General features: G+C 38.8%; 1 protein-coding gene across 2 annotated transcripts; it reads right to left on the bottom strand.

Moving 5' to 3' along the window:
- Positions 1-51726: 51726 nt before the first annotated feature.
- Positions 51727-121933, bottom strand: si (sucrase-isomaltase (alpha-glucosidase)). 2 transcript variants are annotated; one of them, XM_053320434.1, is made up of 47 exons: positions 121810-121933; positions 120442-120527; positions 119954-120074; positions 118569-118678; positions 118121-118272; positions 114885-115056; positions 113305-113404; positions 112630-112742; positions 112358-112483; positions 109929-110060; positions 109494-109613; positions 104243-104356; positions 103699-103783; positions 102888-103005; positions 99038-99209; positions 96326-96442; positions 93873-94027; positions 93155-93239; positions 84957-85013; positions 81988-82112; positions 80929-81017; positions 79779-79828; positions 79152-79334; positions 77496-77645; positions 77171-77377; positions 76836-76990; positions 75774-75942; positions 73942-74038; positions 73562-73674; positions 73098-73223; positions 71461-71589; positions 71161-71277; positions 70995-71057; positions 70765-70881; positions 70552-70642; positions 69654-69792; positions 68619-68752; positions 68399-68433; positions 67613-67729; positions 62020-62168; positions 61121-61205; positions 60912-60968; positions 60032-60156; positions 59611-59699; positions 57787-57836; positions 54928-55095; positions 51727-51981 (listed from the first exon to the last, which is right to left on the bottom strand). In XM_053320434.1, the coding sequence occupies exons 1-47, from the start codon at positions 121931-121933 to the stop codon at positions 51904-51906; spliced, it is 5466 nt and encodes a 1821-aa protein (XP_053176409.1). In that variant the 3' UTR covers positions 51727-51903. The 2 variants fall into 2 exon arrangements, with proteins under 2 accessions (XP_053176409.1, XP_053176410.1); XM_053320435.1 differs by having other exon boundaries at positions 77496-77670; positions 79186-79334; positions 120442-120518.
- Positions 121934-144179: the final 22246 nt, after the last annotated feature.

The raw sequence follows: 144179 nt of genomic DNA, 5'->3' as shown, positions 1-144179 counted from the left end.
AGTCATTGTTTAACACCGACTCAGGTAATTGTGTCATATAAAATACAGTCACTGTCACCAGAAGTGACAGTATGCATGCATGTGCATGTATGTGGTAAGAACCTGGTTGTGGGTTTTACTGCATTGCTGATACAGCAGTGTTACTGTGTCTATCTATAGACAATGTACATCTGGTATACTGGTATACATACTGGTATCCAGTGTGAGGTGACTTTGGGTGTGTTTCTTAAATATCTCGTGCTAGGTATGTGTCGAGTGTCAAAATGAACAGAAGCCCTGGGAAACTAGGGCTCTGCACTGCAGGAGACAACAATATTTAATAAACCATTTGGCAGGCATGTGCATGCATGCAAACACAAACACACATGCATGCATTCACTACCTCCAACATATGATAAACCAGTTTGACTGTACAGTATTTATCCTCTCTCTTAAGGTGGAGCAGGAGGTAAGAGCAAAAAGTGATGTGTGTGTTTACATGTGATGCATGTGTATTTTGGTGTGTTTTTAAATGTGTGAGTTTGTAGATGTCATATTCATCTGTGGTGCTGGTTTTGGCTTGTTGGCAGACTAGATTTACTCTGCCTCCTGGTGAGTACACACATTTTGTGGCCGCAGAGTAATGTGACTGAAAATGGCATGATTGAATATGGGAGAAGATACTTGGAGTTGTGTGCTGTGGTGCCATATGGAGCTAATGACAAGGTTTGGACTTGCCACTTTGGCACAACAACCTAAATGCTGATTGAATTAAATGATAAAATGCAACTTTGAAAAGCTGTCCTCCCTTGTTTTTACTTTCAAGTGATGCTATGGGGTCTATTGTTGGTGCTGTCTGCTGTTCACTTATATTTTAAGCTTACACAGTATTTATCATCCCAAAATAACAAATTGTATTGCAGAACCTGGTTTTACATAAATACAGAAACAGTGTGACAGAAATAAACTGCTTGTTGCTGTTTTTGTGAGAGCAGTGACTGTGCAGCACCAGTATTAATGATGTACTTTCCAGTTCACCATTTTGTTGTTTGACCATTTTTTTGCCATAGTGGCTCCAGGGATGGCAGTGTTGGTTGGTCAGTCATTCCATAAATAAATTCCATACAGTAATATTTCAACCATGGATAGGTAAAAAGGCTTACATGAACATCCCTGTTGTTGTCAAAATTTGATTTTGTTCAATACTTTGGGTTGTGTTTAGTGCTAATAAGCACATTTTGGCATATTAACATGCTAAACTAAGATAATGACAACAGTGAATAATATAACAACTGAATAGAGCTTTAGTGGAGGTTCAAACCATAAACAGGTCTGAGGTAAAACAATACATGTTGCTGCACTACACTGGTGGGGGAGTTATGCTTCAGGTTCTGGTGAGACATGAAATACAATCTACAAAGCCGAGTTGAAGTAATGATCCGTGAGTTGGTAAACTTAACAGATTGCAACACAGCACAAAGGAAATGTAGTAAGAGACAGAATTTCACATTTTTGCTATATAACTGAGTATACTCTTTAAACAAGTTAACATTGTAATTAGATTTTTGGCAAACAAAATATGCCAAAGGTTCCAAATTACATTTACATAATACCATTTTAGTAGTGTGTTTGTAGCAAATACAATGATTTCCAATGCAAGTCTAATGTGGGTGAAAAGTAGCCTGGCTAACACCAGACCACGTCTCAATCTCATGTGAGATTGAGGTGGGGTCTGGCGAGGAGCCGTTTATTTCCTTGTATTTGAGGCGGGATCAACGAATGTCGATCAAATGCTTCTGTACATACTGGACAAACTTACAGCCAATCATATCAACGATAGACAATGACATATTCTGTAGGCCTGTAGGGAGCAGCTCGAACACATCCTTTTTATGAAGGAAAAATCATGTAGCGCAAGTTTTTGTTCTATTTTCAAAGTGAACTTGCCTTCCAATTTATTTAGCACACAATCTACTGCTGCTCCAAACAGTTGCTGTGCCTCCGTGGCCTCCATGCTGGATGTAAACAGAGTCGTTCTACTGGCGTCATCGTTTGGAGCCCGCCTCCCCCCTTCTGTGATTGGTTCCCTACCTCAGGCGAAAATCTTGTCTTGGTGGCCATGCTAACTTTCTGAGTGAAGTAGAATCTCGCTGGATGAGAGCATGGGTTTATCCAGGCTAAGTGAAAATCCCTTCTTATTCAATTCTTCACTGATCTGCTCAACTTTTGTTTAAAGTTCAGTTACTTGGCTTTATTGCATGACAGAGAGAGAGAGGAACACTGAGATGACACATGGTCTTTCTCTTTCTGTTAAACATACATATTCTATAAACAAAGCAGCACAGAGGAGCTGCTGGCAGCGCGGAATGACTGAGAGGTGTTTTATGTAATGAATGGACTGGCTTGACAGAATGTGGCATAGTGCTAGTGGAGAGACTAAAATCAGCCCTATTCCAGTGGCCAAGACCTTAATGATCTCAGCCAACCACAAGACTTGCACGGAAAACAATAATAATTAGGGGTGGGCAGCAGATTGATACTGGGTCTGCGTGTGTGTGTCTTGTTGAGTTTGTGTGTCTATGTGTTTGTGTGTTGTGCTTGCTTTTGTGGGACTGTTTGCCTCAGGGGATATAAATCAATGTGTCACGTAATTGCTTGAGTGACCTTTGCTGATAAGAAACGGTAGCCTTTTGAAATATCTATCTATCTCTGTCACTTTGGCCATCTTCACCTCTCAACCATTGCTTTCTCTCTGTCACATGCTCTCACATCATTATACTCACTCATTCACACTCTCACACACACAAACACACACACACACACACACACACACACACACACTCTAAGTATTGCTTGGTTTGTGCAGGCTTTGCATTGATTTGCTTATTGCTGTCCCATTCACCGACTTAATTCTAATTCTGACCACTGATCCAATCACCTATCCAAAACTCACCTGTTACCTTGATGACAGAGACACTAGAAATGCCTACTGAAGACATTCACATGACCTTTAGTAATCTCTGATAAAAAACATTACTCCATTATTACACTGTATCATTAATCAAGCAGAATGGTTGAAGTATGAATTTGTAGATTTACAGATGGCAAGGAAGGAATACATTAATGATTTGATCCAAGAGCAAGCTGTTCCTCTCTTTTGCTCTCAGATGTGATTTGAGTGATTGTATAGTCTTGTTTGCACAGCATGCTATCACATTTCCAATTCTTTCTCGCCTTTTTAATGCTTTTCTTGTTTTTTTTGTCAGCATTATTATTATTATTATTATTATTCTTTCCATTTTTTATGTTGTATGTTTATGACTGTTGTTATAATAGGGAATATCTCTACACTCACTAGATCACAACTTTCAGGTTGTCTGAGCTTGTAGTAGCAGTAGTAATAGTGGTATATTGTGAGCGGCTCAAAACCATGATAAATAATGGCAGGTGACACAAGAAGTTAAAGCAAGAAAATCCTTCTCTTTTTTTTTAAATTAAAAACAAACAAAATGTCCAAAATGCTATGAGGTATGGGAATCAGTGAATCAGTAGTGGGTTTTGTTTTTGTAAAAGTAATAAAATAAAATAAAAAAATTAAAAATGTTCAATTTATGTCAATGTAATACTGTCTGACATACTATATCCAAAGGTGTTTCAGAGTTTTTAAATGGTATCTGTTCACATGTTAATCATTTTATGAAGCCACAAAAACTGCACAGACAGGCAACGCAGCCTCAGTAATCCTTCACACTGAAGTTGCCCTCCAGGATTTGATCACCACTAACACTTCTTTTGATGTAGTAAGTTCATGGCAATGAAATGCCACTTAGTGCAAAACCCCAGTGTACAGTATGAAATCAAAAAAAGTCAAAAGTGTTAAAATGTCAAGTTTAGCCAGGCTACAGGCATTAGAATAATCTCTCTTTTTTTAACCTTCTTTTTCCTCCATCTTTACTTTTCTTATTCACTGGTTCACCTCTATGTCTGTCTGCTTATGTTAATCAATGTCAGTTTTTCAAAAGCTATGCCCGGTATTTTTACACCATGGATAATGCATACTCTCCTACATATTTTTGGCTGGATGTCTTACTTTCTTTGGTAAATGCTGCCCCTCTCTCTCCCTCTATCAATATATTACAAATCCTCTCTTCACTTCCCATCCACCCTTCCTCCGTTTTTTTTTCTTCTCATGTGCCTGACAGTTTTGTCATTTACAGCGGTGTGTCGTGTTAAATCTCTCCCCCGCTGTGACAGGAGCCTGTGGAGAAGGAAAGGAAAAAGGGAAGGAGGAGAAATGAACAGAGTAGTGATTTGTCGTTCCAGGTAGTTGCTCCTTTGGGGAGTGTAATGGCCAATGGCTCTTCAAAGTGTCTCCCATCTGTCATAAACGTTTGCCGCAGATGGACACATACAACAGCTCACTGCCTGGCTGTGGTGCAGCTGTGTGTACAGATCGAGGCAGCTTTTAGGCATGTGGATGAGGATGTGTGTGCATGTCTACAGGTTGTGTGTAGTTGTGTAAGTGAGGATGTAGGTACTCTGTAAGTACTCTACTTTTTTAGTTATATATTTATTTTTAATGTGTGCTTGCATGATAATGTAATTTAACATATAACATAATTTATGAGATAAGTACTTTTGCATGTGCAGGTGAGTGTATGCATGCATCTAACATATTTGTTGTAATGGCTGAATGGATGGCAAGCAGGCCACAGTGAGCTCTATTACAGTAAAATGAAACAAAAAGTTCCAGGTAACGGTCACCTTGCTCCTCACTTAAACTCAAATAACTGTGCTGTTGTCACTTACACTGCTCTCCCTTGTTGTAAAGCTGCCAGTCTTTTCTGTCACAGACATCTGTTTCCTGCTTTCTTTTTCTATGTCTTGGCCCCCCTTCTCTGTCTGTCTCACTGTCTGTCGCTCCACCTGATTTCCCTCTTCATTTTGGTCCTTATCGGTCTGTCTCTTTCTGCCTACGGTCTTGTTTTCATTGCAGCTGGAAACGACACCAATGCCGTAGTTGTCAAATCGTTTGTATCATTTTGCCACAAGGAGCATATACAACTCATTGACTTTTTGGAAAAGAGCACAGAACCCTGAACATATTGGAGAGAACTAAAAAAAGGGCTGGATGTTTTTTTTTTCCTCCCCTCATTCTAAGCACAGAATGAAAATTGAAGAAAATAGAATCATTGCCTTTGTCTGTCTCTGTCTCCAGTCTCAATCGGAGGTCTCAATGACAATAATACAATAAGCCCAATTACAAAAAAACATTTAACAAAAACAAAAATAACAACAAGATAATTAAATGATACCAAATATGACAAAAACAAATAATAAAACATACAGGAAGAGGAGATTATACTTTAGGCAGAGCAGGAACATGGATCATTCATTCATAAATTATAGAAAAACAATGTCAGTGATAGCATTAAGTAATACACTTATATAACTATAATTAACAAACTAAAGTTATAAAATGATCAAACTGTCCCGTACAACTGATCCTATAATTGGAAAATATTTTTGAACAAGTGCAAAGATGGTATGGGTTGAATATTTAAAGTTAGATTATCTTATCAGAGGGAGCTTTCAACATAAAGGTTTTCTTAGCTATTTTCATATTCACTAGTGTTATATTTTATCCATCCACATATATAAGATATGCTGTTCACAGTCATGGGAGGCTTAAGCATATCCCAGCATGCATCATGTAAGTTGAGTCTTAGACTTTTCAATTAAACATTTTCACTGTTTAATAATGTGATACCAGACTGTTCCAACACAGAAGTCAGAGATCTGCTTTAGGCTCATGCCTACACCAGTGATGTAAGCATACAGAATAATGCTTTGAAACATAATTAAGGAGTAGGGGGTCAGGTTGGCGACTTTTCTTAAGAATCAGTGAAAAAGTAAAACGGTGTGCTACTTAATGTCTTCACACACTGACAATATAAGTACTTTAGTTCATCCCTGCACTGTTTAATCATTTAATCAAATGTCAATTATTACATTATTGATGGTCTGAAAAAATGATTCAGTATTCCTACATACATTTAACATCACAAGGCACAGTACTCTGAGGTGTGTGCAGGTTTTCTGTAAATAGTTGATGAGGTCTCATTGTAATTGGTGTAAATATTTCATGGATAAGAAAGATGCAGAGAAACATGGACTGACAGCTGAGAACGTGACCTGCTTTCTGCTCCTCCCCACCCAAACACAGACACAGACACACACACACACACACACACACACACAAAAAACTCTTAGTCTCTCACACATATCGTAATAACATTCTTTCTCACATCCACCTGGATGCACACATACACTTTTTACCCTGAGGATGTGCTCTAAATGCAGTCAATTAAAGTTAGTTTTTGGGACTGTATTGTGTTATGTTTGGTAATGTGTCATGGGAGTTGAGTGCTGTCGCTAAAAGGGTTGTTTCACAGATGTGGATTAAGGATAATAAGACTTAAATTCTTATTTTAAATGTCATGTGTTTGCAAAAAAGAAGTATCTTATTGATTTGTGATCCAAGCTTTTAAGGACTTTACTTGTGTCCCTGGTAGTAGCATAGCCAGAAATGTTCATTTACATCTGTCTGTTGGATATAAGGTGTTCAAGAGCCAAACTGATCTGTATATCACTCATAACACTTTATTATTTTGAAGCTGTCATTTCTATTAGTATTTGCTTACTATTCAGTGTATTAATAGCAGACTTCTGGCTTTGTTTAAGGCTGCTTAGAGATATGATATGACTGATAGCTTCAAGAAATAAGTTGGCGGAGGCGAACTGCAACATTATTTTTCCATTTAATGCTGCAGTGATTTACCCAATAATGATACAACTGTTACATAGAAGCAATGTCAATTCTGAAGTTGTGGCAACTGCAATACTGACTGAATATCTTCCATCAATCAACCTGCAACAACACATCAGATTTTCTATTAGGAAGGATAATCACACAACCAGGCTAAGCCTATAAGCTATTTATATAATGCCACTATATGGTAAAGGAAAACTTACACCATGCCACTTATGTAAATCAAGTAAGCATCATGTATCCAACAATATCGCAAAGCGTGAGATTAACAGAGCTTATCTTAATTAATAAACTATCATTCACAATTCCTCAGTCAAGACAACAGGCTGCACCAGCAGGTCCCATTTCAAAAATCTCTTCTATAATCAAAATGCACAATTTACACAAAAAACACATTAGTATGACTTGCATGTGTCAGCACATCTTCAGGGTTTAAAACAATAAGAATCATTCACTGAGCTGGATGAGTCATTCCAGTGCTTCCAAACTTTAGCAGAATTTAATGAAATGAGAGGGGTCACAGAAATGTTGCTGCAGGATTTTAGTTAAATACACTCCAGTAATATTTATGTAGCATAAGAATGACTGGCGCTGTAATCCTTCGTTAAAGGAAGTCAGATCAGACATACTAGGGTTGTGAATCTCTGGTCTGTGGCCAATACGATACATATCTTGATACACTACCAACAATCTGATACATTAAAGATACATAAGCAGCAACTACCAATGTGATATGATACGATTCATCCCCCAATCATGATACAGTGCGATTCAACATGGTTTGATCCAACACAATGCGATTCAATGCGATATGCAAATGAATGATGCTATGCAATTCAATGAGTTTGATTATTTATTAACCAAAAAAAAAAACAATTATGACCTTTCACCTGTACAAGTGTTCTCTGTCTTTTTCAAATTGACAGTACAGTTAACCTGCCTCACAAATATACTCAAGATTAACAACGAGGTATAGTGCGATATGAAAAACTACTGCCAGGCAGCAGATGTGCTCTTTTAGCAGCAGGTACACTACACAAAATGCAGTTGCTATATTCTGAACAATAAAAACTAAATTAAACTTTAACAAACGGGTCTTTCATAACTGCTTACAAATGCTTACGTGCTGCTCTAAACAGACACCAGTCTCACCGTTATTATTACTGACCAGCTTCTGTATTGGTAATCTAATAATTCCATGGATCAGATTTTATCGATGCATGGATGTAAAAACCGATGCACCTAGATTTTATCCCAAAATTACATCTATTGTGCAGTCGCATTGTGCCCGTGTGTATCCGTATGAATCGGTTAATCTTCCCATCCCTACTAAAGACAGTCATGGTCGCAGCAGATGATTGAACACTCAGAGTAGACTGTATTTTTGTTTTGTTGCAGGTGAGACAAGTACACAAGCACCATATATATATATTTATGTTTTGTTTATTCGTATTCATTCATATGAAGTAAGAAGCAGAGGAGGTAGCTAAAACTAGCTTTCACGGCTAATGTTAGCATATTGGCATGCTAGTTTTATGGCTCTATGACAATGCTTGATTTGATCTGTAATTGTATTGAAATATGCTGGTTTCAGTCTGTACAATCCATAAGCAATATTTAAGTCAGAGAACATGCTGCATATTTATTTTTGTATTAGTATTCAGATCAGTCATACTAAGGACAGTCACAGTCGCAGTAGACTGGCTTTTTGTTTTGTTGCAGTGTGTCTGAATACAAATAAAATCATCTTGCACCGGGATCACCATTGCCTGAATTCAGTGTGTAACATTTACACATTACAGTACACACAAAACCAACTGCTTACTGTAGGTATGACGTTCCTTACATGCATATTTATCACAAAAGTAATAGAATGTCCCCCAGATAGTGTTGATACTATATTTAACTGAGCTCAGAATGTAAATGAATCTGTTATGTTTCTGCAGAGCTGAAATTGCATCCCATAGCCAGACATGATGGAACAACAACCATAAGGATGATTCGAATTTGTCTGGAAAAATCTGATGTGCTTACAGTCACACACATAATTTAGTAGAGTGGGTGGTTAGGTAGGAAACAGTAACTTACAAATCCAGGAAATCACTCCAATAGGGTGTGCAATTCACAAGTAGGTTATTGCAATATTCTCTTATTTACTTACTTAGTGTTACGGGTCCCAGGGATGGGAGGGCCACAGTAACAAATATGTACTTGTATAAAGAAGTTAAAGCAGAGGAATGATGACACAGTTTGTCTTGTTTCCTGTCCAGATTGCCTCTCTGTATGATTTATTTAACATCAGTCACATAAGCACAATACATATCTTTAACCTCATCTCAGTTTTACGTAATTCAATTTCACATTTTCCCGATTTAGTCTTTTATCTCACTTAAATCACTACTTCAGTCTGAATAACATATTTTTCTCTCAGATTTAAACTTTTTTTTATTTTTTTTTATTTTACTTGGGTTAAGTCTCAGTGGTTCTCCAGTCAACCATATTGATCTGCTGCTAAATGTAGCTTTCGCTTTCATTTAACATCCTGTCATCTTTTTTTCAGTTACTCACACAGATCTCTTGTTTTCCCATTGTGTTGATTTTCTCAGTTATATTTTCAACAAATGTATTTTAGCAGCAGGGAAAGTATATCCGTTTGTTTCAACATTTGCTTGCCATCTTAGATAACAATATAATTTAATTGCTTCAAGACATACATTTCTGCTTTCCTGCTGACTCCAGATGAGCACTGCATATCAGCACTTGTGCAATTTTAACAAACCGCTTGCAATTAAAGTGATTTGACTGGGCTCAGCTTTACATTTTTACTCAGACTAAATGGTAACATCCTTCTGCACAGAAAGCTTTGTTCAACTGTTGACTGTTGAGAGGTTGCTGGAAATTGCTACATGTGGCACACTTCAGTTTTGTTCTCAAATTAAGAATCACACTTCTTCAGAGAAAAGAAAAGAGGCAGCAAGGCAGAGAAGAAAGTAGAAAGGAAAAGCAAGAGAAGAAAATTAGCATAGGGAGGAGAGGAAAGTCTAGAGGGACAGGAGCACAAACAAACAAACGAAATGGTGCCACCTGCCACTAGATCTTTGATACATACATGCAACCACCCACTCCCCATACACACATATGCACACATTGCCCATACACACACACACACACACGCACACAACCACAGACACATGCACACCACCTGTCTGGGTGTTTGGGGAACTATTTAGGCAAGTTGAGCAACGATCTGTCTCATTCCTCTCCAGCGTCAACAAGAGCAGTTGCCGACGGTTACAGACACACACGCGCACACACACACACACACACACACACACACACACACACACGCGCATGCATCCAAATCACACAACCACACATCCAGCAGCTATTACGTGTGGAGTATCTGGGTCTTTGATATGGATTTGCGGACACGTTCACACAGAGGTATTTTAAACACAGACACACAAATCAATTCCCCCGCATTCATACCAAAATCAATCCTCCGAGTTGTTTTCTCGCAATATCTTCCTCTCCCCTCTCTGAAGCTCTATCACAAAGACCGACAAACACATGCACATACACACCGCTGTAAATTCCCAATAGGGACGACACAGGAAGCCAATCCTCCGCCAATCTGGAACACTCAATATGGTGGAAGGTTTTCCAAACAAAGCTCACTGTCCTGTATCAACTAATAAATTGATTGCTTTATTTTTTACACTTTATTCCAGGATGTGTCATTGATTTAGTATTTTTCACCACTAATGCTTGATTTGTTTAACATCAGGTGCAGTTCATCCAGGGTAAAAGTTAAAGTGAGGATAATGATGAAACAAATTTAAAACCAAAGAATGGGATGTGCAACCTCCCATTAAATTTCCCTCTGAAATAAATGACAAGTCAGTTGATCTCTTAAATCCTGATAGCAGTTGACCTTTATTTGACTTAAAAAAGAGGAATTTATCTAGACTATTTTTTTTTTATCAATGATAGAACATCACACACACACACACACACACACACACACACACACACACACACACACACACACACACACACACACACACACACACACACACACACACACACGAGAAAAAGAAGCACTTAGTACATGAACAAAGCGGTTTATAAAGGCAGATGGAAACTGAAGGGAGAGGTCACAGAAACAAATGAAGATAAATACAGTGGATAGATGAATGGACTTGCAGAAATATTCTTTGTATTGATCAGTGGAGCCTCGGGTTGCTAAAGGCGATGACTACATCTCTGATTCATTCCTGCGCAGTCCCACTTTCACCTCCCTGTATCCCTCTTGTCATCTGCCTGCATTCATTCTTATCTACTGACTACTTTGCCTCCCACATAACCCCTTATCCATCTATTACCTGTCTCTTCCCCTTTCCCCCTCCTTCCATCCTAAGCTCCATTATTGTGATGTTAGCATCAGTTACATCTAAACACAGTTGAGGAGATGTGAGGGTGAGAATGAGTGAGAGCAGTTGGCAAAGTTTTGGCCTTTCTTTCTGCAGAGATTTGTCTTGAAGTGGGCTGAACATTGTGGGTAATGTGCCCCTTTCTCACAATGATACCTTACCTGTAGAGATCATTGAGCAAATAACACAAAACGGACTGTGTTTGATGTGTGTAAAGCAGTTTCCAGGATGCAAGAAATTAGATGTGGATGTGTTTGTTTTATTCAAAGTGTATATTTGCCTGTGTAGTTGTGCATAAGTGTGTCAGGGATACTGCTGAGGTGATAGGAGAAGTGGCCCATCAGGTCAGAGCAACATCCACATCCTTCGTAACCCATCACAACAACACGATCAATAACTATGCTGTACTTGTGTGTGTGTGTGTGTGTGTGTATATATTCTTTTTGTGAGTGAAAGCCTTGTTATCTGTGCTCAACAAGAGGAACCTGTCAGTGTGCAGGGGAAATTTTACGTTTGTTTTTTCTGAACAATATTAGAAATTGTTGGTCACTTGTGGTTAGCAGTTTGTGTGCATACACAGGTGTGTTCAACTGTGGCTTATAAGCTCCGAGATGAGTAAAAAAATAAAGAGAGGCCTCTGGAGAGGTAATTCATACTTGGTTTCACATGTCACATCATAATCTCACACTTACACCAGTGTACTCTTAAGGCCCAGATGCACTGAAAGCACTTATTGATGCGTGTCATTTGATTCTTCCATGGTGCACTGCAGACATCAGATTTGAAATGCAGACAGCACAGAAGCAACAGTATTTAAAGAAAAGGTCACTATTTTGGCAAACATATTGTATATTACAGATACCACATTAAAGCTGCAGTTGGTAACTTTGAGGAGAGAGAGGACTTAGCAGCAAATTTAGCCTCCCACAGAGGAGGCTGACGTGCAACCACGTGCACGTGGTTGCGTGCACGCGGTGGTTGTTGCTGCGTCATTACTTTCTTTACTCTCCTGAAGCCGTTCTCGGAGATGAGCTTGACCGAGCTGAGGGGGAAGGGGGAGGGGGCTGTGTGCATGAGCAGCGATTGACAGCTGTCAGACACTCCATCAGACACAGTCCTGGCTCTGATTGGTTCTTTTTGTTCGGTCGCGGTGGATTCTGGCAATTTGCAGAAGGAGCAGTAGGTGGGGCTAAATGAGCCTGTTTTTTTTTTTTTTTTTTACAGATTACTAGTTTCATGTAATGTTGTCTTTACATAGTGACAGTCTTAGCAAATATGACAAAAAGTTACTTTTATAAGACTTACCAACTGCAGCTTTAATACACAGAACATTATATGAAATGGACAGGACACTCTTGAAAAAGTTTTTTCTCAGTGACTTTTACTCCTGGTTAAATACGTGGCTGGAACTTGGCTGGGAGTCAGCTGCCATTCAGCTGGCATTCAGCTTGGAGGGGAACTTTGAAGTGGCTACTACTGTATGCTTTCAGCCTAGTGATGTGTTTGAAATGGTAAGCCTGCCTCCTGCTCAAAGCAGTCTATGATCCATATGTACATTCATAAAATACAAACTCGTGAACATGTCTGCAGCTGTAAATGGCACATACTAACATGATGTACACATATCCGACTAACATATTCACATGTAAGATGTATACACACTGAGCAATTGTTGCATATTGTAAGTTCTGATGTGTGCGCAACTAGTCAGCTAACGAGTATGGTCAAATTAGGCTCGTGGTTCAGGGCAATGTCACAAAAGTGGATATTCGCTTTCTTTTCAAAACCTCCCTCTGAGCCAGCTAAGCGCCTAAGAGAGATTGTCTAATAGAAGATGTGATTTGCCTAATGACTTATGATTTTGCACTTTTTATCAAAGTATTTTATAAAGGTTTCATGATTGATATGATGATATATGTGATATGACATAGGCTATGCCTCCTTGATATGAACCATTTCTTATTGTCATCACAATAGATGTGTTGGACTGTGTGACCCAGGGTGGGACACCACAAAATAAATTATAATACAAGGGGTAAAGTATTCCATGACACATGCCACCCCCCCATTCTTACCACCCCTTCTCTATCTTCTCCACACCTCATGGATGGAGCTGGTGTTGAAATTAACTGAAGCACTTTTTCATTGACTTCAGAGATGTGGCTTCGGAGCTTCAAGAAAAAGTAACAGGTTACACATGCCATTAAAATTTTGAGAATACACTACAATAACATGACTGATTTGTTAGGAAGTTTCCAGAGACACATTGTTGAAAACACAAACTACCTACATACAGGTGATCTCTATGTGATTAACACTACGCTTTAAAAAGGGAAAAACAACAGATTCCGAATTGCACCCAGAAGTCTATAGCAGGCTGGAAAGTTCTATGAGACATGGAACTTCCCCCTGTGCTTTAGAGCTTTGAAAGGTACAGCACACCCAAAGCACTTCCAAAAAAAAAATAATAATAATGTGAAAGAAAGTTATTAAAGATCATGAATTTGTGCTCACTTAAAGATAGTGTAATGATGGGCTGAATTACTTTGAAACAATTCTGTATTTTACAATTATTTATTTGTTTCCCTGGGGACGAAATAACAACTAAACATAATAACATCATAAAAAATAAATACAATTCATTGTTAGCAGTAAGACTGAACATAACGGTGAATGTTCAGAGGGAGCTGATTAGTGCCATGTTAAGTTCCTGAGATTTGTTTAGCAGCGGTCCAGTACAGTGGTGGTGGTTAACTACACAGTTAGTGACAGTTTTACACTGTTGCAATAAAGAAGTCTTCACTGACCAGTTAGGAAAGTAAAACAGCTCATCCAACATGCAGCACTACTACACTTAGTCTTTAGAAAAACAAACAAACAAAACACACAAATCAAACTGTAACATTTAGAATCTGTGTTTCAGACCGATATAGTCCAACAAGTCAAATCTGTTTCTGCGGTTTTCCAGTTCATGTTCCTTTCGATGTGGGTGAGCAGGCATTCCCTTTACAAATGAAAATTGTATGTAATGCATTATGTATTGAGCCTCTTTTGAGTAAGTGTCCTCTAAATGTTTCATTGTCTTGCCTTGATTGTAAGTTGCTTTGGACAAAAGTGCTTGCTATGCTTTATTTTTTAGGCCTACTGCCCCAAATCACCCTACCTTCAACAAGGATGCCGTACTGTTACCAAATTCTGTATGGGAGAACGTTTGCAACCAAAAAATAAAAAGGCTTTGTGCAAGTGCCTTTAAAATGAGGAAAATATGGCACTGTAGGACAGTCATTGTAGGACAGTCATTGCAGAATAATAAAAGAACCAATTCAAGGACATAATTCCTAAAGATTATAGGTACTGCTGGAATATTAAGATATTACACATTATCAGGGCCTGCAATTATTTTTTCAAATATGAGGGGAATCCCCCCTTAGATGCTTCACATGGGGGGGAGGTTATTTTGTTGGGGGGGGGGGCACAGGTTTTACATTGTCCAATTCTTACTACAGATCACATTTTGTCACTCTCCTACAATTCAAGGTATTCTCTCAACTACATGATATAGTAATTCGTTATTTAGGATATATTAAAGTAGTTATATTCTCTGAACTGCAGACACCGGCCACATTATTTATATTTTTATAGTAATTAGTAGTTATATATTATTGTCTAGTTAAGTACTTATATTGTACTGTCTAGTTGATAACTAGTTAAGTACTTATATTCTTTTTTGGAGGAGAGTGACTGCAGCTTTGATAGCATTAGCCATCATGTTTTTTGCGGAATCTGCTTCACGCTTTCTCTTCATGACTGCTGTATGAGAAACGTCTGAGTGAAGCACTGCTCATTTTACAAATCCAGCAGCTCATTTCACCATTGCTAAATTCAAGCCACAGATATATTGTGGGCCTTATAGCCTGAAACCACTTCAGATGATGTAGATTTACGTTTTAGCTAGCTGTCCATGTCTTCAACTTAATATTATTGCAAGCTTGTCTGTATGAGAGCAGAGATAGCGTGCTTCAGGTGAGTTACCCAGGGAGGAAGCCAGACGCAGCGGTTCCGGCTGCATGTCCTGCAGTCAGCGCTGTATATATCGCTGTAAATGTATGCAGGAATTTCTCTCATTACAAGTGTTAGATTTGTGGGAACTTGAATTGTATTATAATAATGAATACAAGGGTCAGGAGAAACCAAATTGTATCAACACAACAGGTTCCTGGTTATCCTTTCATAAGAAGGGTTAACCAGCCCTTTGCAACAAAGCAAGTGACCAGTTGGGGCTTATGGAAACGAATCATGACCAATATTTAAATTAAAATGCATTTGCAGAAATGCCTTTTCATTTTTACAATGTGGCTGCATTATTTGATTCATAAATAAAATTAATAATCAATCATTCAATTTGCATTTTCATTTTCTTCTTCAACACTGCACATTTTATGCCTTAATCAAAAAGAAAACAAAGAGGACTTTGCTATTTGGTTTTTGTGGTCTGCCCAGCTAAATAGTGCCCATAATCCAAAAATGATTTGGTAATCTGAGCGGTGCAGGAGAGTGACGTCAGTAGCCCATCTCTAAAGCTGCTACTGTGCTTTTAAATAGTGCACCAGCATTTCGGAATCAGAGGCTTGAGGTGGAGTGCTGCAGGGGTTGAGTGGAGGTGTGTGGGGAAGTTTATATGTGCTGTTGAATGTAACCACTGTGAAACAATCAGAAAACAACATGTTATTGATCTGGTTCACTGGCTTTCTCGCTGCCAGTGCTCCCTCTCACCTTTCTCTCTCTAGCTCACTCGACCACAGCTGCTACCACAACAGTGTCAGCTCCCTTTCACACCATGCCAGCATAGAACTGACTCTGTAACTACCCCTGTAGCTGCTTATTGGCAGAGCAACTCTGTCCCCCCATCCTGTGTCCGAACCTTTTATGCAGAACAGCACGGCAGAATAAAGTAGCAGCATTCCCAGCTTGAACACTCTCCTGAGAGCAGAGGAGAGCAGCACAACCATAAATAACTGCATCAGCGATTTAAAAAAAAAAAAAAGATTTTGTTTTGAACATGTTAAAAAAACGAAACAAAACAAATAGGCTGTGGTTAATAACAAAATAGAAATTATAGCAAAAAAAATATTTTTTAGGCATACAACAAAACAATAAATATCCAATGTTCGAATGGGTGTGGGATGAAGCAAGGAGCTTTTCTAGTCCTACTCCTTTTTTCCCTTTTTTCACTTCCAAGCTAAAGAAGAGAATCAACAAAAAACAAAACAAAAACAAAGAAAATACAGAACAAACAAACAAACACACAAAACAAAAACCATCCAAGCATTCAAAACAATAGTGAAAGTGAATAATGAAAACAACAAAACAAACAAGCGAGCAAACAAACAGTCACATTATCCCAATCCACCTCTTTGTTCATCCTGTCTATATTGTTTGAACTACTTGGTTCTGAAAGTAGTAAAGTTCTATTTGTTTAGTTTCACAGTTCTTATATATGCCATGACTTGTACATAAAAGTGAGTGTAGTTGACAAAGCAGTATGTGAGTCATCTTACATGTAATAAAACCTAAACAGGGCTAGCGCCTCCAGAAACCTTAATATTCAAAAGCTTAAATAGGTTTAATTCTAGATCAATTTCAGATGAATATTATAAACTGTGCAGACACGACCTTCATTTCAAAAAGCAAATGCTGTCAAAAGCATTACCATTTTGTAAAACAAACTACAGGCTATATATACTGTAATGTGTGCATATATATATACATACAGACCAAGTTAGATAGTTTGCAACGGAGACGCATGAACAACTCTACAAGCAACACACTTTCAACAGTGATAGATGACCAAAATGGGTTGCTATAGCATGCAGGCCGGTTAACATTGTGGAGGACGAGGGTCTGCTTGAAATAATTTGCATTACATCCATTGACTGCACGTATGAATTGCCGTCGAGAGACACCACTGTTAGCAACATACACAACTTCTATGAAGTTTAAGTGGAGGAGACTCACCATAGACTACAGGACTTCTCTGAGTAATCATAGTTACCTCGGGGTCACAGCACATTATTTTGACCCACAGAGGGAACTTCAGTCGCATGCTTTGACTGTTATAAAGATGGAGGAGAGACACTTTGCTGACACTAGCGCCAGGCACTTTATGCAAGTAGCCAGACAGTGGAGCACTGAACATAAAGTTAGCACACTGACCACTGATAGTGCACGCAACATGATTGCAGCAGCCAGGCAGCTCACGTTTGAGCATATGTTTTGCGTCGCAAACAACCTCCACCGAGCCATCGCAGTTTCTTCAACGAGATGGAACAGTATGCTGGAGATGATCAAATATGTTCAGAGAAATCAAGAACCACAGAGAGATGTACTGGCCCCACATGCAACCAACAGCTGAGCTGGATAAACTGAGGAAGTTGGAGACGGTGCTGGAGCACTGCAGGTAATTTATTGATACTGTCATTTATAGTATGTTTCTGAAGTATGTGTATGTTACCTGCTTGCCTGTGTGTGTGTGTGTGAGAGAGAGAGAGAGAGGGAGGAAGAGAGATAGAGATTAGATGTAGCAGAAAGAAGGAAAAATAGAGAGTTTGTGAGTGTGAGAAAAAGAGCATGAACTCACTCACTCTTAGGTGAGTGAATGTTACTAGTTCCTTACTGAAGTGCTTTTCTCTATTATTGCAGGTACATAACTGAACTTCTGGGAGGACAGAAGTTTGTTTCTTGCTCAGTGGTGCTGCCAGCATTGTGTCATCTATCTGCCAGCATTGTGTCATCTATCGCAAGTGATGGAGGTCTCTGAGGATGACCCAGTTTACATGATTAAATTCAAGGAAACCTTCAAAACAGAAATGGAGTAACGCAAGGAAAAAAAATACTTCACATGGCTGAGAGTTGCAACAGCACTGGACCCTAGGTTTAAGGACCTCAAGTATCTGAGCAGAGCTGACAGACCTGAGGTGTGGCATTTGATCAGTGCCTTGCTCCGGAAGAGGGAGAGGGAGACGGCTGTACAGCCAGATAATCCAGCGACATTTGAGCCACCCAAGAAAAGATAAGCTCTTATGCTTGACCAGAGTCTTCGTCTGATGAAGAGGAGGACTTTATTGAGAAATGTGTGGAGCGGTACAGGACAGAGCCCCCTATTTGCATGGAGGACTGTCCCCAGCAGTGGCAGTCCAAACATGAAGGGGCACACAGCAAGATGGCCTGCAAGTACTTAGCAACACCTGCCACACCCATATCCTGTGAAAGGTTATATTCACTGTCAGGGCATATTGTTCAGAAGATATAAACAGGCTTGTCTGTTTGAGCAACTGGCTCAGTGCAAAGAAACGGAAGTAACGAGGACTTGTGGTTTCTATGTTCATTTTGTCAGGACAAAAAGGAGAGGGGAAGAAGCTCCGCCTCTGTTAAATACAATAGAAGAGCAAAGAGCAAAAGGTATACCCTAACCACTGTATTCAAAGAAACTGCACTAACTGCACTACATGCTGAGTCCTTGTCCTGTATTACATTCCCCTGTTACATGTGCACTTCATTTATTGTTTGTTTTAATTCATTTTTTTGTATCACCCCATTTTGATCCAACTTAGAAGTAGATGTTTTCGTGAGCCTTTATTTTCCCGTGTGTGAGCTTTCACAGGCTTGAGTTTGTCATGTTATGCTTCCAGCATATTTTCTGCATACAGTGCGATATTTCATTGTTTCAATAATAATAAACATTAATTTGCATAAAGCAAGCATATGTGTTCGTTCATGTTAATAAGAGTATTCAACATTTGAAAAATATGCCTTTAAAGTACAATTGGAACAAAATGGTCAATTTGCAGTTAAACGCGAGTTAACTCAATCACGTGATTACTCACGATTAAATATTTTAGTCGACTGAGCCCTAATATATAAAAATATATACATACGCACACACACACACACACACACACACACACACACTCATAGAAACAAACAACCAGTGCAATGAGTACCAATATCCCTGTGTATTTGTAAAAGGAACACTATTTAACTATGTACAAAATTATTTAGGAGGGAGGGAGTTGCACTGCAGTTGAGTGCCCATCCTCTGAAAAAGGTAGGGGGGAGGCGCACAGCAGTTGAGTGCCCATCCTCTGGGGAGGGTGGGTTGATTTACAGAGATGTAATGATGGCCTCTCTTAGGTGCATGTACAAGTTCACAGCTTGGTATGGATCTGTTGGTGGAGTAAAACGGGACTCAGCCATAAAGATACTGCAGAGTTCATAAACATCTGGATCACATAGTACGGCCAGACGAAAGACGCATTCATTTTTGCACAGTTGAATATGTTGAACTTCAACAGGGGAGAGTAAATCTGTTGTCTGGTAAAGTTCAGGAACAGCATACATCACATTAAGCCAACCGCTGGGGGCGTTCAAGTTTCTCAAATGCGTGATGGTGTGTGCATTCCAAACCTGTGCAGTGTCATCCAACTCATCCTGTTAAAAAGAATATATTAATACATTAAGGAAGAGCTGTGCGTATATCAACTTAAATCAAACTCTAAATTACAGCATTCACACATGACCACCCCCCCCCCTCCATTTTGTCTCTTTTCCTCCCTCCTTCTGTTTCTACCCCTCCTCTCCATCTATCTCTCCCCCTTCCTCCCATCTCTGTCTTGTTCCTGCTTCCTTCTCTTTCCACCTCTGCTCTCCATCCCTTATCCCCCTTCTTCCCCTCTGTGTCTCTGAAAAACAAGTGAAAACCATCATAATTCATCAACACACCTGGATGAGTCCCACGGAACAAAACTTTGAGAAGTAATTCCTCAGTCAGAGACGTCCTGCTTGCCATAATGACACTCCCCTAGGATCCAGCTCCTTCAATACAAAGTGCACATATTCTGTCCTCACACGCAGTCCATATTCTCTGCATTTAGCGTACATCCACCTGTACCCGTGGAGCTGTCCGGGGTGCTGTAGCTGGTTGCTAATGACATCAACTACGACCACCAGGTCCGAATAGGCTTTGCGTTGTGCATGTCCTCTTGCGCTGAGTTTTCTCTTAAGATGTCATTCACTCATACGAAACCTGTGCCTTCTGTCAAGCAGTGATTTAGTGTCTCTATATTTGAGGCCAAGTTCCAAATAAAACTCTATGAACTGCTCCATTGTTATTGTTTTCCATGATGCCAAACTGACCGGGAAGTGCATTGACGTCACAAAGTTATCTCAGGATCCCAAGATAGCGAAGTCGGGATCCCAAATTAAGAAAATCTTCTTTCCTGCTCTACATGTCCCCTCAGGGGTTCCGTACTTATTTGACATTCTTGTGGGTGGATAACACATTATCTAAAAAGTATGATCTTATCCCTTTCTTGATTATTTTTTCTTTCAAAATACTAAAATATTAGGTTACTGTACAGTGCCCCCGTCTTCTATTTCACTTTAGTAGACTCAGAACAACTGCAGGCCGGTGTTGCTGGGCAGAATAAAGATACAAGCGGTCCAACTTAAAGTTTGTCATCCAACATGTAGAAACAGTTTGCGGTCCAAAAGATGAAACCACAACGCAGCAAAGATGACTTCTGTTTGCTATTTATAATCAGAAGATGAAAGCAGGCGACAGCGGAGGTAAAGTTCCTGTCAAGAAACACACACGCTTAGCAATGGCGTCCTCTGGTCAAGAGTTCTCCTACTTTAGCTTAGCACAGCCACATTTGCACAACACAGTGTCCCTAATCAACTGTGATTAAAGCAAGAAATATGTGTTATTGTCCACAGCTAGACTTCTAACATGTTCTTAAACATACATTAGGCTATCTACAATAGCGTTTCTGCACAACTCTGCCACTCTGTCACTTTTTTCTCCTTTCCTCCTGTCCTCTCTGTTGTTTTCTAAACCCCAAGCTCTGCTGATCACTTTCTTACTCCAGCAACCAATCAGACAAAATAGTCAAAACTAAAATGAACAGTCTGTGTTTATTTATTTTTTATTATCATTATTATTATTATTACACTGTTTGCCTTCAATATAATTTAGAACTGTTTAATTTATACTCCTTATTTTCTACCTTATTTAATACTAAATTATCTTAATATATCAGTTAAAATTCATTAATTATATATTAAGTAAAACAAAGGGTTTTGGTACAGCACAATGTTGGAAGCTTTTGTTTGCTCCAAGTACCCTTAGACAGGTTTAGTATGAACTCAGAACGTAAGCTTCTGTGTTTTGTTTGTCTGTTTTACTTTAGATTATCCATTTGCAGAAAAACCTTGCATTTGATGCAAAAAACCTTCATCTTTTTCAGTGATAAGCCAACTTTTTCTCTGTTTTTGTTTTTTGTTTTCACAAACAGTCCATTTATATGCTGTTTATGCCATTTTTCTGTTAGATTCCTTTTTGATTCACTAACTGAAACCTTGAACATATTTCACTAGCACTGAGGAGTGGAGAGGTTTTTTTTTCATTGAAGCTACAATGAAGGAAACTGGTTAGTGCTCTAGTGCTAACTGCAACTATTCACCATTCATCTGTTACAAACAACCCACAGTGCTCTGGCATTGGAGTAACTTTGTTACTGTTAACTAAGAAAGCTCACCAGCCCTAATTATTATAGCATGCCACTGTTACCATCATCAGTTAGTGGGTCTAGTGTCTCTTAAAGTCTGTTTATAACAGTTTGATTCATGTCTATGTCATTTACTGGAACACCAATGTTGTGTTCAGTGTCTAACTATAGAGGTATGTTGTCACTGACCTCAATGGTATCATTTCCTGTAAAAAAATATTGTGAACTTGCACCAGCTCCAACACTGTTAAAAACCCCTCTGTGCCCTTTGTTGGTGACGTGTTTGCCCTCCCTGTATAGATAATCTGTTGGTATTCCACTGATTTAGGAATTCTGCAGCTGCCCTTTGAACTTTTGGCAAGAATATATAGTGTACAGAAAACAGATGGAGTTCACATCTGCAGAATCGACTATGCTTTCATTTTCCATGATGTTGAAGAGGTTACGGAAGTGAAATGAGACAACTCTGTTCTAAGCTCTACCCACAGTCACTCTATCCTCTGATTATGGACGCTGTGTCCAATAATGACAACTACATCTGTTTAGCCCCATTCTCTCAAGCATATACCAGGCAGAAGGCCAAATCTCATTTGAAAAAACAATTCCAGTACACTTAATACCCTGTTGTGATTAACTGCAAGTATATGATGGCCTGCCCTCCAACCCAATCTCATGTCAGTTTGTGAAATAGTCATGAAATTGAATCCATAGATTTTTATACATGGAAACATATTTTCCCTTTTTTCCATGACATTCGCCATGACTTTAAAACTAATGCATTTAAATAGGAAATATGTGCCTGCACCACATTACTTTTTTGTTTGTTTGTTTGGTTATTTTGCTTTTTTTTCTGTCAGCCTCTGCATCACTCTACTTGAGTATAATTAAGTACAGTTTTGAGGCATGTATATGCTACTTTATGCTTCTACTCCAAAGGTTTAAAAGTAACTGGATACATATATACAGTACTAAATGTTTTGTGGACAGCTTCAACATTGTGGACTAACATTAAACTTGACTCTTTATTATACTAAACTTAAGAACAAAACTTGCCCAAGTGTCCACATACTCATGGTCGGGCCTATACTGCAAGTCTCAGCTTTAATTAGGTAGGTTTACATCAATGCAATATAGACAGAGCTGGCTGTGTGAGGGATAAAGCTCTTCAACACATAATGATCATAGTTTAGAAGTTCAAAAATAAATGGACACTTGATAACGAAATAATTCTTGCACAGCTGTGTGTTTATTTTAAATTGAATGTGCAGAAGTTCAGACACTGACGAAGAAAAAGATATGTAACTGTCCAGACACTTATGATTGGGACTGGATATTATTCTGAAATGGGACATTCCGCATAATGAGTACTTTTACTTTAGATACCTTAAGTATAATTTGTTGCTAATACTTCTGTACTTTAACTAAAATAACATTTTGAATGCAGGACATTTACTCGTAAAAGAATATTTCTACACTGTGGTATAAGTACTTTTACTCAATTAAACATCTGATTACTTCTTCTGCTACTCATATAAGGCCATACAATACTACACTACCGGTGAGTGTTTTCATAGAACCAAACTTGATGTAATATTTCTAAATACTTACCATAATTGATTGGGAGGTTGAACATTTGTTTGAACAAAAATCTCGTCAAATTGCACTGCAGCAACAGAAGGCCTGTCCAATTAGGTCTAGCTGTTGCAGGCAGTTGTCTCACATGCCAACATTATTCTGATGTCTGATCAAAGGCATCCTACAGTAGTACATACCTTTCTTCTGCATTTTGGGTGGTTTGAGGGATCCCACTAACAATATCAGTCAAGGCCTCATCAGTCATTCCAGTATAGGTCAGTGGTCCAATTTGAAGTTGCTGTCTGTGCCTGTACAATGTCCTCCTACTGATTCCAAAGCATACAGTTTTTCTTTGCCAACTCATTTCATGGGACACACAGTAGTAATTGCTTGATGTAGTATATTGTAGTGAGGGCAACCAGGATGACAACTTCTGATTGTTGGCTGTACTTTTGAAGTAAATGTGTTCCTTTATCTCATCTCCACTGATCTTGAGTTTTCATATTAATTTATGATGTAACAAGAACATACATAGTACCATGCATGTCCATTAAGAGTAATTTTTCCAAAATCATGCAGTATTCCATATACCATGCTATCACTTTCCCTTCTAATGTTCTGAACACACCTATTTGTATTGATGGAAAATGTTCTCATTACCATTTACTTCCACAAACAAAACACTGACCTGAAAAATCCTGACTACTTTGCTACTGTTTGTACAAAATTATAAAGTTGTCCTTAAAGTGCTCCTGCTTGATTTGAATGCTCTCAAATAACTTCAATTTAGCAATGCTCTGAAATGGTGCTTTTCCACTACACAGTTCCAGCACGACTCGACTCGCCTCGGCTCGGTTCCAGGAACGACCTTTTCCATTACAAAGAAGTACCTACTCAACGTGGGCGGGGTCGCCATAGCACGGCTCCGCGAAACTGCCGTGACTTCGTTTTATACGTGACACAAACACATAAACAATGGAGGACATGGAGGCGATGGTGTACTTGCTGCTGTATGTGGTTTTCTGTCACACACAAAGCAAGAGAAGAGAAACGAATCACTGTAACGCTGTTGTTGGTGTTTAAAAATGGCGGGTTTGATTCTTGTGTGGGACGGCTCATGACTCTTCCAGCGACAACTCTGACCAATCAGCGGCCAGCAGTCTGTCAACGTCACATTTAGTATTGGCTCGGCTCGCTTGGAACCTCAGCAGAGCAGGTACTAAAAAAGTACCAGGTACCAGGTACTATCCCTAGTGGAAACGCAAAAAAAAAACGAGTCGAGGCGAGCCGAGTCGAGTCGTGCTGGAACTGTGTAGTGGAAAAGCACTAAAAATGTACAGGCTTTACTTTTAGGATAATCCAATCAAGGAATAAGGATTTAAACTGTGTTCCTATTTGATCAAACTGACTACCTGTTTTTATTCCCTATGCCTTATTTAGTTTTCCATACTTAATCATACTGTCTCACACACACTCGTACTCTTTCACACCACTAATCTGTTTTGAATACACTACTATATAGAGTTTATGTGTAAAAGTATTATAGTGGTTTTAAGAGGGTACTGTTGTGTGTCCAAGGGATTATAGATAATGGTCCAGACAATAATGTATAAGTATAAGAGGGTATAGTAGTGTTTAAGAGTACAGTGGTGTACGTGTGAAATTAGGATGTTACATGTGAAACCAAGTATGAGTTATCTCTCAAGGGCCCTCTCATATAAAAACACACTCCTGCAAGGACTGAACCCCTTCAGCAGCCCCTAGGCATAGTTACACACATGCACACACACTCATGTACCTCCAGAGAGAAAAAAAACATTTTGACTGCTAAGATACTGGTTAAGAGGTTTGGAACAATAGAGTAGATTGTGCTGAAACAGTGGAGGATGTTCTCTGCTCCTTTCCCTGTGGATCTACATAACTCTTTCTTGTTCTTCATGTCTTTTTAATACTTTGCTGAATCATTTCATATTTTAGTTTGTCCAACCAATTGCACATGCAAGTCAAACCTAATACAAACAGTGTAACAATCCTCTGTTAATGCAACATTAATGTCATATTGCACAGACCGTTAAAAATCACAAAGCAGTATGAAATGATGACAGGAACATTGTCAAGAACAAGAAATCCTGAGAATTAGAGGCTTTGCCCGCTAGCACTAATGAAAGACAGGAGTGTTTTCAAATCTGGCGCCTCTATTGGCAGTAATTAGAATGACAAATTAATTTTGCTGCACTTTTCAAAACCATTACTAATCATTGCTATAATCGTATATAATCTTAAAACTATTGAGTCTCTGTGGTGTCTTGTACAGTCCTGCAAAGCCAAGCTTAAATATGTGAAGAGTCTCTTCTAAGCTTAAGGAAAATATCTGTAATTCTGTCATATTCAGTCTGTATCCTCCATATCTCCAGTGACTGGTGCATCTATAGAATTTTGTTTATTGTTATCTCCCTGCAGCCTATTTGACAATCTGATTGTTCCTGGTCTTATTAGACACCTTTTTATCTGGTGTTTCTCTGCTTTACACTCTATAATTTCACTCATAGCACATACTATCCTTTCCTGTTCCACTACAAGAATGTGCCTTCTATGTCATACCATATAACTATCACATAAATCCCCATGTGATTACACACCATGTCTGACAAAATAACTGAATACACACAGAAAATGACACACGGACATGAGCTATTGGATTCCATCTTAACCAGGGAGACAAGGATGTTTGCAATCACCTTTCCTTGGAAAAAAAGTTGTTAAAAGGAGACAGATTCTAGAAGAAGGAGGTGTTATCTGCTCTCTGCTCTGTCAAAATCTTCTCCTTCATGATCCTCACTTGCATATACAGGCGCACGCACACAGAGACAGCCCTCATCGGTCACATGTGGCCATCAAAATGTCTCTGAATCAGAGATGAGAGCCCGCTGTTCTAATATGTAAACCTTTCATCTTCCAAAAAATGAGTGACCAACAACAGGACAGATTCCTTTACCAAATCTTCCTATAAATGCAGAGTTGGTTTCAAAGGCTGTCTAGATTACTAAATCTCCCCATTAAGTTTAACACAACACACACACACACGCCAGTATTTTCATAAGTGGCTTTCAAAGTGGTCACCATGGATTCACTCACAAACTCACAACTATCCATCCTCAGTAACAAATCACACAACAACGGCTCAAATTCCTGAACACACAAAGCACGCACAGACATAAACATGACAGCGCCCCCACTGGCCCCAGTGGAACAGACGTGATGCACAAAGTCCGCTTTTAACAAACCACACACCAGTGGCTTTGTTCTGAGCGACTGCTTTAATCTTTAATGTGTTTTGGTTGCTGGTGGCTGCTGATGTTTGGGCTTTTAGATTGCCTCCAACTCTACTGTTGTCACACTACAGAGGTCAGTTCAATAACTTACCTCCCCTGGGCTGAAATACACAAACCATGTCAGGCCAATTACATACACTAAAACGCAAACACACAGGCATGGACACACACGTTGATGCTCACAGAGTTACACACCTGTGCACTCACCCAGAAATGCCCCCCACCCACCCACCCACCCCCATCCCACTGACATACACAAACACACACACTATTTTACTCACACATAATCTCCAGTCATTTTAGTGTCTCTTATGCACTCCCTTTTCAGTTCACATCAATTAGCGATGCTTTGTGTAAGTGTCCATCCTGACCTTTCCTAGTGAAATTGAACATTATGAAGAAAACTCAGTGAGGCATCTAGCTGTGACCTGTCTCGCAGCTTCAATGGAATGTAATGCATTTTTTAAGTGTTCAGCTGCCTTGTTAAAATGCTTAATAAAATGTATATATACATGCATACATTACAAGTTTAAAGTTTTTTATATAAAATGGACAAAAAGAGAATAGTATTTGGTTGCACATACACACACACATACACACACTATCAATAGCTTTGATCTTAAGAGAACCAATAGATTTCAGGGCAGTAAGTAAAATGTGAGCACGGAACAGAAGACAAAGGGGATGTAAGATCAAAAGAGAGCAGAAAAAAAGATTTGAAAACAAAGTGTAATTATTTAACAAAAATGGTAAAGAAAAAGGAAATGGAAAAAACTAAGATCCTGCTTTAACGTTGGTGGTTTGTAAGTTATTAAAGTCATATTAGTAAACTCATTCCTTATGACAAGATGCAAGTCCCAGCTATCACCATTCATTTGTCTCTTTCATTAAACATGTACAGTAGATGAAGACACACACATAATCTATATAATATACAGCAAACATATTCACATCATCTCAAGCATATATTCACAAACATACACTATTGTTAATGCTGGGAATTTGAGGCTTTTGTGTAGCCTTTAAACTCATTTGTTTTCTGAACAAAGCCTGTGTAGTTAAGTCATGTAGCTATTTCGAGATGTTTAATCAATAAGCTCTCGTAAATGAAGGGGGCACCACCTCTGTTCTTGGGAGGAAAATTTGATTAATTCATTGATTAATAAATCAAGTTTAATAAATCAATACATTTTGATAAATCAGTCAAATTTCTGGATCTGTAGCTCTACGGTTCAATAGATCCCATGTATCACTTCATAGATTAGTCACAAGCAGTTGAGTGAATTTTATGGATTTTATTAACTACACACTACAAATAAATGATGTATAAATAAATGTAATGATGAACTTGCAATGCAACATGAGTTCAACAGATTGTTACTCAATATAGCGGCATGAATGAAAGATGATGGTAAATGAAGAATTTGAATTAAGTATCTGTAATTAGGTGGAAGCTAAACTTTCACTGAGTTTTACATTTAATGGAAATTTTAATTCCTTGATCTGACATCAACCCTTGATTAATGCCATATTTTGAATCTCACTTTCATCGATGGTTGGAGGGCCTCAGATGCCCGTTCTTCAGAACCATGCATACACACTGTATGTGGAAGATCACAGAGAGCGTCACTGGGCCGGGCCGGGTGCCGTGAGGGTGGACCGGGTCAGCTGGTCTCCTGTCAGACTGCCTTCTCTTCACTTCTTTGATAAGTCTGCCTGCACACTTCGTCCCTCTCTGTTTTCAAGAGTTGAAGAGTTGACAGAGTTTATCTGCTGAAAAGCTCTTGCAGGTTGATGACAGATGGAGGAAAAAGTCCAATTTAACTCATTCAGTGTTTTAGGAGAGATCTCAGTGCTGCCCAAAATCCTCAAATAAATATATATAATATATACACACCTGTTATGGGATTAATAAAGCAGGTTCTGGGCTCAATTTTAGTCTTGTGGAGAACACTTTATACTAGGACTCAGTAGAACTGAGTGGATGAGCCAAGAAATTGCCGAATTTCAACAGCAACTGCTCCCACCCCTGTTTGGGACAGCAAATAATGATAAGACTTGAACTGGTGAAACAATTAGAATATGCTTCTTTGTTGATGTTACAAGGTTGTCAGCACAGTCTTAGTTTGGGCTCAAACTAACTGTGGATCTGTGACACTATAATGTAGGAATTTCAATGTGACGATCCACCGTCATATTGCAGAGGACTAAGTGGCATGTCTGATGCAATGGCACGCACACTGCAATTTTAGGAGATTGCTCGAAAAAGGCCCACCAGTGCTGGCAAGTACAGTCTGACCGGCCGTAAGAAGCCAGATTGCTAACCACTACGACACTGTGAAGAATAGTTACATACTATACACATCAGGCAAACCCATTTTCACTTATATTGCCAACTACTGTTACTGAAGAAATGTAGCTGTTTGGGTTGATCTTCACTTCTTTTTTATGGGCAGCCATACATTATTGAATAGACTCTGACTGGCTGGTTGCATACACACACATTTTTACAGTTTTGATCCACAGGGGTCAACCCTAAAAAGTGCTGATAAAGGGAGTAGCTTGTGTGAAATACAACAGGGAGGCCTTCAATTTGCAGAATCTGTGATATGTACTGTATATGTTATTGCATCAGTATGTGTGGGTTGTGTGTATGTGCTAAGGCGAAACACACAGAACATAATACACAGTGCTGAAAGCAGTTCAGATGGAAACAGTGTGTGATCACTGCCATTTATGTACTCGGATTTGTGTCCTCAAAACAAAGTACGAACCTTCTTTTGCAGTACTCATTTACTGCATGTACACATTTTCAATAATCAAGTCAAACAAGTTCACATTCACAGTAAAATGTTGCTACAGCAGTGTTCCAAAAGCATGGCAATGAGCAGTGCTCAAGTAAAACAAACATCTGCACTCTCCTCACATTCAGGATCATGCCATCATAAAAGCAGTAGTCAGATTATGATCAAAGGCTCTGCTGAAAGAGTGCTTCTTGAGCGCTGTGTATGTACATATCTGGGTTAGCATAGCAACACCTGTATTCAGGTCACACATGGAAACAAGAGAATAAAAACATTTCACGTGGCAAAAAAGTCAATCACAAGCACAGGTTTGCTTTCCAACCCACATATGCACAAGAGTAGTATCATATCTGTGTGCATCTGTTCAGGACAGGTGTAGAGAATATATGTCAACAGGAAAAAGTTAAAGAAACAAAGACAATAATAGAAGGTAGAAGGATAAGAAATCAAGATATCTTTAACTTGATAAATACTAATGCCAGGACATTAATCTCTGAGTGTGCTACTTTACAACCTGTTGGTATTGGTACATGCCTACTTAACTGTGACTAATGATCCTCTGAGATGAGATGCTCTGCTGTAAGAGATAGTGTCATTGCTTAAAACACAAAAAATAAAAAAATAACTCATATTACCGTTACCTATCTATTGGCAGGATGACAGTGGGGTAATGAAGTGAAAGATAAAATGTTACTTAGTCAATAACAACTACAATCCTTACTATAACTGCAACAAAACTGTTGTGAGTAAAAAGCCAACACATACTTTATCAAACCACCTGTTTAACAAGATAAACACGTAGAAAAGTCATATTTTTAATTGCTTTGCTGGCACTGTCCCATCTACTGCCAGTATATTTTACATGACCACAGCGACCTGAATAAGCTAATAACATGAAAGCTGTCTGTATGGAGTTTACCAAATATTTTAAAGTCTGGTAAATTCTTGTAAACTGAGACAAACCAGCCCATCCTCTCCACCAGCAGCACCTGCAGCAGTGAATCAGCAGCACAGGAAGTAGGAAGGAGTGCAAAAGGAAAAACAGCAGCATACATAGAAGAGTTTTGGGGTCGTTACTCAAAAAATGTAATGTATTACTTACTACTTAAAGAAAAAAAGTGCTACATTACTTAATTACTCCCTGTGGAAAGTAATCAATTACTCCTTACATTACTTTTGCATTACAATATTGTGTAAAAATAATATATCAACAAATAAAATAATATGAGTCTTGACCATAATAACACCATGTTATATAAAAAATAACTGCCTCAAAATAATATGACAACATGTTTCTGCTTGGAGTCTGCACAAGACTGGCCAGACTGAAGAGCCTCTACATAAGCACACTTTTATTGGTACGTTGCTGAGTTTATGTCCCAAAGACAGAGCTTCCACTATACAAACCAGCAACACACTAGCTTTGGCTGCTTGGTCTGCAATACACTCAGCTTGAGCATCATTGTGGGTCCATGAGTGTCTTCTTACTAGCTTTTTGTTAGCAGAGGTCAGGCAGTTGTTGCACGAGCGTTCATAAAAAGCACTGTTGATTAATTTCTTTATCTGCCCAATATCTATATAATAACTGAAAAACTTATGTAATGCAAGTAACAACTTTTTGTGACTACTGAATGTAAAAACTATAATACGTTACATTACTTTGTTACATTACACCAAACACTGACATAGACAATATGGCAACTTGGGTAATGTCAGACAAACATATAAAACTTAGATCAGGGCGTATTTAGTCATTTGGGGGCCCAAGGTAAACCCAGTCATTGGGGCCCTCCACATTCTCATACTGACAAAGGTTTTATTCTCACCTCAGCACAAGGTCTTCATGTGGGCAGCAGCACGTAGGTTCAGCCTGGATATATCTGTATCTGGATGTATCTTGTGTACCTAAAAGGTCAATTATGAGAACAAACATTTTAATTTTATCAATTTTACCTTTTGTCTTTCTTTCCTTCTCCCTTTTCTATTTTTCTTTCTCTCCCTTTTTTCTTTGTGATATTTTCTTCATATACCTTTCTCTGTCTTCCTGTCCCTTTTCTCATTTTTTCTCCTTTTTCTTTCCTCTCCTCTTGTATCATCAGGTCATATTTTTAGCTTTTTTTGTCTTTTTTTCAGGTCATGTCTGTGCATGAAAGATTTAAAATTATCACACTCAAATTTGTCCAGTGAATATTATTTATCACCAAACAAAGATTTTGAATCAACTACAAACTGTGAATTTGAGAAAATGGTCCTATTTCTTGAGCTAGATAAACTCCTTAATATCTTTCTTGAGGATTATTATCTAACAAGTGAATAATCTCAATGCTTTTACTGTAATTGATAAGAACATTAATCAGCATTTAATATAGTTTACCATTTTGGCCGCTTTAATACTCACATGTTCGTGATGAAAAGGGCCAGGTGTGTCACTCTCCACTTCATCTCCTCCTCGGCTGATAGGACAGCAGTGCTACTACTGGCAAGCGTCTGGCTTGTCGAGTACCTAGATTAGGTGTCACTGTGAAAAAGGTCGACACCTTTTGTAGTTTTGATAAAAAACTGTTTACTTTCCTCTCGCCTTCTCCTCTTCTCCGCTCCACTACGATAACTCCGCTTCATTTTTCTCAACTCAAAACCGCGCCAACAACTTTGTTTTGGTACCGTCTTCCTGAATCAAGCCTGTACCATAGGCCTGTACATGCGCAGTAACATGGAATAGTCCATTGCATGAGAAGGGGGAGGGGGTGTGTGTGTGTGTGGGGGGGGGGGGGGGGGGGTCTGATATGACCTGATATGGTCAACAACTGCCTGACCTCTCATGGTTAAAATTATGATTTGTTTGAATGAATTAAAGTCATGACTGCCCTCTCACACATGGTATCTCACAAACCCATTATTGAAACATGTGTTGAAGAAAGGGAAATATATTGTATGTTGAGGTATAAGCATAAAATAAATGTACAGAATATTTGGCGAGCATACGATTCACTCTTTACTTATAATTGCTTCCCATCAGACAAGGGAACTTAAGTTGGCAATGCTTCAAACAACTGAAATCTTGTGCAGGGAAAGCTCTTGTAAACATGTCTACACATGTCTAAAGATACTGAAAATCTTTTCACAGCAAGTTTAATTTATGGTTAGAAAAAAGTCACTTTAACAATTTTATTACCATTTAATTTGGGAAATATATATATATAAATATATACATTTTTTTTTCTTTAAACTTGGCCTGTTTCCTGTAAAGAGTGGTCCACTGCCAATCTACATAAACCTTCAACATGAAGCAGCTTTACCTTCAGTGTACCTCACATCTTTAAATTTATGCTTTAATTTGTACTTTTACTCTTGGACACATATTTTCCTTTATTTCGCTGGCGTGTTCAAGGATACATAGAATAATCCTTGTGTTAACCTTCATCGCTTATACAGAAAAGGTACTACTTTGATCAAATAATTCCATTAAACTAAAAGTTTAGTTTCCTCAAAATAATAATTTATTCACAAAAATACAGAAAACATATTACACCCAACTGTAGTGTACCAACAACTCTTAAACTGAAATTTGTTTTTATTTTTTTTGTCTACATGACCAAAAGCAGTAGTATAACAGGAAAAGAATGATCTCATACAGGACAGAAATTTAGGCTCAGGCATTTGAACAACTTTGTATGGGATTAGATTTGTTGGCTGATTTGAAAGCCTATGACAGTACACGCAGGTTGCAGAAAGCAACGTGAACTGACAGATAGAGCATACAAATTGACTAAACAGTCAAATTCAACTGATGCATGGTGAATAGCAAATGACATCCACCAATGTATTTAACAAAGCAGTGAACATTTTCTTGGCACATGCTCCCTCTATCTGTCTCCCTCTATTTTTCTCAGCAACACATACACATGAACATAACTACAGCTTGGTTATACATCATATCAAACGGAAAAGTTTTGTCTGATGAATATTTGAACTAAAGTTTAGCAGCTTTGTCATAGACTCTATGTCTAAAGTTATACTTGCACATACTCACTAAATGTGTAAATATTATGTTCTTTCAGTTTAATTTTGCTTGGTAGACTTGAACACGTTTAACGCTGATAAGATGGGGGGGGGGGCGGTTAATTTAAGAGCAAAATATCACATTGGTACACACACATATATATATATATATATATATATATATATACAAAATCCCAAAACATCAGTGAGAGAATTTAAAAGAGGAAATGAGTCTGTTATTACTGTATGTTCTGCAAGGTAAGAAAAAAGTCTGACTACACTGGTTGATATTATCAGTTGAGTTCAATTAAATGTAAATTCTTGTTAAGTTATGAATTCCTACTTTTATTCACTGAGGTGAGGTTGTTCCATATATATTGAGAGTGACTGTTTTTGTTACCTCTTTCCTTTAAAACTTTATTTTACTCTTTTTCTCCATATGAAATCACCCTAAACAAGGAATTTCCATCTGTTTGATGTGTGTGCTTTTTCCTGTCTCCCTCCCACTTTCTGCATCTCCTTTCCATATTAACAGAGACTCTCTTCTTCAGTCTACCTATCTGTGTAGTAGCTATTCCTGGGGGAAAGTATGACACTTCAACACTTTATGCTTTCTAAGTTAAAAATAGTGCTCTTTAGCAAACGAAAAGCTTATCAAATCAAAATTAATTGGCCGGAAAGAGGAATAGATGTGCTGTTCTTCCAGAAAATAAATAAATATATATATAATGACAACAAGTAGCCCACGGTGTCTGTTATTGCATTATTCAGTGTGATGTCCCCTCAATCTACATCCCCTCTGGTCCTTCCCTGTCTCTTTTTTTTCATATTTTAGCATAAAATAAACACATCAAAGATGTTTAACTCTTTATTTAGAGAAAGGTGTGATGATATGAAATAGGACAGAGAGAAAGTGGTAATGGCCAGGCAGTGAAAATATAGAAAACAATAAATGAAAAAAGTAAGCTGATGATGATTATGATGATTATGAAATATTGTATAGTGCTTCCTTGGATTGCATAATTAACATGTTTTGTTTAACCCTAGATGCTCTTTGCACTTGTCATCTTTTAACACATCATAGCAGTATATTTTTCTGTGGACAACTGTTATGCATTAATTTTCTCTACCCAACCCTGTATTTGTTTGGCGATATTGCCATGCCCTCTGAAATGTGACAGATGAATACAAACAAACAACCCAAGAGTATGAAAGCACACAAACACACATGTGCACACAGATGTCTCTTGTTTTCATCCCTTTGCTGACACACACACATACTTAATCCAAACAGCACTTAGAGGGTCTGTAGACATGCTAAATCAATATAAAGACAATCATTTTAGTCATCAGTGTGCCAAACCAAATGGTCCATGTGAGGAGTAGGAATGCACTGTGTGACCATGGAGTAGAGATGTGGAACCAGCGAGGGTCACAGACACCTCACTAAGATAAGAAATGCAAAAAGGAAAGCAGGCTATTGAAATAGGTGTGATTGAAAAGCTGCAAACAAATGAAAAGCCACACAAAAAAATACACATCAAGAATAACAACAAGCTACGATGAGAAAAGAAAATAATGTGGCAGAGAGAAGAAAGGAACATAAAGGTTTCCAAAAGTAGAACAGAGTTGCCTTTTAGATTCTTACCTCCATTTCCATCATATTTTCTTTTTATGTTTGCCTGTCTTATCTTCTATCCATTTGCATCTCCCCTTTGTCAAGGCTGACAAAAAGTCATAACTTTCTTTATCGATGTATTCGTATTCCTATAGCTAACCTTTTTAATGTTAAAATTATAACTGTTAGAGACAACATTCACCCTCTTCTATCAACAGGCACTGATTTACCCCCAAACATGTGAACCATAGAAAAAACTGTAAAACCTGATATATATTTAGATTGTTTTTCTCCAATTGATCTTCCTAAACTAGTTTCAACATTTTTTTCATCTATTCTAAGCCACCAACCTGTCTCACTGACCCAATCCCAACAAGGCTGCTTAAGTTTTACTCTTACTTAACACTTCTTAACTATATTTGATTAGTCTGACTTTATAAAACAAGCTATGTACCACAGTCCTTTAAAGTATCTGTAATTAAAACTCTTCTTAAAAAGCCTATTCTTGATCCAGCTCTATCAGCCAATACAGACAGACAGTTGTGTGACTTTCTACATAACCATTGTTTATTTGATGATTTCCCAGTCAGGATTTAGAGTACCATAGCACATAGACAGCATCAGTTACAAATAACCTCCTAATTACATAATAAAGGACTCCTCTCTGTGCTGTCCTGCATTTGACACAATTGGCCATTGCATCCTATTACACAGAATGGAATGTGTATTAGCACTGGGACCAATGCTATTCACCTCATATATGCTTCCTTTAATATTATTAGGAAACACAAAGCAAAATTACCATTGTTATGCAGATGATACACAGTTATATTTATCAATAAAGCCAGATAAAACCAACTACATAACTAAACTTCAAGCATGCATTAAAAACATTAAGACATTAAAATCAGATAAAAGTGAAGTTATGCTCAGCTCTAAAAACCTTAAAACACATTATCTAATGATATAGTTTATCTTGATTACATTACCCTGGCTTCCACCAAAAGGAAAGGAATCTGGGAGTTATCTTTCCTGCCCTAACAAGTCTCTAAAAACTCTCCGGCTGGTCCAGAATATACAGCTGTACATGTACTGACAAGAACTAGAAAAAGATATTTCTTCCATTTTAGCTCCTCTGCACTGGCTCCCTGGAAAATCCAGGATAGAATTTAAAATATTTCTCCTTACCTACAAAGGCACCATCATATCTTAAGGAGCTCATAGTACCCTATTGCGTCACTGTGCACCCAGTATGGAGGCTTACTTGTAGTTCCTTGAGTCTCCAAAAGTAGAATGGGAGGCAGGGTTAGGGTTAGGGTTAAGGTTAAAACTTGTGGGGGGGTTGTCTGTAAATTCAAGAATCTGACCGCCACTATACAAATAAAATGGACTTTTACTTGACTTGACTCTCTCTAAACCCTTATTCAACTCTCTTGCTCCGCCTCCTGCTCTGTTTCCATCTTTTACCTCCCTCAGTCAATCGTCGCTCTGTCTCTCCTAAAATTCTCCATCATTTTTGCCCACTCCCTCTAGCCTGTTGCATTATTCAGATGCACATATTTTATTTCCTTTCCCTCCCTCCATCAGCTTGAGATTTCTATAGGAGGCCATTGGAAAGTGAACCCACGGTCTGATTCTGCCATTTATCCTGATTTGCTGTCAAACAACTGAGCGATGTCCATTCAGGATGATGGAGAGGGGTTGATGGGATTGGGAAGGGCAGATGAAAGGAAAGAGATGTGTAGGGTCAGGGAGTCAGAGGACATCTTATCGCTCCCCACCAGATGCCTGTCTTTTTGGCTTGTCTGCCTTTGCCTTTTAAACAGGTGGAATGCAGTGCCATTAATGCCCAGTGAAAGAGTGTATGTGTATGTACAGGAGAGGAGGAGACATTTGATTTTTATATATAGGGCATGTGAGGATTTTTTTTTCTTTCCCTCATCAAGTGGCTATGAAAGAAAGCTGAAGTCCTTCTTCTGTTGGTGGGGTGGGGTTGGGGAGGGGGTTGGCAGTGCTTAGGAGGGGAAGTTGTGACCTGTAATCTCCACCTCACTTGAATGGTACATACCTGTTCTAAAAGCTGCAATGTAAATACATTATTGGATAAAGATGATCACTCAGTACAACTCACTCACAGAGAGAGAGAGAGAGAGAGAGAGAGAGAGAGAGAGAGAGAGAGAGAGAGAGAGAGAGAGAGAGAGAGAGAGAGAGAAAGATTGGCACACAAGCAAACCTCGCCACTTCAGCACCATGGCCAGTGGCAGCCTAAGTGATACAGCCAATGCCGAGAGAGGAGCTTAACTCCCAGCACCTTGGACAGCACTCACTCAAAAGCTTACAGAGTAGGTGTGTGTGTGTGTGTGAGTGTGTGTGTGTGTGTGTGTACACTTGTGATCAAGCAATTTTCCTATAAGCTGCTGTGACAGGCATGTATCAGAAAAAGAGCTTTATCCAACAGTACATGCTACACTGTTACTGCATTGTGCCTTGCTCTATAAGGATGTGGAATGACTCAAGGAGTTAATGTGTTTCAAAATGAAAATAGATAGATAGATAGATAGATAGATAGATAGATAGATAGATAGATAGATAGATAGATAGATAGATAGATAGATAGATACTGTAGATAGATAGATAGATAGATAGATAGATAGATACTGTAGATAGATAGATATAATTTGAACCCAACTCAATTCAAGAAGTTAATAGAAGTATGTAAGTAGATAGTGTAAGTTTTTATTTACATTTCAGTGTTTTTACCCAATAATGACATTACTGCAGTTAAACACAAATAAGATATACAGTACATGACCAGGGTATATGATGTTTTAATTATATTCTCTTGAATATTGAGTTATTGTATTCACATTCTTTTATTTACTAGGTGATATAGAGTGACAGTGAGCTATATATGTATATATATATATATATATATATATATATATATATATATAATTATAGAACTGGTGTTACATCCATCTATTTAGGCTTGTTTAATTACTGAGTAGGAGGGAAGTCACATGTTTATGTTATTCACTGTGACAGAGAGCAGGGATCATGGTGAGCAGTGGAGACCACTTCACTAATGTAGATATGTGTTGCTGAATAAGAGAACCTGTAGTGAACCTTCAACCTGCTTAATGTTGTCTTCATTGTAAATAATCTTAGCCAGCATTGAAAATGTGTAGGCAGTAATACAAGTAAACAAAACTGCCTAATATTATGTCCAGTCACTATTGCCCCCATTTTGTAATTGGAAAGTAATTACACATTTTACATACTGTATCAGCAAAAATATGGATGTGCAAACATAAATGCATTCACACGCACAGCCATAGTCAGGCATTTACATCTGTGATTCATGCATAATTTACAGTGGCATTTGCTTTGGCTGTTCACCTCCACTCCCACATGCAATTACACTCGCACATTAGCTCTTCTCTCTCATAAACCACAGTTGCATATGCATTTCCAATGTTATTCCTTATGTCACATAGATTGTAATTCTGCATAGTTAATGCACACTATAGGTTTGTCACTCAGTTTTCAATTAATGTTCCCTACCAATGTATGTTTGTTTCAGTCCCAATACCAAATACACATCTCTCTCTTATTGAGAGTGTAAGTGCAGTAACATATGCTCATAGTTCTTGCCACATCAACCCTGATACATAACCCTTCCCCACCAGTCTTTCACCCTGCAGCTAATTAATGCTCCATATAGCAACACACCATTCAGTCAGTCTAAAGCATATGAAGTGAGTTCACTGGATTCCCACGCTTCATTTGCACTAACAAACATCAAGAATGTTGGGCAGATGGGGGAAAACACATGATGAGTAATATTAACACCAGACATATCAACAAATGAAAATGCGCTTTGATGTTGTTAATATGACTGATATGCCAAATTGTGAGTCAAAGACACAATGCTCATTATTTTCCCATTATACTACTCAAAATGTGCCATGGTATTTGTACACACACTCCATTTTGAAATAAATAAAAAAGACAAGATTCACCTCCAGTTTTTTGTAAGCGCTACTTACTGTTAGCGTAGTAAGGTCTATGGGGGTTTTTCATTGCAATGAGGCATTAATTGTACCTAGTGATAATTGAGTCATTACTCAACTGAATAAACAGCATGCATACTTTCATACAGTATTCACTTCAAGACAAAATGTGTCAAATTCTTGTGGGTGGTTATTTGTTAAGTTACTACTGACAGAGTAGTATTGACATGCACTACAATTCAATCTCTGTCCTTCTGTCCCTAATTCTGTCTATGACCATCTTTCATGTATCCTAAATGTAAATACACATTAACTGGGAAGTAACAGATACACAGTCATTTCTAAAAGACACTGACAAACAAACAATTTTCACCTTTGGTTTGAAGGCTTTTTTGTTTTGAACAGATTATCATAGGGAACCTTGAAAACAAAGTGAAATTTATTTTATAAAGAGCATAAGGAGGAGTTAAAAGAGAGCAAGTATAAAATGTACCATGTAATCTTCTATTTAAGGTAATTGCTGAGAATTATAGGCTAAAGCTTTATTGTTCAAAAAAGAGCTCTGAAGAAGGCTCATACAATTATCACCCAAATTACTTCTCTTTATTGTGTAATATGGTGCAATGTATAATCTGTTCTCCATATGGACAATATTATACGTGGTATATCAATGCTTCTTGTAGAATTTTTAAAATCTAATTTATTTTCTTTTTTTTTTACTCCTCTGTTTCAACATCTCTTTTCATAGAGGCTGTGTTTCATTCAGGCTGTTTGTCCTTGTTGCGTTTTAGCTGTTTCTCTTGTCTTATTTTGCTTTATTTCTCCCTGGCTGTCTCCAGCATTATGCTAACACATTTAAAGACAGGTTCCCGCTGTGCAGAGTAATCCTTCAGTGAGGCTGCACTCCCTTAATGTGTCTGCAGGGCCTGAGTGTCCTCCCAAACCGATCTATCTCTGGGATGACACCAGCCCCAAGGTTAAACCAGGGTCGAACACAGGCAGCACACACACTTTCATTTGCATGCAACAGACCACACTGACAATACACAATAGTTTCAGATTTTTTCAATTAACACTGATGGCTGTGTGGTGTATACAACCATTTAAACATACACCCATAACCATGGTTATTGTGCCATAAACACACTTACATAGACACACATACACACAGGATTATATCGTAGCATAGCCATGCCAATCATTTAACAAACCACCCACATAACCATAAGCTGAGAGTCTTCCATAAACATAGGAAGATGACCTTTGTTATAAAGTCAAGACCACATAACTCAATAAAGTCAAACCAGTGTTTAGTCAGACCCTGAAACAAACATTAACCTTAACCCAGCATTGTATGTTGGGATAATACAATTTCATTACTTTCTCTCTTCCTTTTCTTGATGTTTCAGTGGGGGAAAAAATGTCATTTAACCTTTTTGGAGGGTCAGTCTTTTTTAAAAAATTGCAATAATTATTAATTCTAGATTCACAATACCCCACTGAATCATCAAGGGCAAAATTTCAAGGTCATCAGTAACAAAATCACAAGCTATTTTAATTAGCAGAATACATGACCTCTTGAACAAGGCTCAAAAAAGTTTGTGCTGTAAATCAAAAGTAAGCACATGTTCCCCATTTGCTGTCCTGCGATGTCACAGAAGCATTTAGGAAGAATGTGGTCATCATCCCAGTCTTACAGTTACAGTGCCATTGCTTTCATCAATTTCTGAGATGGGGATGGGGGTTATGTGATGAGGTGTGGGACAGCATGCACAACTGTTGTGTAATGTACATACACAGGCAATGCAGAGGAGAAAGACCACTCACTTGCAAGTATTAATGTTTGGTGTGATAGGAAAAGTAGGGACAAAAAAGCATCTAGTACATGTCCAGGTATATGTTGATGTTAGCCCAAATAATGTTTTCTTTTTAGTGAACCACTAGCCCTGCCATAGTGAGAATTGTAAACAGCAATGCCACCTCCATGATATGTAGCAAATGTCCCTTACCAGCATTTAGCTTCAATGAGAGGGCATGACATGTGGGAGGTTCATGTTTTCCCTGTGTCCCACCCTTCACTATGTAGGTACCCTGAACAGCTGGAAAAAGTTACCACTGAATTCACAGTATGAGTAAAAATGCTCTCATGCAAGTTAAAAGCCAAGACTGACAACTTACCTGTACTTCCTCCTTGTGATGACATCAGATGTTGTACTACTGTTTGATTACGTAGCCTCTGGAGCTATCAGAGGTCTACCAATGGGCAGCATCCGGAAGCTAACCAATTAGAACAGAGTTTAATTTGCTTCATTTCATTGACTTCTGTTGTAAACCTCCTACCATCAGTCAGGTCAGGTTGATTTTTTGTGGTGCAGTATCTTTGACCAGCACCTGCTATGATGTGCTGTATGGTGGGTAATGGATAAATGGATAAGCGGCCAAGTTCACCTTTTTTCTATCATTGGATGTTCCTAAGACTTCAAGAGGCTTTAACAGCATTTTCAGAGGCATAGTGTAATCAGCTATTTCATACTGAAGGAAGCCTGGTTACAAACTAGCTAGGACTGGATAAATGGTGGCATCCAACAGAGCTTTCCATTCATGCTCATTCATTGACCAGGTTGGACATTGTCTGTGCTTTTAAGACTTCTGTAAAAGACACTCTTATGATTTAACACAGAGTACTTAAGACAACCAGGGCAGTCTTAAAAATTGATTATTGCACCTTCTTTTGTTACGTGAGGAAATTAGTGAAAGGTTTCAAGTTATTCAAAGTTCTATTAATACAAATACATTTTCTCTCCAGATGCTGAATGTTGCCATGAATGACAATGAGGAAACTGAGTTATTGAAGCCCGGAGCTAGAGCTTGTGTTCCAGAACTTGCTAGAACCTCCTCCATCCTTGCTCTGCTCTTACGAATTTGCGCCCACATGCTCTCAAATCTTGACTGAATATTTGAATTTATTTTGTGCACACCCAGTCGTTTTGTGTACTTTCATACATAATTGTGTGTGTGTGTGTGTGTGTGCGTGTGCGTGTGTGTCTGCTGTTTTCCATGTTTCATGTTGACATATGTGAGATTGAGCATATGTGTGCACAGTGCCACTGCTCTTTTTTATTCAGAGCATGTGCCTCCTGTTAAAGCTCAGTGTGCAATTTTGAATCAAAGCTAAGCAGGTGTCACTCTGGCAACAGACAGATGGGAGACCTCATGCTGAAACTAGAATCCTATCTTCTTATCTATTTCTCTCTCCCTATGTCTGATCTCTCTCAGTTTGCTTCTCTCTCCCTTTTTTATCCTTGCATCAGTACAGGCTGGTTTTCACTCAGGCTGCTTTCACACTGACTGAGTTTAGTATGAATCCAGAGGGGTTTCCCTAAACTGGAAAAACCTAAAAATGTAGCAATACTGTAACCTAATACTTTTTTTCCCCTAGTACTGAATGAAGCGATGCACATTTCAGTGATGCTGTAGTGCAGATTATGTGTTTTTAGAACACAATTTATACTTCACAGATGAAACTTTTACTAACTTTACTTAAAATTGTTGCATCATTAGCAAGACAAAAAAAATAGAAAGTGTAAAATGCCTCACTACTCATGATTAGATAATAACATGCAACCCCATTGTGATGCAAAACAATATTTTGTTTTTTCTCAAGAGTGGAAAATGAGTACTTGTTTTTACTTCACTGGGGCCCAAATGGATTCTCACGCTGTCTTCAGTTGTGCTAATGTGGCTTGTAGAAACTTGTATTATAATAACTGCTCATGATGTAATAAATATGCATAATGTCATAAAAAAAATCCCATAAAAACTGATAATGTAATAAAAATGCACTTGCATGGCTCCAACTATTTGCACATCACCTTCATTTTACTGAGTACAGAGGTAGAAGATATTTTCAGATCTATTACCTCAATCATCTTATTATCTAACATATTATCTATTAGCTTAGATAACACAGAGCAAAAGGTCCATTGAAAACTATAGTAAACATGCATTTTTGCTGAAAATGCATTTGCTGCAGCTGGAATGTTGAGGCTGAACCAAACCAGTAATGTTACACCAAAACAATGAGCTGAAAGATGGTCAAATGTTCCATCCAACAGAGGGGTCACAGATTTTGTATGTCATATATTAACCTGGAAAGTAACTAGATGAGCCATCTAAACTGGGAACGATAAAAACTGCACTCTGTCTTTATGAAATTCAATTAGGTAGAAGCATAAAGTTCCCTAAACTGGCAATATTAAGTATCTGAAAAAAGTAAAAGTATTACTGCCAACATTTCCTAGCATGAGTAGCAGCTGTACTTTGATGTAGAAAGCTTTCTGCAACTGCATCGTTAATCAGTAGTAAAGTAAGCACGTGTAAAAGAAGCCCAGCTGAATTAGAGGGTATAGAGGAGTAATGAATTTGGGTTCAGACTCAAACCTCTCTTAGTTTGCCTGTTCCTTTCAGTATCCCTCCCTGCCAGTCTCTCTGTCTTTCTTTTTACTCTTACCCCTCATCTATGGAAGAGGATTAGGGCCATATGTGATTTTTTTTTTTTTTTTTTAGTTCAAAGTTTAATGTCAGAATCCTGAGATTAAACTGACTTTTATCTCAGACTCTCTGACTTTAAACTCTTAACTCAAATACATTTTTTACATATAGCCCTTTCTGTTGTGATTCATATTCTGAGCACCTCTTTCTTTCTCTGTCTTGGTCCAACATTGCATCTCACAAAGCATATCTATTTCTTTCTCTTGTACTCTCACCTTGTCCTCTTGTCATTGTAGATCAGCCTCCTCTACTCTCTTATTCAGCACATCTCACTGACATTTTGTATGTGTCTCTCTCCGTAATTTTTCTTGCTCATCAATCTCTTTCTCTCTCTCTCTCTTTCTCTTTCTCTGTCTCTCACGCTGTCTCTCCTCTCTCCCTGATGAGGCCAGCTCCACCATGGTGATGAGACCGACAGAGGGTGATTAAAGTGGAGTCTCATCTGGTGGGAAAACTGACCTCAATCAGAACTATTCCACCAAGAGGATGCTCCCCTTCTCTCTGTTTCCCTCCATCCATCCCTCCTAACTCACTATATTCCTGACTCTCATCCACCATCTTTTATTCTCCCTGACCCAATCCCTCAGCATGTCAGTGCTCCCCATCTCACATCGTCCCTCTATCGCGTTCTTCTCTCATTTCTCATTTTCTCCTATCCACTCTCAGTGATCACTCTCAATTTGTCATCATCGCCTGTATTGTTCTGTGATGGTAATCTGTGCTTCTGAGGAACCCAAAAGTTTGCTATTATCGGCTACGTGCAAGAAATCCTGTATTCACTTCTTGTTCTATTTTTAAGGAAGTGTTGTTTAGTGTTCACAGTACATGACAAAATGAAATGTTCTTTTATATCCATATACAGTGTGGGTGTTAATGAAGAAAAAGCTTCCAAATATAAAAGGAAACTCAAAATCTTTCCAACTGGCACCCCTCCCATGGTCTTGGTTTTACAATTTTATCATAAATGATATAACATATAATTAGCTCATATCTTAATTAGCTCTTAATTTTTATTTTCATTACAGTATATTAACCAATATAGTGACAATTTACAGTCATACTGTTAATTCCCTCCAGACATATTGTTAGATATACAAAATTCTGCATGGAATAAAAAAAAGTCTGATGTTGAATATGACCAACCGTGACAACATGTTTACAAAATGCTTTTATTGATTTAATTAACACTGATGTTCTGACACTGGAAATGCAAATCAAACTGACTTTTCTGAGATATTGTTGAGATTTCCCTTCTAACCACTTGTTTATAATAGAGTAATGGTTAATGATCACATATGCAGCCTGTAATTATGCTATTAATGCACTTTGATTATTTACAGGCATAAGTGTCCATATATTGTCTTGTAAACTGAACCACAGTGTGTCATTTATAAATGTCAGTCAGGCGCAAAGTGTGTTGTCATGGAAATGCTTATCTACAAACTAAATAAAACACTTTCCCATTTTAGCTTTGCAATTACTACCATGCATCATAACTGTCAGCCTGTGCTACACTCTTCAGCTGAAAATGCAACATTTATTTTCCCACAAAGATTCATTAGCCTGAGCCCACATGAGTGTGTGAAGTGTGTGTATGAATCATGTATGTGTCATTTTCTGAGGGTGATTGTAATCTACAGTGAAGCTAGACGTGGATGCTTCAGTCCCCTTGTTTCCACTGTGGTGCTGTAAGTGGGCTAAAATAGAAATTCCACTGCCTTTTGTGTCTGCCTGTGTACATACAGTAATGAACAGGGGATATTCATTTGTTTATTGGTCTTTTTTTTTTTCTTTAAGTTTGACCCTCTTATATATTTCTATTTTTAATTAACTAACTATAGGTACCCTCTAAATGCTCAAGTGCAGAATGGAAATAACCTCAGAAACACTACTTGGTTGAGTTGATTTGAATCTTAAGTATTGCTGGTGATAACGTTTGCAGGGTGATTGGTAGCATAATGTGTATAATCTGGGGTATTGAATTACTTGACCACCAGAGGCATTTTACTAGCTCTGCTGAACCGGAAGTGATGCAATCATACTGCCCCCATTTCCAGTGATATTTAAATCCTTTTCTGCGTGGATACTCAGGCCAATTGGCAAATCATTCTTCCTCCGTGCATGCCCTGCTTGTGATTTGATTTGTACGGAATGTTTGTGTGAGTGTGTTAGTGTGTGGGTGTGCTGTTGTGCTATTTGATGTGATTTGTGAAGATGTGTGCGTGTGGCCATCCTTTAGTGCTTAATCCGCAATCTGCCGTCTGCCAGAAAGAAGTCTTTTTTCCCCTTCAATGCTCTATCCAGCAAAAAAAGATTTAAAAAAAAATAACAAATCTCAATTTGCACTGACTCATAACTGGCCTTGCAGTTTCACCCTCCTTTGTAGCAAGACCTAAGTTAGAAATATCAGATTGTTTAGTTTGACTCCACCTAAGCCTACACTTTTGCATTATTTGCTGCTAAGAAGTTTCAAAGTAAACAAAAACTGTTGATCTGTTGTTCACTCACCAGCCAGAGTTAAAAGCTGAACAATAGTAGTATCAACAACAATAAAATGGTAATATTTCAAATCTTGAATAACTAGCTTTTTTCAAGTCAATTAGCAAAACTAGATAGAACAAAGTCACGTCACTTAAAATATGATGTACAAATTTACACTATGTAATATTACATAAATGATTCAGTTTTATATCAAATTCTGGTTTAACTCCAGCAGAAATGTGTGCGTGTGTGTGTGTGTGTGTGTGTGTGTGTGTATGTATGTGTGTGTAGAGCTTTTAGTAAGATAATTCCCATTTAAACTGCGTAACTATTTACAATTATGCTTATTTTTCCTTGCTTGTGTCGTGTGAGTCATCCGGGGGAAGTTATGTTTCTGGTCTCGAATGAGACATTTTAAGAGTAATGACAATGATGATCATGATGATAATGGTGATTGTAGCAATTATGATTGCTGTGCCACCTGAAGGGGTAGTACAAGTGTGTCGACAGATGTGTTTTAATGGCATTTATTAATTATAGTCATTCCCTCTGAAATAAAATGTCTGTCAAGCTCTCTCTGCAGATTTGTGCTCTTGCCTTCTGATGTTGATCTGAGTGAAAAGCAGTTGTCATCTGTGCCACTGTTACACCTTCATGTCAGCCTTTTGTCTTTGGTCCCCTCACATGGTTCACAATCATGTTTTTCATTGACTATGTCTGGTGTACTTTTACCCTTCTTAGTTAAACTTTCTTTTTCTGAATTTATATTTTCAATCATACTGCAGTGTTGGGTTGTTAAAGACACAGAAAATACATCTTCCCTTTTGGCTACTTACTATGAGCTAGGAGGGGCTGCGTGAATATAAATGAATTTCACATGATTTCTGTTTGTGCTTTTTAGTTTGAGCTTTTCTCACTGGTTTGAAGTGGTTAAGACTCAAATGGGAAAAAATGATGTCATGTACTTCTGAGTAACAATCAGTATTTTTTTTAAATCAAGTTGTGGAGTGAAAAAGTGGAAATAAAAATTGATGCAAATGTCATTTTGTCATCAACTTTCGAGACATTCATATGGATCCGGACCTTCTTTAAACAAAGTGCCATTTCATCTAGATGACATTTCAGAGAAAGCAGAGGATAAAAAAATACATTGTTTTGCTTTAAGGGCACATGTCAAATAAGAATAAAAGAGAGAATAGAATAACAGATGTATCAACCAAGAGATGCACAGTACAAAATAAGTCAACAAATATGAAAATAATTTATATATTTTATTTAATTTTTTTTTAATATTACCTGTGGCTGTTCTTGCACCCCTAGCTGTCTAAAGAGGGGCACTTTTTCTTTGAATTGCAACTGTTACAAAACCCTGTAGCTTTCATCATATCTGTCAATATTTGTGAGCACTTTATGGCCTTTTCAAATGTCTCTATTCAGATACATGTACAGCTATGCAAACACAAACAAGTAGAGAAACGTAGACATGTACATGCACTGACACACCAGTCACGCCTGACAGTCTTTGTCAAAGTGTTTTTCTGCTCTCTTGTGTTGTTTTATGTTTTTGTTCCCCCCTTCATGTGACACACTTGTATCTGTCAGTCACCCCTGTAACAAAGACACATTGTTACTGGAAGTCATTTAAAAGCATATTGTCTGGTAAGATGGGTTCTCTGTTAGAGTCAACTAAAAACATGCTGGCCTATGACCTATCGACTGAGATATAAGTGAGACATTCTGTGGAAGGTGTTGGATACTGTGCCTTTTTTATATCACATGGTGGACCTGTAAAAATCATACTTGTAAGGAGACATATTGGTTTGGACTGTGGATGCCTGTTTTAAGCATGTGAAATCCTTATTTTTTTCCAAGTAAGATTTGAATTGCCCTCAGTGTTGCCTGTCAGAGTAGAAAATGTGTAAAAAAAACTTATTCACAACAGCTAATTCTGATGATGATAAAGTCAGGGTGCATTAATAACAATATTTATTTCTCTATCTGAATTAGGTGTACAATATTATTTTTATATCTATCAATCAAACCCAGGGACAACTGGTGTAGGAAAGTGGAAGCACAAATAAAAGCTCTGATTGTTTCAGAATTCCCTCTTTTCTTCTTCACTTTCTTTCAGGAGGATCATTATGACTTCAGTGTGAATACAGGAAGAATCACCAGCTCAGTTTGTCCTGCTGGCAACTCGTGGGTGTCTGGCTTTGTTTTTCAAAATCAAAACAAAGAAGTTTTCCCTTTAAAATTACATATTACCTGAAGAGAGGGGCTGGAATGAAAAATCACAAAACTAAACCTTTTGGACATAATTGCAGAGACCGCATCCACCATTCAGCAATACCCCCTCCCCATATATTCCTTTCCATGGAGTGGCAATCAGAGTCGAAATCAATTGAAGGTGTTCATTGCTAAATTGATATCATTACGTTTACTGCAGGCTGAATAATGGATGACTGTATCATAATATGGGGAAGTAATGGGACGAGACAAAGCTGAAGTAGGTGAGAGCTATAATAAGGGTCTAGTTCCTGGCACACCCCCACACATGCTCATAAATGTAGAGATGCAGGCATATGTGCATCGTGGAAGCACAGAGGAGCAGAAAACACTCTGATAAATGGCAGTGGAACTCAATGCTCCTACATTAAATCAGTCATCTCTGCAGTCAAAAACAATGTCAGTGTGCTTTTTATTTAAAAATATAACGGTAACACTTAAAATGGTCTTTTTTTTTGTGTCAACCAGCTGGAGGGATGAATCAGTGTCTTGTTTGACTGATATTCAGCCTGTTCTGAAAATACAGAAGTATAGGCCTATAGTAATGTTTATACCATCTACCTCCCATATTAATAATGACCTGCAGAAGTGAGGCAGTTCAAAGGACGTCAATAAGATAACTTGATGAAATGACTGGTATGAGACAGGTTGCCTGGATGGTTGATAATTAAATGGCAAAAAGTAGACTTTGCTGCAGGAGTCCATTGTTTATTTATCCTCCCAACTGTGAGTGTCATGTTGTTGACATGACGATGAAGATTGTGTCATTTTAAGGCAGTTTAAACTTCGTTTCAAGCTATCATTTTAAGTCAAACCACAAACTTTCCCCAACCCTAACCATGTGTTTTTTGTGTCAAAATATAACCTGACCTTAACGACAGCATTATCAAGCCATAAAATGTCATTACTTCTTTACAGTGATTTTCAATGGTTTTGAAAAGCAGCATATTATAATTGTATGGGTTGCTCTCTAGTGCATTACTACAGCCTCTAGATAGTGTAAACATAATGATAAGTAGTTTTTTGCTGGCTGAATTTTAGACCTATAGTGTCGTTTAATAATGAGGATGTGTTGTGACATTAGTTGACAGACTACCAATGTTACACCATACAGAATAGAGACCAAGTAAACACATTACTGTAGCTAGTCGTAATAAATCAGACAGACACTGTTTAGGATTTTTGAAAAGCAATGACCACACTTTATGATATGATACTATACCATTAATTGGTTTGTATTGATTTTGTTATCAGCTTACACTGAAATGCATTTTGTGTCCTTAGGAAGCTCAGTTTAAGAGGCTGACAGATTAAACATAAAGCTAAGCATTTCACAGTCATACACAACACATAACACTCATACACAACATATACTGTCTTCTGAATTCAGATCTTAATTAGCAGCACACTGATCTTGTTTAAAGGACCAATATGTAATATATTTACTGTGCTAACTCATAAAACAACCATGATGTGTCAGAGATTAAGAAAACATGCTAAAATGAAACACTGGCTTCTCCGACTATAACCCTACAGCCAGTATGTTCTCTATTGAAATTTCCATTCCGAATGTCTGTTTTTGTTTTGGCCTGTGTGCCACCACCATGTACTGTGGTTTTAAGAGGTTTGCAGTCATTTCATGTATTTCTATGAGATCCTGGTTGATGCCCATTTGAACCCCCCCAGGTTGCCAGATATGAAATATTTCAACAACAAACACAAACACAGCGTGCTGCGGCTATGAAGTAAACCAAACAAACTGGATTAACTGAGATAGATTCCACCAGACCTAAAAACTTGCATGGGCTTTGAGTCTGAGGTGGAGGGGACAGGAAGAGACAATTATCACCAATAATCCTATATAACAAATGGGGTTGATGATAGTTTAGTTAAAAGTTCTAAATAGACCATATTCAGTGTCCTGCACTGAGCTGCTAATTAGCTATCTAGCCTGCCAACTGATGCTTTCTTTTTTTTCTCTTACTTTTCCTTGGTGAATGATTGTTCGATTGGCCCTTGCAGCTGTTCTCCCCCAAATGAAGCGGTTGGCCCCGGTCGGCCACCGTACTCCTCAAACAAGCTAAAGCTTTGTGGCTCTTGTGTTGCGTAGCAGATTGCTATCAGGCTCAGTGTGATCACATGATTACCTATGACCACCCATGATCGAACGTCACATTATTGCTGTATTCAAGATTTGTTTTCTCTGGGTGCCAAGTAATTGCAGTGCCCCTGGTTCCAATCTGGTCAGGAACCTGCCGGCCTCTCTGCCAGTTGCTATATAAATGAAGGCAAAAAAATATTTAATTTTCTTTTTAAAGTATATTTTTTGGGGCTTTTTGCCTTTAATGTAGAGTTAGTAGAGAGAGACAGGAAACTGGAGGCAGAGAGGGGGGAATGACACGTAGGATAGGCCTGCTCAGCGCAGAATTCGAATCAGGGTCGCCTGCAGTGAGGACTGTAGCCTCAACACATGGCGCAGGTGCTCTACCCACTGAGCTAAACACCGCCACAAAAGATTTCATTTTCTGTATCAAAATAAGGGCTTTAACTATTTAAGAAGATAACAGAATAGTATTTAATTAAATTAATACCAAACTAGGGTGAACCAGCATGCAAACAATGGCAACATGAATAGAAAATTGGTTTCTGATTTATTATCAAAACTGAGCACAAGATGAGTGATTTACAGACAAAATAAAGAATTTCAGTTGGACTTTAATAATTCCACTTTCGCTATTGCTACTCTGTTACGACTGCTGTGCTGCATGGTATCAAACACAGCATCAGCCATCTCTTAAATTGGAGCATTTCCAATTATCAAAAGCAGGCTTCTTCAGATACTGCATGCATTTCTTTGCACTGGTCATTAGTTCTGGCTGTTTATGTTGTTTTATTAAAAAAAACACTTGTTTGCTCATTTTGCAAAGCTGTCAGTTGCTTACTGGTGCTTCTATGTGGTGAAATAAGGGCCAAAACAATTTCATAAAATTACTAACTCTGCAGGTAATGTGTTTTGGATTCAAATTATGTTAGAATTTCTTTCCATTGCTAGTGTAACAATAACTCACATTTGAAACAATATTTCACCACTAAACACCACTAAAGAAAACAGACATCATTTGAAAACTGATTTAAAAAATAAATAATAATAAAAAATAAAGACCCACATTGTAGTGTCAGTATCAAGCACTTTATTTATTACCCTGTACTGAAGCCATTTAAACACAATTCATACATAAAAACAGTTACATTCCAAAGTTAATTATAGTCAATTTTGAAAACAGCAATTTATTTATATCTGTACTCAAGTGTACCAAGTGTAATGGTTAAGTAAACTAAACACTCTCAACTGGGTTGTGAGATTCAAATAAAATTCAGCATTTATAGGTAAGCACATCATCAAGGCATTTAGATATTCAGAAGACAAAACTGTACTCAGATGGTGGTCCTCCATCTTAGGCTAAATGGCTGATCCACACGAACAGACTTAGCAGAAGCATCAATAATCAGCTCCTGTAGACACAAGAAGAGAGAGAGAAAGGACTACTTAATATGTATGTGTGTATGTATGTGTTAAAAACAAGCTTAATACACTCTCTATATAAAAAATGAATGAGGGAATTGGTGACTCTAAATTGTGTGAGGTTTTGAATAAACACTAGAATATACAACAGCCCCCCCCCCCCATAAACCTACATAGGATAATTCCATGTTATCTATGTAATAGAAAAAACAACATGGGGTCCCAGTACAGTCCAATGATGACATATTGTAAATGGCAGCACGATCAAGCCTATGTAGATTCAGAATAGAACATCTTGTTTCGTATAAACACAAACATAGCCCTCCCACCTCACTGTATTTAAATGACACAGCACCAGCTGCTTACTGCTTCTTTCAAGTTGTTACCCTATCAGACAATACTTAGCGAGATGGATGGATTGTCTCGCACTGAAAAACCACTTATTACCATGCGCATACTGTGTCATCCTCATTCTCCTTCTCTCCTTCCTTACTATCCTTCTTCCTTCCCTTGGCTCATCTTTCATTCTTCCTGTTTACCTCTTTCACCTCTCTTTTCCTCTCTCCATCTACTTGCAGTGATCCATTCTCTCTCTCTCTCTCTCTCTCTCTCTCTCTCTCTCTCTCTCTCTCTCAAACGCTCTATGTCCTTCCTTTCCTCCTTCCCAAAGATGGACTGTCTTTTTGTCTCTTCAATATTCTCTACCCATCCTTGCGTCCCCAACACACACACACACACACACACACACACCCTCTCTCTTAAAATCCCCTCCGTCATTCTGACTTTCTTCATCTGCAATTCTTGTCCTCTCTTCTTACTTCCCCCTGTCTGTCTTCTCCAAGAACAGTATAAATCGAAGGCTTCCGGGCTTTTCAACCATGATTATTTATGGAGCTGCCTCAGCTATCATTTTCATGGTTCTGATAAGTGCACTGGGTCCAGAACACAACCTAGACAGGAACATTTTATCACAAGCCAAATGAGAAGGTACACATGCTATCCTCTTAAACTTAGCCTTGTTTTTCCTTTTTCTTCTGCATCATCCTCCATATCACCCATCCTCTTCCTCAAACATGTATAAGTTTCCCTGAAAAGTAGTCCTACACTTGGAGAAATGTGTAATCTCTACCTGCCCTCTGAGCATTATAAATATTCTTCACTTTTCCAACGTTTCTCTGAATGACCTCACTTCTTTTTTCTGTGCCCCCCATATTATTTTCTTTCTACTCTGTCTGCAACCTGACCTTATGATTAGAGAGACTGTTCTTCAGCTGAATTACCTTCTCCTGCCCTGTTTTGGTAAACATCCACTTCACTGAAGGGTCCCTGAATAAAACACTGAATTCTTTCTAGCTCCAACTAAACCTTGTGATTGACCTTGACCCTCTGAACTACTACAGAGGAGATTCACACTCAAACACTGAAGGATATTTATTTGATGTAATGAACTGACAGTGCCCAATCTTCATGGTGGCTGCTGAAAATCAAGGTATTATGCTACAGTATTTGCACAAACCACACTCTAACAGGGCATATGGCTTGGCTTCGTGTGTCAGGTTCTCATGATTTTCTATTACATATCATTACATATCTTTCCATTGGAGCAGATGATGGAAGGAGCAAGAGTAAATGACAGTCATTTTACATGAGAGTAGCTTTAGAATTGCTGTCCTGAGTCAAGTCTTTAGCTCTATGTTCATTACAAAAAAGACAGTGTCGGGGGAATGCAAAGTTGATTACAGCTATTAGATGACAAAGTGCTTCACAGCAGGGGTTGAGTTGTGAACCTGACATTTTCTGTTGTAGTGACAGTTTTTGACTGGCAGGGAAATGTTCAATCAGCGTGAAAGCTGGGGCGTGTGCATGTAATGATGACAGAGGCTCACTGAGCTATGCTATTAAATGCACAACGTGCACTATTAAGTGCCTAATTCTGATTGTCTTCTTGTTAGGCATTGATTAATAGGTGTATTTTGAAGGTATTAGAGCAGAAATTTAGCTGATTTCTTATGAGGTTCTCAACTCTATATGTATACTGATATTTACATGATTATACAGAGCTGTTAGTTTTTTCTATCATCATCATCTTGGCTGGCAGATTCCTTCGCTGTAATTTATTTTATTTTATTTTTTTAATCAAATGATGTCTGCAGTTGATATAAGCAATTGTTGTAGGGCAATTCATTGTGAATTGGGACCTGGAAGCATGTTTATCAGTTTTCTCACAATGTTTTTCTGTTTAAAACTGCAATATGGTATAGTTTGTTTAATGGAAAATTTAAAAAAATAAATACATTGGTAGAAATAAAAAGTCTTAAATACTATCAGTCAGTTTTTACCTGCATAATGTGTTTCTATAGCCCCTTTTATACAGCCTGTTAAAGCAGGGAATGTTGCAGTATTATTCTGCCGCGTCGTTCTGTATAAATCGTAAGAACACAGAATGGTGGGCACTGTTGTTCTGCCAATAAGTCAGCAGCAGTTGATGTCAGTGTAAACGGGAGAGCCAGCATAGCGAGACAGTCAACATTAGACACTAACGCAGTGGTGTTACACATCACACCTCTGATTTCAGAATGTTAGCATGCATTCTAAAATCACTTTGTTTGGTTCAATGTAAGAAAAGCAAAGCAGGCATAATGAGGGAGCTTCTTTATTTTAATACTGTGGGATCTCTGTTCAAAATGGGCTAATGTTTATTAAACCAACCCTCATTTGCCAGAAAGTAGCACTGCATTTATGTTAAGAGCTTTTGTATTCAGAGACCATTCCCTGTGTCTGATGGAACAACACAACTGGATGAGATTACCCTGGATTATGCCTCTTTGCAACTAAGGAAGAGGGTGGCACAACAAAGCAACAACAAACTCATGTGTTTGTACAGAAAAGTGTATTGTGTAATGAAATACATACAGACATTTGGATTGCTACATTACCTGAGTGTCAAGGTTGTGCTGCGGGGTCAGAGGATGCACTGTTCCAGCCACTGCTAGCTCCACCACTGTGATAGTTCCACCGCCCACACCCCAAACCTTAACCACACCCAGGGTCAACCGGTCAGCAGCAGCCAGGCCATTGTGTACAATCTGACTGTTCAAGGTGCTCTGCAAGAGAAAGAGTTGGACACAGGATGATGCAAGGAGGAAAGAAGGTTGTTAGAAACTGATTACTGAAGCACAAAAAAGCTTTTTATTTGTGTGACAGGCAGGTCATCAATCTTTAACTTACAATGTAGTCTGTACAATTTGCTAAACATGTGCTTTATTGAGCAGAGCCATGGCGTGCTACCCCCCCCCCCCCCCCATTATATCCAGTTTTATTCTAAGCTTCGTCTCTTACTGAGTGAGATTTAACATTTGTGTATGTTTCCCCATATCATTATTTCTATATGCAGCATATTATAATTTGTACTATGTTGCTTTTAGTAGGTAATCTTCTACAGAAATATTTTGATTGTCAGAATTGTCTTAAACTTGTGTTTTCATTATCATGTGGTTGTGTAAGAAACACACATTTAAGGTCCCAGATTATCAATTGACTTATGAATAAATTAAATACTGCCAGCCTCTCAAAAAACTGAGGATGAACACTTTCTCATTTTGCAAAAATGCTCTCATCCTAAATGTCTAGTGCAATAGGCACACAAGCACGCATGCACACACACACACACACACACACACACACACACACGCACACACACATCTACATTCAGATAGTCATCCAAAATGGCATACGATCTGCTAATCTGCAAGGCAACCCTGGCCTCATTGCCCAACTTATCCTTATCTTTTCACATCTGCCTGTTCATGCACACACACACACACACACACACACACACACACACACACACACACACACACACACACACACACACACACACACACACACACACACACACACAAATAGACCCCCCCCATTTTGGCTGTCAGACAGTGTGCCTGTTTTATCGCTGTGTGAAATTGCTTTGGAATGAGCCTGATGGTAGGCAGAGGACAGCCACAGATGTTTGGCTATGGTACCTGTGTGTATGTGTACGTGTATACTGTAGATTTGTGCATATGCAGTGTGAGTGTGTGAATGTGTGCGATCAAAAGTGTGGTCATTATTGTGTGTTTGTGTGTGATTGTGTGTCTTCATCTGGCTTAAAAGCGGATGGGGCTCAGCTAGTCCCATTAGTCCCAGTGATTAGGGAGTTTCTGTCATGTCTGACTCAAAATGTGATCAAACTGTGGCCTGAGAAACACTCATTTCTCACTGAATATACAACACAAGCTCTCGGGTTTCTGATTTGTGCATGCACAAAGCCAGTGGAGGTGCAAACACAGGCACTAATAGGCACTTTCATATTTGTTTTCCTTTTTATATCTATTTTTTAACTGATTGATACTTGTCATGGTGCCACATGAACATGAATATGTCAAGGTCAGTGAGGTGTTGCAACTGAGTTTGTATTGGTTGCACAGTGCAATTTTGGGACCCATTTTGGCACAAAATTACACCCTCATTTCTGCTGTTCAGACCACCTCTTTTTACAGATCCATGCACACAGAACAATTTTTGTGGCTTTACTCTGCAGGCCACTCCAAATGATATAAACCCCTTTTATGCATAGTAGTGTACCTATATTTTTGGGTCCCTGTGCAAATTTGAAATACCTAATTAGTTAATGAGGCTATCTACAATAAGGTGTTTGACCCACAGGGTATTATTAAATCTGAGACTGTAGGTGAAGTGCATAGACTTCTTAATGTGGCCTTAAGGCTACATGTACAATATTTACTGCTCAAAGGGAACAAACTTATATTGGCTAAGCTTCATCAAGCACCCGTGGAGTACATTATAGGTAGAAATCACTGTTGATCTAACCAGTCTGCCCTAATTAAGCTGTAACATACCTAAATCTGTTCTTATTGAAAAAGGCAAGACAGATATGAAAGAGATTTTGTCATTTTAGAATCAGTGTTTGTGTTTTGCAGACTAAAAAAGCCACAAAAAGAGAGAAACCTTTTTGTGCTTGTGTTTGTGATAAGAGGTTGCCTGAACAGGAACGTAGGTGCAATTTTGTGCCAAAACCCACAGACACATTGTGATCTGCATAAACAACCACAGCTGCTCCACTCTAACCAGCTCTGTGCAGACATGTTTGTTTTTCGAGCCACGGAAATACAAAGCTTGTGCTGATAGTGATAAAAGTCAGCATAAAAAAACCTTTTCTGCTAGCATCTGTCCTACACTGCACTGTTTTCATATTCTCCATTCCTAAAATTGTAAATATAGCATAATTATTATATTGTCTCCTGGACATGCACAGGAGAGCTACATTCTCAATCAAAGGCGGTGAGAGACAAAGGACATTAAAATTGGAGTAGTCAAATAAAATAAGCTTCTTCACTGTCTCTGTAAATCCTCTCTACTGACTGACTGCACTAATGTAGTTGTAATAAAGTGAAGTAAGATGTTCATAATAAATTGTTATTGTTAAGTTTAATGAAAATGAATCCACTTTTAGATGGTTATACTAACACTGCTATCAGGTCAGTCAACAATGGAGTTTGTATTTCATTACTTTGATGCAGGCATCAAAAGAGAAGAAGAGTTTAAAGGGGAAACTGTCTCAGTCAAGGGTGAAAGTGAAATTCACATCACATCCTCAGAGTTAGACATACATTCTTTGCTAATGGTTTCCAGCAGTTAGCCTCTGACATCTGCCTACCACAGCTCTGTTTCTGTTGTATGGTAAACCATGGGCTTAAAAAAACAGAGAAATTTGGCATGTAGTTGACTTTTGAACTCACCGATTGTGCTTCAAAGGAGGCCAGCATATAGTTTCCTTTCTGAACCGTGTCTGAGAAGAGAAAATAAGAGTGAATCACATACAGAGTGAGATTCATGGATACAATGGAGAGACATAACAAAGGTGATAACTGATTAAATGATGGTGAAGTGAACACATGATTATGAACACATGACTATTCATACTGACCACAGAATTCATATTCATCTGACTAACTGGACAGACAAATGGAGATGTGTTAGATGAATGAGTAAATCAGATGGTTGAATAAACTGAGCGAATGCAATATTAAGCTGCTCCATGAATGTGTAAATAACTAGCTGAGTGCATGGGTGACTTAATAACTACAGTAGTGAGTAATTATAAAAACTCATACAGTTCAGAATTAACTCAAATCATTACTGGTATTAGCAACTATTAGAATTAGGATAAGGATACAGTGACGCCGCTCAATTGTGTTAAAGATGGATCATTAATTGGTTGCATTAATGGGTGAAGATAGCATTGGATGAGTACATGAGGGTATAGCTGATAAATGAGGGACGGACACACCATTGATTCAGCCTGACTGACAGCAGAGCGACTAGCTTACACTGTAAAGTGAAACTCAAACATCCAAAAAGTAAACATTTTGATAATACAGGTAAGTAGGTGCTACAGCGAGAAGCATGGCAAACAAAAAAAAGACATAGACCAGCAGACAGACAGGGAAATGCAGAAGAGAGGAGTCAGAGAGCAGATAAAAGAGGGGTGATGGAGAGCATATTTCTAGGCAGTGACACAGGGAATTACTGTAATAGTTTCTGTCACTCCCCTTCTCTGTCATCCTTCGTTGTCTCTCTACCCCTCCCTCTCTTCTTTGTCCCAGCACAAACATGCCTTTCACAGAGGAGTGCATCTTCTCACAGACGCACTAATTCTGTTTGTATATCAGTGAGTGTGTCTATGTGTGTGTGTGTGTGTATGTGGAAGATGTGTTCATACATTGATTAATGACATATACATTCATATGGATCTTCAACACTTCTCTTAAGTCTTGATTTTTAATTCATTTATTAAAAACTTAAAAAAGAAATGAATTGTATGGATGAACTTTAGCAGTGGGATGGACGGGCATGATCTGGATTTCTCACTGAGGGGACACCATTTTTTTTGTAAAGGATTGGTTCAGTTTTTCAAGTCCCACCCAAGTCACCCAAATGCACTCACAATACAAGAGATGAGGGACAAAATCCACAGTCCTCCTGCTGTGTAAAGTGTATCTGAAGCTACATGATGCTTCATTTATCGAAATTAAGTAGACATATTTTATTGTTACACTCTTTTTACTGTAGTGGGTTTTGTTCCCCATCACTTACTGTACATTCTAAGTGCATTAGAAGATGATCATTTAATGGCCAGTATTAGCAGAATGAATGATAACAGCAAGCAACATCCCTTTCAGTGTTCATATGCGTACTTGACAGTTGTTTTAAGACAGACTTGAATATTTGTGACCTGTATACAAGCCAACTCCTGACATCACAAATAAATTGACAGGATTCCACAGATCCAGGTCTTTTATTCCTCAAAGGTGAGTCATCACTGTTTGGAAGCTGAGTGTTGTTTCACAGTGCAATTATTTGCAATGGAACAAAAAAAACAAACATCTATTTTGCTTGATGTTTGAATTTCTTACAATTGGGATTTAAGAGCTTATACCAAGAAATGAACTGCACTAATGCCAGAAAAGAAAATAATCTTTCCATAAATACACATATTAAAATATCAAATGACATGCTATTCTCTGTTAATGTGGGTTCTCACATGTTGACCTTTCACTTACCTATTCCTTCTCCATCGTCCCAGAAGACTGAACCTTGAGCCGTTCCACTGTCACTCAGGGCAACAATCAGTCCTAAAGGATTCTTACGACTGAAACAGAAAGGGCACAGAGGGTTAAAGCAGATTGCTAAAGGACACTGTCTATTTATACTTGTTTGTGAGGACATATACATTAATATTCCTGCTAGAGGGACCCACCTGATCTCTGCTGCTGCTGCACTCATCTCCCTCTAACTGTCTCTCTGTCATTATTTTTGTCTTTCTCAATCACACTAACAATGGCAACTCACACCTGCTTACAAAAAGTCTTTCACCTACTAAAACACAGCTAATTAGCTACTGTTAAGTCTCTGTACTAGTAAAAGTGCATGTGTGCTTCTGTACTACAGAGGCACAAACAAAACTTAAAATCACACACATACCTGTAAAATGTATTGTTCTCTGGTTTCTGCCAGGGTATGATATATCCTCCTCTGATATGAAGGTTAATATGGTCCAAGGGTGTTGGCATGTTGACCATTTGGCCACGGACTCCCACATCTCTGGCCTGGTGAAAGCAATGATAATTACATGCTATTAAAACATTAGAAATACTACTGGATATTCAACCTTGACTCTTTTTATTCAGCACGTCCTTTGTGGGAAATTGGCATTTGTGATATAAAAGCTACATCAAAAACATTTAAGAAATGTATTACACGCCAAAGGAATGTCCCATTTTGTCCTTGGTTCATTCTTTAACAGCTGTGTGTTGAAGGGACAAGTTAAATGGAGGTAACCACTCCTCTTTGCCATGCTATGCCCCTATTATTTCTCATGTGTTGTTTGGCTTTATAATGTTGACTAACAGATGGGGATCCCCTGGCTACAGACAGAGTGATTGGATGTTTGTTTTTGTCATTAAGACGCCTTATGCAGTTGTTGAGTTGTCAGAGATGTTTATAGTTAATAATGTCATTAGGGTTTCTGTTGTAGTTGTGGTTTTAGTCATTTTACAAACTTAATCTGTTTGCATTTGTATTTGTTTTCATACATACCATTTTTAGACAGACGTACCTCACAGCAGTGCTTTGCATCTTCAACACATTACGCTATAAACAAATGTTCTTGCATGTGCCACATAATGTGTACACTAATCACTATGCTAATGTCAAATATGATTATCGCTGTTAAAAAAAGTACTTATTTAATGTAGTTTAGTCTTTTGTTGTTCCTTACCCATCTTACTTGAAGATGGGTGAGTCTTTGACATCAGTCTGTCTGTTTAATTGATTTCATGATCGTTAACTGACATGGACTCACCGTGTGGAAGTCATACCAGCGTGCGTCAGGAACATAGCCATCCACATGTCTGGCTCCCTGTCAATCACATTGTCAGTTAACCAAATGAATGAGTCAAAACAAAACATAGAGCAATACAAGCAGAGGAGATAGATTGATGTCTAATCCTGAAATAGCTGGAAGGTTAAAAAAAACAAACAGGTGAAGCATGTGTGTATGTGTGTGTATACCTGGTCTAGGACAGGGGTGATGAGTAAGGCGGGCCCCCAGAGGAATTGCTTGTAGACGTCCCATGTGTTTCTATCATTCACAAACCTGTGGCACATCAGTACAGATGCCATTAAGCTTGACCAAAGAAGATACCAAGGCTCTCTCTAGTGTACTCAGCCCAGGTGACTGTTCAAGTGCTCATTCAGAATTCACGGGTTTGAAGATGCAAGCCACATAGCCCTGCCAGACTCACCCTGCCAACTCCTTAAATGCCATCTGTGTCTTTATAAGTGTCTCTTAAAATGTATTTTTTTCATGCAGTTGTACACATTCACATCTGGTTGCTGCCAAGTGCAGCCATAGTCATCTACAATTGGGCTCTACACAGTCTCAGTGAGATTAAGGTGCCTTGCTCAATGACTTCTTAATGGCAGTCGCAGTGGCAAGGAGGGGACTTCTAATTTTCTTAAAATGTCAAGTTATTCTAATGAGCAAATGTCACCAACAAACTTATCTAAACACATTGCAAATATATAAATAAAAGATGATTTTTTTTTGCACTCATTATACTTACACCTTACTTTCACCTGTAGCTAATGAGGCTGGTTTTGATGGTAAAATATTGTAACTAAATTAAAATGAGTTGGCCAGTAAAATAGCTTGCTGCTTAAAACGTGTTGGGACGCTTAAATGAAAGCTCTGCCTAAATTGATTTTCAGTCCAGCAACCACCATACGTAACACTCTGCATACTAATGATAAACTATTGAGTATAAAATCAGGTTAACTTTCCAGCAAATTGGAATGAAAAATACATGCAGGTAATAACTAAATGATATGATTAACTGATTACATGTAATGCTGAGCCATGACATTAACAGAAAAGATAAGACCCGTGTGTGTTGCGTATCTGTACTTACTCGTGCAAGAGTGGTCTGACAACTGTGCTTCCTTTTGTATGAGCCTCATACATCAGTGTGTACAGGTATGGCAGGAGGGTGTAACGGATGTTCAGGACGTCTCGGGAAGCCTCAGAGAACGTGGCATTCCAAGCAACGGGATCTTGTCTCTGACACAGAAAATGAATTCAAAATAAGTGATAACAAACAAACAGAATTAATAGTTATAAGAAAATAAAAATGTGTTGATTGATTAACAATTATTGAGTCAAATGTATGTAGTTTTTTTATTGTCTTAAATTGCAACTTGTCCTTTAAATTACTGACCTTTTTATTGTTGCAACAACTCAAAATTAGCATTTTTGAAACAAGAGGTACTTGATGCCAGGCAGACATTTGTATTTTCAGCTCTATCTTGATGAGTACATACATGATATTATGCTAAAAGACTGAGGCTAAAGCTTTATGTCCCAAGCAAAGGGGTCAACATTCTAGAAAGTTGATGATCTGTGTAGAAGACATGTAACACTTAATAAGGAAACAGTGTCATTCTTGTATTACAAGGTTGTGTGTGATTATATTCACTCTTAGTATAGTATATATATAGTATATATAAAAAAGTATGTAATTTTCTTCTAACATGACATTGCTGTTTTCATAGTTAATAGTTAACATGTTCTCCTTGACCTCAGAAACAAAGACCTGTTATTTCTGTAAACTAGTTATCCAGACAATGTAGGTTATAGTAGATTAACATAAACATGATTGGACAATAGTTGTACAGGGTAGGGGTTTAGGTCAATCAAAAGTTATTTCCAAGTGTTTAAAAAAAATATATTATTGTATGACCTAATATAACAAATTCCATCTAAATATCTGTTTTTTATTGAATTTGTTAGCAAGCATTGAACCATTAAGTGTATCAGGTGATCCTGTAGTTGACAACATGCTTTAGGGAATGCAAGGACACCTTAAGGACACAAGGTCAAAATACCTGGACAATGTTTGCATACTGTAAAGCTAGGGACAGCTATTTGGTGTTGTACAAAACATTTCAACATTTCTAATTTCAACATGCTAAAAATGTATAACTTTAAAATGTGAAGAGATGTGAAGAGAGACTGACAGCAACATTAGCTAGTTAGTGGCATGCCAAAAATACTCGATATACTAGATTGGCTGCATGCAGTTACACTGATAAATTATGCTCCAACTATTCTGCTGCACACTGAACTGAGATTTACCTAATTTTAATTGGCAACAAAGTGTAACATCCCCTTAAGAGACAAGGACAGAAAAGGAGGACAGGGTGTACTGTCATTTTGTAGATATGGGCCAATCTAAATGTATTAGCTCATTTGCTGGAGCTGTAGTGAGGACAATAATCAGTCTGGTCAAATACACACACACACCGACACACCCACACACACCCACACACACACACACACACACACACACACACACCCACACACACACATACTGAAGACCATGAAGATCCTTAGCTGAAGCGTGTCATCACCATATGCTCTTCCCTATGATACTGTGTGTGGGTGTGTGTGTGTGTGTGTGTGTGTAAATTTGTGTATATGTCTCTCCTGTCTTTCTCTAAAGAAAAAAAAAATCATACAATCATAAAAACGATCACAGAGAGCAATGAAATATCAGACACTTTTTTTCCCCCCAGCAGCAGTTTAGCTGGGTGAGATTTGATAATAATTATTAACTGTAGCCCGGTTACTAAGTACAGGCCTACCAGCACATGATTGAATATAGAACATTTCCATTATCTTATGACCCAAGGAGTTTACCAGATTATCATTTACTTTTCAGAGGAAACTTACAACACTGTAATTATCTGAAAACCCGGGAGTTCTTATACCTGCCTCCCTTTTCAGTAACCTTCCTTTTGCACCCTCATGCCTTACAATCAGATGTGTTCACAGGGAAGTTAGTAAAATTATCATACTAAATTGTATGTGTGTGTGTGTGTCTGTGTGTGTGTGTCTGTGTGTGTGTGTGTGTGTGTGTGTGTGTGTGTGTGTGTGTCTGTGTGAGAGAGAGTGAGAGAGAGCGAGAGAGAGAGAGAGAGACACTGGGAGGCTGATCAAAATAATATGAATGAGTGACTAAGAATTTGGTCTTGGAAACTAGAAGAAAAAATAGATACAGTTAATACAAGCTGTATTTGTATACCAGCAGTTCACAGTTGAGTTCTGCTACGCAACACCAAACCCAACAGGTTCTGACATTGTATTAGGTTTCAGGTCTTTTTGTTTCTCTAAAGCTTCTGACTCTGGTCTGGTCTGGTTATTTTTCAAAAGAATATAGTGAAATTCCTCTCTCTCTCTCTTTAACACTCTTTGTTTCAATCATCCATGTCCATGTGTGTCAAATACTGCAGTTATGCAATGACCAGTGGGAGGTAGAAGGAGAGATACAGCATATAGCCAAAGCATTGCATTAGCCTGGCAGGCTGTCAGTTAGTAACGGATGAAATACACATTTGGTAAAAGAGCTCCTGAAAATATCATATCGCAATGCTCTTCTTACACATGGTAGCAAGAAAACTGGCACATCCTCTCTGCAGAGACATATTAAAGATGGAGGTTGCCATTTAGAAGCAGACAAAACAACCTAAACCACTCCAGACAAACAACGTTGTCACACTTCATAGCATCAAATAGAATGCTAGTGAGCAATCAGGGAGAGCTGAAATAATTAGTTGATTAATTAGCTATTGAAACGACAGAAAATTAATTTGGAATGCTTTTCATAGTTAATCAATCATTTAGGTCAGTTAACAAGCAGGAATACCAATCATTATCTGGTTTCAGCCTCTCAAAATTGAGGTTTTAAGCGTTTCTATGAGTTATATCATTGCTTTTATTAAAGATAAAAACTTTGTAGAACTCAACTTAACTGCTTCACCACCTCCACCCAAGGCTTTACCCTCATGGAGTAACCATGGGGCATCCTGGCAGCCTAGGGGTTTAAGACACTTACAGTCTCTTTCCCAGTTTGTGTCCTGGATTTTGTTAGTGTGCAATGACTATGGATTAATTAGGGTTCTTAGTGTTGTATTCATTTTGAGGTACTGTATATTAATGCTAGTCCAGTGTGTACACATAATGTAGATGCTTTTGGTGTCGATGATGTCGCTACATTAGAGGTAAGATCACCAATGGAATAATTCCCCCCAAAAAAACTAATTCTTTTTAACATGCAGTCACACACACGTTGGATGACCTGCCTGCCTATTGGGCCCTCAAGTTAGACTCTTCATCTGTGGGAAACCAGAGGAGGGATTGATGAAGAGATGAGAGCAGGGCTGAAGAGTGAGAAGCACACAGAGTATCCATCTCAAAGCTTCACAGCAGTAATTTATGACCACATTTATAGTGGCAAAAGGCCTTGTGACACACATTGATTGTAGGCAGATATGCATGTGTGTGCACACGCGGCTTCAAGGAAAAATTAGGTTATCTGGCTGTGTCAGCCCTTCTCATCTTTTCTCTCCTCTACTTGGTCCTTCTCTTCATTTATCTGTCTGGAATCTACTCCCTCGCCCTGTCTCATAAACCTCTGGGTTTTTACATCTGAAAAAATAAAATATATATTTAAACACTGAATAACAATATACATGACTTGAATATAACTACGCTGCTGTACCAACTCTTGGTGGAGAATATATCTTGTTTAATTAATTCAACAGTGTACTGATATGACTGTGGACACTGCAGTGTATTGCTGGTGCAGTGAAATTATCCAGAGGTCAACACTGAAAGTTGTCTGAGGGCAAAGAGACACTAGGCATGACAGAGCTCTGGGAATGACTCTGCAAAAAAAAACAAAAAAACTCTCCTCTCTTCTTCCCTCCACTGTCTCTGACCTTGGGTACCCTCTGTTCTGGTTTGTGGTGTTAATACTTTGTTGTCAAATGCCTTGTTAAGCAGACTGGAGGTTACAGTCACTAACTGTCTGATGATTGAGGATTTTATATGGCTGACTGGAAAAAATAATAGTTTTTTACAGTAGATTACATAAATAGCTGACCTTGATCCTCTTTTTAGGAAAGTTTTTTAAAGCCTTCTCTCAGTCCTGCTTTGTGTATCTTCTCTTCTCTCACCAAGCACCATCATCTTAGTCACACATCCCTTTTGTGGCTTGATTGCAGTTGTTTCAAAATCTGCAAATTGTTTATTCAGCCTTGTCCAAGCTCTCAGATCCTTAGCACCACTCTGTGTCGCCACCATTTAACTTGTTAAATTACCATCATGTTTAATTATCTGCCAATTTCATCCCTCAATATGTTTTTTTTCTCTTTCTGTCTCATAGCCTATTAACTCTTTCCCTGCTTTTATCTGTATTTCCCTGTCAGTGTTTTCTCTTCTCAATCCTCCTGTTATTTTTCTTTTATTTGGTTTACACACCTATACTGTTCTTTTAGTTCTCTCTCCTTCACTCTTTTTGTCTCCCTGACTTTATCTCCTCCTCTCGAACTATCATTTTGTGCCGCTGTCACCTACCATGTGTGTGCTTTTTTCTGTCAATTTTCTCCATGTTTAAACACCCATTTGCAAACCATCATTAAATGATTGGAATCGCAGGGTGTATGTGTGTGCGTGGAGTGGAGGTTACGTGGTGTGCAGCGGAGCCCAGATCACCTTGAGAATTCAATTATATCCACTCTCTGTGCTGTTAAAAAGCATAGGTATGGGAACTCTCTCTCTCTCTCTCTCTCTCTCTCACCCACACCCACACCCACACACACACACACACTCACCCACACACACACCTACATATACACACACAAACACACACACAAATATACAACAGTGTCCTGTCTAGTATTGCAGACTCCAGTGCAGAGAAATTTTGCCCGGTGGGATCGATCTCCGGACGGGCGTTATTGGATTTCTCAGATGTGTTCCAGTGCTCTAAAAGGTCACCGCTAGAATGAATGCCACCGACACTATACCACCAAACAGGTCTATCTTTTTGTGGGGTTGTGTGTGTGCATTCTTGTGTGTGTATGTATGTATATGTCAGACACAGATTAATAGAGATGCAGGTAGAGAAAGCGACTGAGTTGCCTGCTGTTAAAAGCTTTTTGTATGTTTGTATAACTTGAACTCAAGAGTATGCTACTGTAGCTAAAGAGAGGGGTTGTTGGTCATCTCTTGAGCTAGAATGAGTACCTGTGTTTTTTATCATCTCTCATACCCTTTAAAAGCATTCAGTTCTTTATATGGAGTTATAAACCAGAACACGTCAGAAACTGGACTCTGCTGCCTAATTTGTAGCAACGCCCTTGGGTTGAATGATTTTCTGTGATTTTGAAATTACCCCCTAGGAATATATTGCTCCTTTCCAGTTATTCCCATGATTTTTCTCTATTAATTTGATTTGATAAAATACAAAAACATGCAAAAACAAAAAGAAGGTATTTTTCCCCCAGGAAACTGAAGCAGACTTTGATGAGAATTCACCGGGAAAGACCGAAATTTGAAATCTTGGCTCTGAAACCTACTAGTGTTTTTACCCACCTATTGTGGCTTCAGCTTTGTCATGGCAAACAGAGTGTTTTTTTTTTTCCTGTTTTGTATTTACTCACCGGGCTACCCTTGCCATTGTGGTTGCGTGAGTATGGATAGAAGGCACCCAGCTGCATCCAGCGAAGACACATTTCATACTCAGCTTCATAAAAGAACCCACATATGTCTGCCCCGGTCTGAAAGAAGACAGACGAAAAATGTCACACAGTGGTATGTGTGTGTGCTTGAGTACCAGGAGACAGAGGCAGAAAGAAGAAACAGTAGCTTGCAGGTGTTACTACAAAGAGTACCCTTCTACCACAGAAACTGGGGTCACGCTGCTTTTGTTGCAAGCGTTGTGTGCCTCATGTGTCCTTGTGCAAGAAAGACACTGCAGGAGTGTGTGGTGTTGTATATCTGACCCTGTGGCTGGGGACATACATAAATGATTTTCCATATAGGGATCGATGAGGTGTCAGATCTTTTTTTTTAGAGACACACTGAAGAAATGAGAGGAAATGGAAGGACAGTATGTGAGAAGACAGGTAAAGAAAGAAATAAAGACAAAGAAATAGAGGGGAAAAAAGACAGAAAAGTCAGGACAACAGTCTTAAAAAGTAACTTTTGTTTAAGTTAATTAATTAATGACACATTTTCATGGGTGTTGTGCTGACTAGGGCCAGGTTGTTTGATAGGGGAGAGTCTTGTAATGACATACTCCACATTGTGTTTCAAGATGTCCTTTGGTCAAAGAATCTAGCAAACAAAATGACATCACTCATGCTGCTGTAATCTACTTAAAGAGGACAAGGTCACATCAATAAGATTATGGCTTGTCAAAACCAAGATCAGATGATTATACTCACGTAAGGGATGCCAAACAGACTGAACTCCATCATGCCTGTGGAATAAAAAGGAAAATGTTGAGTTATGCCAAAATTTAAGATTCCTCTTTTGTTATTTTTTTGCACATCATCTGATCACATCACCCCCTTTTCGTACCCAGATGTTAGATTACTGTTCACAACCGCAGTTTTATTATTTGTTTTATCTGGGTATATTTACAGTATATATATTTATGTATACCTATGATGGATTTGTATAGCTGGTCCCATCTAGCAGCGTTGTCTCCCAGCCAATGTCCAGACCAAATTCCACTGGAGGGGTAGGTGGACCTGGTCACCACTATGCCTCTTTTACCTGTCACAGCCAGCAGGGCACTGCACAGATGGGAGAGATTCAGGGATGTATCTTACACAGGGAAATAATACCCACATGCTTGAACTTCTATACTTGTGAGGACCCTCATTGACACAATACATTCCCTAACCCCTTACCCCAGGGATGTCAAACATGCGGCCCGTGGGCCAGAACCGGCCCGCCAAGGCTTCCAATCCGGCCCACTTTCCTTCCTGTCTTCTTTTCCTTCCTACCCTCCTGTCATCTGTCCTTCTTTCCTTCCTTCCGTCCTTCCTTCCTATTCCTTTTTCTTTCCTTCTTTCCTTCCTTCCTTCCTTTTGTCTTTCCATCCCTCCTTCCTTTCCTTACTAATCCCTTTTCCTTCCTTCCTTTTGTATTTTCTTCCCTCCTTCCTTCCTCCCTTCCATCTTTTTATTGGTCCGGCCCACATGAGATCAAATTTGGCTGTATGTGGCCCTTGAACGAAAATGAGTTTGACAACCCTGCCTTACCCTAACAATGACCTAACCCTGACCCTTACCCTAAACTGAACTTGAAAGTCTTCACCCTGAAATAGTTTCACCCGATCTCAAGATCCAAAGGTGCCCATCACCACCTTCTATAGCCAACTCTGTAATTGGCTTTCCCTGTGATGAGGAGAGAATTTCACCACAAGGACCGACGACATTTTGTGGATATCATCAGAAACATTTGATAAGCCCGTAATCTGCAATAGCTGGAATATACCGGATATGCATCTCCTGTGCTGGCATTTTCGTCCTAGATGTGTTTGCAAAGATATCTTTTTTCTTCACCTACATCCATTCTCACTGGGTTCAGAGTTCACTGTGATAATTATAGTTCCAAATGTAGTCTGCTTCTCCAGGCATAAGCATTGTCACACACATACAGATAGATAAATATAAATACTTATTTACTTACTCATAGGTGGGCTTGGTATGCGACCAGCCGTAGAGGTTGTGGACGTCATAGTGTCTGACTTTCTTTCCATTACTAAGTATCTGCTCACTGTTCATGCAAAGGGTCTTATGGTTTAAGCCAAGATGTTTAGAGTTCAGAGCTTTTGGTAGGGCGCGCGCACACACACACACACACACACACACACACACACACACACACACACACACACACACACACACACACACACACACACACAAACAAACACATAGAATAATTAAACTCATAATGTAGTTATCAGAGCTTGATTACCTAATTTTAACTTAACCCTCCTGTTGTGCTCAGGTCAAGGAAGGAAGGAAGGAAGGAAGGAAGGAAGGAAGGAATGAACAAAATGAGGAAGGAACGAAGGAAGGGAGGAAAGAGGAAGGAAGGAAGCGGGGAAAGAAGGAAATGAGGAAGGAACGAAGGAAGAGAGGAAAGAAGGAAGGAAGGAAGGGAGGAAAAGAGGGAGGGAGGAAGGAACAAAGGAAGGGAGGAAAGGAGGAAAGAAGGAAGAAAGGAAGGGAGGAAGGAAGGAAGGATGTAAGGAAAAGAGGAAGGATGTAAGGAATGAGGAAGGAATGAAGGAAGGAAGGAAGGGAGGAAAAGAGGGAGGGAGGAAGGAAGGAAGGAAGTGAGAAAAAAGGAAATGAGGAAGGAAGGAAGTAATGAATGAAGGAAGGAAGGAGGAAAAGAGGAAGGAAGTAAGGAATGAGGAAGGAATGAAGGAAGGAAGGAAGGAAGGAAGGAAGGAAGGAAGGAAGGAAGGAAGGAAGGAAGGAAGGAAGGAAGGAACAGTCAAAAGAGATAGGGTCAATTTGACCCGGGAGCACAACAGGAGGGTTAAGAAGAACCGAAAATATAGTTATGTGTGTCTTACGTGGCATATATGGAGGGTTCTCTAGAAGTGGGTCACCAAGACATTTCCCTCCAACTGTGCCATGGACAAAACTGGCAGGCTCGTTCATGTCCTACAGATGAGGAGAGAAAGAGAAAGAGTGGGGGGGTTAAAGGTGAAATGAAAATAAGGCCCAACAAGAATAGAATGGAAATAAGATCACTTTATCTGAATGTTATCTTTCAGGTCACTCACAATCCAAAGGCCATCAAACTTCATACAAGTCTCATAGAAATCTTTGATTTCTTGTTGCCACCAGTCTGCTGTTGTATTGCGGAAGAAGTCAGGGAATGCAGTGTAAGCCCTGTAGAGCTGAACATGGGATGGTCATATGATTAGGAAAATTGAATGCTGGAAATTTGTGTCTTTAATTTAATGTTCAGGCATATTGTGTATCAGTGGGCTGAACATGGAACATATTGTACCTCTACTTGTGTATCCCAGTCCAGAGATTCATCTACTATGACATTCGGGTAATCTGGCCAAACCTACCAAAAAAAAAAAAAAAGACAATGTAAAGTATGCTTATGCCAGTATTTAGTTTGTGAGTTCTCTTTACACCTGTTTGTGTGGTCATCCATGCCCTCTTACCTTCCCCCACACAATTTCATCACTGATGTTTTTGGGCCATTTGATGAAGACATCCGCTGCTTGACCTCTATCAAAGGCAGGGTATGGACGTGTCTCGTTACCTGAGATGGCTGGATCCTGGAATTAAATACACAAAACTTAATATTTTGATTTGATGAGCTAAGTAGAGATTGGCTGACTTACTATCTAGCTTTCACAGATAAGCTTTAGATATATTTAAAATCTATAATGAATATTTAAACCTTTGTTATGGTTTTTGTTCCTTGAGTGTATCATTAGTTAATGATGTAATTTTCTTACCAGAATGAAGATGAACCTCATGCCTTCTCCCCTCATGCGCTCAACAAGGGCAGGTAGTCCAGCAAACTCAGGGTCCAGGACAAAGTCCAGCTGACGATCCATGTAGTCAATGTCTGCATACTGTACATCCTGTAGCAGATACCAGTTAGACAAGAAATGAACTGAGGATAAAATTACTATATGAGAAGTAGAACAACACATAGCATTAAGGTAAAACAACAATATCTTCTTCCTTAGATTCAGGTATTTCAGACAAAATTACAGGAAAAGACACAGTCTCTCATTAGATCACACATTTCATGTCAGTTAAAACATTTGATTTTTGACAGCTATGAAAGCAAGAAAAAAATAAGATAATAAAATTATAATATACCATTTATGAATACAACTTTATTATCACTAAGTCAGGAAAACAATTGTACATTTTCCAATGCAATGATGTTCCTAACTGTTAAGATTTCTGCTAATAAGTATGAAAGTCTGTAAAGTTTGTCTTAACAAATGGCATGTTAGACATGAGATGAGAGAAGAGTTTATTTGCCTCTCTGGCTTTTATCTCTTACAGTGACAACAAAACTTCACCGGCTTTGGTAGCTCATGTGTAGCCTTTGTAAGTAGCTGCATTTCCTGCTTCTTTCATTCCAACTAATGATGCAGGATTCTTTTTTGGATGGTGTCAGTTTGTTGCAGGTTAGGCGTTGTGAAAGAATATTTTGGGGATTACTTGACATTCTTATGTTCTGTTCTGCATGGTGATGAGGATGGGATTCTGGTTTGTTTCCATGTGAGGCATCTTGTCATGGTCAACCACAGTGGTCTCACAGATGAATATGACATTCTGTTATGTAACACACTGTCAGAGAGAATTACTGGTTCAAACTGGCTATGTCTAGAGGCTGTGAAACCTACAATGGAATGGATTTCAAATGAAATTAGAGGTCACATATTATTAGGTTAACTTGATGTACCCTATGTAATCCATGGAATCAGTGCCTCTGTTTGAGTTCATCCTAACGTCTTTAATCTGATTTAGTTTTATGTAGTTATTGCCTGAATGCCATTGTGGAATATACAGTACTGTATGTAGATACTGTGTTGGGTTTAGCTCTGTCTGTCCACTGAGTTGGATGACCCTATACTTCAATGGAAAAGAATAAGCTCTCAGGTTAGTTCTGATGAAATTATCTCTTATGCTGAGACACTAATTTAACAATGAATTAAATCAGTGGCTCTGTAAAAGCAGGCAAACATATTGGAATTTAATTGGATAAGTTGTATGTAGGCAGTGCTGGCCTTGTGACCCCTTATATTTATTTTTTATTACTTATTTATTATTTAGTTCACATCTCTGGTGTTGAGTATACAAATCAAAAATGCTTTGTCTTAAACATGAATGAAAAATGATTCAGTTGTTTCAAAGCATCTATTAATTCTTTTCATTTTACAGTCTGCTGACAACGATGACAGATTTTTAGAAGCTGACACACAGCTCACCAAAATATACTGTTCATAATCTAAGTTTGAATGGAGAAGTATGAGATGGGATGATTTCTGTTTTCTTGTAATGTTATTTGATTACTTGTTTTTGTGTTATGTTCAATGCAGAGATTGTATGGAGTCTTTGTCCGGGAACTTACATAGGGTATACCTGCTACCCTCATGTCATTATACAGATCTGATATCTCTTGGTCATTTGTGTAACCATAGCGGCAGAGCTGGAACCCAAGGGACCAATAGGCTGGTAGAACAGGTCGTCCAATCAGCTGTTAAGAAGAAAAACAAACAAGGAAGTCAAAACAGTTCAGCACAAAAAAGTTGTTTTATAGGAAAACGGGACAGTGTCCGTAAAGTGTTTGTTTGACTGTGTGTGCACGTGTGTGTGTGTGTGCGCGTGTGTTTAGATTGGCTAAATGAGAGAGCGCAATGAAGCGAGGAACTCCCAGCTGCTGCAGTCCATCAACAGCGGCCCAGGGCCAGACACAAAACACGCACACGCACACACACACACACACACACACACACACACACACACACACCCACACACACACGCAGGCAAATACAAGCACACACACAAACAAACAGGGAAACCAAGAAGACTTACTGCAGTATACTCCTGCACCACCATCTCAGGTGTAGGTCCTAGGACCATGTAGAAATCCAGGATGCCTCCCAGAGTTCGGTAAGTTAAAGCTGGAGTAGGCTGGAAAGTCACATCTGCACACAAAGCAAATAAGCAAATAAGTGTGTGAAGTGGTGGGTACATACTTTGTCACATCTACTCATCTGAATATGTAGAGAGTAGATAAGCAGTGTGGGATGAAAGGCAAGAATGAGAGGAGAACATACTTGTCTCACTCATCAATACATAAATACCCACTGCATATGCAATTGAGCGTGATTGTGTGTGTGAGAGTGGTTGTATTTGCATATGTGCATGTACTAACAATGCATGTGTGTGTATTCCTGTTTCTTTTTCCTCACCCATGGCATTACTGTTCAGCAGTAGCACTCCATGAGCATCGGCTGTGGTCTCAAGGCCCATATAGAATGGATGCACTCCATAGCAGTTCTCCTTGTACTGTAGCAGAGAGACAGAAAGTGAGAATCAAAGAGAAGTTTGAGATGATTAAACCTTAATGAAAGAATTGGATCTTTAAATTCCTCCTAGTTCCCAGCTTTGAAACTCAGCTGTTAACTGGCCTGAGTTTGAAGATGTCTTCATGTAGGAAGCAAGAAATTAAAATTAATGACAAAAACATAGCTTAGTGGTTACCCTTCTCAGGTGGGAAATGTATTAACTTCATTTTTCTTCAAAGATAGTTTACATGACTACTTCAACAATCATCCTGTGCACATTGTTTTTTTTCTTGTTGATGTAGGATTGCATTTGCTTGTACTGATTTTCTACATGTACATATAGCAGTAGGTGGATTTTTTGAGTGCACCTCTTGTAAATACTGAGAGGGTCACACTGTTGTCTTGAGTATTTATATGAGAATATGGGACGAGACAGACTGAGAGAAGAGGAACACATAGAAGGATGTCAGGGGACGGGGGATCTGCCACTTTTAGATGTCACCGACCTGTGACGAAAACTCATGGGCATGTCACACTCAATCACGCTCCTGCACTTCAGGTACATAAGAGGTTGTTAAACTGTACCTGTAATGTAATCTGTCATTTTGAATTGTCTTTGTGTCCTATTTGCCGTGTATGTGGACGTTTACTTGTGGCCCCGTTACATGGTGTGATGGCCTAACTCAACAAAGTGACAACCAGTGACTGTGCTCATGTGGTTTCTCTCTGTCTGTGTGTTTTGACTTGTAGCTCAAACAAACACAGACACACAGATTCTGGGTACATATACTGTAATAGCTCAGCTACTGTATGGACATCCATTAGCACTAAAACAGGTTTTGGGCAGGTTTTTGCTCCCAATAAAACATTATTTTCACAATTCAATTATCAAGTAATATCACATATCCCTTCTATGTTTCCCTAAATTATTCAGTATTCATCCTGAAAGCATAACTATCTTTCATGTTACATGATTCAAGCTACAGTTTTGTATTCTTGTGGATGTCTGAACTATATAGACGTGTGTGTGTGTGTGTGTGTGTGTGTGTGTGTGTGTGTGTTTGTCTGAAGTCGTGCACAAAGACTTCTGCACTGCAATAATGATTATTACATGGCTTTTACTGGTTTAATATTGGTCCATGTCATTCTGTCTCATCTTTTTTTCTCATTCTTATTCATTTTCCTTTCTTTTTGTCCTTACACTAATTCCCTTGCTCTCCGAGGGGTCCCATAACATTTGTCTGAACCCTGTGGAGCAGACTTGACAGCTCAGCAATTAGGCTCGATAATGCTGATGCAGGTGGAAACCTCATCCTGTCTGGCCTTGACACCGGTAGGGAAAACATGATGACACTCTATAACCGACTTTCATATCAACAGCATCACATCAAAGTGACACCGATGTGAGAAAGACAAGTTTACATACTGTGCAGGAAGGTTGTTTACAAGTCACCTCTGCAGTATCTAGAGGGTGTGATGTTAAAGACTTTGAGTGTAGGGTGTTCTGTTACAAATGCCACAACAAATTTGATAGAACATGCCAATGTATAGAAAAGGCTGCTGTAGACAGCAGTTTAGTTTACTCAAATTTTGTTCATGAAAATTATTATCTGTAAAAAACATTGTTTCAACTATTGCCATAAACTAGTATTGTGACAGTACATTACTACAGTAGCTACATCTGAGGCTGTACTCACATTGTATACAGTATGTATGCCCTTCAGTGTGATACTTACACCAGGAGGCTGGTCCTTGGCGAACATACCCCAGGTATGATAGTTAAGGTTGTGTTTAAAGGTGGGGTGCTCCGTCTCTCCAAAGCCGTAGACAAACTCTGATGACAGTCGTGTCGACACTTGGATGAACATGTCTGAGAAGGTAAAACCTGGCACAGAGGAGTCCCAACTGAGAAAAGTGACAGAGGATTAAATCAATGAGAGAGAGACTAAGAGAGAGAGAGGGAATTATTGTCAAAAGGAGTTATTCACAAAATGCTTGACACAAATAAGCATAATAAGCCGTAGCAACTGCAGGCATCCCTTCAACATACTTCACAAATTTTAATTAGCAAAATTTCATCTGACACTTCTAAAAAAACATGCAAGGCTTAACTACAGAATAATGTCACCCTTGCTTAAAGATATGCTTTGAATAGACTTTTTGACGCTCTACTGCTTCATGTGACATCATCATGACTGCTGAACAAAGTGGAAACTACTTCAGGCGCTGATACACGGGCCAACTTTGATTGGGTAACAGTGCCGAAGGAGTCAACTCAGCATTCCTACTTTAATCTCAAAGGGGGGAAAAAGGTTCTTGCCTCCAAACAGTTTAGTAGAATTTTTATCCCATGGTTCACCTTATTACTTGTTAATAGGCACATTCATGTTGCCCAAAAAGGGATAAATTTAAGGGACAATGTGTATGCATTGTGCTTGTGAAAACAAAATGTAGGCCAAAACACATACAAATTTACTTTACTAGTTAGGACAGCACAGAATTGACTTAACCTTTATTTAACCAGCAAAATCTTATCAAGGCTCAAAGTCAATATAGGTAGCAGTAACAGGGAATCATAGACTAACAACATGAATTAATTAGATAATGCAAAATATGTCACCATATCAGAATTGAAAACAAATGCTACTGAATTGTGTAAAACATTGATGAAATTGCATTATTAATGACATAAAAGACCCGGAAACAACCTAAAAATGGCACTTTATAGACAACTACTACAACACAGAACACGAAAAATGTAAGCCCGCTTGCTCCACTTGTACGACTGAAACACTCACATCTTGGTTCCTGTGCTTTTTCTTACAACCTGGATGCCGAATGGATTTGTGGTAACATGGACCTTGTAAAGCCTCTTGCTCTCGTTAGTCTCAGGAGTAGCTGGAACTGATAGAGGCACTGGAACCTCATAACGATCTGTGGTCGGGTCCGTGATCTGAACATAGAGGGAATGTTTGTTTGTCATTGTATGTGTGTGTTAATGTATGACAAGCAAGCCAGACAAGTGCTTTGGAATGAATAAAAATTGTCAGCTTGAGGGCATATTGGTCAAGTTTAGCAAATGACACATGATACAGAGGAGAATGCACCGCTACTAGCACAAACAAACACACACCTTGAACTGGAGCATGTCACTGCTGTGATAATGGATCTCAACACGGAGTGTGTCAATGTCTGGTGACTCTGGGCGACCACTGCTCCTGTATTTTTTGTTCCGACTGATATTAATTGTCATGCCTGAGTTGGTTTCCTCGGTTCTTGTAACCATGTATCCGTAGTCTTGTGGATAGAAGCACCATGGAACACGTTCAAGGTTGCTTGGCTGAGCAGGGAAAGAAACACAAGCACAGGGGAGAGATTTTTTACCCTGTTTGTTTAGAAATAGAGTAGGGAAATAATGCGTATATGTGGATGTGAGCATCATCTGTGTCACCCCTCACCTCCCAGATGCAGCCTCTGGCCTTGCACTTAGCTTCATCTGCATTGTCCTCTGGGTAGCAGTCAAAGCGCTGGTACTCATCAACTTCCAGCTCCCACTGCACTAGGTAGGACTTCCCAAGGGTCAAGGACAAGCCACGCAGGAACATAACCTGTATATGTGTGTTTGTGGTGAAATGAAGTGTAAGGGAGGAAAATGGAGTAGAGAGTACTGATTATTAAACCCTAGGTTGTCAATGTGTGAACAGTGTCTTCAAGTTGTCTCGATGGAAATGTTCTACTTATGCAAGTAAGCCCAGACATGCTTCCTTGAGACAGAATGTGTGCTTGACGTTGCGTGTGCTATCAATTAAGACACAGCTGTTAATTTCCCTCGCTGTTTCAACAGCCTCTGCTGAGAATTATGAGTCATTCTCACAACAAATCTTGGGGAGCCCCTTTTCACTTTAGTCACTGCAGTCACCAGCTAAAGTATCCTCAGAGGGTAAGCAGACTTCTTGTCCTGTAATTTCTGAATCATGTTTCAGCAATTCTATAGTGTGAAATGCAGGACACACAAGCACACAGGCATTAATATTGATAAATAGGCTGCAAAGGCAGATATGGGCAGAGGGATAAATGATGAAACTGAAAAGAGAGGGAAGGGAGGAATGGATGTACGGAAAAGACAGGGCAGTCTCTTTATACATGCAGTACTGTGAACAATATAGAAGGCAGTTCAATTTTTATGTTAGGGAGGGAATTGTAAAAAAACAAAAACATGTCAGGAAATTAAATAAAATATTAGGAGACAGTCTGTGTCAAATATTGTAAATTGTTTGACTGTATATAGAAGTACTGATGTTTGGCGGCTCTGATCTATAATATTCAAGGGCCAGTCCAACTAGGCATACAAAGACTGATGGGCATGACAAGCTAGAGTTTAGGTTTAACAGCACGTTCACCTCCAGGAAATGATTACTGGTTAGAGTCATTTGATAAATGCATGCTTGTGTGTGTGACCAGAGAGACCTCGAGGATCTACACAGGCATCTCACAAGAACATGTGTGTGCACGCAAATATACACAAGCACACAAAGAAAATCTTTATAATATAACTCAAGTAAACCTCTTGACACTTTATAGACTTTTGCCTTCAGCTCATAACCCTGGGCACTTACTGTAGGATCATTGCTCTTTCTCACCCTGTCTTTTTCTTTCTCACAAGCTCTCTCCCACACACACTCACACAAAGCTTTTCACAACCCACACCCAATGTAAATTGTTATCATTTCTTACACTTTGAGGCTAACCTTGAAATGTACAGTAATGGTTTCATCCCTGGTCTTATTATAACAAATAGCAGATGCCTACAGCCGCTGTGGAAATCATCTACCCTGTATCTGCTTTGTGTCAGTACACCAGCAGGTTTTCCTGACAAAGCAAATATGGCCTGTCATATCCCCAACATATACCCTAAATACTTTTATGTATGTGTATATGTATGTATTTTATCTGTAATCATATGTCCTTTTCTGTAACATTTTAACAGTTGTCCTATAAAAAGCAATTTCTCTTGACATAAAATGATTTGTGGCTGCTGGGTATGCACAAACATCTAGGTGTGTGTGTACTTCTGTAAACGAGACCATCTATGAAAATGATGTATGTGTTTTTACCTTCTTGGCTGCATTATACTCTATGTTGGTGTCCGGCAGTATGGTGACAGTGTTTCCATCTGAAACGTGTGTCACAGAGACGGATGAAGGAGTATGAGGCACCCCAAGAACAGTAATGTCCTCAAACTTAAGGTTGTCTGGATCCCCGTAGCCATTATGGGTCACCTGCATTGTCAGTACTCCCTTTGAGGCAGAGGACACACATACACGTTATTTAAATCCACTGAGGTCATAGCATATCATTTAAGTTAAAAAGCGGATTATAGCTGCTAAAATTACATTCCACAATGTATATTCATTATTAGATAGACAGACAGACAGACAGACATATAGATAGATGTACAACAGACACAGCTTATCCCACTTCCAGTTATTACATATAATTGTGACTCAACCATCTTATAAATTAAACATTCTCGACAATCCTCAGTGCTGTGTGAAGCAGGAACATCGGGTAGTGGTATTTGATCAAACAAAGCTTCGGCAGCATAACATTGATCAATCATGCCTAGTGTTCTGGACTGGAAAAGTCTAAGGTCTCTGGTGATTTTGAACTTAAGTTCGGATCAGAAAGAATATGTGGGCTGGATCTTCCAGATGGTGTAGATGTGTGCAAGGGAATCTTACATAGATAACACTGAACTTGTAGTGGATGTAGTTGCCTGTTTTAACCGTCTCTGTAAAAAAAAAGAGAGAGAGAGAGAAAGAAGAGCAGATGTTAATGTTTGTCACAGTGACTGGCCTTCAGTTGTGAATGTGTGTGAGCTGACTGTGTTTGAACAGTTATATTAATTGTGTTTCCATGCACCTATTTTTAATGCTAATTTTCAGTTTGTTCATAAAGAAAAGTCTGCAGTGGAAACAGACTTAAGGCATAAAACCATTGAACATGAAGCATGTGACCCACATCACTCAAGCCTCCACTCATCTGAAGAGACAAAGCACAGCTGCAGACAAAACACATCAGATATGTCAACTTTGAGATTTGACTTGCACTCTTGCACTTCTAATCCTTGTGTAGTGCATGGAAATGGTCATGAATTTATATTTTCTTTTGTAGATTCAGTTACAATTTACACCACATCTGGATGGAAATTTTGCAATTGACTCGTAATTAGGGATGCTCGATATTGACTTTTCTGCCGATATCCGATATTCCCCAACTCTTAATTCCCAATAAAGATATCACCCGATACCAATATATGCAGGCTTTTTACACCAAAACTGTTACATAACAACATCACATATCTCCTATTGTGGAATCAACACATGCCTAATTGTATTGTGATGCCCCACTGGATGCATACATAAATGCAACATGGCTTTCCAAATGTAAACACTGTCTGTGCAAAATAAGAGAACAACTTCAACTTAAGTTATGGAAAAAAGTGCCAATATGGCACTGCCATATTTATTATGTTGTTTGCAGTCATTGCAAATTGCAAATTTACTATCCATAGGACACACTTGGAAATAGTTCCAAACCACAGACATAAGCCCCGTTTCTGGAGGCGGGACCTTTACAGGAAGTCCTCTCACTTGGTCTTCTCAGCTGTTGTCTCGCCATAGCAGAGTAGAACTAAACCACAGACATAAGCTCCGTTTCTGATATGATAATATCGGAGGGCCGATAATATCGGACATCCCTACTCTTAATACTTTGCACATAACAAGATAAGAGCGTCAATAAGTGGTAACAACGTGATGCAGATGGTTGTGTCTTACACAAACACATTTACACACACAAACAGGCAAAAAATGAGAAAAGCAACAATACCTCGGGAATCTCCATCATCCCAGAATAGCTCCCCGGCTGCCTGGTTGTTGTCATCAAGAGCAATGATCAAACCCATGGGGTTACGCCGGCTATAGAAAGCGCACACACACACACAAAAAGTAAACATACTATACACATGTAATAACAAATTCAATTAGCAGGAGACAGTTGGGTGCATTTGTGATGATGGGCCTGATTTACTAAAGGTTTGCGTGTGTAAAAACGTAGGCAGATTTGACATCACCTGCAAAAAATGTGCAAGCTGATCTACTAACAGGGTGCACTGAGGCTTGCATGTTTCAACTGTGCAAGATAGTATGCGCTGTCCATTTAGTACGTACCATAATGAATATGCAGTGTGGGTAATTTTACTGACGGTAGGCCTATTTGCGTCTATAAATAATACCTTTGAAGGGCAGGTATTAGGGCAGCTGTGCACTGCACACAGATGACTACTGTCACTGTGCAGAGGAGGAGACGGAGGCACAATGACACAATACGCACAGGATGGATTTTTTCTACCCGTGTTAATATTTTTGGAGTCAAATATTTTTGGTATCACTAACAGCATTGACTTTGTCACAAATACTTTGTTCTGGTAATATTTGTTTTTGTTATAACTTGTTAACTTCTTCCAGCTAGAACCTGATCACATTTCATTTTGTGCTTGCAGCTTTCTGCTCGTCCAAACTCTCCATTCAGACACGCAAAACCCTCATTTACATACTGCTGTCTCCACCCTGTTGCACCTGTTTTCATTTACGCAGTTATTCTTAGTACTGTAGATCACCCGCAAGACACACACAAACCAAAAGTACAATCTTTTGCACTGTGCACGCAATTTAGTACCCACTATTTGGAATCTTAGTAAATCAGGCCCAATGTGTTCTATTCTGAAAGTGTTTGTTGATCTCTGTCAACCCAGTCTCATATCATAATGTGTGTGCATTTATGTTATGTTTTGCTCTGTGGACCAACCTACAGTAACTTACACATTTTGATGTGACACAGTACATATGTGAGTGTATGCATGATGTGTGTGTGTGTGTGTGTCTGTACCTGTATGTAGTGGTGACCTCAGGTGTCTGTGTGGGGAGGATCGCACCACCTCTGATGTGTAAACCAAGCTTGTCAGCTGGCAGATACATATCAACACGCTGTCTGCGTTCTGCCATCCGTTCCATCTGATTGGTAGGACAACAGATTCCATTAACTCACCTACATTCATGTGGTGCTCTGTGGGCAAGACAATCTCCATGCTACCCATTTCATTATTAGGATAGTGAGCATAGTTTTGTACAAGCCTGGGCTGAAACATACTGGCTATGGGCTGGTATGTAATGCAGTTCAGCTTGACTTTTACTGACACAGATGTAAAATATATGTGGTGTAAATGGATCTGTAACCATACTAAGGCATTTATTGGATTCAAGCTACTTTGACATAAAACACAGGGTGCTACAGTATACTAACTAGTAGTATAGACTTCAGATCAATAAATTCCACCCCTAAAAATAGCAGATACTTGCATATATTATTGCATTAAGTTTTGAGTTTACTTGCATAAGCTAATAGAATGAATTCAAAAATACTTTGAAGAGTCTGCCCTTTTTTTCTTACTTGCCAGCAGTGGTATCTAGTTTTGCAGATTGTCTCAGTTTTATTTGTCCAAATTTGTTACACCGTATATTTATTCTGGCTATCCCACATACTTCACTTGTACTTTCTACCAGAAACAGTCCCAGTGATGTCTGTATACAATAGGTTTGTCCTTGGTGATGGATACCTTGTTTGGGGTTGATTTTTTTTTTCTAGAGTAATTTGTAACCCTGCAAGCTTCACAAGTAAAATTCCATTCACCACCATTGTATTGTGGCTGCCACAGAAATCTTAGGAATGAATATCTGAAAACCTAATTTAATGAAGCCAAAAACATCTGCATTGCTAGACTGTGTGTGTTTTTTAGGGGGAGGTTTTGTACCTTTGGTCAACTGATCTTCAAAATATAATTGGAAATAGTAATTGGAAACTACGGCATGACTGCAACTTGAATCATATAACAAACGTATGTCTCATTCTCGACAGTGGGTTCAATAACTTTTCAAATCCATAAACAACTTGAGTCATTTAAGAAAGACAACACTAAATGTGTGATGTTGCCATTACATTGATATGTGAGAGATGCACTGTCTAGTCAGAAATATTTAGTTAAGAAGAGCAGATACATTTATCCAACTCATTCTCTTTTCCTCTCTTTGTCACTTTTTCTCCTTTCTCTCTCCACCACACATTCCTCCTAAGGCCTAGATAGAGAACAGTTAATTTCTGATCTCCTGAGGACTGAATCCTCATACCAGCCTAAAACAATTTAAAAGTCTCTTCTCTCCATCTCCTCTCATTCTCCTTCTACCTACTTCCTACTCTACATCCTGTTATTCTCTCTTGTGGTGCTCTAATTCTTTTTTTTTATCCCATTTTCCTCCATTCCCATTGAGGTTGTATGTGTGAGAGAGAGATTGTGTGTGATTGTGTGTGTACCATTTTAAGCAGTACAGTAGAATGTGTGTGTGTGTGTGTGTGGGCTGGAGTTAGTGGAGCGTCTATAAGCAATTTCAGATCTTATCACCCCCTCATTGTCTGCCTTAAGGAGGTCTTCTCTATCCTTTCCCTTCATTCCTGCTGGCCAAACCTCCCATTTTCAAACTCCTCTACATACTTTTATTCCCCATTTTTCTACTTCTTGTCTTCTCTCTTGCTCTTACTTTCCCTAGCTCTCCATGTCATGTTGTTTTCATGCATCCTTTCCTTCCCTGCATTTCACTTAAATCTCATAATGTGTGTTTTGTCTGTCATTCTCTTTCCTCTGTTTTTCCATCATTTTTTTCCTCTGTAACTTGCTTTAGATGGTCATTTTCACTACATCAATACCACCCCACCTTCCCATCCTCCCACCCAGATAATCACAGGGGACCAACCAGGACAAGGGGCCGGCGGCAAGTCAGCCCATCTAATCGTTCATCTGATCAGTGGGCGCTTTACATTGCCACTGTGACGCCCAAATAAGGTCCCAAAGGAACTCAACACCTCTTTTATCTCTTTGTCAGGGAGATAGTCTCTCTCCTCTCTTCCCTGTCCCTTCTTTCACTCTATCTTTGTCCTCACACTCGCTCTGTCTTATCGCTCTCATCTCTCAGCCTCAAACAAAGAACTCGCAGCAAAGACTTTCATGTGATACATGTTCTTTTTGTATGTGTTAATGCCACTAATGTGACATGATACTGATAAGCCCCTTTGCAATCTTTTTAGTTGAGTACTATACATTTATGCTTTCATTTAAGCAGATACACCTTTATATTCAAATATGTTCATACACAATACAATAACCATGCAATGAATCAAGTTTAGCATAGCCTAACTCACCGGATGTAGACCGTGGGTATAAGCTGATTGGCTATTGGCTGATTATTTCAGGCAGAATTATCCTCCTTTTCCACTATCTGCATGTTACCAAAAACAAGTTATCCCCTGAACTAAGTCCAGCATTGCCCAAGGTGATGGTGATTGGTTTAAATAAATACAAACAAACCTGAGTGTTTTTTTCCCCCATAGCTGAATGATAATGGGTGCAGCCAGCACTTTCTCCAGCGCTGGCATAGCGCTAAAACAAAGTGTGTAGGTAGGTCTGGCTATGCAAGACTAAGTTTAGTCTATTCTTGATCCCATTCTTCTGATTTTCATATTTATGAGGCTTATGATGTTCAGTTTGTCTTAAGGCTGTAGAAATGTTGATTCAACTCTATGGGGATTTTTGATGCCATGTGATTTTGTAACGGATTGCATTATACTGAATGTTTTTTTAAATATTCTGTCTCCCTCATGTTTTCAAAACCCATAATATGGAAACAATTTCAACTGGACAAGGTGAAATGTCTGCTGTAAGCATGTGAATGCATGTATAAAATAATTAAAATAAAAATTAGACTATCAATGATAGATATGGAACTGTTTTAAGGTGAGCATAGTCTTACCGTCTCATAGTTATACCACAAAGCATCTGGGATGTATGCCGACACCTTGTCCACACCCTGCAAGAAACAAGACAAAAATATTACCTGTACATTTGAAAAATAATTTCATTGTTTTCTTAATGCTAAGTACACCGTTATATGCCTCTGACTTGTCGAGCAGACATCAAAAACGTTTTGTGTGGAATTATACATGTGTTTGATTTATGTTCATAGCTAGTAACACCTGCTCAAGCTCACTGCACCAATCTTGAGACTTCAATCTCACAAGGCTAAGCATGAGGAGAGAAGCAGCTATAAGCTACATATAAATCACTGTAACTTAATAATACATTAATGGGATGAAGCTCACAGTAAGCAACATTATTTCAAAACTGACAATCATCTCACATAACATTTCCACAAAACCCTTGTGACATTTCAGTCTACAGTGCTATGATGCAACATATGATAGAAAAGACAGCATCGAGCGACGACTGACAGGTGACAACCTTTGATGGCTTAAGGTGGTGGACAGACAAGAGCAATCAATAGCAGAGCGCTGTGCCTTTGATAGCGTTATCACGCCTTTGCTCTTTCTGACAAGGCACATCAGAGGGAGAGAGAGATAAACACAGAAGAGCACAACAGAAGAAAGCTCGAGCTACAGGTCCTTCTCGAAAAAGACCAAATTGTGAAATATATAATGTCAGCTGTGTAGGCCAAGGCCGTCCCCCAAAGGCACCAACATCTCACTCCCTATCTCGTTTTGTTTCTCTCCTCAGCAGCATGTCCTATTTTGGGGCCCTCAGAGGCCTGTCATTAAGAGCAAGAAAGAAAGGTGACAAGAAGCCAAGAAAAAAAAAAAAAAGTTAAAAATAGGGAAAAAGGGATTATTAAATAGAGGTAAATAAGAACTAATAGTGACAGAAAAACAACCCAAAGCTACATGTTAAGAATAAGGGTATTAATAAAACATATAGCTTTAATGTTCTGCTAACCAAATTAAATGACTTAATGTCCTCTTAATGTCCCACATTGACAGTTTGAGGCAGAATACCTGTCACAACTGCTGCACAGCCTGTGAGATGACATCCTGGGGAAATGGATGCTGCCCCTATACCTCGTTTTCTGGTGTCTGATTTGCTCGCGGCGCCTATCACTCACTCTGCTGACTAATGGGAAGGGACTGCAGGACTTAGCATGGCTGCTAACTGTGATTGAGAGGGACAAGGCATGGGGCCTGTATCCTCATTTAGAGTACTGAATCCTCATTTAGAGTACTGAAGCTCTGTTAGCCATAAGGTAGAATTTGATCAGGTGGGCCAAAGATTCATACTGGCAGAATGATCAGATGGTAGCTGAGGTAGATGAGAAGGGCAGAGTGCGGCAGAGAGAGTGAGTGAGTGAGTGAGTGAGGGAGAGAGAGGGTGAAAGAGATATGGGATGAAATGAAATGGGATCACAGGGGTGAGTTGACAGCAGCTGATTAAGAGAATGCAGATGAGATAAGGGAGCCAACGTTTGATGAAAGGATGAGCTAAAAAGAAAAGGGAGTGATGGGCAAGAGGAGGGAGTGTGGAAGCATGGAAGAAGACCAGAGGGGATGACAGAGAGAGAGAGTCAGGCCATCTCCCCAGTTTATCACAAAGATCAAGGTTAAAGCATCTACTGATCTGAGTGATAGAGTAAGAGTATCATTAGAAAAAGGGAGAGGCAGGCAGCCTGAGCGATAAATAGAGAGAGACAGAGAGAGATGAGAATAATGAAAAAGGAAAGTGGAGGTAGGATGTGAAGGGTTGTTAAAGATCAGCCGGTCACCCTACTCAAGTAGCTGACTCTATCTCCTCACGCGGGCCTTCTCAGTGTGATGCATGTGTAACAGATAGTGAGCACTCTGTACTCAGTGCCTGGCCTTACTCTGGCTTAAATAACAGTACCACTGCTCGATAGCACCCTGCCACCACAAAAGATGAATATTCAGCCACATCAGATCTGATATTGAACTGAAAGGAATCATTTTCAAGTGATGCGGCAGAGGTCTGAAACGTTTCAAAAGCTTATACCACTGTGCTAAAGTGCACTACTTTTCTACAATGAGTAAAGCTTTTAGCATGTTGATGTTAACATATACCAGTCAATTTAATATGTATAAGTAATAAAAATCACAAGTTATAGATAGACAGCTTTAAAAAAAATTGCAAAAAAAACATTTTCCTGCTAACTTTGGTGTTGTTATTATGAGCCATGAATGTGCAGAAGTGGTGGTGTTGGTGGGGGATGAGCTACCTAATCTGTTTGTAAATGTGTTGTTTTTTTTCTCCCAGCTGTTTACATGTGACTGCAGTGTGAATGACATTGCATATAGAGCTGACAGAGTGCATGGGGTGAGAATTGTAGGGCTGAATACATAACAGAGACTTGCTTTTGGATGTCACCTTGCAACATCCAGTTGCTTACAGTGTAGGGCTGGGCGATATATCGATATAAAAAATATATCGATATATTTTTTAATGAGATATGGAATTGGACCATATCGCATATATCGATATACGTATATATATTTCAAATTTGCGCTGTGATCCTTGCTCCAAACAAGCTGCTGACCCGGAGCTCTCTGCACTGCACTGCTCCCCGCGCCCCTCCTCTTTCACCCACAGAGGGGGAGGGGCTGGAACACACACTCCGGCACTTTTCAACAAACTTGGAGGAAGCAACAACGTCTGTGGAGCGTACGAAGGACGAATTGGTTGGTAAAAGAAAAAGTAGTGGCTCAGTAATATGGAGATGGTTCGGATTCAAAGTATCAGATGAGCAACAAAATCACGTTATATGTAGGCAGTGCCATAAACAAGTTACAGCCAGGGGTGGAAGCACTGCAAATCTTTTTCACCACCTAAAACAGTGGCACAAACTGCAGTACGAAGAGTGTGTGAAACTGTGCGCTGCAGAAGCCCCAGCTGCAAGCCATCCACAACCCGCAAAAGCTCCAGCCCCGAAACAAAACTCAGTGCAAGCTTCATTTTCCCGCAGTGTACCATATGAAAAGAAAAGTGACAAGTGGTGTACTATAACTAAAGCGGTCACTTATCACATCGCTAAAGATGTGATCCCTGTTGCAACTGTGGAACAAGTCAGATTTAAAAAGTCGCAACTACTTTTAATAAAATACAATTTTAATAAGCCATTTATAGCTGTCAAAATGTTGATGCTTTTCTCATATAAATATATTTATTTTATTTTATGGGCTATTTTTATTTAAGATGGGCTATATTTTTCATTTAAATGTGCACCTTATGGAGCTTTGATTTCAAAGAACGTACTCCTGTGGTTATACAGTATTTATGTTTACATTTTATTGTTCTTTGAACAGCTGAGCATTATTTCATCCTGCTGGTTTCAATCAAATTAATTGTGACATGTCATATTTGGCTTTGACTGTGACTAAACATTTGCTCTCACTTTGCGATAAAAATATCGGGATATATATCGTATATCGATATTCAGCCTAAATATATCGGGATACGACTTTTGGTCCATATCGCCCAGCCCTATTACAGTGTCACTCACAGAGTCTCTAGACCAGAGGAGGACAACACAGTAACAACTGTTTCATCTAATTACTTAATACATTTACACAGAACATTTGTCTCTCATCAATTACCAGTGCACTTTGTTGCAGAAGAGAAAGAAAACAAGCAGTTACTTTATAGCAGTAATTTATACAGTAATTGATACCAGCCACTCGCACACATTAATGTTATATCATATTGTTATTCTGTTTCCAACTACACTATGCTGTGCCTTTGGCCTTGGAAGGACCTGAAGTTAGGGCACGTCTGACTGCTATTTGATTCACACCTGTAAAGCCACCTAATGGCCCTTACCTTTCCCTGTCCCAAGGACAGCTTGAACCCTGAGGCACAATGACCATAAACCCTCCACTTCTTGTGTTGGCTTGTATTGTATTAGAAACTTCTCCACAAGCACAGTGATTGGAGTTACTTTATCCGTGGCCCCGCTATGAATCCAATTCGCTTTCCACTATTCCATAATTCACAAGAGGCCGTGCTAAATTGCTTATTAATCAGGCCACTTTGACATGACCGCAATCGCTGCGTATGCACACGTACACACACATGCAGGCACCCACATTTACACACACACACACAAACACAACGAAACAGGCGCACGCACACAAACACACACACTCACACATTTCTATCTACACTTCTAATCTGCCAGTAATGAGGTCAGTGCTCTCATTAGAGCTGAGAGAAAAGAGGGAAGATATGAAAGAGAGAAGAACGAGGGATGAGAGGAGAGGAGGGCAACAAAGAAAATCCCATGTCATGTTTTCCCAGTGGAGGTCAGGGTGTGTGTGTGTGTGTGTGACTGTGTGAGAGTGTGAGATAGTGTTGTAGTACTTGAGATCGGTCTTGGTCTCGAGATTGGTCTCAAGATCACATTTTTAAGGTCTTGGTCTTGACTCGCTCTCGGATGAGCTGGGCTTTTGTTTTTTGTTTAGTTACTGTGATTTAGTGTAAAACACCCACCTTCAAATGCAACCAATAACTTATTTTACTTTGAAAGTTTTTACGCTGCCACCGGGCCGCCACCTCCACCTGTGAGTGTTTTATAGATCACAGCGGTCTTATGTTGAAGTCTGTTCCCCCGTCGATATGTGTTTCGGATGTGGTGCTACGAGAAACTTAATTTTATCAGGAGACAAACATTAGAGCATTATTTGTTGGGGAACAGACTTCATGGATTTCAGATTCAGAGGTTTAAGGCGGGCCTGCAGGGTTAAGTGGAGATGTGTGGGGAAGTTTATTTGTGCTGTTGAACGTAACCACTGTGAAACAATGACAAAATAAAGTTTTCTTGATCTGACTCACCAGCTTTCTGCACTGTCAACGCTTCCTCTCTTTATTCACTCTGTAGCTCACTCGACCACAGCTAATACAACATTATCAGTAAATCCGGCTCTATGACTACCTCTGTAGCCGCTTATTGGCGAAGAAACTAGTGTCTGTGAGGCAGAATAAACCAGCAGCATTCTCATCTTGAGCAGAGGAGAGCAGCACCACGAGAAATGACAGCAAACAGCAGCAGAGGCTAACGTTAGCTGCTCATCTCCTCTGTCTCAGGGGGGGCGGAGCTGAGTCCTCCGTGTGCAGCACACACAGACAGGTGGAGAGTTGTCACAAAGTTAACAGCATAATCCTAATGAAAAAAGACTCCAAATGATGAATAATAGTCAGGGAGTGTGATTTGACAATAAACGATAGGCTACAGCAAAATATGAAACAGTAAACATTTTTCTCTCGTCATGCTCTCATACTCATACTGGCCACTTCAATAGGTACATTTATGAAGTTTATACATTTTTGTTAACATTGTCAAAAAAATGAAAATTTTACTTCATGTTTATTACTGAGGTCATAGTGGGTGATGGTGGTGTATGCTAGGGTGCATCATATTGAATGCTGAAAGTTGAATTATTACTTTTTGACAATATTAAAGTTGTAGTAAGCGATAATAATCCAATACATTTTTGTCATATACATATAAAAGAAGAACTTTGACCAGACAAGGACCCGCGGACACATCAGTGTGGTTTTCTAATTGCGGAGGAACCGACGGAGACCCGACAGAGGGACAGACGGAGACCTGGCGGAGGACCGGAGAGTGAAGGCGGATGCTGATCTGCCGGACAGGTGAGTAACATCAGCTCTGCTTCACATAAACTGTAACGTTACCTGCTGACATTCAGCTCACTGTCTAGTTAGTCAGGATATGTTGTTGTTGTTGTGATGTTATTTGTAAAGTAGCAGAGTTGTTACTACAGCTGTTTGACGCTCTGCACATTAGCTTCGCAGCTAACGTTAGCAGCTTGCTAATGTAACCTACAACATAGCTGCTGTGTAGTTGCTTGCTGTGTATCTGGTGTTTGTTCACTGCTTTCAGTGTGTTTACAGTCATGAAGACATATAAACACAGGTTTGCTATCACAATAATCACACATGAGATTGAGACACGGTCAGGTGTTAGCCAGGCTAGCCACCTGTACTATCAGAGCAATAAATGCTGCTAACAAACTGAAGCTTGCAGTGGTTACGTCTGTTACCATGATAATGCTCGTCCATGAACTTCAGGGGTGGAGCCCCAGAAGGAGCACGAAGGGAGGAGGGGGGTTGTTTTGGTTTTGGTTTGGTTTTTTTCTATCCCCGTTTTCCACCACATTGTTTACTATACCTTTAACAAAGACTCGAAAAAGTAGAATTTATAACATAGTTGCTGTATTGAATTGATTGAATTCAATTGCACAGGTGTACCTAATGAAGCGGCCGGTGACTGTATATTAGGGCTGGGTGATATGGCCTAAAATCAATATCACGATTTATTGAGCAGTTCACCTCGATAACGATAAATGGACGATAACTACCACCAGAGCGATAGATATAACTGTTATATCTATCCTCTGACTACCACCACCCCGTGCGCTAAAGTTTGGCCACTAGATGGGGCTGTGGCAGCATAATTGCTCCACTCCAAGGTTAGATGTATTGCCGTGGCTGACGACAGTTTTTTTGCACAACTTACATTTCACATCTTTCTGAGCAGTATCTTCTCTTTTGAAACCAAAATGTTGCCACACGATTGAAGACGCGTTTTTCTTGGGAACAAGCTGTTGCTCTTCCTCCTCCTCCACCAGGTGTACCTCCGCCGCCGGCGCTGCAGCTGCCGCTACGACGTTTGAACTGTCCTGCATCCGTCCATCTATCTATCTATCTATCTGTTTATTTTGCTATAAGTCATATGTCAAGTCGAAGAAGAACCAACCGTGTACCAAAATGCCGAGTGCGTAATGATATGGTTCAACTCTTTTACGCACCGGGCGCACGCCGGTTACGCTTAGAGTTTGTTTATGGACAGCCAAACTTAATAGCTGTCATACACCGTTGGAAATATCAGACTATTGGCTAAAAGGTTATCAACTTCATTTCATCGAATACTTCCATTGGCTGGAACAGCTGCCAATCAAACCCACGTTGTCGTTGTCGTCGATCACATGTCCTCATTGGCTTTGGAGACATGTACTGCCTAATCCTAAACACCGATTGGCTTGTGTGTGGTGTCGTCAGAAGCAGAAGAGGCTCACTGTTGTAAACATTTAGTCACGTGTACTCTGAGATGGACGCGCAGGTCAGGAAATGACGTAAACGGACCGTGTATGGTTTGTTATTTGTGTTATTACATTACGTGTTGGACTAAATACATGGACATATTGAGGAAAGTGTTTCGGTTTTATGGAAACGGATTTCATATTTCACAAGAATGGATACTTGGCGAGCTGTACAGAAAGTCCTGAGTCATAAGATGATCGTTGTGGATAAAGGGAAGACTTTGAAGGTATGTAGCATTATAGCTTTTCTTACTTAGCTCAGGGGCTAGCCGAGCTAATCGCTAATACTATTACGGCTGTGAGCAACCATATAAGTCGTGAGTGGTCTTGAATGAATCAGAATCTAAGCTTTCCAACAATGTACGGCATGAATATATATGTTTAATGGTTGGTGTTTAAAACATTCAGAAGAACGTGTGGCTACCTCCTAACATCCGTCCCGTCCCACAAACGGAACAGCGTGCGTTAAGAGGTATACCGAATATACCGACATGGGCAAAATGACGTTGGTTATCGTCGTAAATTTCGGTAATATTGCACAGCCCTGCTGTACATCCATTTGTATTTTGCTTCAATTCCTACATAAAGCTTTTCTTTCTTTCTTTAGTAGAGGAATAAAGTAAATGTTGAGCCACATGATTATGATTACAGGAATGGTCTCGAAAATGGTCTTGCGTTGTTTTGGTCTCGGTCTTGACTCAGTCTCAACCTCCTCGGGCTTGGTCTTGACTCAGTCTTGCCCCCATAAAGTCTTGGTCTTTGTATGCTCTGGTCTTGGTCTTGACTCAGTCTCGGGGGGGGGGGGGGGGGGGGGGGGGGGGTTAAGTGGTCTTGACTACAACACTAGTGGGAGATACTGATCATCCCATCTGCATCATCTGCAAGACACATTTCCGCGTGTACTTCATTAGCATTTCTAATGTCTATGTCCTGCATATGAGTATCCATGTCTAGATGCAAGTACATTCTGCATAAGTTTGTGCATTTGTATTTTCCATATATAGTATGTATGTGTGTGTTTGTGTTGACTGACTGGGTCCAGAACGGGTGTGATGAGCAGGTATTTTCCCCAGAGGAACTGGCGATCCACTGTCCAGGTGGAGCTGTCAGAGTAGAATCTTGGGATTGACAGAAAACAGTAAAAAATCAATTATATACTACAGTAGTATATTTAGTACGTTTGTCATAATGAACATGTAATACGGGGCGTTTCAACCCCAGTGTGCAAAATACAGGGAGGAGAAAATGCAAATATGTTATTTAGCACACGCATTGTGATTTACCAAACCTGAAGGTATTATTTCTGACAGAAACTGCAATCTTTTACACTGTGCACGCAATTTAGTACCCACTATTTGGGATCTTAGTAAATCAGGCCCTATGTATGCTAGTCAGCTTATTACTATTTGAGCACATTTCCTTCCAAACTCAATATTCATAATTTACAACATCAATCCACAGTGTTCACACAGTGGGAAAATAGAAAAAATCTTAAACTCATGATTTTGACTAAAGCTTAGAACCTATCATTTACATTACAGAATGGTACAATACAGTACATTAGTTGATGCAGTTAGTGGTTTTTTTCATTTGTTATTCAAATATCTATAAAAAGGGGATTTAATGTATCAGAGTATACAGTGAGGATAACAATGTTCATATTTGTTCAAAATAGTACAATACTCAATTAATCTCTCAAATTCCTCAAAGAGAACTTGGTAGATGTGTTTACAATATTTCAAATGACTTACTCGTGCATGACAGGGCGTACAACAGTCTCTCCTGTGGTGTGGGCATTGTAGAACAGTGTGTAGAGGTAAGGCAGAAGCGTGTAACGTATCATCAGGTAATGTTTAGAGCTCTCCACAAGAGTTGAGCCAGCACCATACACAGCTGGATCCTGGGGCTGGAGACGGAGAGATGGATTAAATTGATGGGGTTGATGAATGAGGGGGAGGTGGTGGAATAAAGATTTATCTTTTATACAGAAAGAGATGGGAGGATGAAAGAGAGAACTTGGTTGAGGGAAAGAAGAAATTGGAGAGAAAATTATGAAGACTTGAAAGGCAAAAAAGTGTTAAACATGTAGCGAGGAAGGCAGGAGAAGCCTCTATAATGCCTTTTTTTAAATATCAACAATTTATCCATGATGAATAAGTGGACATGAGCTAATTTCTTATGATTTAACACAGAAATGAACTTAGGACCAGTCTAGGGCATAAGACAATGAACAAAAAGAGAACTTGAGAGAACAAAATAAAGGGAAAAAGTGTGAGAAAGAAACAGAAGTATGATTTAATTTCTATGATAGCGCAGAGTGAGAGGGTGATTAGCAGCTAACAGGCTGTGCTTCTCTCATCTAGCTAATCATTTATGCCTTCGGCACCTCTGAGAGTGTGATGAGAACTCTCTCTTCGTGTGTGTGTGTGTGTGTGTGTGTGTGTGTGTGTGTTTGAATTGGCCTGCATGGCCGTGTGATGAGAGCCATGGTATAGGGCAAATCAAAGGTCACACATTAGCTGTCTCGTTTAGTGGAAAACCTACTTCAAATTCATCATCATCATGTACCTGTCCTCTAGCAAATACAATCCCTCCTCCGACATCCAACACACATACACACCATTTCTTACTCAACCACCCCCCACCCCCTAAAACCCCCTTTCACTAATTCAGCACTGTGCTATTTTTGCAGCAGTGAGGAGTATGAAAATGTCACATGAAGAATGTTGTGAAATCATCATTTTTCACCCTATTCGATGCTGCAGACTGACTTTTCTCGATGGTTATTTGTTTTCATCTATAATAATAGCTCAGTGTGTAATATAAATATAAACACTAGGATCAGTGGGTAGTTTTTCTGTGTCTCTCTGTGGCATCATGACTCTGATCTGACATGTGAGATTCAAAGCTAAAATGTGCTTGTTACAGGTAAACATATTGCTCTATCGTCATTATAATCTCAATAATGATTAGAACTGTCAAGAGTGAAATACAGGTTTGGGGCTGTATTCACAGAATATCCTCAGGCTAGAAATACCCTTTAATATAATTAGTCACTGTCAGTGTTAGGAGAAAGTCCTAAGAATTAAGAATGTCAGTCCTAACTTTAAAATTCGCAAATTTAAGGTTTACGAGTAATTTACGAAACATTTGAATGCTAAAAGTAGCTCCTAAGAAAATGAAGAGAAAGTTCAGGGTGCGTAGTGATAGCAACACATTAGTAGAGCAGTAGCAGCTTGCCTGAGTTCTCCTTGCTGTCTGACAAGCTATGTATGATGTTGATATGCTGTAAGTGATTACATATGTGACTATAGGTCTTATATGTAATATCACCTCATCAAAGCATGATTTGCTTAATCAACTGTAAAGAAAAAAAAAAGAAAAAAAATCACAATATGCAGATGGTGTCTGATGTCAAAGATGGTCTACTTGACGTGATAATATTTTGCTGTAGTAAGTATTGAAATCCATCCATCCACGGATATATCCATCTATCTATTTTTCTGTATTTAATTTGATTTAATTTAAATTAATTTGATTTAATTAAATTGTATTTAATTAACTTGAATGTAATCACATTGTATTTAATTATATTGTATTTCATTTTATTCAATCTGGTATATATATTATCTAAGTTTATAATATTTAATTTTATATAATGTCTCAACCGACCAATGAACTATAATTAGCTAGCTGGCTACAGCTGATCAAATTTCCTAGTGACAGTCAACTCAGGTGGCTAAATGAAATGAAAACCTGTTTTTGTCTAACACTGTCTGAAATCAACGACCCATTATCTTGAAAATATATACAATTTGAGTATATGTTCATTATCATCATAAAATGCATACGTACCACGTAAGTACAGAACAACAGCTAAACAGGATGATGTTTCAATATCCACAGCAGCTATAATCATTTTCAACAGCTAACAATCCCAGTGTTCAACCTAAATCAGAGGTCCTACTGCTCCCATTTTGTAGCACAGTTGTGTTACTGTATAGTGCAGGTGTGCTAACAACCTCCATGGATACTGAAATAAGTTTCTATTTTTAACCACTTGGAGTTTATGGCACCTATGAATTGTTATGAAATGAAGGGTATACCCCTGCAGCGCTTTAGACCAAACAATAGCTGTGTGATACATACATCTAAAACTGACAGTCTAATATCAGAATAGTTGAACAAAATGCCTTTACAGTACCTTGTAGCCCTGAGCATTGTGGTTCCGGCTGAAGGGATAGAAAGCTCCCACCTGCATCCAGCGACGACATAACTCTTCACTAGAGTCATCAAAAAATCCACAGATGTCAGCTCCGATCTGAAACACATGAAGGGATGACAGCTTGACAATAACTAGAACTTAGTGAAAAATATATCTCTGTCTTAAATGTCAAATTCAGTGTATGGAATAATACAAGACAAACTCAGAGAAAATAGGACATTGTGGATCAACATGTCTATAATGCAGTATCAACATAATTATAATGCATTATAATCTGATTATAGCATGTACAATTATAGTTATAAGCACTCATAAGTATTTGGAATGCTTAATAATAATAATCATACAATGACTAAGGTGAATGTTATGATACCAAGGTAAGTATTTAAGCAATTCTGATACTTAAGGTCAAGTATCACATTTTTTGCAACGATCATAATGTATTACAATTCTTGTAGTTGTAATACATTATAATCATTTTATAATGAATTATAATCACTGTGATCAATGTGTAGCGAAGGAGGGTCTCAAACACTTGTCTGCCAGACCACAGACAGCTACACTTACCAGTCAGCCAAAGGATTGAGCTGTTGACCACGGATGTCTAATCATCAGTGGTCAAAGTTGTGTCAAATTAGAGTACTCAATTTCTGTTATGACCCACTAAACACATAAATTAATTTTACATTGTGTTTGTTGTTCTTACATAGTGTCATAGTGCAGGCTGGTGTCCTCTAGAAAGTACCGACCACAGCTGCCTAAAAGCACTGGCCTTTGGCCAATAACTTTTTAGTTGACTGGTTAGTGCAGCCATATGTGGTCAGGAAGATCATGGTTTGAGACCTGTGTGGGAACCCTACTTTGCTACACAGTGATTTAACAATATTTTTCTCATTTTACTTTAATCACCCAATGACCACTTAGACTAATTCATCATTACATTTCAAAATGATTAAAATGTATCACAAATAAGACAATTATAATACTTTATGATGCTTGCAAGAAAATGTCAATAATTATGATTACCAGTATTATATTTTACCTCATTAGCCATTATAAAATGTTTTATAATGTGTTATGAATATCTAATATTATTATTAATTATACAATGCTATAAGCAGATTGTAAAGCATCATGAGCGTGTTTATAATGTATTTTAGCCATGGACTTCTTAGAAAGAGATGTCATGCTACTAATTTAAACAATAGCACTGTATTATATGCATGGCAGTTCCAGCACCTTCAGAGTGAAAACAAGGAACTGAGTCAGTGAGAAGACAACAAATCTCCTTCAGTGGTAAAAAAAAAGTGGCATTGATGTGATAACTGGCCATATATTTGTCTTTCAAAATCCCTTTCTTGATGTTGGTTCAATTCAGTCAAGGTTTATTGGCAGACAGTAGATGCAGGCAGCGATCTTTATTTACATTAATTACACAATGGAGTCCAAGAAAGAGACTTCAGTCAAAGGACAGTCCACTGAGACTGCTTGCTTTCTATTGCTTACTACTGGCCACATTTTACAACAGAGTCAATGGGAGGGAATCGATCCAAATCCCATTTCCCCTACTCTGTCTCTCTCTCAGCGTGTGTGTGTTTGTGTGTGCATGTGTGTGTACGTACAGAAGAACCTAAAATCTGCTTGACACAGTCCCACCAGGATGCAGTTGGCATCTATAAGACCACCTGAAGTGCACAGCTGGTGGAGTGTGTGTGTTTGTGCATTTGTGTGTGTTTGACTCCCTGTTGTTTTCTTACTGCTGTTTGCACTCTGCACAGTTCAGATACACACATAGTACACAGTGCTGACTGCACTTGGGTACTGACTAGAAGTGTGTTTGAGTTTATGCTTTTGAACGTAATGCTGTTGTGGTAAAGAGAACCAGTGTTCTTCCAGACATTTTAATGGATCTCATTCCAGACACACTTTCTCTTGCCTGCCCCTCTGTCTTTATGCCTATGCCTGAACATAGATCTCAATTAGCAGCTAAATGCTCTTTCAAAAAGGCAAGGGAGAAACTTTCAAATGCCAGAACTGCATGTTAACTAAACTGAAACAAATATTAAGGACTGTGACAGACTCAAGCTAACTTTCCAAGTTACATCACAGCATGCTTTTGCACAGTTCACCAGCATTTCTCTCTCTTGAGGAGTCTGAGCCACAAGTCAATTGTGTGTGTGTGTGTCAATGGATGTTTGCTAAAATATTAACTGCATGTTGAGCACTTGGAATGCTCTTAGTTTTTCTTTCCCCCAAATTCATACATCAAGGGTTCTATGTCCATCAAAAAATACAGATACATTTTTTTTAGAAAAACTAAAACAGTCCAAATAAAAATTTTGACTGATAATTAAATATATAGCTAAGAGGGTAACATGTTCAAAACATTTAAAAGAAAAGTCATTACAACATTGTTTAGCATTGCTATGGCAACAAGGTACAAAATGTGTATAAAAAAACAGAAGAGTAGGAGTGCTACCTGCAACTATTGAATAAATTGTAAAATGCTCTTTGGCTAAGGGTAAAACAACATGGAAAATAGGAAGACGCCAAGGCACTCACCTTGGAAACGATAAAATGCCTTTAAAAACTGTGAGCTTTTAGTTTTCTCCTGTCATACCACAGGGAAACTCAAATACTTGAAGTGTGTGGAGAACAGTGTTTGCCCTTTGATGAAGGTTTGCTACTCACATAGGGAACCCCAAACAGTCCAAACTCTAGCATGCCAGGGATGGCCCATTTTATGTCGTTCCAGTTGGCAGCATTGTCCCCCAGCCAGTGACCTGAATACTTCCCCACACCTGGGAAGGAGGAGCGGGTCAACATCAGGGTACGGTTTCCTCCAAACACACGCTGCAACGCTCTGTGGTATGGAAGAGGAGGTAGCAAGGAGACAAGCAGAACAAGTGATAGACAGAGACATAGAGAGAGAGAGGTTATTAAGATAAAAAGGACATGTGGAGAGAAAGGGGAGGGGAAAAACAGAAACAGATACTAGATGGGGACAAAGCCAGAGCTAGTAGTACTTTTCCATCTTTGTTGTACGTTATTATTTTGATTGATGAGGAAAATCGAAACAATATTGATTTCTATGACAATAGAAAGTCCTGATGATGTTTACAATATGTGTCTCTTGCCAATAATACATTTTAATTAGTAGATGGAGGGAGAAAAAGAAAGGGGGAATAAGAAAGGAGACAAAAGAAAGATAAAGTATACTCCTTTGGTATTAAAGTGAGCTTTAATACCAAAGGAGTGACTCAGCAAGTCGACTTCAGAAGGTTTCTTGTGCATGTGTGCGTGTATGTGTGTGTGCAAGTCATATGTTGTCTATCATGCATGCATTTTGTGTTATTTGTGTATCAATGTCTAAATGTGTATTCTGTCAGCCGTACTGGTAATAATGATAATAATACACCTCTGTATTGACTATGCAGTCAGTTTATATTTTCTACAATTAACACCTAGGCTGCACTGGCAGATATTCACAGTATTAGAACATTTGAAAATTGTTATATTTCTAAGATAGGGTAACTGCAATTTAGACTGTACATATGATTCTATCTAGCATATTACAAAAAAGTAATATACCACAAATGTCTGTATGTGAGAAGCCTTCCTCTATCTCTGCATCCAAGCTGACCCGTGGGATATCTTGTAGCCAAATGTCATGGTAACCTTTTCAATGTCACTTTTTGTAGTAAAAAAAAAAGGAAAGAAAAAAAAGATGACACCACAATGCCATAATAATATTGTCATGGAAGCTCTTCTTCTGCAGATAGTGAGGCTACATTCAGGGAAATGTTACAATGGCATTTTATTCAAATGCAAGACAGAGACCTCTGAGGTACATCTGAAAGCTTATGGCAGTGATTAATTAGCATCAAATAGTTGAGAATATCATAATATAATATAAGACTGCATTTTTAGATAAGTTAAAAAAGGTAAGCAAACCCTTGTGAGATATTGCTGAGAATCATAACAGAGGCAAATATTTAGAGAATTGTCTTTCCTACATTTTAAAAAACTTTTACCCTCGATATGATACAGTATGTCTCTGCATCAAGGGGTGCGCATTGCAATTGTTTAGTTTCCATGAGCCTAAAACCCATTAGTGCAGGTGCGTGCTGCTTTCTAATTGATGCAATTTCCCCATACCATCACCATTAGTGCATATTAGAATTCTGGCAACTGAGGCCGACACTGGCTCAGTGTAAAATGAGTAGCTGAGGGTGAAGAGATTATAGAAGTTTTGAGATATATATGACTTCCTCAAAAACTGTCACGTGCCTGTCTTTCTTTCCAACATTGCATCAAGTAATGTTACTTAATGCAATGTCGGTTGGGCCTAAAGACTACAGATTTGAAAATAAACATAGAGTTTTTGAAGTAATAGAGAAGTGAGTTTACCAGTAGCTTACTCCTCATCTCTGTCTGGGCTAGTGGCTTGAGGCCCCTACCAGCATAACACACCCTGAACTGTCACCGGTTGACTAGAATTGTAGGTAATGTGGCCACCAAGATTGGACAAGGAATTACAATTTGCGGATTTAAAAAAAACAATGGGCTAAATCCACAAAGAATGGATTGTGCCTGGTAATAGCACCATGAATTGTGCATCATTTTCACGTGCAATCTGCCCCTGTTTCAAGGTCCTATTCACACAAGATTTTGCGCTAATTATATGGCAGCACAAACACGCCCATAAGAATTTGCAGTTGAGTGTAATTTGCCCTTTTTTTGCATTTGTTTGAGTGAGCAAAGTGGTTTCCAGTGTTTCAGGCCTTTCTCCACATTTCAGCACACAGATTGTTCCATAATGAAAACTTGCAGAGAGCACAAAAGCCTCAAATTGCGTGTCTTCAATCAGCGGAGGTACACACACACAGAGCTCTTTACAATCACAAACTAACTTTCATGTATTTTGCTTCTTTTACTTCTCCAGTATTACACATCTATAACACAATCTATTGAAATGTCCATCAGAATAGGCTACAGCTATAAACGTGACTCAGGCAGGTCTGAAACGTATTAGATTAAAGTCTGAGTATTACAATGATATATTGCCCTTATGGAGTGCTTTTAAGACTGAAGATTTCACCCTTGATATCATTAAATATCATTTAAATCTCACAAGCTTGAAGATTTGAATAAAGAGAGTAAGGAGTGAATGTGTGCACAGGTAAGACCAACTCTCAGAAGACACAGATAATAACACCTTAATTGCAAGTGGCAATAGCCCTGGTCTTTGTGTCTTAGTTTTTGCAACAATACTTATTTACATTAGGGGTGCAACGAATCAAAAAACTCACGGTTCGGATCGTTCCTCGGATCAGAGTCACGGATCGGATCATTTTTCGGATCAGCCAAAAAAAAATAGACAAGACAAATAAACATGTTTTCATATGTCAGCTACGTGTTACGTCTGTGTGGTAGGCTAACCTAGGCGACTGGTTTGTGTGGCAGCGCGAGTATAAGGAAACAGACGTAGCACTAGAGGCAGCAGTTATCGTTACAGTAGTCACCGAAGTCTAGCCTACTTTTATTTTCCATGCCCACTGTTCTACATGTTGTACACTGAGGACAATAAATCACAACGAGCCATAGTTTGCTTATTGAAAAGGGAACTGTTGCAGACTTTTACCCAGAGCGTGTTAAGTAGCTCTGTCCCTGGAACTAGCAGGAATGGTTACAGCTGTGTGTGGACTGAACATGCGGACATTTTTTTTTTTTTTTCATAAATCAATCCGCGTATTATGCGTGTGCCGAACTGAAATAGATGGTCCGAACGGATCACGGACCAATGATGATCCGTTGCAGGCCTAATTTACATAGAAAAGGGACAAGTTTGTGCCAACTGTATGAATATTACCAAATTTACATACATGCAAGTAGCACAGGATCACAATGACACAGCTTGTGTTACATTTAACCCTTGGCAGGTGCTTTGTGAATTATTTATTAATATTCATTATTATGTTTTCGTAATCATTTTGTTTGAGATGTGAAATGCTCAGTTGCACTTTTTAATGGGCATATGCAGACTGAAAGGTTTTATAGGTGTTACAGGCCAAATGTTTGCAGTCAAGCTGCCATTGTGCACCCAACCAGCAGATATCCATTATAACTGTACCAGCCTATCAATGCCCTGCTTATGTATCTCCAGTACATGAATGTAACTTTAGCCTACTTTATGCTTTATCAATTTCCATATACCAGTGATTATAGCTTATTCATATAGATGCCTCTCTGTAGGTTTTTGTAAGAAATGGGGAAACTGTTTTAGCACCAGACCCAAATGGGAAATCCATTCATTTACTCATCCTGAGGTTTATTCAGATATGTTCTGCACTTATCACATGGGATCCAAGTTGCAATTGGTCTGCAAATGTCGTGATTAATGTTTGATTTTAAAAACGTTGTTTATTATACTATATTTTGAGTCTCTCTATGCCTCATTGATCTAAAGGGGTGGCAGCTATTGGCCTAAATAGCACAAGCTGGCCAAACTCCTTCTATCATTGATTCTGAATGCACTCACTTTTCAGTAGCCAGCACCATGGAGTAACCGTAAAGGCTGTGGACATCATAATGGTTCCCCCAGGCCTGCTTGGCATCCATACACAGAGTCTTACTGTACATCACCTCATCCAGGATCTCTGGGGGAGAGAAAAGATGAAGAAGGTAAAGAGATGGGGTAAGGTGAGAAGAAGTATGGAATGAATACAAAATATAGAGTGCAGTGGTGGAAGGAAAGAGATGAAAGAAAAAGAACAGGAAGGGGCAGAAAAAAATTAGATAGACATTGATATATACTGCAATAGGAAGTGGGAACAATGAGGAAATGAGAGACAGAAAGAGCAATGGAGGAAGAGGATGACTAAGGAGGAGAGCAATAAAAAGGTGGCATCAGGGGAGCATGCCTTTTCCAGTTATGATCGTCCTGTCTGGGACACAGTCAGAATAAAAGACATGGCAGAAGAGTCATTTTCCAAATTTTTCACCAGGGATCTACTATTTTAGATGAGTTTTTCTCTGGACCTCAACTTACTTTATGAGCTATTATGACTAATTCATCAACTTGTGTGCGGCATTTGGTCTACTAGCTACAAGCCTTTGCTGTCTTCTGTTTCTTTATACTGCAGTAACCTAAAAGTAGATTGTCATAAAATGTATTTATAACTGTTTTTGTAAGCTGGGAGGAAATAACAATGCTGTCAAAGTTTTGAGACTCAACCCTGGTAGAGCTGAAGAGCACAACAGAAATACAACATGTTATGGATAATAAAACATTATAACAGTGACAAGTATTTATAATTATTACTTTTGAACATAGATATGATGGATCTTACTTGGAGTGTAGGGAGGGTAGTTGAGGTTGTTGGCAGCACACCCCTTATTTGATCCCTTCTTGAAATTAGCCACTTCATTCATGTCCTGGAAGGTATGTAAAACAGTTAATCCATCACCTTAACTAATCATTACTGTACAATTATTTATGTGATACTACAATAAAAGGTGCTCTAAATCCAGAAAGCGGAAGCATGCTGAAATGGGGGATTTTATTTGCTTCAAAAGTGTCTGTTTTCTTCTTGTTAAATATCAAGAGAGTGATCTAGGTTGAAGTAACATAGCAAAGTATGTGTATTGCAGACAGTCTGGGTAATGAGTGAGTCAAATGAGGAATCATCAACAGTCTAATATGAATTTCAGCTTGTTTTTGTGTCCGCTTCTTGCGTGTTGCTTTTTATTGGCCTTGCCGTTCACCCACCAGTGAAGTAATTGCCACCGAAAATTACAAAAAATGTAAGCCCACTGCCCCTGTGTGCATGTTACTTTCAAAATGGTCCGTTAGTGAATACAGATATTCATTTCATATATTCAAATTTGACTTACAATCCAGAGGGCATCGTGTTTGATCTCCTTGGAGAATCGGTCGTACTCGTCAACCCACCAGTCAATGCAGTTTTGGCTGGTGTAGTCTGGAAATACAGTCTCTCCTGGCCACACCTAAGAAGGAAAGAGAGAGAGAGGGAGAGAGAGAGAAAGAAAGAATGATAATGTAAGATGGTATCTGTTCATAAGTACAATGCTGCACTGTTTTTAAGCCTTAGATGCATAAGTGTTTCAAAAATGACCCAGTGAGGTTGTTTTCTTGCAATATCTTCGTAATGAAAAGTTATCATTTCATATTCCAGCTGTTCCTCAAAAAACATTTTATTGATATCATGCCATTTAAATTTTTTACTTACCTTTTATACATTTTACAAAACTCTTTTTGTATTACTAGCCCAAGCTTCCATAAGTGGGTCAAAAATTACCCGCATTCATTTCCTATGGAATTTCAGGGGAACCTTTGGTTCTTATCAACTGTGACTGTCGGGAATATATATTTTGTGGACCACACAGATTATATATACATGTTAAAAACGTGAAAAATAAAAATATTTCAAACATGAAATATTATACAAAAGATAATAGAAATTATTATTCTTAACCAAAATGACAAAAGTGGCATAAAAACACATTGATTCTAACACAAGTCATTTTTTACCCACTTATGGAAGAGTGTAGGGTCCAGTCACTTGTGCATCTACAGGTTTTAACAGGACTTCTACAATATTTGATATTTTATCCTTCTTTTGAGGTTTTAAAAGCGTCTGCAGCATGTCTGAGCAATTGAGCACAAAGTTAGCCTCGGCAATACTGTTCTTGTGAACAACATAATGGAGCATAATCAGCTGAGGTGGTGCAGGTGTAGCAAGCTCCACAGAAGCAAAAATAGGCCTCCATGGAAATGTCAGAGAAACAGCTTAAAGATGTGGAAATGACCATGAAAAAAAAGAACAGAAGAGAGATGGAGTGGGGGGGGGGGGGGTAGATGAGAGGGTGATTGCAAAGGAGAACAGGGATAGAGAGACGGACGGAGTTGAGGAAGAGAACAGAGGAGAGGATAAATCGATAATGCAATAGAAATCTCTAGACGTGACTGTGTGTTAGGAGTCGTCCTTAATGATATGTATTGAGAAAAATGATTAATTCACAGAGAAAGGAGGAGATTCTGTGTATGCCTGTATGTATGTGTGTATGTGTGCATTTTCTGTGTGTGAACCCTTCTGTAGAACACAGTAGATATTAAATCTCAAGGTTGCTCCACTCTAGCTATCTTTTACCTTTACTTCCACTGCCAATAACTTTACAACCCAGTTTGTAGCAAAGACATGAATCACGCTTATGTATGCTCACGTGCGCACATGCACACACACACACACACACACACACACACACACACACACACACACGCACACACACACACACAAAGATTTATAGGCAGATGGTTTTGGCAGGTGGTCAGAACTCCAAGGTCAGAACTTATTGATAGCCCCTCACAGTATCCATCGTTCCTTTTCCAGTCATTTCTGACTTTAACTCTAGATTTGGTCTCTCTGGTGTCTCCAGCTCCTTACTAATACTGACACCCCTGTAAACATGTTCAAAAAAAATCTGTTGGCAGTTGTAGCTGCATATCTCACTCTATCTTTATGTCTGTGTGTCTGTTTTTACGCTCTCCTGTCACTCTTTGTCATTACCTTTCTCTCTTCATCTGTCTCTTTTTCTTCTATAAGTCCTTCTGCCTGCCTCTACTCCAGAGTGTGTTGCTACCTTCCACTTTTTCTCTCTCTTTTTTGTCTTGTCAGATAAATCTGTCTTTTTTGTCTCTTGTCTCTCACCATGGCTGATTTCCTGTGTACCTTCTTGTCACTCTACAACTAGGAAAGACACAGCCAGTCTGTCTTCCTTTACATTTCTCTCTAATCTATTATTTGTGTCTGTATGTCTGCCTGCACCTGTCTTTTCCTCTTCTCATGTTCCTGTCTGTCATTCCAACCTTTAAACTCACATAGACTCCTCTCTCTCCCTGCTGCTTTGTTTACTCCAATCCATTTTTGACTCTGTGTTCTTAGCAGAAATGTTCATCTATGTGAATGAGGTCCTGCTATGATTAACTTGCACGCTGCAACATATGGGCCACGAGGAAAAAGCTTTTATCCTTATCTTTGCAAGCAATTAGCTGTCTTAAAAGCAGAATAAATACCAGCCTGTCACTGTATCTCCCTTACCACTGACACAGCTACTGCAAAGGTCGTTTTGCAAAGACTCCACTATTTTCATAACCAGGACACATGCATTCATATGGAAATAAACTAGAATCAATTATAATCACACACATATGCATGCACAGACATAAAGCATAAACAACCAAGAATAGCTTCTCATTTAGAGAAACGGATACACACAGATGCACACAGAGACTTTTTTTTCTCTCTCTCTCTCTCTCTCTCTGTCTCTTGCACATGCACTCACACAAATATTCTGTGATGCAGTGATGCAGAACATTTTAAGATTAAACACTAATGCAGAATCAATGCATATGTTTGACCTGTTATAAGCAGCATGAAAAAGCGATTAGCAGAGGGACTGGGCCTAATCATGTGCATAATCAAAAGCAACAACTGTAAAAGCATGGGAGCAACAGACATTTACCCCCCACCTCCACACTTCAGCCCTATAAATGTGAATGTCGAGTCACTGACTGAGTGATGAAGTTACGCCATTGGTCAACCAAAGGTCCCTGAACGTTGACCAGTGGTGTACCTTCATCACTCATCTCAGCCAGCTGTTGGAGAAGAGTCTAATTTCAGTCTTACAGGCTTAGAAGTCACACCCACTTCACAACACAACACATCCCTACTAATGTTCTTACCGTGGACCATCTCACCCCTCAAGCCTAAACCTAATCAATTGGACGTGTCATGTGTGTTATGTAGTGAAGTGCATGCGTAGTGTACTGTGAGTCCGCTGTTGTGTCACTACTTCCTGCATCAACTGTTTCAAACTTAAAGCCCTCTAGTGTTTTATACATGATCCATCCATATACTAGGTTTTGGTCTAGTCTTGTGAAACACATGCGCTGTGGGGAAAAGGATCAGAGGCTTAAACTTCCATTAGAAAATGCATATATTCATGTTTGTGCTGCATGATATATTGTATAATACAAGGGATCCAACAGTCAAAACATGTAAGAAGCCTTCAGCACAGTTTGGATTATATGATTCAGAAAATCAACCAGGTTCTATATACATTTGATAGCCATCTCTGTTTAGCCAATGTGATAATGTTGCTCAGTTTATGCCTAACCTCTGGAGTTAAACTGTGATTTTGTACCTCAGTAACAAAATTGTTAACGTATTTTAATAATGTTCAATTGGTGCTCAGGGCCAAACTTGTGCCAAAAGCATTATAGAGTAATTAATAATTAATTAAACCACAGCTTTATGTTTATGCTTGATGTTTCTACTGTATGCTCTCTAGAGTGTCTGCATACCACTGTTAGACTATCCTTAAAGCGCAATTTTTCTTTCATTGGAAAGAGGGGTGCGTCTTATGTACCGGTGTGTCTGATATACCAGTAAACTACAGAGAGAGGTTGGATATGATTATAAGTATGTAAAGAGCCATCCACACTTAGAACAATAACTGTAACTATAGAAATAATGATGTGAGCGTCCACACTTATGAACTACAGTGTCCTATTAAGGCTGCTCAATTAATCAAAATTTGATCGTGATTATGATTTAGGGGCCAAACTCGGGGGGGAAACGATTTTTAATAATAACGAGATAGCGCTCAATAACAAAGGTTTTATTTTGAAAAGTTTAGACCGGAAGCCGCCGCAACACTATTAGTTTGACAGAAGCTGAAACACACGGCAAAATGTTTTAACTGTAAAAAAATCGTTTTAATAATCGTGATTTAAATTTTGACCCAAATAATCGTGATTATGATTTTTTCCATAATCGAGCAGCCCTATGTCCTATAAACAGCGGTGTCTAGCATGCACTGCTTGGTCCAGGTATTAGCAGCTCATGAAAATAGATAGACTATTGATCATGACCCGTTAATGCTGCATGTTGGATGGAAAAATGATTGTGTGTTGATCAGAAGTGTTTCAGGACAGTAGGTACTGTGATGTTTCAGTATTTACAGACCAAACTGACCCAACTGACAACAGCAGATGTTGAAACGCAATGCGTAAAAGTGCACAGATGAGCAGCTTTTATTGTGCAGCGACACACAGTATGAGCACAGATCTGAAGAATAAAAGATTCACTAGCTTTGTTGTTTTTCCATTGGATGGAACAGAGGATGATGCTTTGATTAACTCTGGGACCGACACAGAGTCCGGGGACAGTGTGCTCGGTGAGCTTTACTGTGACTTGGGCGCAATATTTGCGCACAGCGACAGCTCTGATGAAGAGTTTTTTGGACGCTTGAGCAGACAGGTACACACCGTGTCAAAGGTAACCTGGGGTTGTGGATGTCTGGATGACAGACTCATGCCCTGGACCCGCTTATCCTCCCGTCCGGGTCCTACTAACTTCAATGGTTTTTTTTCAGTGTGCTTTTCTCTTTTACAGTCTACAGTTTAGGGACTCAAGCCAACCAAATATATTTTGTTTAACACATTATTCTAAGTAAAATCTCAATGCTTTGGTGCATACAATTACCAACAGTTGGACAGTTTCTGAGAAAATAGAGCTGGTGCATCTGGCAAAAATCAAGCCACAATAAGGTTGTTTAAATTATGTTGGTTGCCAATTGTAATTCTATTATCCTCAAATATTACTAACCAGTGTTGTGCCTGAACGTGCTCAATGAACGATCGTTCATGAACTCATTCATATTTTGGGCAACGTGAACTGAACGTACTGTTTTTCTACCTGATGAAAGTTATTGTGAATGCTGTCATTCTGGCGTTTGTGAACGGCCCTCTCTCACAGTTTAACTTTGTTCAAGAGTGCCAGATTTCCATAGAAAACCCGGCTAAAACACACTGTAAACAGGCCTTAATATGTAGTGGAAAAAAACACCAGCCACCACAGAGTCGCGCCGCAACATACGTCATCAAAATGCGAAGCAGCAGCACCTCAGACTCTAGCTGTGTCCCAATTCAGGGGCTGCATTATTCGAAGGGCGCATTTTCAGAGTGAGCTCTTTACATGAATGGAGATAAGAACTTAATTAAAATGCAGAATGTATTGTTTCATTTGTATGCAGTTCTGTCTCACACACAAACACATCTCACCTCTCCTAACAGAGGAGTTTTCCCATCTGAATCAGTGACCCAGGCGTTCTTCTCTGTCCCTCGGTCATAGGACTCGTATGGAAGATTTCCTGCCCTCTTACTGGTGGCTACTGCAGGGTCCTGGGGGCAAAACAGCAGAAACTTTAAAAGAAGAATCACAATGTGATGAAGATTGATATAGAAAACATAAAAAAACATCATTTGTATTGATTTTTTAGCAACACACACACACATCATAACATTGCAATTGTAGGTTTTGGACTCTCATGGGACAAAGTGATCATCACACACACACACACACACATTTATATATACACAGACTTGCAAGGTACATTGCGACAGCTATTTTGTAGTAGCACTGGACGTTTGGTGATATTGTGTGTGTTAATGCAAAACGTATACAACATGCTTGATTGACAATGAAGTATTTTTTACCAGGATGAGGATGTATCTCTGCCCCTTCTCATGAAGGTAGTCATAAAACTGAGGCAGCTCCTTGAACTTGATTTTGTCATAGGTGAAATCTTTCTTATCCTCCATGTAGTCTATGTCAGTGTACTGAATGTCCTGTAACAGGAGAAACATGCTTCAATAGGCAAGCCTGAATCACACATACAAACATTCCCAAAATAGTTATTACTAATTTCAAGTACCAAATTCCAAAATACAAAGAACAAGTAAATACTATATCCTCAATGAATAACTTGATGAGTTTATTTTAAATGGGGGAGATTTCATTAGATATTCAAAGCATAATTGTAGATGCTAATGTGCTGGCATGGTCCATGTATTATAATAACATTTGCATCTTGCATGACTGCAATTAATTCAAAATTACTCTTAATGCCTCTTAAATGTACCCACTCGTGCTTCTGCTTCTGTACATAACTTGAACGCATCCACTCAAAATGTAACATGTTCAATAAGGCCTGAATGCATCATCCTCACACAGCATATTCAAAAACCAGCATCACTTATAAACATACTGTTAAGCATTAGCACACAAAAAACTAATAATTAAAAAAAAGACATAAATTACTAGTTTGACTGTTTACCTGCCTTTGCTGTACCTTTTGAGACCTGACGTGAGAGCAATAAACTAATGTGCTGTTAAGCCTAAGGAGAACAATGAGAATGTTAACACTTTTTTTTGTTTTCTTGCAGGGGTGTGACTTTATGCTCACTCTCTATCTGTCGGTTGTCTGCCAAAATCTACTTCATATCGATAGAGCAGATGGTTTGGAAGGCTCTGCCAGATCCTTCCTCTAATGGTAATCAGCTCCAGACATATTAGGGAGAATGTGATAATGCCCTCTGTGGTCTATATAATGGTTATCAAATATGTCCCTGAGTACAGCAGGAGAGGAAGCAGCTGCATCCTAATGCCTTTGAATATCAGAGAGAGATTGGAGATTATCAGAGGGAAATACTGAGATGGGTTGGAAATTTGTTTGCATTTGCTCTTTAGATAAGACAGAGTTCCAAACCTGTCCTTGATTGGTGATGTCATTGCTGAGTTGTGATACAACTGAAGTAGTTCACGGGGACATATAGTGTATAACGATTAGGGTTATGAGTCTACCTTAGTAATAACAGAATAAAAAAAAAACACATCAAACATCAGTGCTCATATGGAAAGGTCTTCTTACAGTAACTGTTAGCAGGCCGAGACGGAGATAAGCTATGAGACTCATTCGCAAGGAAATGTCAACCAGAACTGGTATTTATCAAGTGTCTCAGAAGGGAAGAGGTGTTGGAGTAGTTTTAACATTCAGATCAGGATGAATGAGATAATGAAAGGAACCCAGTCGATTGATCTTTGATCAACACTAACATTCAGTGATGCTTGAAAAATAGTGGTCCCGGGATTGAACCTATAGAGCCTCGCAGACTCTCCATTATTTGACAGAAAGCTGGATTACCCCGTCTAAGCTAAAGGCCATCCCTATCACTCTGACTGTCTGTCGAACTCCTGCTTCAACCTTCATATCACGTCTCCGCAGATAGTGTAGTGGTTAAGGCTCTTGCCTCTGGAACCACACAGTAGTGCATGAATGGTTCAAATTTAACAAGAGGTGCACAAGGTGAAGTATTGATTCCCCTCACCACCACCAACCCTGCCCCCCATCCCCAAAAAGCTATTCAGCTGTGGTGGCAGCTAAAGAAATTCGCCACAGCACATATCCTGTATTATCACTGCATGATTTCACAGTGTTGGCCTTTTGAAATGCATATAATGTCTTCAGAAAAGGAAAAGCCTGCAACCTCTTTTAACATTTGACTTCTGAGGTCAAACATAAAAACTTGCCTCCGCTCTACTCCCTGCTTCCACTTCCTGCTGTGCAAAGAAAATCAATGATTCAGATAGATAAGACCAACCAGTATCAATAAAAAACACATTTTCATGTTCCAGACTTTACAGTAGTTTATTGATAATGGTCTAAGGCCAGATTTAACCATAGTCTCTCAGTAGCAGATTGCCTATTTCTCTTTGTCTAGGCATCAAGCCCATATGAATAGACTAGAGAACCTGCAGCCAAACCTTACACCTAGACTGAATTTATGGTTCATTTTTATTGTGATAATAAACACAGCACAAACAAAAATGTGACTGGAATTCATATGCTCAAGTTTTAAAGCATTAGATAGTGAATATAAAATTGCCAAACACGTGAAGCTATGTATGCACCTGAAATCCTTAAAATATCATAAATAATCATATACATTTGAAAAACAATTGTTAGGGGATAGGGGGCAGCAATAGTTTCGATAGCAATTATAAATATATTTGTCTGACATAGTGCGTACTGAAAACCTGAAAAATTAATAGAAAAAGAAAGAAAATCAAGCAGAAAGAATCTTACATATGGGATGCCCACAGCACGATTCCGCTCCACTGTTTTCTTGACCTCATTCAGGCTTCCATAATCCCACCGAGAAAGCTGGAAACCCAGTGACCAGTAGGGAGGAATGACAGGCCTGCCAATGAGCTGGACAACATAATTGGACATATTTTAAATGCATTTGCCGTGCCAAGGCAACTAACAAAACACAGTACAACAGACTCGCACACAAAACATGCCCTGTATATCTTGTTGCCTTTGGAAAATCACAAGCAATTATGTGTGCACCTCACCTCAAGAAACTCCTGCACCACTTGTTCTGGTGTGTCTCCAAAAAGGATATAGAAGTCAAGGACTCCTCCAATCGTTCTGTAGGTCACAGCTGGAGCGGGCTGCAAAATCACCTCTAAAAATAGGACACAAAAGGTAGACAAGCTGTAAAATGTGTTAATACTACTCTTAACTATAAATCATAACCCTAAAATACCCTCTCAGACAACTTTGGACTAGCATAACCTCTGTTTTAAGAATACAGTGTCTTACAAAACAGCTTTTATATAAGAAGGCTTTAGACATGAACAAGAGAAACATGTCAGCAGGCATTCCTTTTGCTTTCACTCATCTTCTTTGTAGAGACATTTATGAAACGGTCATGCAATATTCTCTTTGATTTGTCAGCACAATTTTTTGATTGAGGCAACAGTAGATCCATTAGTGTTAGGAAAATGGGGCATGGTTCATGGCTGATGTGCCCTTGAATCATTTTAAACGTTTTTATTTATTTATCTATTCACTGTACTATTGGGGGTGCCTGTGTATGTGTATCTACCTGAGTATCGTACTGTATAATCATATGACTGTATAACAAAGTACAGTTTGTCATTGACAGTATGTACTGATCCTACCTTCTTAAACACACTACTGCCTTTTCGGCGTATGTGCGTGTGTATGTGTGTGTTTATGTTTACCCATAGCATTGCTGTTCATTAGGAAGACCCCGAATGACTTTCCACTCTCATCTTCAAGACAGAGGAAGAAGGGATAGTGTCCATAGAGGTTATGTGTTCCCTGCAGGGAAGGCAGCGAGACAAATGGATCAAGGGATATAGGGAAGAGGTGTGAGGCACAGAAGGGAAGTGGGAGACTCACTGAAGCTGGGGGGGGGTGACTTCACCACTTAATCAGCTTACAACATATTCAATTATAAGCCCTTTGGGAAAGAGAATACACATGTAACAAGCACACACATAAACATGCCACTTAGACACATGTACACACACACACACACACACACACACACACACACACACACACACACACACACATCCTGACTAGTCAACTGGAAACCTTTGAGCACATGATAAGTCAACCGTCAACCATATGTTTTCATAGATGCAACAACAGTATACACTGTATTTATCAGTATGTACATGTGTAGGTATGTATACATGGATAATTGCATCTCAAACCTGTTTGAGATAGTGGAAATACATACAGTACCAGTCAAAAGTCTGGACACACCTTCCCATTCACTTCAATGAGAAAGTGTGTCCAAACTTTGTATATATATATATATCATGGCTGTCAATCAATTAAAAATTTTAATTGCAATAATCACATGATTGTCTTGAGTTAACTCACAATTAATCACAAATTTATCGTACTTTTTTTATTTTTTCTAAATGTACTTTAAAAGGATACTTTTCAAGTGTTTAATACTCTTATCAACATGGGAGAAATGGTTGCTTTATGCAAATGTGTGTGTATTATTATTGAAACAATCCAGAACAATGAAATACTGTACTGCATGCTTAAAGATTATACATGACAAACCACTGGCTGGCCAAACATACAGCTGTTACAGAGAGCCCTCCTCCTGCACGCCAAAGGCAGACCACACTAGATAGTTTGCATCGGAGACACATGAACAACTCTACAAGCAACAAACGTTCAACAGCAATAGCTAAATTGGTTGCTACAGCATGCATGCCAGTTAACATTGTGGAGGACGAGGGTCTGCCTTTGGCGAGCAGGAGGAAGGCTCTCTGTATCAGCTGTATGCTTGGCCAGTAGTAGGTATTTGAGACTAAATGTACTCCAGTGGTAACTCAATTCACATTGAAAATAATGAAAATAAATTTGGTTATATCAATAGAACATCTGGCAGGGCTTTGAAGGTGAATTTACCGTTCATAAGACCCTTTTCTTTATTCTGCTTGTTATCCAAAATGTTACTACTGTGCCCTATTGTATATATGTTTCTTTGTTTTGTTTTATATTTTTATATTTATATTTATATTAATATTTATAAGGCAGCTGGAGGACTGCTGCAACAGAATTTCACAGAATTTCATTGGCAATAAAGATTATTCATATTCTCTTATTCTTATTCTTACTCTATCTCTTACTTATTTCCCAAACTACGGGCCGGGCCAAGGGTCAAACAGAACGTGTGTGTCAAAAAACAACAAGAATGCCATTAACATGAACTTATTAATGCATTAACTTTGTGTGTGAGTGTTTATTGTATGTGTGTTATCGTCCTCACCCCATTAGGAAAAGCATCTCTGGTGAAGATAGGCCAGGTTTTCCAGTTTGTGTCATGGCGATACTGTTTATGCACATGCTCTCCCAAGCCATAAATGTTATGGGATGGAAGCTTAGCAGACAACTGTAGGTACTGGTCTTCAAACACCAGTGGAGCCATTGTAGTGTCAAACCTGAATGTATTATATTTTTTTAAGGAAGAATAGAACAGGAGACAAAAACAAAAGAACAGGTCAATCCATGGAGGTGAGAGGGCAGACCGACGTAGAAAAGGAGGGTAGTCAGAGAGTGAGCGTGAGATGCATTGGGTTGAGACAGTGGGAGTGGGAACAAGACAGGGATGTGTGGAGGAGTAGAAAGAAAAACCAGTGAAAAGAAAGACCATCCAATCAAACTCTAATAGGGCCTCTAGGTAGCATTTCTCTAGCCTTCAAAACAAGACATACACAGGTAGGTGAAATACTAAACCTGCTCTAGGTGCAATAACCTGCCAAAACAAACATATAGACACAACATATACAAGGAGAGTTGGGAGCTTATAATCATAATAACCCAGTAGTCTTCAATAGTAGCACATTGAGAAAGTGGCTGCTTTCAGTCAGACTCAGTAGGATGACAAGGAGACAGTTATCAGTGAACTTATCTATTTACATGTAGTTTTTATGACAAGAATCGAACGCCCACACACCAACCAGACAGATTAAGACAGATCACTCGGACACACTGTCACGTTCAGTCTATTAATAAACGTTAGATTTCTAGTCATACCATAATTAACATTTAATTACATCCTATTGAGGGTTTTATGGCATGAAAAGTAAATATTTAAATCTGATTATCACGCTAATGTGTGGGTCATCAAGAAGTCACATTCTTGATCATGTGATTATATAGCTAATATAAAACATTGATAAATATCATAAAACATTGATTGTAATATTGCCCATGATGAGAATGAAATGTGACAGCTTGGAGTGCCTGACAGCTCACGTTCACTCTGGACTTTACTTCAGTTTTCAAAATTGAAGTTGGCAAAGTGGTGAGAGTGGACCATGTAACATTATGGTATCAAAATCAAATGCAACTGAGCCAAAAAAAAAACGTTAGCCAACATCAGACCACAGTTAAATGGCAGGTAATAACAACAAATGTTTGACCTACATTTTTTTAATTAGACCTGTTTTCTGCTGAGTTCACACAATGCTGCTTATAAATGAGTCTGAACTAAAGGCCATTTTAAATGACACATAATCACACAACAAAGCTATTAGCTATCAACATTTAGCTGAATGTTTTCTCAACTACCTGTTCCATTATTTTCACATTATATCCTAAACATGTTAAATCCACTTTAAAGTTACGTGAAATCCAGTGCACACAACCCTCCCCACTCCCAAATAGGTCTCCTTATATGTTAATGCTGGTACTCTGTCTTCATGATACTCTAGAGAACAGTTTATAAAAATCTCCTGGAAAATGTTAAGAATGTATTTGGTGGTTTGGATGTTAATATGAGTTGTGTGTATTCCAGCAACTGATACAAACAACTGCCTTGACTTCAAAAGTAAAATGGGTCCCTAGGTAGCTCCATATAGCTGTCCATTCTCAAAGTTAAGATGAGTATACTGCACAGAAGAAATGGAAGGAGATAAATAAACCATTTTGAAGGCCTAAAGTCTGACTTATCACCTGAATAGAGTGGAAAACACACTTGAGTGATGGTCATAATTCACATAACAAGTGGCCTCATAAACACGGTTATGAGAGCAAAAGAGAGTGAGTACAATTTGGTTACTAAATGGTAGCTAATCTTCAACAAATCTCCAGAGCAATCTCATTGCCTCTGGTTGAAGGTCGTTTAAAGTGCAATGCTGCTTCATTAACCAGTAAGTGATATAAGTTACTGGGAAAAACTAAAGGTTGACATAGCAATGACACTCCAGCTGTGTGTAGCCACACGTGAAGACTGTAAAAGACAGTGAACACATGGAGGTTTTTGTTTGTTTGTTTTTTTTACTATGAAAATGGCTTCCTCCAGTGTGAAGACTAAGGATCCCTGCAGTACTATTGAACAGTACAATCAGAGTACATTGAATCAGAGTTAGCTAGTGTATCATGTGGATCGTACACTTTTACTTGCTTATCAGTCTTAATGTCTAGCTGGTCTCATGTTTCATTGAATGTCTAGTCAAGTCTAGCAAAATGAAAAACTCAATTATATTTATTATGTAGTTTTATCTTTCACCTTCTAGATTACCTTTTCCATCTAGAGTAAAGTAAATTAAACTTTTACCTGCGGATAAGTTTGTCATTTGCTATAAATGGCAATCAGCTCTTATCCACAACAGCAGAGCATGCCATTAGTGCATAAAGTCATACTTGAGGTATTTACCTCCATGCATCGCTTACTTGCAGTAACAAGGATACTTGTCCCTGCACAAGCCCTATTTGTCAAACAGTGCCATATTCTACATAGTATGCATGATAATAATTGTTTAATGCCTGGTGGTGCTTAATGGGAACTGTGTGTGTGTGTGTGTGTTTTGGTGAACGCATCTTAGAGGGGTCATTGATCATTGTGATGTCGCCCAGGGCTCTGAGTGATATCATGTTGCTTCAAGCACACCTGGGTTAAGTTACCCCGGAGTGCTTGGACCAACATGAACCTAATTACCTGTTGCTCTGGGAAACTAATAGGGAACATGGAAGTCATATTATGTGTGAATAATGCATAACAATGTGCACTTGTGGCACACGTAGCACCTTTTCGACCTCATTTTTATCAACTGAGATACACTGAATCATTGGTAAATTACTGACAAACATCAACAATGTTACTGTGAGAAGACTGCACATTTCTGGCAGATGGATGAATCAAATATTCAACAACTTAGCTTGACTTATAATTTTTGGGGGCATTATGATGGTTATTTTGCCTCCAGAATTACATCAACATTGTCTACTGTGAACAGTAATTGCAGTCACAGATTCATAATATTCACCATAACAATATTCCTTCCACATTAACAATGTAGTAATGCCCTCATCCTCAGCTACAGGTGCAGTCATAGTATACTCCATACATACATACATAGTGCACATATACTGTATGCATGGATGGAATAATATATTTTCTATTTCCTTCACTGTCTACATGGCAAATAATGTTATATTGCTTTTCTTATATCTCCCTCCCCAGTCAAACACAAACAAAGACACAATATAGTGAGCACTCACAGGACTTTTTTGTTCTCTTTCCTGCGCACAATAAGACCAAAGGGTTTCTGTGTGATCTCCAGTGTGTTGCTGATGGGGCTGGATGGGTGACTGTTTAGGCTGCTTACATGCTCATGGGGGACCTCAAACCTCTGCTTGTGGGCATCAAAGATCTGAGGAGAGGAAAGAGAGTTTGAGTGTGTGGCCTCATATCTCCCAGTGATGTTTGTACTTTGTGTTGTTGCAGTTCGCTATTCTTGTCCTCTTTTGTTCTGTAAAACTGTTGTGTTAAACATGCTTTGATAAAACTGCTTTTGGAAATTAATTTGAGTGGACTATTTATCCTTCCTTTGTCACAGTCTAAATGTGTGAGTGTACATCTGAGTGTAAATTTGTGTGCAAGCAAAAAAAAAAGGTGTTTAACAGAGACAGACAAGGAGAGAGAGGCGGCTTTTGTGTGAGTTTGTACCTTAAATCGGAGTCGATTGTTTGACTGCATTTCTGCATGAAGTGACAGCTCTTCAATATGCGCCTTGAATAAAGAAGGAGAGGCCATTCTCTTCAGGTTGGCTTTCATTACTGCATTTCAAACATAACAAAAGCAAAGGTTATAGTAAAGGTTATAATGCAGTAAAAATATATATCACATTTAACAACTAAACCCCAAAGATAAAGATGAAATGACATAGTGCTATTATACTATTTCTGTACTATAGTGTTACTATTATAGCCTTGGTTATTTTGGTCAAAGAGCTGGAGTCAGTTAAGATCATTTCCAAAAATATGTTGTGTTTCTTCTTCACTGTCTAGTTAAATACTTATGTTCACATTTCCAAAAGAATTCTGACCAATATACTTTAATAACATTTAATGCTAATTAATGGTGTGTAATAATCAAGAGGCCTTGTCATGAACTCAATGTGCCACACTGTCATACAGGAACTACAGAATGATGAACCTTGCAGCCATTTTATTACTTATTCAATCAGCATTAAAACACATTTAATCACTACATGTGAAATATCTAATCTTACATTGACGACTGAACAGCAACAATAAAAAAGAAACTGCAACAACCCACAGTTTGCAGTTTGAGCACTCCACATAAAACTCATCAGGCAAGCCGGGCTGGGAATGCATTCAAGCAGATGTATTCCCAGGTTATCCATTTACCCATATGATCAAAGGGTGCAATATGCTTACAGAGCCTGAGTCCTCAGTTGCCTCTGAGGTAAATAGGCAATTTGCATAGTAGCCTAAAGCGATACCATGGCTGAATCCATGTAAAATATTTGAAGACAATTTAACTTATATAAAAAGGAGTGCTTTCATTTTTTTCTGTTGATTAAAGCTGAATAACATCAAGCCTTACTCGGTCAGGCCAAAAGAAATGTTCCTCTCTGTCTAAGCCTTTTCTATTTTTGTATGTAACCACCTTTTCCACACAAAACAAGCCCCCCAAATATTGTTTTTTTTTTAATTCAACAAAATCTATTTATTCATTTTGCTATTCCAACAATGTGAGTGAAAATGTGTGTTCAGACTTTAAAATGTCCAATGTTCCTTCTTGCTTTACACAATAACTGTGTTAACGTGAGGCAGTGAAATCAAGCAGAAAATAGAAAAACCTGCATTCTCCAAAGTCAATCATGTTTTCTGATATGCCATCCATGTCATATTTCACAGACAGACACGCCTTAGGCAAAGAAAGTGAATAGGAAAAGAAAAAATATGAGGAAGAGGAATGTGGAGCAGTTCGAAAAATAAGCTAATAAAAAAGCAAAATTATTTTCATCCGTCGGCGAGCGCTACAGTGAGAATGCAGGGCAGAGAGAAGGGGAAATAAGGATTTACCATAAGGATCTGGTTGCTCCATTGCTTCCACTGTGTATCCATGGTTGGTTGGGAAGAAACACCAGGGAACATTTCTCTCATCCAGTGGGCTCCAGCAACATCCACGCTGCTCACATTGTTGCTATTGAGATGACATAGACACAATTTTTATACCATCCACACTGCCATTACTGTCATTTCCACTACCACAAACACCACCATCATGGAAATGCCAGCCTTTAATTATCATCACTATCATTATCATTGCTTGAATCATCTCATTATAACCAGGGTAACAGGAATCATTGTCACCTGCAACAATAACTCAATTGTGACAATACTTCCAGTAACAGCTGAGTTGTAAAAAGAATCAGGTTTTATGAAAACTCCGTCTCAACATCTACCAAGGTCTTTGTGGGGAAAGTTTTTGATCTTTTGTTTCCCTTTTGTTTTTTGATCTTTGGAAAAAACTTAAATACATATTATTTAGAATTGATAGTCATTCATACCTTTGAGGCTCCAGCATCAGGGAAACAGTCCACTCTTTCGGCCAGAGGAATAGTTGGACACTGAGGAACGAATGCTTCTGTAGTTTCTGCCAAAAGATGAAAGGTTTACTTTTCTCCAGCACTAAAACAAAGAAAAATCATCTAATCTCCAATGGTGATTACATCACTGTCTATAGATGAAGATGCACTGTTGCTATTTTTGTGATCTTTTTATGGGAAATGTAATCACTTTTTCTTGGCTTATACTCACTGAATACTCTATTTATATCAAACGTTGCCTTTCAGTAGCTCCAAAGTTGTATGTTTTAACTAGGGCTGTCAATCCATTCAAATAGTTAATTGAGATTAATTAATCACATGATTGTCATGAGTTAACTCCTGATTAATTGCAAATGAGTCACACTTTTCTTTCTAAATAAACTTTAAAACATTTTTTTTCAAGTTTTTAATACTCTTGTTAATATGGGGGGGGGGGTACATATTATGCTCGCTTTATGCAAATTAATGTTTATTATTATTTGTAACAATCCAGAACAATGAAATAAAAAAATAATAATAAATAAAAAATAATAAAAAAATCTGCTGTTAGTTAGGATATGCTACATCTCACAATTCCTGTCCTCACAACCTTAACAATGAACAGGTGGCTAGCTACCCTGTTATGAAGAGACAGCATGTAAGACAACTTTGGACACATCTGTCTAGCTAGTCTAGTTAGGGACACCAAGCTAAAAGGCCATCAACCTTATCGTTATCAATCTTCATGCTACTCTGAGCAAGACAGCAATAGCCTACCTTCCAAAACTGATCTGTAGCTGAGCAATACTGGGATTACTAACTACATTTACTGATTTTGAATTTGTAATCCATTACACCAAGTCATGACACTAAAATCTGATAGGAAAGCACTTTGTGGAAGCTAATGAGAATCAAAATAAAGAATAATGTGGGACCAAATCAGGTGTCCTCCATATACTGCATGTATTTGTTTATGTGAAATGATGCATACGCCAGTGATTGGGTATGGCACTACATCTGTCTCTTTATTTGTATAGATGATTTAATTAAAATATGTAATTTATGTGAGTGAGGCCGTAAAAAAATAATTAAGAAAATTGTCCTTGTTGAAGTAAACCACCACAGAAAATACATTTTATAACAGTCTTGTCAGATGGTCTTGTAAATGTGGCCTAAATTGTATTCATCAGATACTTTGGAGTGTTTCATAATGTCTAAACCTTTATCTTCCATAAGCTTTCAAGGTCCACTTATGAATCTGGACATTCTAATTCAATATAATTGGCAATTATAAACATGTGAATGAAAAATGATTAGTGTGTGTGTGTATATATAAGTGTGTTCACCTACCATCTTTAGTAAGGCCAGGTTCTCCAGTGAAAAACAGAATTACGAGAGTGACGGCTACCACTGACATCAATGCAAACAAGACCATTAGGGTCACCTCCAAACCCGAGAACCTCCTTTTACCCATCTAGCAAACACAAACACACACACAAACACACACACACACACACAAGAGAGTGTTTAGAAAGGCCAACATCATTAACAGTCATTAATGACACCCAAGTTTACTAAAGGCAAGGTCTGAAAGGTCTGAAAAACTTCTCAGCTTAATGAGGCCCATTGGCAGGACACACACACAAACACACACAAACACACACAACACAAAACAGTAAACTCATATCTGATATACACATATACAGTATATTTTCCTTGCATTAACCTTGGACCTTAAGAAAGAATATGTAAAGTTTTGAAAAAGTTAAACATGGTGAGAGAGAGAGAGAAAGAGAGAGAGAGAGAGAGAGAGAGAGAGAGAAAGAGAGAGAGAGAGAAAACACAGAAAAAGAGAAACAGGGAATTAACAAAACTGCCAGACAGGCTGAGCTTCATAAAGACATCCATCATATCACTCAAGCAATCAGGCTTCACTCTGATGTACTCTTGGAGACAAAAACAAGGTGAATGTCTGTATGTGTGTGTGTGTGAGTATGTGCCTATTTGGGTGAATGAGAAGCTTATAGCCATCCTGTTTAATGTGCTGTGAAGAGCAGGCGAGGGCAGAGAGAAAGAGAACGAGAGCCAGACGTGTGCATGGCCCTGTGTGTTTGCAGTCAGCTGCACGTCATACAGAACCAGCGCTAACTTACAATGCTATGCTGAGACACAGATAAAGACACATAAACATTTATATCGTACAAACCTGTTAGCCTCTGTCTTCTTCCACTTAGCTCATAGTGTCTAAAAATAGCTGTCACACATATCATTTTACTGCATAGACATTCTGATACATGTAGCTGCAAGCAACACACAGGGGAACTTTATGGCTGCACTGTTGACACTCCCATGATAATGCCAGTTAAAATATTACCAGATATTTCATTTGAACTTTATCTTAATACCTTAAATTCCTTGGTTACTTTAAGGCATAACTTTAAAATTTAATGTCAACCCAAGAGGCTGGTTGTCACCTGTAATTATGTTTAAGACTGGCATAAAAACGTGGATCAGCATACGAAAAAAAAAAGAAAGAAAAATCTCACTACACATCAGTATTCAATGTCCTCCATCGCCATCTGTTCCTTTGGGCTGCATTGCAATTTACTGTAGATTATTTAACTATACTGGCAAAGAGAGCCACATTATCATTAACAAACTTAGTAACAATCTGACCACAGTAATATGGACATCTGCAAGCTACAAAAAAGTTGAGAAAAAAAAACTGTGCCTCTTTGGTGTTTTTTGTATTAATTTATCATCAATTTACCACCATTTACCATATTGGGAACTATCATATTGTTGTACTATCAGCAAATGCTAGAATTTGACAATAACTATGACTGTTTACTTGCTGTAAAATGCAATAACTGCAATATAAAAAAATAGATTATAGTTCTCTTTTTTTTTTTAGTTTTAGTTGAGCAGCCTGACAGCCTGAGCTGCAGTCTTACCTTGTTCCACTTCAATGTCCCACAAAGTGCTCTTCAAAGTGTTTCTGAGTTCAACAAAGATAGCACCTTATAATCTCAGGATGTATTGTGGTCATAGGCGCTCACCACTCCTTTACTGCTAAGTGTGTTTGTGTGTGTCACCACATACACACACACACACACACACACACACACACACACACACACACACACACACACACCGCACACACACAAATAGGCTCAGCATGCAGAGCCCAAAGCTATAAAATGTAAGATAACCATCTACAGTGAGAAAACAACTGCAGCCTCCAAATCCCCATATCAGCTTGTTACAATCAATCCTGTTATCATGTTTGATTTCACAGTTATGAGTGTGTATGTGTGAACTAGGTATTCCTCGTGTTGTGGGGACATACTGTAAATCTTTTTTTACACAATGGGGGCAAAAAGCAACTCCCCTTAATATAAAAACATAAATCTGTCATTTCAGGACAAAGACATGGTTTGAAGTTAAGTTAGGTTTAGGGTTATATTAAGGTTAGGGTTGGGCAGGTAGTGATCACGTTTAAGGTTAAGATAAGTCTTCATAAAAAGAGTAAGACCGTGTCCTGTGGAACCATGTGTGTGTGTGTGTGTGTATATGTGTTTGTATGGTTATATTTTACCCACAGATTATTGAGTATATTTATTGTTTTATGTAAGCTGTGACTCAGCATGTGTAATCTTTACCAGAGTGGGTAATAGTGTAACTGGGTTATCTGCCACATCACCACTTCTCAGTCTGTGACACACATGTGCACACACACACACACACACACACACATACACATTACAGGATTAATTAATTGATTAGTTCTGGTCACAGTAGCAAAAACAAACAACTATATGTCTAAGTAAAAATCATATAGGTATATTGTGATTAAAGCTTCACATTTATTATTTATTTATTTATTCATTTTTATATAACAGGTTACAATATCATTTACATTGATACTCACTGTATATTTTGTTAATGCGGCACCCTTTAATTAAATAAACATTATGGATGACTTTGGGCCCTATTTTTGTGGACGTGCAATGACCAACACAAGCAGTTCTCACATAGTTTTGTATTTTCCAGAAATGATTTTTGCCCATCTGTAGGTTTTTAGGTTAGTTTTTTTGCCTGGTGCTGTACGCTGTTGGTGTCTGGTGCACAGGTGAGAGGAAAGACTAAATAAAAATGGAGGTTCAATCAAATGAGGCAGCACAAAAAGGGAGTTGTTGGTACTTTGGTTCTCTAAGATGGATGGATCAGAACCATGTCAATGTCATTTTGCTGGTGTTTCACTTTCAAACACAAAGCAACAGTGGGATAATGCTTTAAACATTAATTAACCAAATGCAATAATTAGTTTAAATAATGTGTGTATTAATAAGTAATCAATAAATTACTCTCCATTCAGTAAATGTGTTAAATGAGCGTGAAGACTGTTAAATTTGGGACTTTGGTAACACTACATGCAATCATTTAGAATGTAATATAATAGATGATTTGGTAAGTCTTGTCCTCAGCTGTATAGTACTATATGAAAATCTGCTTCTGTAGTTCTTTAAATTGCGCTCATGACCTACTAGTAGCTTGCCATTGCACTTGTGCGCTTAAAACAGAGTCCTAAATGTTTGATCACAAGCAAAACATCTAAAGAGTCTAATTGTGGTTTTTGCTCCAGCACCCATCTCTGCATGTGAAATTGGAACGAACACTCTGCCGACAGCATGTTCTTCTAAACTCCACTGGGCAGCAAAGAGATCATTTCTCTTCCACTAAGTCTTCAACAACTATCGAGTGAAAATGGAATAAGGTAACTCATTACAAAGCTCTGCATGGGATCACAGAATTAGAGTTACCGTGTAGAACGACTGCTCATTTGACAGTCTTGCTCTTGTAACAATGCTTTACAGGCTGTGCAGGGGGGAGTGAAGACAGATGACTGCACCCTCTGATGTGACATTAACACAAGAACAAAATCATCATCATGTAGCAGGTCAGTGGCAACAATGCATGACACTCACCTCCTCTCTGGTCGCCGCACACATTCAAGTCGTTGGGACCCAAAGAAAACCAAAAGCAGGCATTTGACTTTTTGTCTCAAAACCAATGGTTCCGCTGTTTGCTTCCCAAACTGAAATGAAATATGACAGGATGCAGTCTGCCTTTGAACATCGTGTCATGACCGTGACGTTTTCTGGGCCTGGCATTTGAAGTGTCCAGACTGAAGCTAAGATTCTCTGTGATCCAGTGCCATAGTGTCCATGCTGTCTGTTGATTTAGCTTGTAGGGCTAGAAAGGACTGAAAGATATGGTTTAAATTGTGTGTGGTTTCCATGGCCAGACTTCCATCCATGCCAATGCATGCTGTAGTTTAGTGATGGCTTAACTCCATGTCATCCCAATAAACAGAATGGAGGGGATCAACTGAATGAGCTATTCACTATCTAGAGACACAATCATCTGCTCTTCCAACACAGTGCTTGATTGCCATGGAGTATACGATCGAAGAAGCTGAGATGAGCTCTGGATGAGTGTGTGTGAGTGGATCTGTGGAAGTAAGACAGTAAAAGATGGGGAACAGAGTGGTTTGCATATCTGTGCCCATAATTTGGCCAAGATGTATGTACATGTGTGCAACAAAAGCATGAGTACAGCCATAATAGTGTGCATGTACGTGCATGTGCAATGGAGATGCAGGGCGTTCAAGTTGTTCTCTGATCATTCTACTCACACTTTTTTTTTGTTCTCCTTACAAATCCAATTCCACTCTGCCACTGCCAATTTCAGGTGCTCTCCCTCTAGAATGCAGCGGCAGCCGATCTCAGTAGAACAAACTGAAATTGGCAATTCACTCCCCTGTATTGATCCAGTCACTTTAAAACTAGGCACTCAACATTGAGAGCTGCCAGCCAACTGAGCTTATATACAGTATATGTGTGCTCATGCGTGTGTGTTTGTTTCTGCTTGTGAGGATGTGACAAAGGTCCTTCACCAGCATGAGAACCAGTATCTGGATTGTTAATATAATGTATCATCTAAATTCATGATGATTCAATGAATGATTGGACATCTTCACAGTTTAAATGCCAAAACTTTCATTAGCTGTTAAAGTTGTTGAGTTGGAGCACATGTACAATGATTTTCTATTTTTTTCTGTTTTATTACTTCTGCAAAGTTTTATTATCAACATCCTCATTTTGTAACTGTTCAATTGTATTCAGCTTTGTTCTGCACAATAAAACACTCAAGATCTCAATAAAGTTTGTTATACCTATTTTTATCCGGCTTAGCCTCTCTGACTATGTGTCTCTGCATTTAATTATTCTCTCCAGTTATACATGCAAGGTCTATAAATAGTTGACCATATGAAGGTATACCAAATGTTCACTCATGAAGTCACCAGGAAGCATTTACAGACCATCAGTCTCATGCTTGAGATAGGGGACTTTTCCAAGCTGTGATTTTCATGCAGTCTCTCATGTCTATATTTACATTTTGTGATAAAATAACACCATCATTTAAAATCCCTTAATAAGTGTACATGCATTACTCAATTATTTTCCTCAAGTTGTTTTAGGAGCAGTAGCAGGTTGTTGTGTACAATACTGAGGTCAAACACCCTGAGCGTTAGCAGCTTGCTAGCAGCTATGTTATACTTAAAATACTGATTCAATTTCCTCAAACTAATATTGTCGAGTTATTGTATTCAGTCCATTTGTCATTGTCCACTCTGTTCTCCTCCCTCATGCATTTTTAATTCCACTCTTTGTTTGTGCTTTGCTAGCTATGTGTGGCTGTTAGGTGAATGTGTGGCTGTGTCATGCAGTGCAAAATAAACAGTGCAGGATTATGATGAAGCCACATGACTCTGTGTCTCTGACATCCCTTAAACATATATTTAAAGGATAGGAAAGAGCTTCTCTTCGGTAATCTTTTTGCAGAATTATACAATTGAGGACAAGAATTTCAAAAATGACTCATTTGAGGACAACAGTTAATTTGTGTTCACAAATTTTAACCTTGATACTTGCTGAGGTATGTCATGGTCCACCACCTCCACATCCACACTGTTCCTGTTGAGTCATCTCTTCACAGGAAGGTTCCACTTGTCAGATGTAAGAAGTCCAGCAGTAGAGTCCCGTACATGAGAAAATATTCTTGACACTTGACCATTTTGTTATCATTCAGTTTCCCATGCATATTATTTCAATTAACTGTTACATACAGTACATGGATGCTGTTGCTCAGAGAATTTGTTGTTTAGGGGCGTTGTTGATTACAGGGATAAAACAACAACGTCGTGACTCATGGGTGGCCTACCTTAACACACTATGAACCTTACACTTACCAATTGTATTTTGCAATGTCAAAATACATGTAACCTATGGAATAGTAACAACATTGTGCTGTTTTCAGTAGACACCCTTGTGGTATAGTACATTCACACCTAATGTAACCCCAGTGGTAAAGTATCTTTCTTTGATTCTGCCTCCTTAACAAGGATCTATGTTGTGGTGGCTTAATGATGATGGAGGTGGGTGGGGTGTAATTACAGTCCATGTAAACATGCTACACAACACTCACGCAGCACCACCACTAAATAACCTGATGTCCTGGGCTTCTACATGTGAAAAGCCTGTTAGCAGTATATGCAGCTAGGAGAATATAGAGTTTTTAAAATCTGGTGAAAACAAATCAAAACAGTTTTCTCATTTTTTTTCAGGGATTGTGTTTTTTTAATTTTATATTTACTTTTATATTTTATACTGCATCACTCACCCCTGCATTCCACAGTATTAGTGTAGTGTAAAAAGTAATGTGTATGTAATTTTAAACCCCCATTTTAGGATGATATATCAACACTGCATGTGAATGAGTAACAGCTAAAAGGAAATACCAAAGTACACAAACATACAGTTCATTGACTGGACTCCACTGATGATGTTTGTTCCTTCAGTACCAGATTCCATTGCTTCTTCCACAATGCAGTAATTCCAGTGTTTTGTAAATGTGATGGTATTTTGGGTATGAATACCCCCAGTAGGCTGAAGTCAGCTGTGGAAAAGCAAAGTAATGTACATTTGGCTGACTTGATGCAGGTGGCAAAGATCCAACAGAATCAGTGAATTACAACATACTGCCCAATTTTGAAACACTAATTAAAAGTAAAATCTGAAATAGGGCCTGATCTATACAGCACAATGTCTAACATAATATACAGTATGATGTGATTATAAGTGTTAATTTATGCTTTTATTGGCATTTGATTTGCATTAAAGTATCTTGGGTTTCCCACTGCATCAGCATTTATCCACACTATATTGTACTGTAACTTGAGATGGCAAAAAATCTGCCACAGGATAAAGTTTAGCAGTGGAAAAAATGATTATCTTTGCTTTCTGCCTCACAGAAATCAAGTCCAGAAAATGGCAACATAACAATGAACTGTCTGTGTTAATATAGTCATTCAACCTCCTAGGAGACAAAGTCATCAAGCAATTATACTGGGGTGATGCAGTTGTTCTCTGTGTGTGATTGTGTGTGTGTGTTTGTGTCTGCAACTGTTATATCACCAATGGATGCCCAAGCCCTAATACGCAGGTGGCCTATCTAAGTGTTCTCATTATGCAGTTTTCCCCATAAGCATGATAAGGATGTTAGACCCCTATGGGGGAGAAACAGCATAGTGAATGCAGAGGAAAACGCATAGGCACAATTTTACACACACACACACACACACACACACACAAAGCTTCTGCTGTGTCATTCCTAAGGGAAATGTCTTCCATCCCTGCTGTTACTCTCTGCATGTTTTGACAGGAATAGACTTCCACTCCCACTCACACATACATGGACTCGTGCACCCTCTCTCACAAAATAATGAGTATTCCAACAACTGTCAGTGTTAGGCCTTGATAACCGTAAGTGCACTGTGTGCCAGATCCAGTATAAAGATTAACCACTGTTGTTATTCAAGCTCGGTGCAAAGTTTACCAGTTGCCACTATCTGTCAAAACGGTCAAAGTATGAATATTTTTTTAATATCCCTCTCTCTCACTGTGCCATATCAGCCCTGTTGTGAAACCTGGCAGTGACCTTGTAATCTGTAAAAGGCCTGGAGTTCAGCAGAGTCGTAGAATATTACACAAGTAGAAGAAAAAGTAGAGGGAAAAAAGGGAAACTTCTTGCACTCCTTTCATGTGTTGAGGTCTCAAATTTACTACTGCTGAGCTGCTCGTGGTCTGTGGAGTATCAATATTTCATTATTTCGTATCTGTGGGCTGAGGAGAAGAGGAGAGCTTGCTGCGTTTGGATGTGTGTCTCTCTTTGTGTGTATGTATTATTTCTATGACTACCTCCTTTACTCCTCACCCCACCATTCTCTTTAGATCACATGGCTGATTTAGGGGCTAATATAATCTGACAGTTAATTATCTCAAATTGAACATGCCAACGATAGCAAAAATATTCACACAGTAGAACACTATTAAAGAATAAACACTGCAAAAGCAAAGCAAGCAGTAATCTATAGATAATTATTACATTATTAGTATTCATGTCTTCTTGCCCTAGTCTCTCCTGAAACTCCTGATCTGATCCCCTATTGGCAATAATTGGCAGGATGACAGTATTTACAATACTATGGCTAAGGTCTGATTAGGTTAATGTACATAAACTGGGTTAGTTTGTAGGACAAGATGGTTTGGTTTAAAGTGACCACTTTGCTGTCATGATTACAGTAATGGCCATGTGGTTAAGGATAGGGACAAGTGTGGTCATGGTTTTCAAAAATGTGAAGCTTGTGGTAGAAAACAGGTAAAAAAAAGCAGGAAAGCAGTTTCCAAGTCTTGTTAAAACAATAAACTGAGGGTTGTTTTGTTTTGTTTTGGGTTTTTTAATCAGATATACACTGCTATAGATTTTCTCCTTTGAGGGCTTATGTCACTTCAATGCAAATATATGTCTTTTAGGGGCTGGACTTGATGTTTTCTTGGAGTCCAAAACTGATTATTGTTAGCAAAGGTCATATATGAACAATTATTTTAGGCACAATTGATGGAGCACTAATGGACAAGGCTTGTTTTATGCAGTATGAGTGATGTACATGCATTTAGCAGGGTGGCAGGTTGGCATGTTTCACAGAAAGACCACTATTCAGCTGTTGAGTTTGGGTTCAGCACCCATGTAGGCAATCGTCTGCCCTGCTGAGTGGTCTTGACTCACTTGCCTCCAGGGGCACTGTTGTGCAACTGATCTTGTTCTTCAGCCAGCTGGGGGGAGGTGAAAGAGTATCCTTTCATGGCAATTAGTAAAGCATTCATGATTGTAAAGGCCTTCATGAGTAGCATCATGCCTTATTTTTGTAAGTGGAGATGTACTGTACGTATTTATGCCTCTGACATATAATCTAGTTGAATTGTTACACTTTGCAGTCACATCTCTATAAAACATTCACAATAATAAACTTAATTTACCCATCATGTTGCTACCTGTCAGGCAAACTCAAAAGAAAACTTAAAAGAAAAAAATAAACAAAGAAGAAGATGATCCTGTCTGAGAAGTTACTGAGACACAATATGTCTGCTTCTATGTGTTTTATGCAGCTGTGAATATTATTATAATATGTCTTTTTAGATCATTCATTAATTGGATATTGGTGCCCAAGGATGCCTAGAAGTCAGTCTAAGACTTTGCTGAAAAACAAGATTCTATAATCAGTCTTGTTTGCTGCACACAGGATGTGTGTTTATATATATTTATTATTAAGACTAGAAATCCTAGTAACAAATCCTGTTTGGGGGCGTTTTCGGAAATAGAAGATATGTGATTATTTTAAACATTATAGTTGAAATCTTGACATTAGTGAAAAATCATAGATTTGGAGAATATTCACTGTAGATGATCTGTTTTTGTAAAGTAGGTCTATATGTCTTGATTATAAGCAAGTTATGTTTCCTACATTTGACAAGACTCCTGAGAATAATCAGGGTGTGTATTTTGCATTCAACAACACACTGTATTATATGCTTCAAATAATTTAAATAATTCCTGAGGGGTAATTTTGATCAGAAAGAGGGGTGGAATGGGTGCAATGGGTGGCATGACGTCTAAATGCACTGCACCACAACACAAACCAATAAATAATAAATGCTTCTGACAAAACAGCAGAAGGGTATACTTGATGTTGTAAAATAACGACATGTTGGTCAAACATTAAAAAACAAAAAAACACTCAACAAATAAATGTGGATTTTTCGTACCACAAGATTCCAATTTGTTCAGTTTTCTAATCAAATAAACATTCTCATTTAAAGTTAAATTAGCTTCTCTCTCTCTATCTCCCTCTCTCTTTTGCTCTCTCTCTCTCTCATCAGGCTGGAAGTCAGGCTGTATGGGTAGCAACAACGAATCTCCTCGTTGCCATGGCAACTCTGAGCGGGTGAACTTTTGTCAGGTGCCAAGAGCTTGCTGCACTAGAATAGTGTTAGTTATGTGTGTGCATGTGTGTGTGTGTGTGTGTGTGTGTGTGTGTACTTGAGTGTGTGCTTGTGATTGTGTATGTTTTTGTGTGAGGGTATGTGTGCACGCTTGCACATGGTACCACTGTGAGTGTTAGAAGGATAGAAAGAAAACAGTGTGCTTATCTTTCAGAAAGACTGCAAATCCCCCTTCAGTCTGTCACTCTCGCTCATGCAGCTGCCTGACTCTTTCTCTTTATTTCTCTACTTCCCACTTTGCGTTATCCATTATCTTTCATTCAGAAAACACCCATGTTGTACACTTCTCTCTTTCATTGAAAATGCCTTAAAGGGACTCCTCCTCTTTGTCATCACCACTTCTGCTCCCACCTGCCCTCCTGTCCCTTTATCTCGCTTTAACTCTTGCACACATGGAAAAAACAAACATAATACTTACTATATGTACTTCTCTGTTTTTCAACACCTACTATCCTCCCTCACCCTGCTCCATGATATGTAGATTCTCCACTCTCAAAGTACAGACTGTATTGATCTCTACCATCCTCCCTCTCACTCTGTCTCTCTCTCTGCTCCCTCTATCCATTATCCTCCCTTCATTCTGCTCTTTTCTCCTCCTTCCTTCCTCCCTCCATCTTTAATGACCTCTCTGCTGATTCAGAGGCCATGAAGAGTTATGGCATATCTCTATTTCTATATAACTGTAACGATAATTAGAAAAACCCATTAGTCTCCAGTGAAAGTTAAACAGCACTGCAGCTGTACAAGAAAATGTTCTTTCTTAACATCTTGCGGTGCAAATCCTGCATGCAAAGTTATCAGAAAGATAGGGTGTAACATGAGTGTGTGTGTGTGTGTATGTGTATGTGAGTGACTGAGTGAGTGAGTGAGTGAGTGTGTGTGTGTGTGTGTGTGTGTGTGTGTGCGTGCGTGCGCGTGTCCTAAATTAGGTGAATGACTTGTTGTTGCTGTGTGGCTCTGCCTGCCAACACAGAGGCCCTCTCTTCGACTTCACTTAATCAGTATGCAGCTCCTCTCTGCATCACTGTCCTTGTGTTATAAATACGTACACACACATGCACACACATACACACACACTCTCACTCTCACTCTCTTCTCTCTCTCTCTCACACACACACACACACACGCACACGCACACACACACACACTTCATCGAAATTCTGTTCCCGACTTCATCAATGCCCTTGTGGTATAAATATCATGTATAAAAAGAGAAGGAGAAAACAGAACTTGGACAGAGTCCTAAACAAATGTATGCATATATGACGGCACACTTTTGCTCCCTCTCTCTCTACAACACATGATGCACACACACACACACACATGAACACAGGCTCTTATGCAGACACTCTTATTTGAGAGGCCCACATATGTGAAAACACACACATACACACACATGCAAGCACACTCACTTTGGGGTGATAAATAAAGCAGTGCGAGCTCAGCAGTAGCCCTTTGCCATGTCAGGCTTTACTGATGTTTAGTTCAATCCAGGGGAGTGGTTCAATCAGGTCCCACAAGACCAATTTAATCTTAGACCCATAGCATGTACACAGACTGGCACACACCTACAGCTATGTCAAAAAAATGTTTTTTTTTATCTATCTCTTACATACATTGACTTTTTGGTTTCTTTAGTGGAGCCCAAAGGCTAAAAAAAGTAAAGCAAAATGTTCAAATCATCAAAACAACAAACTTTTGAAAAATTCTCCAAAAGTGAATACAGCATCTGTTAAAATCTAATTCACTTTACAAAACATGATTGGGAGAGGCCAGATTGATGTCCAAAACTTGATTGACTGGGAAACAATGGAAAAAAAGAGAAATATAGAAACAGAAACAATTTAACTGAATATAAATTGGGAACTTGAAAGGTGGAACTACTGGAATATGGGGGGAGGGGGTGGGTGAGCACACTCAAGGAAAAAATACATCTTGTACAACTTGTTAATAGTACGCTGTGTGTTTTTATACAGTCAATTATTCCAACATTGAATTTAATTTTAACTGCATGATCCACATACACACATGTCCACACAAACATCTGATCCCCACTGTTTGGCAGAACGTCTGGATATAAAAACCATGTATGAATCCCAGATAAGATCCACTGTCATTACACACACAAGCACAAACCATTAAAATCTTCAATATGAATCAGTTCTGTCTCATCTTGTGTAATCATGACAGCAAAAGTGAATCTAATTAGGACACGGTATGTGCATTCTCTGACTGAAACAAAATAAATAGTTTGTTTTTGTGAGGAGCTTCTATCCAATCCCTTGACCCACACTAGAAATGGTTTGTATTTGTTCCCTCTGCCTGCCACAGACACAGCTTCTGGCTACAACTTTAGTGTCAGTGCTCTCCAACCTTTTAAAGGCGCTGGATCTGTTTATTCATGCATGTTTGAGCATTTATTCATCCAATTAAGGGCCCAGAACGCAGAAGTAATGTGAGTTATTTGTTTGTCCTGCAACTTCAGCCCTCTCCACATTTAAAGAGATGAGCAATACTAAAACAGTCAGGAAGACTACCTTATTGTGTGATGGCATGGACTTGGATATGATACCCAAAACTGAAGATGAAAGTGTAAATTTACTGTAAACTTAACCCACTACATTACACTGTTCTATGAAGTTAAAGAGCTATTTTACTGAGGCACACAAAAAACAGGCTTAAGTATCCCTCAAGGTAATCAATAATTTTCTGCTTCTAGTGTGACTCAACCAAAGATAACAGCAACATAAATGCTGTATCACAAGCTTTTTAGTTGCCTATTGGATGTAAGATTGTGCACTGCTGAGACCACTACACCAACATTACACATACATTACATGCGCCAAAGGTTAATTGTGTAAAGTGCAGTGCTTAAGGATCCGGTTAAAGGTGGAATACATTCCTTTAAGGTAAGGCACTGTAATGTGCTTAGCTAACTTGCGTTTCAATTAATGTAGTGCAGTATCAAATAGGTTATGTCTGGGGGGTGGGGGGTGGGGGGTGGGGGTTTACTTGAAATTTAAAACTTTAAAAGAGAGAGATCGATACCACTCTCATACCTTTTTAAATATGAAGCTTCAGTGAGCAGCTGATTAGCCTAGCTTAGCAAAAAGAGCATACATGGGAAAACAACAAGCTTGCCACTGTACCCTGGCAAGATCAGTCTTGCACATAACTCCTCGTAAAACTGCACCATGTCATTTTAACACTCAATGTTTTCATTGGATTAAACAAATAAGATATAACATGTTATTCAGTTGTCTTTGGAGTTGCTGTTTGGCAGATTCTGTTTTGCCTTTGGACGGAACCAAGCTCCAAAAAAGCTAGTTTACAGGCTTTAGGCTAAGCTAAGCTAACCCTCCTCTGTAGTTTGATATTTAGAGTACAAATAAATGTGGTGGCAATCTTCTTAACTCTCTGTTCCCAAAAAGTCAGCTATTTCTTCAAGTGGGAAATCATGCTTTTTGTGATTTTTTGTCATTTCTATTCTGTTTCTAGGTCTAAACATGGTCAAAATGTCCAAAACTTGAGGGTGAACATATGGAAAAATGGTCCTGGAAAGTCAAAAGCCAGCGGTCTGCTCTGAAACAATCTGCAGCTAACCAATCAGATATAAGCACATTAACATTGCCTGCCTATGTTTTCCCTGCCAGGCCACAGTTTTGTATCAGCAATCTGGTCAGAGACCTGCTTCTCCTGCTCCCAAACACCTCTGTAAATCCAAGATGCGATACAGAAAGAGAATCAACTCATGCTGAAGAGGGAGAAGAAAGAGAGAGAGGGAGAAGGATGAGGAAAATAGATGGGGTCAAAGTATCAGCAGCTGATTTCAGAAGTGCAAACGATAGGGGCGAAGCAGGAGGAAGATAGAGGGGTTTGCAGAAAAAAACAAAGAAAATAAGTAAAGTAAAAGAGGATGGTAGCTACTTCTCTGTCTTTCTTTCTTTCTTTCTCAAACACACATACTCTTCCACACATGTGCATGCCATGTCTTTCTGTCTTTCTGTCTCTCTGTCTCAAACATCAACCTGCCTGTCAACCCTGCCGACCTGAACCATCCATCAACTGCTGCTACTGCTGCTCCAAGACATGGAGAGAGGGATGAGCATGTGAGGTGATGAGAGGAAGAAAAGAGTGAATGAGAGACTGTGGTCAGAAAGAGAGGCACTACTTTACAACAAAACAATGGACAATCTAAAGGTGTGGCGCCACTTTTTTTTTTTTGCCTCTCAGACCCTTGAGGAACTGAAAGCAGCCCTGTCTACCACAAGTGCATCATTCTCTGTCATTCTCCCTCTATCATCAGTCTGGCTTTTAACACTCCTTGTCCTCCCTTTCCTCTGACTATTTGTCTGCCTCAATTTATTTCCACACAACTGTTGCTAGCAAAAATGCTAAATGCTTCAATTAAACGGACCGGAAATTTCTCTGAGTAAATCCTCTTTAACCTCTGTCTTCTCTTCTTTTTAAAAAAAAAAATCCAAAATAATTTGGTGTAATGACCAGTGAAAATGATGATGAATCACCTCGACTTTGCCTTGAGTGCCAGTCTAAATTACTGTCTGAATCTACTTTGATAGAAGGTATAGTATTACATAACTTTACATTTTACAATTCATCCCTCTCACTCGTCTGTCCATCACCTGCCCTGCTCTACTCCTTACCGATCAGTCATTCTTGCAACCAAATTATTCATGGAGCCCAGGACATGCAGTTAAGCATGCTTTATACATCAGACATTTAAAAATAGTTTCTATCATTAAAAGAAAAAAGAAAGTTCTCTCTTTACTGCCATGTCCATAATTTCACTTGTCTACACTGTCTCTACTGTTTATCTAACATCCTCTCTCTTCTCCTTGCCTCTTCATCTCATCATCCTACCCTCTACTCTTCTCCCCCTGGTTTCTTATCACACCATGCCCTCTCCTCTCCAGGCAAGATGGAGAGAAGGAGAGGAGAAAAGAAAGACCAGGGTGGAAGAAGAGATAGTGGAGAGAAGAGTGACAGCAGCTTACGGGGAAGTGGGTGGGGGTTTCTTTCCTGTCTGTTTTTCTATCTCACTATCCAACTCCCTTGCTCTCTCTCTCTTTCTCCCTTGTGCTTTATTTCTCTCTCTCTCTCTCTCTCTCTCTCTCTCTCACACACATACACACACACACACACACACACACACACACACACACACACACACACACACACACACACACACACTTGCAGGGGTCTCTTGTTCTTCTCTGTCTAGTTGTGTTTCCCTAAGGGTTCTCAGCTTCACTCATACACAGCTGAGATCTGCCTGGCACTGCCCTCACTGCCTGACAAACAGCCATACACACACACACACACACACACACACACACACGCTCATGAACACAAATACCTCGCACAAATGCCGACAAATACTCATGCAAACCTGCAGCAGAATCATGAGAGCATGCAATGTTACATTTTCAAAAATTATACCATATGCTTGCAAACATGCAAAGACACACAAGCTGATTTCCCAAACCTGCACCCATACACCCATGCAGTGTGCTAAAGCATACATACTGCTTTTGTCCTGCTTGTGACCGTGAATCAGCATTCTGCCTGAATTATGGGGCTGCATTATGGATTCTCTCCACAACCCACATACTCTCTAGACATTGTTCAGAGAAACAAACACTAGCATAAGCACGCACACAGCAGCTAGTCAAACGACAGACATTTAAAATAACAAAAACAAGCGCTTAACGTCAATTTTCCCCTGTGGTGAGACTGTTTTTACACCACCACAGAAATTATACAATCTCTTAGCCGTGACAAGAAGAAACACATGCTCCTCCTACGTTCACAGTTTGCAGGCAGAGCTTTATAAATTCCAAACATGATAATAACCTTTTCCTCAACAAAAATAGCACAGCCACACTTTTGGTCTCTTCCCTGCCTGTGTGCTAAGGACCTGTGTGGTATCATGGATTATGTGGCGACAGTCATGGCTTTATCTGTTGTTTTTTGGCTTTGGGGAATAGTAAGAGAGCATGAAGGAGATAATGTGTACATATTCAAAACCATAGCTGGGTGCTTGGTATGGGTGGTAAGATGGGAAAGGGAAAAGGCACTGATGTTAACTGATAAAGAATAGATATTTCATACTCAATTCTTTCAATTATCTGCAACAATAAATCCAAGACCACCACCAATTGTATGTGTGTGTGTGTGTGTGTGTGTGTGTGTGTGTGTGTGTGTGTGGGTGAGTGCTGATCCTCTAAAAGCAGTCAGGCCTCAATTAAGCTAACTCTTGTATTGTTGAGCTAACACTAACAATGTGATCCCTGCTCATTAGGCGAAAATCTCTACAAATCTCTACCTCTCTGTCGTAGTAGTATAGTTACTCAACAACAGAGCTGCATTACACACACACACACACACACACACACACACACACACACACACACACACACACACACATAATCTTTGCACATATAATATATGCAGAGGCACATTACGCATCATTACGCTCACTAACTGAGCAGAAATGTTTGGCTAACATCAGGTCAGTGGGCGAGAACACACTTGTAGTCTTTCTTGGTTGGCTGAAAGGCAGTGATTACATTCACGCACACACATGCACACACACACACACACACACACACACACACACACACACACACACACACACACATAATGTATTCCTGAATCCAAAATATTAGCTAAAGACTTGTCAAGCTTTGACTAATAGACAATCAACAATCATAATCTGCTCTGTCAAATTGGATGACTTTAAAACCCACCGCACCCACCCACTGCAACCAGACAAGAACTACATCTATAAAATATCTATAAGATGCTTGTCAGAGTTAAAAAAAAAAAAAGTGTGTGTGTGTCATTAGAACCCTGTTTACATACTGTAGTAATGTTTTTAAATGAAGACAATAGGTGTTTATTTTTTTCAGCTCTGACTCAAACTGAATGAATGTCATGCACAATTCCTGTTGCAACCAAATGCAAAAATGGCAGAGTGCAAAATAAAATCCCATGGAATATATTGTGCCATTATTTAATGACCATTCTTTCATTTCAAAAAACACATTTTTGCTTTCTATTGCAGCCCTGTTATGTACACCCCAGTCCTCTCTGTCTTTTGCCATGTGTGCCAATTTGCTCCTTCCTCCTTCTTTCTCCTCACTAGCTTCCCCTTGATCCACTTGCCCTCCTTTCATGCCACTACCGTAGCCTGGGGCTGATAGAAGCCAGCAAACTGATCAAACAGTGAGAACCACACACACACACACACACACACACACACACACACACACACACGCACACACATATGAACATTTTCACTGTTAACATAACAAATACAATAAAAAAAACTCTTCAACTCTTCTGAAGCAGATGTATGTATGTGAGTATGCAAGCAAAAACCCATATATTTTATTCATATGCATTTCCATGTATAAAAGCACATTTATATAGCTCAAGGTACAATATGACATTACACCTCACTTGACCTCATAAATTCAGCTTTGCATCATGTTGACCCGACTAAAAACATGAATAATTTATTTCACATGCAAATGTACTTTGCTTTAGTCTGTGCTGCATTTTCGAAGCATTAGTGCAGGTTGTCCCATCTAAAAACATACAAACTGCCTGAGCAGCCAATCCACACAAAGCCTCAAAGATAAACTACTTTGTATCGACAGAGGGCATAATGGGAGAGATCCACTGCAATCCAGCCCTCTCCATGGGTCATCTCTTTTAGAGTCATCACCTCTGCTTCCCTCCCATTTCTTTCCTTCTTCATTCACAATTCCAATGTCACTCATAATTGGTAAAGTGTGCTTCATTACACATTTTAAGGCTGGTTGTATTGGCATAAATTTAACTCCACACTTTGATGCTTTTAGTTTTAAATTAGCAGCTAGATCTTGCTTTCACTAAATCTTTGAATACCAAACATTCCTAAATCTGTAACACTGAGCCCCCCAAAGGCTACTTTTATGTAAGACTCATTATACACTTTAAATATCCAGGCATATCAGCTACAGTATACCAGCAACCAGTAGGTGGCCTTGGCCAACTAAACAAGTTATAATATGACTAGAGCAGCTGAATCAGTCAAGCCACTACACAGAGACACTAAACAGAAACCAGTCTACTTTATCCTGAACTTCTTTTTCTCTAAATAAAACTCAAAGTATGCAGACTCTTTGTGGATGCCTACAGAGAATGTTTTGTTGAGCAGTTTTGATTTGAAGTTAAAATAAAAGGAGGAAATTGAAGATGTTTCATTGTTGAAAACAAAATGTTAATGCAGCTGTTTAAGCATGCCTAAGTGTACACACAAACAGACACACACACACACACACACACACACACACACACACACACACACACACACACACACACACACACACACACACACACACACACACACACACACACACACATTCCTGGAGACTACCTGCAAAAGCAGTTGCACCATGCCAAGCACATCAATACATGACTGAAGTAAACTGATGTAAGTAGATTATTACCCACCTCAGCACAACATACAGACTAGCAGGAAGGTCAGCAGGTCAAGAGTTAGCTGCTTGTCCATATACTAAATAAGAGATACATGGATAGGTCAATGTAGAGATGGAAGGAGTAGCAGAATAATAGATGGAAAAGACAAACACCTTTCAAGAGGGAGAGCAGAAAAAGGGAAATAAAACTATAACTAAGGGAAGAAAAACCACTGAAGAGAAAGATGCCAAATCACATTAAATTATGAGTCATGAAAGGATACAGATGATTGGCTTTGTGAAAATGTCACCTCATTTGTAATGGTTACATGAAAAAATAATAAATGACCAAGCTTATTGCTGTTTGAAAGAAACATAATACGCATTAAAAAGACACAAAAGAAAAAAGATGAAGAGGAGACACTGCAGTTGTCCTTAGGAAATGCACTACAGGCCAATCTGAACCTCAAAGTAGGCCCCACACTGCGGAACACAGGCGGAAATGGGCTATTCAGAGCACCAGGCAGGGACACTATGCTCCATATTTGATTTCATGAAATTATGCCTCCTCATCTCCCCTCCCCTGAAATGAGTGATAGCACAGATTGCTAATCTTTTTTACATAAAGAAGATAAGACTGTAGCACAGTGCTTGAGCAGCATAAACAAGTGCAACTTTGTTTTTTCCCAAAGTTGCAGTATTTTCAGACAGGAGAGGGCCACAATCTCAGGGGACCCAAAATTCACTAGGCAAACAATACGAATGCAGAGCTCTACAGCACACATGGCACTCTCAGTCCTACTCTCTTTCTGCACCCACTTTTTCTCTCTTTTTCTCCCACCTCTCTCACTCTCTCTCTCTTTCAACATACTGGGTCAGTCGAGCTCCTGCACTGCAGCACTGTTGAGTGATGTGTTAAAGGCTTTTTCATGATCTGAGGACTAAGCAGACTGCACCAATTGGAGAGGTTTTCTTTCTGTTTTTCAGGGGTTTTCTTACTTTGACTTCATTATTGAGTAATATTCCTTATGTTTCTGTTAGAGATGTTTGTAACAGTATTTAGAAACCACATATACTTCACATTAGACAAATCTGTCGAATGATGGCAGGTAATTGTCAACACAGTCCGAGTCATCAGATTGGTGCAGTGTGCTTCCAGTAGTAAATGCAGTGAATGCACTGTATGAAAAATTGCACTCTCCTTCCAAATCACTGTGGCTAGTGTAGTGTGTGTGTGTGTTTGTGTGTGTGTGTGTGTGTGTGTGTGTATATGTGTGTATATATATCTATATATATATAGATATATATACACAAACAATACTATGTGACACCACCAAGAAAGCCATCACCATAACTCACACAAACACATGCACAAAAAAGGGAACGTGCCATTTTGGATGCTGCACCTGCAGTATACCAGTATACTGCAACTTCAGCACCATGGTCAGAGACAGATTGGCTTTTTCAGCAAAGTGAAGATAATTCCCTGTTTCCCAAATGGAGAAAGCAAATCACTCCACACACAAACACACACACACACACACACACACACACACACACACACCTACACACACACAGAGCAAAATGTAAATGGTCACAACCCTCTTTCTGCCCCTTCATAACATGCTCTCTATGCTTTGGACTTTCACTTTGGTTAATTGGACAATTACAGCTTCTTTCAGTGAAAAAAAGAGCAACAAACAATCCCTACTTTCTCTAAGTAGCACACTCTACTGACGACTCCATGTTCTCTCACCCTTCCCTAAGCCACTTGTCTGTGCTCTCTCTCCCATCAATAGTGCTCTCAAACTGATCCCTTCCTAGCATGTTTTTTTCTTCCTTCCTTTCTTTCTTTTTTTAATTCCTCTCACTCTTCATTCTATGCTGCCTTTCCAAATAATTACAGCAAGACTCTCAAATACCATTCAGCAAACAAACACTGCTGGGGCAGAGGAAAACAAGGGAACAAAAACTAATCTATCCATCTTTGCCTCACTCTCATATTGCACAAGTACACACATGCAGATACAGGCACACATAAGTGCACTGACAATAGACAGTAACTTCCTTCCACTATGCAGTGCAAGGACATAAATATCCTAAGCAAAGATGCTGAAAGATAAGGGAGAAGGGAAGAGGACAAGAGAATAGAAGGGGGAAGAGGAGAGGAGAGGAGAGGAGAGGAGAGGAGAGGGAGAGAAATATATATCACCACATGGCAATGAAACCATGTCCCAGGGGACCGCCTCAAACTTTCCAATCTACAAAGTCACATCCAGGTTACTGACTTCACTCAGCACAAACCTCACCACATATATTTACTGACAGCAAATGGTTGGAGTGAATTCTGAGCTGCAGAAGCTTTTCTAATATATTTATACTGTCTAATATCCCTTACACAAAAATGAAGGTTTAAATCAGGATATTGATGTAGATTTATGTGTCATTATGCATGCGATAATAAGCATGCATTGCTGTATTAAACTTTGCCTTATGTTCTTATAAGACTTTTACATAAATGCCTGGAGGAAAGTGTACCCAAGCATTCCTAAAAATTTTACAAAAAGAGAGCAAAATCAACTTCAGAGAAAACCCTTGCAGATCATTTACAGAATAACAACCAGATATGAGCATGTCATTTTAGTTTGCATTACTTGATGAGAATGTAACTGAAAGTAAAGAAGCCATCAACCACCATCAATCCAGCATAAAAATATATATTAACAAAGACGTTAGAGCAACTTGCTAGAGCTATTGTTGAGCAGATACACAACACTGCGAAATAAAGTATGTAGGTTTCATTTTAAAGTGCAAGTATGAAATATCAAAAATAGTATGACAGGGTAAATGCAACAGAGGCAAGGTAGGCATTTTGAGTGACTGAGAGATTTAAAATGGAGGCAAAGAATACCTTCATAAGTCAAAAGAGAGGCAACATCTACAAATATATACTTGTGTTTGAAGTTTGTTAATTTGGTTAAAACCAGGACTTAAGAAGCTGACCCTAGACCTATGAGGCTGTAAGGGAAGCTGTAACACCAGCCAATACCCAGTGTAAAACTGGAGGATCCCAAATGTCAAATTCTGCATCGGTGCAGAGAGAAAGACATAAGAAGACAATAAAGAGAATGAGAGAAAGAGAGAAAAACAAGAAAAACTTTTTTTTTTTGTGATAGAGAGAGCAAGATAAGAACAGAAAGATAGACACATGCTGCATTTACCGTGCTGAAGTCTTGCCAGTGCACAAACCTCAAGATAGATGTTGAAGGAAAGGTTAACTCCGCTGCGAAATTCAAATATCACTGACACAATAGAGAAAGATTTAAATAAGCAAAGCATTTTTACATTTCACACACACAATAAAGAAACATTTAGCCAACGTTCAATCCCATTGGTTGCCTTTATCTAATATTCCACCAAAGTATAAAATCACTTGGAGATATTAGTGCAGGATAACAAGAGGATTTATTGGGATAAAACCACTCAGCATGGTATAATGGGACAAGGCCCAGCACTCATTTTGTGAAATATAATGGTGGGTGGGAGTTTGGGTGATGGGGGTGAAGGATAAAAAGGTTGCAAAGATATGGGACTAAAGGAACATCATCAATGATCCCAAAACTTTATTTATTTATTCATTCATTTGGGGGTGGCTGTCATGGTGAGGGTTGGGGTTAACAGAGTAATGCATTATGTTTCTAATCAAACTGAGTGCACACTGAAAATGCTGACCATATAGTCTAACCTCTTGGTCAGGGAAAGGGAG

The sequence above is a fragment of the Scomber japonicus genome, chromosome 6 (assembly GCF_027409825.1).
Source record: "Scomber japonicus isolate fScoJap1 chromosome 6, fScoJap1.pri, whole genome shotgun sequence".
Classification (NCBI taxonomy): Eukaryota; Metazoa; Chordata; class Actinopteri; order Scombriformes; family Scombridae; genus Scomber; species Scomber japonicus.
The sequence above is the reverse complement of the archived record's forward strand: the minus strand, read 5'-3'. Positions and strand labels throughout refer to the sequence as shown.

Excerpts from the sequence above, each read along its gene's own strand:
- si (XM_053320434.1), bottom strand. The coding sequence starts at position 121,933 with ATGGGTAAAAGGAGGTTCTCGGGTTTGGAGGTGACCCTAATGGTCTTG. Across the intron at positions 112,484-112,629 it reads TGGTGCAGGAGTTTCTTGAG|CTCATTGGCAGGCCTGTCAT; the intron begins GTGAGGTGCACA and ends TATGTTGTCCAG. Across the intron at positions 74,039-75,773 it reads CCAAGGACCAGCCTCCTGGT|TACAAGGAGAACTGCTATGG; the intron begins GTAAGTATCACA and ends TCTCTGCTACAG.